General features: G+C 40.1%; 1 protein-coding gene across 1 annotated transcript; it reads right to left on the bottom strand.

The window, feature by feature from the left end:
• Positions 1-64,926: 64,926 nt before the first annotated feature.
• On the bottom strand, positions 64,927-141,444 carry PHF3 (PHD finger protein 3). Its single transcript, XM_067565523.1, is given in 17 exon segments — positions 64,927-66,648; positions 66,651-68,164; positions 73,617-73,812; positions 74,598-74,687; positions 82,179-82,326; positions 85,153-85,348; positions 86,407-86,539; positions 87,149-87,280; positions 91,203-91,319; positions 92,496-92,652; positions 92,730-92,883; positions 96,978-97,164; positions 99,661-99,988; positions 115,320-117,180; positions 119,620-119,781; positions 128,501-128,769; positions 140,631-141,444. Coding segments are annotated over 16 exon segments (6,327 nt in total). The 5' UTR covers positions 128,745-128,769; positions 140,631-141,444; the 3' UTR covers positions 64,927-65,940.
• Positions 141,445-144,179: the final 2,735 nt, after the last annotated feature.

Raw genomic sequence — 144,179 nt, 5'->3', positions numbered from 1 at the left:
GGTATGATCTAAACATATATTGATCTGGTAATGTGACTGAAGCTTTAGGGTTAGGAGAACCTTTTTGGTAAAGAGCATAGAGTTTTAAATAACTTATCTCTTTACTGGACCTAGTGGCTGATTGGGAGGCAGCAACTGAAATGCAGTAAAGGGGGCTGTGTATATTTTGTTTTAGCTTCTTGATAACCAGTGTGGGGAATCAAAAGCACTGTTTGTGGCTGGTTGGGAAGTCTGACTTCAGTGTCACCCACCAGTGCTGGGAGAATCTGCTCTCCTTTTGCAGCCTGCCCTGACCTTGGCATTTTCAGGTGGTCTACCCTACGCACAGACGGGTCACATGGGCACCAAAAACATTTTCTGCCCTGGGCAGCAAAACACTTAGGGTGGCTCTGCTGACACCACTAGCTCCATTACCTAGTACCAACTCTGCCTCCTGAAGGGGAGATGTGAAATGCTGGATTAAACCTAAATTTTGCAGCGTTTCTTCCATCTCTGCTGCAGCAGTGTGCAGAGAAGATGGGTTGGTACTGCTCTCAATTCCTGCCCACTGGATTCGCTCTTCCTCAGAGCAATGGCCAGCAGAATATAGAGGGGAACTATAGCAGGTGGGACAGGATAGAAGACAGAGTTGGGAGGGGAGAAAAACGTGTGATGGGGCCAATAGAACAGAAAGAAGTCTGGGTGTGGATGGGAATTGGAGAAGAGAGTGGACTGGCATAGAAAAGAGGACACAAAGCAGAGTGGGGGAAAAACACTGATGATAAATATATGTAAGGTGGGAAAAGATATGAGTAAAAAACGAGTGCTCTATGAGCCAAAAGGTTTGCTGTCTGTGCTCACTAAAGATTATTAACCTAAGAAATGACACGACAATCCACACAGCTTTTGCAGTATGGCACAAGGTCTTAAGAATGTCTAAAATGACACATGCTCCTTATATAGGCCCCCTCCTCACCCGACTACTCAACAATGAGAGGAACTAGGTGTTAAAATTCTACATAAAGTGTAATTCATTAGCATTTAACAAAACATAGGTCCTGTTAGAGTATCCTTATGTCACACTTCCGCAGATACCTGGGATTCTGGCAATGATGTAAGGGGGAAAACTAACTATAGAACCTTTTAGTAGGCTGTCTTTTATCTACTAAATGCCAGCATTTAGCGGTGTCACTGGAGCATGAAAAGGTCCATGTGGTCTACCAAGTCTAAGTAGATAAATAATCTGGCCCAAGGGGGAAATCCAAGACTAGAAATAGTAAAAAGGATTTGAAAGTCAAATATCCTAGTGATGAATGAGTACATACATGCAACCAGATCTGAACTATAGCCATACATTTTAAGCATAGAGAAATTACATTCAACTTTATTCTCAGCATGGACATGAGGCCTGCATAGGTGGCTATGACAAATAGAATGCTAATGATAAATACCCATACTGAGACAGAGAATGGGAATACTTAGCATGTGCTTTGTAACTGTTGAAAGTGCACGAATACTGGAAAGTGGACAAATTCCTTGACTTCCATCATGTGCACCAGTTGCAAATCAGCTTCCCCTATGATTTCAACAAATAATGCAAAATTAAATGTGAGCCTAATCCCTGCAGTGCTGAACACCTGCCACTTGCATTTCAATGAGTGCTGTGGGTATTCAATAGCTCTCAAGCTTAACTGCTACAAACCAGGTTTAAAAAGGTATAAGAGTGTCCATGCACACAGTTGAACTGATTTAACTGGTGCAGTTTAAAACTGGACCTGTAGTTTAAACCAGTATATGTTTGTGGGTAGACCAGGGTTAACATTTTTAAAAATCCTCCAGGCCCAGATTTCTAAAGGTACTTCGGTGTTGCTCTGTTCATCATTGCAAGGTCTAAGCGACTTACACGGCTCACTCCCATTTTTGAAAATGACTGGGGCCCAGATCACAAAGGTATTTAGGTGACTAAGTCCCACTGAAATCAATGGCACTTAGGTGCCTAAATGCCTTTGAAGATCTGGGCCTTAGAAACTTGGGGCTAGATCCACAAAGGTACTGAGGAACCTAACTGTCTGTTTAGATGCCTACATCCAACATTTAGAGAGAAGGTTTTCTCCTGGATCAATTACTGGTTAAAAGATAGGAAACAGGGTAGGAATAAATGATCAGTTTTCAGAACAGAGAGAGGTAAATAGTAGTTTCCCCCAAGAGTATATACTGGGGTTTGTACTATTCAACATATTCATACATGGAAAAAGGGATAAACAGTAAGGTGGCAAAATTTGCAGATACAAAGTTACTCAAGATAGTTAAATCCAAACCAGACTCCAAAGAGTTAGCAAGAGACCTCACTCCACTGGGCAACTGGGCACCAAAATGACAGAAATTCAATGTTGATAAATGCAAAGTAATGCATACTGGAAAACATAATCCCAACTATACATACAAAATGAGGGGGTCTAAATTAGCTGTTAGCACCCAAGAAAGAGCTCTTGGAGCCATTGTGGATAGTTCTCTGAAAACATCCGCTAAATGTGCAGTGGCAGTAAAAAAAAATTAACAATGTTATGAACAATTAGGAAAGGGATAGATAATGGGACAGAAAATATAATACCACTATAAAAGCCATGGTAAGCCATCACCTTGGATACTGAGTGCAGTTCTGGTAACTGTGACCCGTCCGTGCCTAGGGTAGCCACCTGATAATGCCAAGGTCAGAGCAGGCTGCAAAAGGAGAGCAGATTCTCCCAATACTGGTGGGTGACACTGAAGTCAGACTTCCCAACCAGCCACAAACAGAGTTTTTGATTCCCCACACTGGTTATCAAGAAGCCCAAAATAAAAATATACACAGCCCCCTTTACTGCATTTCAGTTTCTGGCTCCCAATCAGCCACTAGGTCCAGTAAAGAGACCAGTTATTTAAACTCTATGCTTTTTACTAAAAAGTTTCCCTCTGACCCCAAAGGGTCAGCCACAATACCAGATCAATATAAGTTTAGATCTTACCCAAAATACCACACTGCCAGCCAGTCCTTTAGTAACTAAAACTAAAGGTTTATTATAAAAAAAAGAAAAACTATAAGAGAAATGTTAAAGGATGAAAGCAATCAGATACATACAAATGATTTGAAAGTCCATATATATCAAGTTTCTAGTAGAATTGTGGAGTTTGCAAGCTTGTATAGTCCCTCTGGTGTACATCGAGTACCTGGATGGGTCTTAGTCCTTTGTTTCACAGCTTCAGTTCAGTTGTAGATGAGTTGATCCAGAGGTAGGCCGGAGACTAAAGACAAAATGGATGTGGTGCAACTGACTTTTATGTCCTTTGGTCTTTGCCATGCTGCTTGTGGAATTTTACAGGAATAAAATGGAGTCCAAAGTCACATGATTAAGTCCTGGTGACGCATCAAATATATCCCTAGCTTCTCCCTCTAGGCCCCTTGTAACTGTGAGTTTCTTAATGGGCCATTAAGCAGGGTACTGCTGCAGCTATCTTGTCTGGGATGTCGCCCAGGCACAGCACAATTTGAAATAGAGATATATCAAACATATCCTTAACTTCCATTACACATATAACACATGAACATAAACATTATCATCTTACTTAGCACATTATAGCCTTTCTAACAGTACCTGACATGGCATATCTCACATGAATTACTATGATTTTGATGTATTGATGTTAAACAACATAATAAATGCCCCCCCCCCCCCCAATCCAGCCAGTGTGACAGTAACCCCATCTCAAAAAAGATATTTTAATTGGAAAAGGTACAGAGAAGGGCAACAAAAATGATTGAGGGAACAGCTTCTGGATGAGGAGAGATTAAAAAGACTGGGATTTGTCATCTTGGAAAAAAGATGACTAAGGGGTGATATGACAGAGGTCTATAAATGCATTCATGGTGGGAAGGAAGTGTTATTTACTACTTCACATAACACAAGAACCAGGGGTCACCCACACAAATAAAAGGAAGCACTTTTTGTACAATGCACAGTCATGGGAACATAAGAACAGCCATACTGAGTCAGATCAATGGTCCATCTAGCCCAGTATCCTATCCAATGCCAGGTGCTTCAGAGGGAATGAATAGAAGGTAATCATCAAGTGATCCATCTTGTCGGCAATTCCCAGCCTCTGGCAAACACCAATCCCTGATTATCCTGGCTAATAGCCATTGATGGATCTATCCTCCATGAACTTATCTAATTCTTTTTTGAACTCTGTTATAGTCTCAGCCTTCACAACATCCTGTGGCAAGGAGTTCCACAGGTTGACTGTACATTGTGTGAAGAAATACTTCCTTTTGTTTGCTTTAAATGTGCTGCTTATTAATTTCATTTGGTAAACCCTGGTTTTTGTATTATGAGAAGGAGTAAATAACACTTCCTTATTTACTTGCTCCATACCAGTCATGATTTTATAGACCTTTATATATCATCCCTTAGTCATCGCTTTTCCAGGTTGAGAAGTCAGTCTTATTAATGTCTCCTCATATGAAAGTTTTTCCAAACCCAGAATCATTTTAATTGCCCTTTACTGTACCATTTCCAATTCCAATACATCTTTTTTGAGATGAGGTGATCAGCTCTGAACTCAGTATTCAAGATGTGGGTGTATCATGGATTTATAAAGAGGCAATACAATATTTTCTGTCTTCTTATCTCTCCCTTTCCTAATGATTCCCAACATTGTTAGCTTTTTTGACTGCTGCTGCACACTGAGTGGGTGTTTTCAGAGAACTATCAAAATGACTCCAAAATCTCTTTCTTGACTCAACCTGTGGAACCGATTGCCAGGGGATATTGTGAAGGCCAAATCTATAATAGGGTTCCTAAAGAACGAGATAAGTTCATGGAGATAGGTCCATTAGTGGCTATTAGCCGAGATGATCAGGTCCATTAGTGGCTATTAGCCGAGATGATCAGGGATGCAACCCCATGCTCTGAGTGGCCCTATCATCTGATTGCCAGAAGCTGGGAGTGGCTTACAGGGGATGGAACGCTCTATGATTGCCTGTTCTGTTCATTCCCTCTGAAGTACCTGGCAGTGGCCACTGTCGGAAGACAGGATAATGGGCAAGATGGACCATTGCTCTGACCCAGTATGGCCATTTTTATGTTCTTATTAAAGTACAGCTGAATTTCTCAAGATCACTGCTCTGCTGCTGTCTAATTCTATAGATCCCTATGTTTCTCCTGGTGGACATGCACAAAGCTGCTCAAGTCCTGACACCACTCCACAGTTAACAAGCTTCTCAGAGACCTCACTCATGCCTAAACCCAAGCGGCTTCTCAAAGTAGGTATTCTCCTCCTAGCTCACTTGCGGGGCCCAGTCCAGTAGTCGTGCTCAGAGCGCACCTAACTCACACAAAAGCCAGCTGGTAAGGGAGGAGGGAGTATCTCTCAGATTCACCAGTAGCCAGGGACACAGAAGACCCCATGTGAAAGCTCTGATTTGAAGTAAGAGATTGAAGCTGACTTTCCCACATGACAGGTGAGTGCACCAGCCACCAAACTATAAGGTCAGTCTCTCTGGCCTACTATTTAATTGTTACAACAGGAGCAACTGAGAGAGACCCAGTCCAGAGTACCCTATAGCTGAGGCCACCCAACCTCCCGCATAGCAAACACAACCATACTCCAACTTCTTTTGTTTTGACTTTCTGTTTGTTTTTTAAGCTTATTCCCTTCTCTTTCCTTTTCTTTTTTCAGGTTGTATTTTTGACATAGAAGTTCGTACTGGAAAGGATCACCGATTTAAATCACCAGGGACTCCAGAAGGCCATCCCAATGCTGGTCGCAGTGTAGGACAATGTGAAGATTCCCCATGCAGTTTAATCAAATGCAGAAATGGTGGAACATGCATGGAAAGTGGCTCTACCGTTTAGTGAGTATAATGTTATTTCAGTATAATACAACATAAAAGCACATTAAGTGCTATATTTGAATGTTCATCTATGAACATGTTTACTCAGGGCCTTGAAAATAAAAATAAAAATCCATGTTACTTATGAAGAAAAAAAAATATGTTGGATGACTGATTGGCTTGGGGACTGGTTAAGGCATACAGAGCATGTCAACATTTTTAATACTAAAGTAATAAAATAATAAATATTGTTTTTCTTGCATGGGATTTTCAAAAGTGCTGAGCATGGTCTAACTCTGCTCTGGTTAATGTAGATGGGAGTTTTATCATTCACTTTAATAGAAACAGATTTTGGCTAATCTGAGTGATTTTGAAAATTCCAGCTATAATTAGTTATTAGTTGGCATAGCCAAAACATGTACTTGGCACCTCACATAAACAAGTAAAGATGTATTGCTGCTCCAAAGAGGATGCACTCTAAATGTAATATGACTCTTACAGCCCAGTCTCTATCAGACGGTCAGCAGGCTGTTGTAACTAGACCCAACCATTGGATCCTCCACCAGGGTTTCACACCACCTTGATTCAAGCAACGTCCAAAAGTTCTTGGCCTACAGGGCACGCTCCCAGGATATAGACTCCAGGTCTGGCACCCCTGCTTGGGATGTGGGACCCCACAGCCTACCTGCCCTTGACCCTGAGATCAGTGCATATTCTCCCAGAGTCCACCTTTGTGGGCACTCTGGATTATGGTTTAATTGTTTGGAGATTCATGGCAGTTAAAGTGAGGAACACAAGTTTTGCAAAGGAACATCTTAAACACACACTTTACTCATAGACATCACAAGAGTTACGGATCCAGGCAAAACAACAAACTCCTGAACACAATCTCCCTTAGTATGGTTTCACCCTCTTTTTGTGTGTCTCTGAGTTTGATCCAAGTCCTTAAGAGCTTAAGAGCAAAGCCTCAGAATGTCATTTTAAAGCTTCATTTTCGTTTACAGAAGCATATTTGAAAAGAGGTCAGTTGCCAGCCAGAAAAACACCAGTGGCCAAAAATGTGGGCTGAAGCCCAGAATGCTGGCAGCATCCTCCAAGCTGTGCACCTGCAACCTCTGCTCAGCAGCTCATGTGGCTCTGTTCTGAGTCACCCCCAACATCCCTGAGGAACATAAAGCCTCTGTCAAATGTGTGCATGTGGGTGGAGGGAGGCAGCAGTTGAGGAACATTTGGTGAGCAGACAGAAAGCCAAGGTGCAAGTGGAAGATGAAGCTGTACTGGAGGGTTTGATACTATGGGGATTTAACATACCTTTTAATATTTTTAAAACACAATTTTTTGTAGTCCAGCTTAGTTTATAGATTGTGCTAGTGTTACATTGATTTTCATTTATCATGGTCCATACTAAATAGCACCAGTCTATTGTATTAATTCAGATGGAATAAATGTGCTCAGACAATCAAAGGTGTTAATATCACCCCGTTTCTTTTTAATGTTACTTCCATTGTTTCCTAAACAATCCCTCTCCTTGAATCCCCCCTTGGCCACAGAAAGTGCAGAACCTTGCCAAAGTGGCAGCTCTGAAGCTCGTATGATTTTTGTCAGTGTACCAGCCAGTGTATCTTACAGTACCAGCTTCCACCATCTTTTAAAATCATCTGTGGCCCTCTGAAGGGTGCGGTCCTCTAGGAAATGTGGTTGGTGTTCAAATATTTCGAGTCTCCTGAAAATGATTTCCCGCTGGAGATTTTGTTGTTGCTGCTGGTTTGAGCTATTTCTGCTCTTTGCCAACACCTCCACATGGGAAGAATGTGCAGTGCAGTTAAATTGGAGATTCAGTTGCTATGGGGATGGTGCTTCAGATTTAAGTAGAAGCAGAAATGTACAGCATTTCTGTGATCTTTTAGGTAAATTTTATATTCTGGCTAGCAGTAGGGCAACCTCCTTCGTTTTAAGTAAAGAGTGACCCACTATTTGAAAAATACAAAGATAAGTTTTTATTTTAAGGGGCAGACACACCCGTCAGTGTTCTGTTTGCAGTTCAAAGTCATAGATGCTAGAAAATCATATATTTGCATCACAGTCTATGTTGCCTTGCATGATTCTTGCTAAAATAAGGAACAAAGCATGTCTTTGCCAAGGACAAAGGACTTTATGACCCATAAAGGATACTTTTAAAATGAGGGATTTGCATTTTGAGCATTAGAAAAAGCCCTATTGGCTTTGATTGCAGGAGTGGGGGGCCTGCCTATATGTTTATGGGTGGAAAATGGAAATAGAATCCCTGAGTGTAATTCTTATGATTATAGCTGGTAGAAGGTCTCCTTTTATTCAATATATTTAATATGTTTCCAGAGTAAGGATCATTCGTTGCCTTTACTCCCCTTATGCAATGCCCATTCATTTTAATAGCCGTAGTGCATAAGATTGACAGTTGAGAGTAGCACACAGTTGTTAAACCTCTAATACACTGGTTCACCACTTATGTCTTGTAAACAGTAAAGGAAGATTGGTTACCTTGAACACAATGAGACATCTGTTTCAGGCATTACAAGTGCTTGACATTTTTGTATGGAATCTTGCTCCAAGTGTGTTTTTTGGTATTACTCCAAAAGCTGTCATTGAAGCAAAATAAGTCTACTTTTTACTGATACAGTGAAAAGAAAAAAATATGCCACACTCTCTGCAGAGGCAGTGATTGCTCAACGGGTTGCTTTAAAGCTTTTATTTTCTCTTTAAGTGTCAATTCTGCAGCCCTTCATAACATTCTTCATTTAAAAATAGTGATGTTTTCCTTCCATGTGCATCTCTCTCAACAGGCTCCATCTTTGGTTGTAAGCCTATAGCTAGATTGTCTTCCCTCACTGTTCCAGATCAGCATTATCTCAACATGAGGTGACTTATACTAAAAGAGCCACTCCCCAAGCTCATATCTTTTAAATCCATTAAACGGAGAGCTGTGTTTTTATTTGTTCTTTGAATCTATACTGTCACATCTTTTAGATCCGAATTAAACCTTAAATTTGTAAATCTAGAGTACGGATTTCTAAAATCTCTTCGGTTCCTGCACACTGTTGTTGATATATTTACAAAACTTTAAATATATATATTTTTTGGGAGGCAAACTGAAAAAATGTAGCTCTCCTACCTTCCTTACCTCATGCTTGGAAGGAAAGCCTGAGAGAACAGCTAAAGCATGCAGCATGCTCAGCAAAGCCAGAGCGTGGATCAAGACTCTCTCTTACTGACTTATCTCTTACAAGACTCTCTCTTACTGAAAATGTCCTGATGACAGCCCCGCTCCCTGTCAAACCTGCCTATTGCATCAAATAAGGTACATGTACATCATGAAGATACAAGATGAATAGAAATAAATGAATAAATGTGGAAGGTCCTGGTAGAGAAAAAGCTGTGAGATTTACTGCAATCTTTCCCTGAAAATAGGGGAAGTATTGACTATGTCAATTCAGCTTTGGCTTTTTGCAGATTATAACTTTTCATTTCCCAGAATCTCTCTCCACAGGTCAGATTGTAATATGCTTACTCAGTTTAGGTAATACCTCATCCCATAATTGCCCCATTGATTTCAGTGTGATTACTCATGATATAATATAGTATTCCACATAAGATCATCACAATATGGCCAACATTTTTGCTGCTATGACATTGTGTGATCTGTCTGATCTATAAACTGTTTCCAAGTTCCAAGACGCATACAACATAAAGGATGGTCTCAGGGTTTTATAAAATCCTCCCATTCCCAGTTACTGCAGATTGCATAGTTTGTGTCCTGGCCTAACACAGACGATATACACCTGCTATTCAAGAAGTAATGTACAATGCTGCTTTCAAATTAACCATACATGTTTCTTGACATCTTTCTAAATTCCCTTCACAAAATTATGATTAATATTTAAGAGCCTCTTATCTTAAAGAGAAGAAATCTTCAATCAGATTAAATTCATGTACAATAATGTATGAATCAGACTCACCGAGTAAGGACCTGATCTCATGACTTTTAATGTTTAAACAGTGACTCACTTCCCCTGTTAGAGTTTGAGTAATGTAGAGGATCCTTGGGTATTTTTTTGTCTGTGTCTAACCATGACTTGTTTTCTTTGATCCATATTCCTATATAATAAGACACATTTTCAAAGATGTTCTGTGTTTAATGCAGGAAGATGTATTTAATTGAAGGAGCTATTCTAAGAACTTCAGAAAAAGCCATAAGGCACAAGGGACAATCTTACACCTCGTGGGCTACTGCCATGTAGGCACAAGATTGCACAAGATTCTATGTTGTAAGACACAGACTTGGTATGAAATTAATAGAAGAGACATTTTAGAAGATATCCAACTGATTAGATACATTGTATTTTTGTTATGGGTCCCAGTATGGCAGTGATATAAAGAGGCCCAGCTCTCCTTGACTCAAATAGGAGTTGTGCTGCTTACTTCAGGGCTGACCCTGGTATGGTCCCTTAAGCCTCTGAAGTCACTGTAAAAGGGTATTTACACTGTTTGTCAATAGAGTGTTGTCAGTAGTAGCATGGCTGGGTGACCTGGTTCAGAAAAATATGACATCCTCAAATACTAAAATTCAAATGTTACAAAACTTGAACTTGTACCTTAGACGTCCAGGATCCCTCAGTCCCAATTGATCTTTTGTTTCATTCCTTTGGGGGTTGTGTGTTTGAGAACCCCTTTCTCCTTCTGGTGGGCCTGCTCCCCCACATATGCCATGTGCAGCACCTCTCTCAGAGTGAAGACCCTCTGCAAAAAACAGGGTTACTTACCAGTAACTGTTGTTCTTCGAGATGTGTTGCTCATATCCATTCCCATTTAGGTGTGTGCGCGCGCTCCGTGCACAGTTTCTCGGAACTTTTTTGCGCCCATGTCGCGGTACATAGGGCACTGCCGACCCCACCGGCCCCCAGTCCCTTCTTTCTGCTGACTCCGACAGTGGAGACGGAGGGTGGGTGCGGAATGGATATGAGCAACACATCTCGAATAACAACAGTTACTGGTAAGTAACCCTGTTTTCTATCTTCGAGTGATTGCTCATATCCATTCCCATTTAGGTGACTAGATAGCCATACCTGGAGGTGGGTAGGAGTTAGCGTTGCGCCGCCCTGGCCAGGACGGCTCTGCCAAACCTGCGTCCTCTCTCACCTGTTACACGATGGCGTAGTGGGACGTAAAGGTATGCACCGTCAACCAGGTCACTGCTCTGCAGATGTCCTGCAGGGGTACTCTTCCCAGGAAGGCCGCAGATGAGGCCTGGGCCCTGGTCGAGTGTGCCATTAGAGCCCCTGGAAGAGGTACCTTTGCCTGCTCATAACAGGTCCTGATGCAGGCGGTGATCTAGATGGAGATGCACTGGGTGGAGACAGGTGAGCCTTTCATCCGGTCCGCCACTGCCACGAACAGCTGCGTCGACTTCTGGAAGGGCTTGGTCCTCTCGAGGTAAAAGGCCAAGGCTCGTCTGACATCCAGGGAGTGCCATCTCCGCTCCTCCTCTGAAGCGTGTGGTTTGGGAAAAAACACAGGGAGGAAGATATCCTGGTTATAATGAAACTGGGATACCACCTTCGGTAGGAAGGCCGGGTGGGGTCTCAGTCGGACCTTATCTTTGTAAAAGACCGTATAGGGAGGTTCTGAGGTTAAGGCCCTTATCTCAGAGACCCTTCTGGCTGATGTAACGGCCACTAGGAAGGACACCTTCCATGAGAGGACGAGCAGCGGGCATGTAGCCAAGGGCTCGAAGGGGGGTCCTGTCAACATGGCGAGGACCAGGTTCAAATCCCAGGGAGGCACCGGGTCGCGGACCTGGGGATATAGCCTCTCCACACCTTTGAGGAACCTAGATGACATGGGGTGTGAGAACAGGGATCTGCCCTCCATTGGCTGGTGGAAGGCCGAGATGGCCGCCAGGTGTACCCTGAGAGAGGCCAGGGCTAAGCCCTGTAATTTCAGGTGAAGGAGGTACTCCAAAATCGCCTGAATTGGCGAGGAGCTCGGTAAGATGCCCCGGGACTGAGCCCAACCTGTAAAACGCTTCCATTTGGCCCTGTATACCAACTGTGTGGAAGGTTTCCTGCTGTTAAGTAAGACCTGCTGCACTTGTATGGAGCAGGATCTCTCTCCCTCTGTCAGCCACAGAGTCTCCACACTGTCAGGTGGAGGGAGTTCAGGTCCGGGTGGAGCAGGCGACCCTGGTCCTGGGAGAGTAGGTCGTGCCGCCTCGGGAGCGGTAAGGGCGTGGCTATGGACAGGTCCAGCGATATGCTGGATAGTGCTGTCTCAGCCAGGCTGGGGCGATCAGTGTGATGTCTGCCCTGTCTCTCTTGATTTTCAAGAGGACTCTGGATAGCAAGGGGATGGGGGGAAAGGCATACGTGAGGGTCCCCGTCCATTCTATCAGGAACGCATTGGAAATGGAGCCTGGTTCGCGCCCTCGGAGCGAGCAGAACCTTGGGCATTTCCTGTTCCAGGCTGATGCAAAGAGGTCCAGATGGGGAACCCCCCACCTGTGGAAGATAGAATCCACCACCTCCTGGTGTAGCAACCAATCGTGCCGGGGAAGAAACGACCTGCTGAGGTGGTCCGCCTCGTCGTTCCTGACCCCCGGGAGGTGAGAGGCAGCTATGTGGAAGTCGTGTCTCACCGCCAATTCCCAGAGCAACACGGCTTCCTGGCACAGGGCCGAGGAGTGTGCTCCCCCCTGCCTGTTCATGTAGAACATGGCTGCTGTGTTGTCCGTTAGGACCTGCACTACCCTGCCCCGGAGGAACCAGAGGAAAACCTTGCAAGCAAGGCGGACTGCCCTGAGTTCCCTGACGTTGATGTGCAGGGAGATCTCACTTGGCGACCAGCGCCCTTGGGTACTGAGGTTGCCCGTGATGTGCGCTCCCCACCCCACGTCGGAGGCATCGGTGATTAAGGTTACCGACAGAACCATCTCCCTGAAGGGAACTCCCTTCAACGCTTCCCTCGGGTCCTTCCACCAGAGTAGGGAAGTCAGTAGCGGGGTGGGTAAGGTGACTGTCCTGTTGAGAGGATGTCTGATTGGGGATGTCAGAGGCTAGCCACCTTTGAAGGGGTCTGAGTCTGAGGCGAGCTAACTGCACCACGTACGTGCAGGCTGCCATGTGTCCCAACAGCTGCAGGCACCGCCTGGCTGTCGTCGTGGGGGACCTGTGAAGGTCGTCTATCAAGGCCGCCATCGCCTCGAAGCGAGGTCTCGGAAGGAAGGCTCTGGCCTGGGTGGCGTCTAGCGTGGCCCCAATGAACTCTATGCGTTGCACCGGGGTAAGAATGGATTTCTGCTCGTTGATGAGCAGACCCAGGTCGGTGCAAGCTGTGCACGTGAGTTCCAGGCTGTTCCTGACATGGGCCCTGGACTTGCCCCGGATCAGCCAGTCGTCCAGGTAGGGGAATATCTGAACCCCTCTGCGGCGCAGGTGCGCTGCCACCACTGCCATACACTTCGTAAAAACTCTGGGGGCAGACGAAAGACCAAATGGCAGGGCTGTAAATTGGTAGTGGGCACCTGCTACCATAAATCTTAGGAACCTTCTGTGTCCTGGGAGGATAGAAATGTGAAAATATGCGTCCTTGAGATCGAGGGCCGCATACCAATCCCCTGGGTCTAGGGTAGGAATGATAGAGGCCAGGGAGACCATCCGGAATTTTTGGCATCTGATAAACTTGTTCAGACGGCGGAGGTCCAGAATGGGCCTCAGGCCCCCTTTGGCCTTGGGGATCAAGAAGTATCGGGAGTAAAACCCTTGTCCCCTTTCCCCTGGTGGGACCTCCTCCACCGCCCCCAGCTGGAGGAGGGAGCAGACTTCCTGAGTGAGGAGTTGCTCATGCAGTGGGTCCCTGAAGGGAGATTGGACCGGAGGGGAGTCCGGGGGGAAGGTTGTGAGCTGCAGTGCATAGCCCCTGCGGACTATACCAAGGACCCATTGGTCCGACGTGACACTTTGCCAGTGGGCGTAGTACGGCCGTAATCTGTGGGCAAAGAGTCGGTCGAGAGGCAGGGGGTAAATAAGAGTACCACCCCCTTGTGCAACGTCAAAAGGACTTTTTATTATTCTGGCCCTTATTCGAGCCACGGGTCCCCGCTGAAGACCCCGAACGATTACGGCGGTTAGGGCCTCTAAACCTCTCCCGACCCCTTCTGGGTTGGGCGGGTCTAAGGGGCTGCCTTGGTGGTTGTTGAGGCTGCCGCTGGCCCTGAGGGCGATTTTGACGCCTTGCAGCCTGAGGGGTGTAAATCCCCAGGGAGCGTAGCGTGGCCCTCGAGTCTTTGAGGGCGTGTAACTTGTCATCAGTGCTGTCCGCAAAAAGTCCAGCTCCATCGAAGGGAAGATCCTGGATGGTACGCTGGGCTTCCTGGGACAGACCCGACGACTAAAGCCATGAGGCCCTCCTCATGGCGATGGCTGATGCCATGGCCCGACTAGCGGCATCCGCCGCGTTGCTGGAAGAGTTCAGGGCTGCTCCTGTCACTGCAGCCCCTTCCTCTATTACTGCCATGAAGTCCGCAGTCTTGTCCGGGGGCAGGACCTGTGGAAGGACCTCAGCAAGCCTCTGCAGCGAGGACCACAGGTTGAGGTTGTACCTCCCTAGGAGCGCCTAATGGTTGGCGATCCTCAGCTGCAGAGACGCTGTTGTGTAGGCCTTGCGGCCAAAGAGGTCCAGTTTCTTAGCATCCTTATTTTTGGGGTGTTGGCTTGACCCCCTTGTCTCTCTCTCTGGTTGACAGCATCAACAAGCAGAGAGCACGGTGCCGGATGGGTGTATAAGTACTCCACCCCCTCCACAGGGACGGAGTACTTCTTCTCGGCTCCCTTGGCAGTGGGAGGAACCTGAGGCTGGAGTCTTGGCCACCTTGAGCACCCTCTCGTGAATCGGGAGGGCTACCCTAGATGGACCTACCATCCCCGAGGCTCCAAATAGGGGGTCCTCCTCCTCGGAGAGCTCTTTGAGATCTAATCCCAGGTTGCCAGTGACTCTTTTTAGCATGTCCTGGTGAGCTCGAAAGTCCTGGCATGGACCTTTGCGACCCCAGAAGGTGATGTCATCGGGGGATGAGGAGGAGGACTGAGGAAGGGGCCCCGTGGAGGGGCCTTCCTCCGGATCGGATCCCTCGTCCGAGGGGTAATCCCTTTCCCTGTGGGACGCTGGAGGCGGAGGCGGTGGTGCCCCAGATGATTTGAGGGAAACCATCGCCTGTCCCACCTGTGCACCCCAGGGGCCCCAATAAGGCCACTGCCAAGGTCCATGGGGCTATTGTGGAGCTGGCATCGGTGCTGAGTGGGTCACCCGGTGCCGTGATCTAGACCCAGATCCACTGGAGCGGCACTTGCTCCTGGTCTTAGGGGAGCGGCTCCGGGAACTAGAGGATGACGGCGAATGTCGGTGCCGTCGTGAGTGGTGCCGTCGTGAGGAGGAGCTGCTCGATCCCGAGCGTCTCCTTCCTCTTGAGGATTTCCGACGGCGTTTGCCCCCTTTAGGTGACCGGGAGCGGTTCCGTCGGTGCCGGCAAGAAGATTGGGACCGGGATCTGGATCGGTGCCGACCTGCAGAACGGGACCGAGCGCGGGATGGACTGCGCATCGGTGCCCGGCGAGTCGGTGCCGGAGGCAGCCGGTGCCGCGAGTAGCGGTGCCAATGACGCCGGTGCCGCGAGTAGCGGTGCCGTGGTCGGCAACGGTACAGCTGGCTTTGCTGCAGACGGCGATGATGGGGTCTGCAGCGGCGGCGGTGCCGGTGACTCAGGCTGTGCCATCATGGGAGGCACTGGGATCCGCACTGGACTGGGTGCTGGGGATCTGGACTGGTGCCGGGTGCTGCGTTGCCGAGCCGGGCTGTCGAGGGATGATGGTGTTGTCGTCCCTCGAGAGCTCCTCGACCGTCCACGGTCCCGTGGCGTCGAGAAGCTGGACTCGGTGCCGGAGCTGGGAGGGGATCCCGCACTCTCAACCCTCCGCGACCGTCTGGGGGGAGACTTCGACTCCTGTCTCCTCCACCCACCGGGTCCACCCATTACGGGCTTACCCCGAGACGCAAGTCCCAACCTCGGCCGAGGGTGGGACGGAGGCGTGGGCAGGCCCATGAGGGCGCGTGCCGTGGCGAACGCCTCCGGCGTCGATGGCCCCTACAAGGGCTCTGCCCCACTCCGGGGAGTTGGGGAGGGCTCCTCGCGTGGAGACACCGGTGCCAGAGAAGCCTCGATGGCACGTGGCTGGGGCATCTCCGGACTCCCCCGGTGCCGGGTCGGTGGTGCAGAGGAGTCCTGGCGCGCTGTCTCCTTGCAGCGCTTCGATGCCGGCCCCTTGGATGATGATGTCGGTGCCGGCGGAGCGCTCCGCACCGAGGAGACGCTCGGTGCCGCAGATGACCGCGCTGGCTCGGGGTCCGGACGTAGAGCGGACTCCATCAATATTGCCTTCAGCCACGCCTCTCTCTCCTTCTGGGTCCGCGGCTTGAAGGCCCTGCAGATTTTACATCTGTCCTGCGGTGCTGCTCCCCGAGGCATCGGAGGCAGCGTGAGTGAGGGTCACTCACAGGGACCGGCTTAGCACATTCGGTGCAAGGCTTGAAACCTGTTGAGCCAGGCATGGCCCAACGCAGAGAAAACCCCTGAGGGTTTTTCAAACTATCTAACTAACTGAAAACGATTTGTAGAACAAGAGCTAAGGGTTTGCGACTTGCAAACAAGAGGCAAAGTTCCAACAACCGTCAACGGGCGGAAAAAAGGAACTGGGGGCTGGTGGGGTCGGCAGTGCCCTATGTACCGACGGGACTCCACGGGGGCACCTGAGCCGACCCTACCGGGACTGCTAAGGGCAAAAAAGTTCTGAGAAACTGTGCACGGAGCGCACACACACCTAAATGGGAATGGATATGAGCAATCACTTGAAGATAGAACAGGAGATTTCAAAATTACCAAGTGTGCCCTGAAACATACTTGCAAATTTTGAGCTGTGTGGAGAGGGTTCTATAAACAGGGATACTTTTTGCACTTCACAAAATTATAGCGTTAGGGGGAATGGGCACACAAAGTTGCCCTCCCCTCAAAACCTAAAGAAGCAGGATTGTGGAGGAATCCACTAGGCTGTAACCTGTCTAACCCTTAAAGAAATAGAAATGATGAAGGGATGGGCTGAGAAACCCAGGCAGTGATCAAATAGCAAGCCACGGCATTCCTCCTTCTCCACCCTGGAAAACAAGAACAAGATGTAGATGAAAGCCCAACCTGTAGAATGGAGGACTAGGTGGTGAAACTAGGTGGTGAAAAGAGTTGGCGGTACCTGTTGTGTGGGGAGACAGGGCCACAGCAATGATTCAGATAACAGTTAAGCATCAGAAATGTTAATAGCTTCTCTGCACTGAAGCTGAATTCTGACTCTTTGAAGGGGAGAGAAGTGCAACTGGCACACTGATCCTGAACCCCTCTCCACTTGCTTCTCTAGAAGTGTGGCCAATTATGAATCTGGTTCCAGATCCAAACTTTGTGGCTTGGACCGTTCTCTATTATGAGCCTGAACCAGAAAGCCAAATCCACACAACTCTGAACTTTGGAAGAGTCTAGGTTCAAATCCAAAGTCAAATCACTAAGCTGTGGCACATCTTTCATATTATTTATACAGGGTTATGTGTGGAAGTAGAAAGCTGAGCAAATTCATCCCTCATGCAAGTAGGTTTAATCTCATTTAAATCACTAGAGCAAGTGTTTCACTTTTATTAAGTTGCAAGAGAATGTTCTTGTATATGAGTGTCAGAAAGAGATATGGCGTTAAAGGAGGGGGAAGAGAAAAAAATCCCTCCTGAGTCCCAGCAACTGCAGCCAGTGCTTCTGGTTCCCTAGTTTATAGCACAAGAAACAGACATTTCTATCTGCTACTTAGGATGCTAAATTACTTTCCCTCCTCAATGATTTCTGTGCATCAAAGCATAATGTTTAAGGGTGAGAGAGAAAATACCCTAATGCTGAGCTCGGATGCATCGAGGGGCTTTTGTTTCCTCTTTCCCCCCTTAATTTTAAGTATCTGTTTATCACTGTGAAGAGGTTGCAGGCAGTGATTTGCTTACTAATTGTTGTTTGTCCTGAAGGCTTAATGAAGCAATAATAGCAGTACTGGGCCTTGTTCATGAAAAGTCTAGGAAGTGAAATACAGTTACAGATCATACCTGAGATAAGGACATAGCTCTTGACATAGTTTCACAGACTCTTAGAAATCCTTTGTCCAGAAACCGTGACCTAATTGATGGAGACAATGTAGCTCATGAACAAAAGTCCAAAGGGACAAAACCAAAAGCCTGGGAAAAAAGACCAGTGAGAATCTATGTTCTATTTTCGGCCTTGGAAGACAATAATTTTACAGGCAACCAATAAAATTCTTCCATTTAGAAAAAAAACTGACATGTCATAAATCTGCAACAAGGTGGGACCTGAAGAAGAGCTCTGTGTAGCTCAAAAGCTTGTCTCTTTCACCACCAGAAGTTGGACCAGTAAAAGATATTACCTCACCTATCCTGTCTCTCTAATATCCTGGGACCAACATGGCTACAACTACATGTCATAAAACTGCCACTCGGTGATAAAATGCAAATTGATTTAACACATTTAAACAATTAAAAAGAATTTGGCTTTCAACAAAAAGGTCCATTTTTAAACCTGTGTATCAAATATGTTCTGGAATTTTACAATCTGTATAACACTGCAGCTGACTTTAATGTGGGCAACCAGCAGGATGGTTTGTTTTTCTTATTTGATGTGAGTGATTCCTCTGGCTCTAATTAAACACAGGGGAAAAAGCTAGCAGACACTTACCTTTTCACTGGTTCCCTCAATTTGGACAGGTTGATGATGGCACAGATTAATGACTGCAACTAGCAACTGTATGCCACTTGTGACACAGGCCTCACTCCTCTGAAAACCTCTTATCCTCTCCTCCTTCAAATCATTCCCCAGATTCCCCAGAAGAAATCAGCTAACTAACTGGCTAGCTGAGAAGCAGTCAGAGCATTCATGCTATTATTTATTAAAAACTAGTAAATGATTTGGAACCATCAAGTTAGTAGCTCACCTAAGTTAGTGCCTGATCTTATTACTTTTCCCCAGTCCCACTTCATTATTTTTCCTTTCCCTCTTATTCTTTATTACACTCACTTCCTGTGCTGTTTCTTAATTTAGATTGTAAGCTTTTTGGAGTTAGGATCTTGCCTTCTTGTGTGTTTTGTATAGCACCTAGCAAAAAGGAGACCCAAGACTTACTGGCATTTTTGTATACTAATACCTAAATACAAATAATGAAAATGTCTCATTAAATACAAACAGTGGGCTCAGGCTGTTAGACTAAAACAAATACAATGCAAATTCAGGCTAATAGTTTAAAACTAAGATGCCTAAAAATAGACTCCAAAGAGAGACTGGAGCACCTTTGAAAACCTCTGATTTAAGTGCCTTACTTTAGACATCAGAGTATGAAAATGTTAATTTCAAATGCTACTGAAATATTGATTTGTCTGGGTAATAATGTTGGCTTGTTTTGCCTTTTTTTACATATTGTAGCTGTAACTGCCCCACTGGATGGAAAGGAGTATTTTGCACAGAGACAGTTTCAGTTTGTGATCTTGAGCATAATCCACCACATCTGTGTAGAAAAGGTGCTACCTGTGTGCCACAGTCTGATGGATACACATGCTACTGCCCTCTGGGAACCACTGGCACCTTCTGTGAACAAGGTATGACACAAAGTTAGTAGGTCATTCACTTGTCATCCATTTGTTGTTCTTTCTCCAAAGGGTGTTTTTTATTTGCCTGTTTTATGGAGAGAGCAAATAAAATTATTAAAGGAGAGTAATACAAATAGACATTGGATTTTTTGGTTTCACTGCCCCTCTGGCTGATCTGCACCCATGTTAGCCAATAGCAGAGCTCCAATTGACTCCAGCGGGTGCAGGATTATTTCCTTCATGAAGACCTCAGAAAAGTGGCATACCAGTGATTTCCAAGCAGCTGAATGCATGAAACTATAGGTGAAATGACATGATCACAAAACATCCTAATGTGTCTAATAAACCCTTTATAGAAAATTCAGCTTGGGAAGAAACTGTCATTTATTTGTTTTTGGTTTAAAAAAAAAAAATTAATAAGTGTAAGTGTCCAAACAAACAAGGACCAATGCAGAGACCACATTTCCTAAGGGCCCCAAATTCCAGCCTCCTTTTAAACAACCTTTAAAAGTCCAGTGGACAGGGCACTGGACGTGGAGTTAGGAATCTATGTGGCCTTGGACAGGTCACAGCATCTTCCTGTGTCTGTGTTTCTGCACAAGTAAAGTGGAGATAATACTTAGCCACCTTGTCGCAGTGTTTCGTAACCTACAGATGAAAAGTGATGGACAAAGTAAGTGTAAAGTATATTTCTTTCATAAATGAAACCAAGTGGTGGTCCCAACGCTGTGTTAAAAAAACCAAAATCTCTTAACAGCATTAGTTCTAACCCAGTGGTTGCTGACTCTGTGCTTACACTTATTTTCAACTCCCTCATTTTTTCAGCGCCTTAAAATTATTGGGCCAAATTCACACTCACTTTGGGTTTGTCAGAAAATGACTGCACATTTGACACTGTGAAGCAGTGTTATGGTCTCCCTGGCTTTACTCCCATTCCTACCCCCAGGGTCACTGTGCACCTGGGGCCTGATTCTGTGTTTTCCATTGACATTGATGGAAACATTCCTATTAACCTCAATGGACATTGGATTAGGCCCCAAGATTAGAGTAATGATAAAAGAGGCAAACTTTCTGAGCACATTCATGTACCATAACACTAATAGTGATTAGTCTGAAATCTCAGAGGAGATGTCTATTCTATCTTGCCTCCCTTTCATTGAAAGGCTTTGAATCTGTTTGCTGCCCTCTCACCCTTCAAAAAAATGTCTTCAGCCGTGCCTGCCTTTTATTTCTCATGTCTCTGTGTAGGACTCCTTTGAAGGGTTTTACTTGGTTTGCTTTTTAAAGTATTTGTAGAGGCCTGGCCTCCCTGGCTGAATCCACAGAGCAAACTGTGGGCCCAGAACTGACTAGTCGCACCACTCAGTACTTGAGCTGTGCTCTCCATTTGGAAGGCTGATTTGGATCCAAAACTGAATTGCACAACTCTGGTGCAAATTTGCTGGCTCAAACTCTGCTCACAAATGGGAAACCACCTTTTGAAAAGTCCCCGCTAAACCCTTCATTCCCTGTAAGAATACTGCTTGCAGCACTGACTCTGCTGCAGCTGCTTTTCAGGGGGCATAATATGAACTCTTAAGCTATTAATTTCCTTCTCGTTGGGAGTTTATAATTGTGATACCATCTGGATTCAGGACAGTAGACAATGTAGGAAATATGCTTCACACCAAGCACGTAATTCAGCTTGTAATAATTCCAATGTACCAGGACTCCAAGCAGGTTTTGCTCTTTTTGCAATGAACAGTACTGCAGGTACTCACATCCAAGCCATAGAAAACACACACGAGAAACTGGGCTCCTGGTATCTTGTTAGTCTTTTAATAAATCCTAATCCTGTAACTGGAAAGCACATAGGAAGGCATCCGTTGTACTGAAAGGTTTTCTGAGGCATGGGTATGGACCAGAATTACTACATTTGGTCAAAACCCTTTGACCAGCATTTCACTTTACTCTGGAAGAGTAGAGAAGTCTCATATTTTTGAAAGCACATTTTTCACTTTTTGTGAATGGCAAACTGTTAATAACCAGCTGTTTATCAAGATTGAATATCTCTTCTCTGGAATGATCATGGGTATTAGGATCAGAAAGGAGGAGAGGCAGACAGAACAGGCAATGAATGGCCCAAGGGAACAAGAGAGAAAAAACAGAGATTAAGTGATGGAGAGTAATGAACACCAAGGAAAGAAAGAAGGGGAATGAGAGAAAAGAGCAATGGAAATATATGATGCACGAAGGACAGTAGAGAAGAAAAACCAGCAATAAAAACAAGTATGATATTGCCAATGGAAGGACCAGTAAATACAGGTCAGTGATGTGAGTCATAGGAGAGCAAGGCAGGCAAAGTGATCAAGAATCGTGTACAAGCCTAGCATGGGGCTGATAAAGAATGATGCTTATGATGACATAGCTGTGACAATTTGAGCAATCTGTCAGTGTGCAAATTATGAATTTTGAGTTTATGGACTCTGTTTCTTCATTAAGCTGCAAACTGCATTATGAATATGGGGTTGTTGGCCTTCTCTGACAGCCTGTTACCTCTGTGTTGGACTGAAATTCCAGGAGGTAGTGGCCCAGAGCTAACAATACAGAGTCATTTAATGTTGATTGTCCTCCATTCAAAAAGAAACAACTTGAGACAGAAAGCTGGTCGCTACCCAGGAGAACTGGTTTTCCAGAGAAGACAGGAGTCTGTGGCCTCCTACTGAGGCAGATCAGTAAGTCTCCAGACAAATGGGGATGGTGGTTATAAGAGAAAGGGTAAAGGAGGATGAAAAGATCAGTGATTGGATGTTCTGGAGAGAAGTCACGTGCCAGAAGCCAGAGGAAGGATCCTAGGCTCCTTAGATGACTCAGTCTTGTGCACAAAAAATTCTCCAGTGTGCCAAGAAAACTGAGTCAGGGAAATGTATATAGGTATATTTATTATTTTGTATAAGTTGGTGTATTTGTCATTCTACTAAGTAAAGAGTAATAGTATTTTAGAGTCCTGTGCAAAGTCTGTCTGTATGTCTGTTGACTTCCATTATCATGTACCCCATAAGAGGTAAACTGTGAACCTTTCATGGAATTCTGGGGATCATGCCAGGGTTGCTGGAGAGGCTAGGGGGAGACAGCACTGGTTTAAAGACCTAAGCAATTGAACTTTAGGAGTCCCCACTCCCAAGAAGGGCATCAGAAATGAGGTATATACCTAAAGTGCATGTTGAGATGACAAATGTCAATGCATAAACTCTACCCAGCCCCAGCAAGCTGAGATGAGATAAGATTCAGGGCTTGAATTCCTCACAGCAGGCTGATGGGTGTCCAAAAGGGGGCACTTTACCAGGTCTGTGAAAATAATTCTCACTGCAAACATGTAAGATAGTTTAATTGAGCCTGACTGAAGTCACTAAACACATAGATACCATATCTAACAAGCACTAATAAGTATTTTGATGTGGAGAGGATGAACCAAATGTCTATAGTTACCCATTAATTTTGTGCATAAGGAAATTGAGCAAAATATAGTAAAATCAATACATAACAGTTCTCAAGTGTTTTGCAGAACATTTGCACATACAACAGGGGAGCCAACGATACTGCCAAGAGTGAAACACCTCCCAAATGGAATGGGCACACGACATAGCATGATTAAACAATAAAACTTGGGATTGTAAGGACGTAACTGTACAATAATAAATCAGCTACATGAGAAGTTGTATAAACTCAGGGAAAGAAAGATCAGGGAAAATGCTCTGATTAATCAGATGGGCCAAATCCTGCCAAATCTTACTCAGGCAAACTCTCATTGAATTCATTGCCTGAATAAGTACTGTGTGTAAATACTGAGGAAAGCCATCAGAAGAATACATAAAGTAGCAAATTAAAGCGTATTTTTAAAAGAGGGAAAAATAGGTCAAGCCTCCTTTTCAGAAGCTTGAACAAACTAAGATTTTCCTCTGTAGTGTTGAGCACCCTCAATTTTTATTAATGCTAATAGGTGCTCAGCACTTACTAGGACCAAACCCTATCTGCCCAATGGTAAAGAGATTTAAAGGATTATGATTAATTTGTTGCTTAGAAACAAGAGCTGCTGTAATGAAACAGGAAGGACCAAATCATGCGAGACTAGAATCTTTTCTCAATGTTAACATCACCATTAGGACTTACTTAGAATTCCTCTAAGACATAGTAACTCAAATATCAACATATCATTCTGATCCAATGGCTTTAAAGGTCATAGCTATAATAGTAATACAAGAAATTAAGCCCAGCTGTTGGAGTGCACAAGCATACAGCCTAATATTGTCAGGAGCTGGCACTGTACCAGTTCTCAGTTACCAAAACCCACAAGGAGTAGGAATGTGAAAAAAGAAATTAAGCAAACTTCAAAAAAGTAATGATGTTATACTAAATACTAAAATGGAATTTTATTTTAATAAAGTCTTGGTTTTATCATTTAACTACAACTTGGCAAATAAAAAATGGCCAGCACTAAACTATGTAAAGCTTGAAAAAAGTATCTTTAAACTGTAGCCTAGAATAAGAAGAAACTCAGGCTGGTCATTTCAATACCCCTGCATTCAAAACAAAAAAAAGACTCCAAATTCAAACACTTCAGCTAAAAGATAGAGGACCCTGTTACATCACTGCATGAAGGATGGGTTCCACCGAAACTAAAATGGAACCAGATTGATGGTATGTAAAATTAAAAATTTTGTAGATGAGTTTTTAAAGTAAGGGCAGAGAGGCACACAGTTTGGACAGATACATTTCTTAGGGGAGGATTGATTAAAGAGGATATTCTATATACTAGTAAAGAGAAGAGGATAGAAGTTGATAAAGTACAGGTAGGACCTGAAAAGAAACAGTCAAATGAAAGAGTCCCATTCAGTTACATCATAAGAATGCAGAAAACTAAATAGTGACAAATTTTATAGGTGCTTGTATACAAATGTAAGAGGTCTAAATACTAGGATGGGGGAAATTGAGTGCCTGGTATTAAATAAGGATATTGATATAGTAGGCATTGCAGAAACTTGGTGAAATGATGATAATCAATGAAACATAACAACACCAGGGTCCAAAATATATAGGAATGACAGAGTAAGTCGCGGGTGTGGGAGTCACACTATCTGTGAAAGAAAACAGAGTCAAACATAGTAAAAATCTTAAAACGAATCAAACTATACCATAGAATCTCTAGGGATAGAAATTCCATACTTGACTAATAAGAGTATAGCAATTGGAATATACATTGACCAGGATGGTAATGGTGATTGTGAAATGCTCGAGGAGATTAGAGAGGCAACAAAAACGGAAAACTCAATAATAAAGGGGCATTTCAACTATCCTTATACTGACTAGGAACATGTCACTTCAGGACGGAATGCAGAAATAAAACTTCAATACACTATTAATGACTGCTTCTTGGAGCAGCTACTTCTGGAACCTACAAAGGAAGTGGCCATTCTTGATTTAGTCCTAAGTGGCACACGGGATGTGGTCCAAGAGATTAATATAGCTGAATTTCTTGGTAATAGCGACCATAATGTAATTAAACTTAACATTCTTGGGAGGGAAAGGGAGGAATACCAAAGAAACCCACCATAGTAGCTTAACTTCAAAAAGGGGAATTATACAAAAATGAGGAGACTAATTAAATGGAAATTAAAAGGAACGTTCACAAGAGTGAAATGGAAGCTGCATGGAAACTTTTTAAAAACAGCATATAGAGGCTCAAACTGTATGTGTACCCCAAATAGTAATAATAATAATAATAATAATAAACTGTAAGACCAAAAATACCTCCATCATGGCTAAACAACAGAGTGTAAGAGATGGTTAGTGACAAAAAGACATCCTTTAAAAATTAAAAGTCAAGTCCTACTGAGGAAAATAGAAAGGAGCATAAACTCTGGCAAGTCAAGTGTAAAGTATAATTAAGCAGCCCAAAAAATAATTTGAAGAACAACTAGCAAAAGACCAAAAAAAACAAAAAATGCTGTTAGCTTTTGTAAGTACATCAGAAGCAGGACGCCTGCTACTGGACAACGGACATGCCAAAAGGAGCATTCAAGGAAGACAAGGCCATTGCAGAGGATAAGGGAAATTCCCAGACATGAGCAATTTGTTGTAGTGGGTAAATCTGAGGAACTGTGCCTGATTGAGGTGTCAGTACAGGTGGTCTTGGAACAAATTGATAAATTTAACGGTAACAAGTCGCCAGGATCAGATGATAGTCACCCCAGAGTTCTACAGGAATTCAAATATGAAATTGCAGAACTATTAACTATGGTATGTAACCTATCCTTTAAATCAGCTTCAGTACCAGATACCTGGCAGATAACTAATGTAGCAATACTTTTTAATTCCTAGCCAGTAAGCCTGTACCAAGTAAATTGGTTGAAACTATAGTGAAGAACCAAATTATCAGACACATAGATAAACACAATATGTTTGGGAAGAGTCAACACAGCTTTTGTAAAAGGAAATCACATGTCACCAATATATCAAGATTTTTGGTGTGGGTCAACAAACACATAGACAAGGTTGATCCAGTGGATATAGTGTACCTGGACTTTCAGAAAGCCTTTGACAAGGTCCCTCAACAAAGACTCTTAAGCAAAGTAAACAGTGATGGGATAAAAGGGAAGGTCTTCTCATGGATCAGTAGCTGGTTAAAAGAAAGAAAACAAAGGATAGGAATAAATGGTCCGTTTTTATAGTGGAGCGAGAGAAATAGCAGGTTCTCCCCAAGATGTCTACTGGGATCAGTGCTGTTCAACATATTCATAACGATCTAGAAAAAAGAGGTTAAGGAGTGAGATTGGAAAGTTTACAGATGATACAAAATTACTTAAGGCAGTTAAGTCCAAAGCAGACTAGAAAGCGTTACAAAGGGATCTGACAAAATTTGGAGACTGGGTAAGAAAACAACAGAAAAAATTCAGTGCTGATAAATGCAACGTAATACCCATTGAAAAACATAAACCCAATTATACATACAAAACGACAGGGTCTAAATTAGCTGTTACCATTCAAGAAAGAGATTTTGGAGTCATCATAGATGCTTTTCTGCTCAGCATGCAGCAGCAGTCAAAAAAGCTAGCAGAATGTTAGGAACCATTAGGAAAGGGATAGATAATAAGACAGAAAAGCTCATACTGTCAGTACATAAATTCATTTTATGCCCACACATTAAAAAATGCATGCAGTTCTGGTCACCCCTTCTCAAAAAATGACATATTGGAATTGGAAAAAGTACAGAGAAGGGCAACAAAAATGATTAGCTTCCATGTGAAGACAGATTAAAAAAACTGGGACTGTTCATCTGAGAAAAGAAACAACTGAGGGGGATATGATTGAGGTCTGTAAAATCATGAATGGTGTGGAGAAAATGAATAAGGCAGTGCTATTTCCCTTTTCCCATTACACAAGAACCAGGGGGTCACCCAATGAAAATAATAGTCAGCATGTTTTTTAAAGTTCCAGAGGGGTAGCCGTGTTAGTCTGTATACAGCAAAAACAACAAGAGTCCTGTAGCACTTTAAAGACTAACAAATTTAATTTCTGCAGGCATAAGTTTTCGTGGTCTGTAATCCACTTCGTCAGATGTAAGGAATAGAAATCACATAGGAGCTATATATATACATATCCAAGAGAAAGTAACAACAATGGGGAAGATAGATAAAAGCAAAGTCCATTCAGTTAGAGTAGCTGAGGCCTTATTCACAACCATTGATTAGGAGGTGAGAATGTGTGAACAGTGACAATTACTTCTTGTAATGAGATAACCATTCCAAGTCCCGATTCAGATCCAGTTTGATTGTGTCAAGTTTGCAGATGATTTCTAGCTCAGCAGTTTCTCTTTGAAGTCTGTTTTTAAAGTTTTTTATGTAGAAGAATGGCAACTTTCAAGTCAGTGACAGAGTGTTCTGGGAGATTGAAGTGTTCTCCGACTGGTTTATAGATGTTATTATTTTTTATGTTTGATTTGTGTCTATTTATTCTTTTGCATAGTGATAATCCTCTTTGGCCAACGTACATGGCAGACGGGCATTGCTGGCACATGATGGCATATATTACATTAGTAGATGTGCAAGTGAATGAGCCCCTTATAGTGTGGCTGATGTGGTTAGGACCAGTGATGGTGTCACTAGATTCAATGTGTGGGCAGAGCTGGCAGTGGGGTTTGTTGCAGGGGTAGGTTCCTGGGTTGGTCTTCTTGTATGGTGTACAGTTGCTGGTGAGTATTTGTTTCAGGTTGGGGGGCTGTCTGTAAGCAAGGATAGGTCTGCCTCCCAGTGAGTGAGTGAGGGATCATCTGCTAGGATAGGTTGTAGATCCTTAATGATGTTCTGGAGAGATTTTAACTGGGGACTGTAGGTGATGGCCTGTGGTGTTCAGTTCTTTTCTTTGTTGGGTCTGTCCTGTAGTAGGTGACTTCTGGATACCTGTTTGGCTCTGTCAATTTGTTTCTTCATCTCTCCAGGTGGGTATTGTAGTTTAAGAATATTTTATGGAGATCCTGTAAGTGTTTGTCTCTGTCTGAGGGATTGGAGCAAATCCGGTTGTATCTTAAGGCTTGGCTGTAGACAATGGATCGTGTAATGTGTCCAGGGTGGAAGCTAGAGGCATGAAGATATATATTGCAGTCAGTTGGTTTTCAGTACAGGGTGGTATTAATGTGACCATCATTTATTTGTATTGTAGTGTCCAGGAAATGGATTTCTTGTGTGGACTGGTCCAGGCTGAGGTTGATAGTGGGGTGGAAATTATTGAAATCCCGGTGGAATTCTTTGAGGGACTCTTTCCCGTGGGTCCAGATGATGAAAATGTCATCAGTGTAGTGTAGGTAAAGGAGAGGTGCTTGGGGACGAGTTTTGAGGAAGCGTTGTTCTAGGTCAGCCATAAAAATGTTGGCATACTGTGGGGCCATGCGGGTGCCCATAGCTGTGCCACTGACTTGAAGGTATAGATTGCCTCCAAATCTGAAGTAGTTGTGGGTCAGGACAAAGTCACAAAGTTCAGCTACCAGATGTAACATATCATCATCAGGGAAAATGTTCCTGATGGCTTGTAGTCCACCTTTGTGTGGAATGTTGGTGTAGAGAGGTTCTACATCCATAGTGGCTAGGATGGTGTTTTCTGGGACATCACCGAAAAAAACTAAGAAGTACTTTATGCAACTCACAGTCAACCTGTAGAACTCATTGCCAGGGGCTGTTCTGACGTCCCAACGTATAAATAGATCCAAAAAGGAATTAGATAAGTTCATGGAGGATAGATTCATCAGTAGCTATTAGCTAAGATGATCTGGGAGGCAATTCTATGCCCTGGGTGTCCCTAAACTTCTGACTGCTAGAAGCTGGGACTGGACAACAGGGGAGGGGATCACTCAATAAATTGCCCTGTTCTGTTCATTCCCTCTGAAGCATCAGGCACTGAGCTAGATGGACTGTTGGTCTGACTCAGCATGTCCATTCTTGAGATCTTTGAAACACTCACTTCCAGTTTATTGTCTGACAGATAATTCCCTTTTCAATTAGAATGACAGACTAAGAACCCATTCTTGTCAGCTTGAGTAGTAGTCCTACTGACTTCAATATGACTCCTCAGATGAGGAAAAGTGGACAGAATCAGGCCCAAAGATACCTCTCTCTCTCTCCAATCTAAAAATGTCTTTCTGTATCAGGAATGTGTGGCTCGATCATGCATCATTATTTATAAATGGCATAACGGTATCTTCTTTCATTGTCACTGAAACACTCACTTAAGTTCAACTATAAGGACACAGAAAATTTGTCCATAACCAATGTGCATGTTTTATAACTCTAAGCCTAAACAATACTAAGACATATACACACAGGCTTTCTTTCTTAGCTTTTTTATTCCCCTTCTCTTTCCTGTTCTCACGTTTGGTTCATCTTCCTCACAGGAGTAGTGCCATTTAAAGTACTGAGGCCCACTTGACCCAAAGTATTTGCAAGTGGGAGCAGCAGGGAGAAGAATTGATGCTTCTCTGATAAAGCCATAGGAGTGCTTAATATTGGTATTCATCTTGATCTGATGGAATTCCTCTGAACATTCAGGCCAAGCAGTCTATTATCTAGACATAGTTTAGGAGATTTCTTAGAAGAGTGGGGAGAAGCTGTACTCTCAGAACATATTAACAGGGTACCTAGATGTATTGCCTGCTACTTTGTTAAAGTGACAATGGTGTAATATTTGAAAGGATGCTGTAGATGGCAGTATCGGAGAACCATTGTATATGCCTTTTTTTTTTAAATTGCAAAACATATATAAACTATAATCCAGATTTGTTCAGCCACTGGCTTACCCTTACAGGGAAATTAGAGTGTATGTTGTGCTCAGTACATGCAGATACCGTGGTGATCAGATCCACAAAGAGATATATTCATGATACCAATTTTTTGAATGTACTGCACAATATAAATGGGCACATGGGAAGATTACTATTTACCATAATAGCTGTTAAAAGGGCTTGATCAGGTACTTTTGCAAAATCAATTAAAAATGGTCCTCTTTAGTTTCAAGGCAGCATAATAGAAGGCTAATGTAATTTTGAGAATCAAAGTAGTTCAGCTAAAAAGACTGTTTATCTATATAACAGTTCCCAAACTCCTCACAGCTACAAATGCTACCAGTCTGTATTGCTCATGAGGAAAAGACAGCCAACCTACCAGTATCCTGCGTTGCTTCACACCTAATTTAACATGCTCAAACACTCCCTAACCAGCAAAAGGGATTCCCTGCTAAACAAATGAAATAACCCTAACGAGGTGGACTGGCCTGTTTGTCAGCTCTCATGCAGTTCCAAGCTAGCTTATCATTGTCCTACGGTGTTTGCAACCGAAACACTACAGAATTGTGCTAATGCATGAGAAAATGAAGAAAAAAATAGCTAGGAACAAAAGTACAACTTGCTAGTATTTTCACTGCCCAAGCTGAGTGGCACAAAAAAGAGAAATTCAAATTTGACTTTTAAAATCTTTAGATTTATTAAAATAAAGGCATTAATTACCAAAAAAAAAAAAAAACTACCCCTCAAATTTCCTTACTTGTATTATATATTAGGCCAAATTAATCCCTAGTGTGACTCCTTTGAAGATGGCCCATGGTTTTTATTCTGACAAATATCTTTTTTTAAAAGCCACATACTGTACAAAATACACACACACACACACACACACACACACACACACACAATAATGTGTATGGGGCTTATCTGATGGCACAGTTGTTCCTAAGTGCTGGATCTGCAGACTGCTTTGGACTTAGAGGAATGCAGTAATGTTCCAATGCATTTCAATCATTTAAAAATATAACTACAGGGACTTGTTTACTTGTTATTTTGAGACATAGTAAGTATTGTGTCTCTTAGTAATTCATGCAACACTGGTACAATCAAGCTCTATGTTTTCACTGGAGATTTTTGAAACCTGGTGGTAAGATGCCAAAAAATACCTTTGCAGGTTGCTATGGCAATCATGCTCTCTAAGGATAAAACACACTTTTAAGTTTTGTCTACAAAGAAAAAGCATCTAAACTTTCAGATTTATCACCACCAGCCCAGTACATTTAGAATTCACAGAGGAGACACATATGGGAAAAACATGCAATTATAAATACATCTCTGTATAATTTATAGTGCCAAGTTGAATAAAGTGCTGTCCTTGGACTAAATTCACGTTGTGGTTTAATACCATACATAAACTCCTTGGTGGCAGAAAGGATGTTGTTGAAAGGCAAAACAACAGTAATCTCCTTCATACCGAGGTGGCTGTGGGTGAGAGGCTGCACTGGCATAAATGTAGTTATGTTGATCTAGCACCTCTCAGTGATCATCTTATCGAGGAGAATTAAAGCTGCACCCAGCTAATATGCACTCAAAAGGCTGGCGGTAGCATTGTCACACCATCTGATGCTCATCATGATCGTGCACCATATTTATCAGAGCTGACCCACATACCTTAAGTTATGACTGAAATCTATTAGATGACTTATCTCGTGGAGGTGTTTAAATCTGGAAACTAACAAGTTTTGCTGGCCTGACTGAAAAATCTCAGGTCTTTTTAACATTGGGCCAGATCCTGAGTTCCTTACTTAGTTCTTCCTCAGAGCACAGTCACTTAGAAATCAAAGTGAGTTTGGCCCAAGGAATGACTTAGTAAAAACCTCAGAATTTGCTAACAGCACAACACTGAGGTTCACACTTAATACAGTTCCATAGAAAAACAGCATGTGGATTTCAGTAAAATATAAGCCATAAACAGCTAAACAAATATTGATCGAGTAGCTGCAGCACTAGGTTCTTCTCTTCAGTGATAACTGGGACCAATAATGGTTGCAGGCATGGCGAAACAACAGCCTTCATGATTTTACGTGGCACTAATTGTATTATTTCATCTACTTCACAGCAAGCAGTACATGTGTCTCTGGAGGTGGTTTCTCCCCAGTGGGCATCATCCTATTTAAAAACCTTGACTCTGGGTGGAAATCAAGCTTTCAGATATGCTGTAGTACTAATGAACTACAGTTGACATCCTGAATGTCTGCCTTCTATCCCTAGCAAAATGGAAAAAAATGCTGAGACAAAATCATGAAATACAACAAACAGCACTGGTTTATGAACACTGAAATTTGCCAAATATACTCAACTGCTTTTTTGCTAGAATTACAAAATCACTGGGTGAAGGAAAAGTGGGTATGACATATCTGGATTTTATGAAAGATCTGCTACAATTTCTCACAAAATCTTACTGTCAAAGTAATTCAGATTAGTTTGAATTGAAACGCTGTTACCTGGATTGAAAACTGGCTGAAGGGATGCTTACAAAAGGTACAGATAAATAGCAAGTATTTGGGAGTGGAGGTACAAGATTAGTGGGTAACTGCAGAGGTCAGTGTTAGGTCTTGTTTAGACGCTTCAGTTTCCAGTTCACTTCTTTTGAGAATGGGACCTAACTCATTATTAATTATTCCTCTTCTTTCACACAACACTCCAGTTTCCTCAGAGTGACTATCTTTTATTATATCACTTACAACCCTTCTTGTTTCAAAGGTTGCCAAAGGCAGGAGCAGATTCCAGTGAAAGAGGCCTGCTAAAAGGTTTGAGGCAAAGAGCTGTCAGAGGAAGCTTTTGTAATGAAACTGCCCAGGCAGTGTGCTGGAAATGTGTTTAAGCACCCCTGTTTACACCTGCTGGGAACTGGGCTTCAAGAATTACCTAGAGAACTACTTCAATGACGACAGCAATGGACAGGACAGGACTTTTGAGCAATGGTAGGATTGGCCAACAGGGTATAGTATGAGGAACCTAACAGACAATAATGAGTACTAAAGGGAAAGAAGAAGGTGCTTCAGCAATAGCATTTGCAGCAACAACATGCTCCCATAACTCTAATTGGTCTAAAGAGATTTAGAGTTTAATTCTCTTTATAACATTTAGAGATGTGCTGGCTTCATTAGATACCTACTTTTTGAGTTATCTACTGATAACTACAGACATAGTCTGGTATGGAACAGGAGTGTTTGCTTAACTATCTGTTGTGCGAATTTTAAATGCAGTTAAACTGCATCGTGAGATTTTGGTAGCCTAATATATAACAATATAGTGATACAGCATTATTCCTGCACATTTGACTTATGAAAGGATTGACACAGAAGTCCATTTTTTCTTAGCTGTTTTGGTTTAGAGAATCTCTCAAATATGCAAATATAAAAGTCATCCCACTGCAGCTAGCCTCACCAGTCAAACTTCTGATTTTCAAACCTCAGAAACAAGAGGTGAAATGCACTGCTAAGCATACAGCAGTCAGTCAGTCTGCATTTAACGTGCTGTTACTTTTGCATATACCTGTCCTAAGCAAATTTAAAAACCTCAATTGTCTTATTCTTTGGCTTAAAAGTTTTCATATATACTATTATTGAAAAGCTGAAATTTTATTCTAAATTAGAACTGTGCAAATAACTGATTTTTTTGGTGTGCTGGCAGTTTGTAAAGTAGTCGTCTGAAAAAAATTTCATCAAGTTCTATCCTGGGCATTTCTTTTCTCACATAGACTTAAAGCCAGGTGATCTCAAAAAAAATGGGTGCATATTTCTGTGTGTGCGTCAAAGCACATAATTTTCATGCATGCACTAGCTAATTTTACAAGATAATGTACAAGCATTTCATACAATCATAGAATCAGAGAATATTAGAGTTGGAAGGGACCTCAGGAGGTCATCTAGTCCAACCCCCTGCTCAAAGCAGGACTAACCTCAGCTAAATCATCCCAGAGAGGGTTTTGTCAAGCCGCAGCTTAAAAACCTCTAAAGATGGAGATTCCACCACCTTCCTAGGTAGCCCATTCCAGTGCTTCACCACCCTCCTAGTGAAAAACTTTTTCCTAATATCCAGCCTAGACCTCCCCCACTGCAACTTGAGACAATTGCTCCTTGTTCTGTCATCTACTACCATTGAGAACAGCTTAGCTTCATCCTCCCTGGAACCCTCTTTCAGGTAGTTAAAGGCTGCTATCAAATCCCCCCTCATTCTTCTCTTCTGCAGACTAAACAAGCCTAGTTCCCTCAGCTTCTCCTTATAAGTCCTGTGCTCCAGCCCCCTAATCATTTTTGTTGCCCTCAGCTGGACTCTCTCCAACTTGTCCACATCCTTTTTCTAGTGGGGGCCCAAAACTGGACACAATACTCCAAATGTGGCCTCACCAATGCCGAATAGAGGGGAATAATCACTTCCCTTGGTCTGCTGGCAATGCTCCTATTAATGCAGCCCAATATGCTATTAGCCTTCTTGGCAACCAGGCACACTGCTGACTCATATCCAACTTCTTATCCACTGTAACCCCCAAGTCTTTTTCTGCAGAACTGTTGCCCAGCTCATCGGTCCCCAGTCTCTAGCTGTGCATGGGATTCTTCAGTCCTAAGTGGTTGGTCTGAAGCACTCCAGTACTTCAGCTGGTCAGTCCTATTTGATTTTTGACACAAATCACTTATTTTCTGAGACTGGATATCAGCTGTATTAGAAAGACAATTTAATTTACACTAGTAGAAATCAATGTATGTATCTCAGAACTGTCAGTGTAAGGTATATTAAATGAGATATTCTATTCATGTTTTGCAAAATAGGAAGTCATTGATCCTCTGCATCCTTTGTGTGGTCCTTTGAAATTACTATTTTTCCATCTCTCCTCAAAGGTCCTGTATCATAGCAATTTTTGCTCAATATTGTCTGTGCCCTGCTTCCATAACCCCTCAATGAAGTTCCATTTTCCAAAAGGGAATGCTAAACAGCAGTGAAACACCCCACTCCCTGGAGTTGAGCAGTTTGAATCTACAGCACCCACAGTCCCAGCGGACACCCTCAGGACGGACAGACGGACTGAACTAAACTCAAAGTGAAACTGGATCCCTCATGCAGACAGTCACACAGTCCATCTGTGTATACTTTACCCAATGTCTCCTTCTGAAAAGCAGCATATTTTAACATAGGATTGACTCTTGCAACATAGCCATTCTCCATATAGAATCCAAGAAGTGTAGGACTAGAAGGGACCTAGAAAGGTCATCTAGTCCAGTTCCCTGCACTCAAGGGAGGACTAAGTATTATCTAGACCATCCCTGAGAGGTGTTTGTCTAACCTGCTCCAATGATGGAGATTCTACAATCTCCCTAGGCAATTTTTTCTAGTGCTTAACTACTCTGACGGTTAGGAAGTTTTCCTAATGTTCAACCTAAACCGCCCTTGCTACAATTTAGGCCCATTGCTTGTTGTCGTATCTTCAGAGATTAAGGAGAACAATTTTTCTCTCTCCTCCTTGCAGCAACCTTTTATAAATTTGAAAACGGTCATGTCCCCCCTCTTCTCCAATCTAAACAAACCCAGTTTCTTCAATCTTCCCTTATAGGTCATATTTTCTAGACCTTTAATCATGTTTGTTGCTCTTCACTGGACTTTCTCCAGTTTGTCCACATCTACCCTGAAATGTGATGCCCAGAACTGGACACAATACTCCAGTTGAGGTCTAATCAGCACAGAGTAGAGCAGAAGAATTACTTCTTGTGTTTTGCTCACAACATTCCTTCTAAAACATCCCAGAATGATGTTTGCTTTTTTTTGCAACTCTTGACTCATATTTAACTTGTGATCCACTATGACCCCCAGATCCCTTTCTGCAGTACTCCTTTCTAGGCTGTCATTTCCCATCAGATATGTGTGCAACTTATTGTTTTCTTCAGTGGAGTACTTTGCATTTCTCCTTATTTAATTTTATCCTACTCACTTCAGACCATTTCTTCAGACTGTCCAGATCATTTTGAATTTTAATTCTGTCCTCCAAGCACTTGCAATCCCTCCCAGCTCAGTATCGTCTGCAAACTTTATAAGCGTACTCTCTATGCCATTATCTAAATCACTGATGAAGATATTGAACAGAACTGGACCCAGAACTGTGCCCCGTGGGATCCACTCAATATGCCCTTCCACAATTTGACTGTGAACCAATGATAACTATTCTCTGGGAACAGTTTTCCAACCAGCTATATGCTCACCTTACAGTAGCTCCATCTAGGTTGTATTTCCCTAGTTTGTTAATTAGAAGGTTATGTGAGACAGAATCAAAAGCCTTACTAAAGTCAAGATATACCACATCTACTGTTTCCCCCCATTCACAAGGCTTGTTATCCTGTCAAAGAAATTGGTTGGTTGACATGAATTGTTCTTAACAAATCCATGCTGACTGTTACTTATCACCTTATTATCTTCTAGATATTTGCAAATTGATTTTTACTGAAGTTAAGATGATTGGTCTGTAATTCCTCAGGTTGTCCTTATTTCCCTTTTTATAGATTGGGACTATATTTGCCCTTTTCCAGTCCTCTGAAATCTCTTCCATTTTACATGACTTTTAGAAGATAATTGTTAATGGCTCAGATCATAGAATTAATGGACCTCAGGATCATCTAGTCCTCTGCTCAAAGCAGGACTAACCTCTGCTATATCATCCCAACCAGGGCTTTGTCAAGCCGCAGCTATGGAGATTCCACCACCTCCCTAGGTAACCCATTCCAGTGCTTCACCACCCTCCTATTTCCTTGTCCAACCTAGACCTCCTGGCAACTTGAGACCTTGCTCCTTGTTCTGTCATCTGCCACCACCGAGAACAGCCTCCCCATCCTCCCTGGAACCCCCTTTCAGGTAGTTAAAGTATCAAATCCCCCCTCACTCTTCTCTTTTGCAGACTAAACAAGCCCAGTTCCCTCAGCCTCTCCTCATAAGTCCTTGCTCCAGCCCCTAATCATTTTGGTTGCCCTCCGCTGCACTCTCTCCAACTTGTCCACATCCTTTTTGTATTGGGGGGCCCAAAACTGGACACAATATTCTAAATGCGGCCTCACCAATGCCGAATAGAGGGGAATAATCACTTCCCGTGACCTGCTAGCAATGCCCCTCCTAATGCAGCCCAATATGCCATTGGCCTTCTTGACAACCAGGGCACACTGCTGACTCATATCCAGCTTTTTATCCACCGTTACCCCCAGGTCCCTTTCTGCAGAGCTGCTGCCCATTTCGGTCCCCAGTCTATAGCTGTGCATGGGATTCTTCCTTCCTAAGTGGAGGACTCTGCACTTATCTTTGTTGAACCTCATTAGATTTCTTTTGGCCCAATCCTCCAGTTTGTTTAGGTCACTCTGTATCCTATCCCTACCTTGCAGGGTATCTACCACTCCCCCCAGCTTAGTGTCGTCCGCAAACTTGCTGAGGGTGCAATCTACCCCATCCTCCAGATCATTAATAAAGATGTTGAACAAAACCGGCCCCAGGACCGACCCCTGGGGAACTCCGCTTGTGACCGGTTGCCAGCTAGACATGGAGCCATTGATCACTACTCGTTGAGCCCTATGCTCTAGCCAGTTCACTATCCATTTTATAGTCCTTTCATCCAACCCATACTTCTTTAACTTGCTGATAAGAATACTGTGAGAAACCGTATCAAAAGCCTTGCTAAAGTCAAGGTATATCACATCCACCGCCTTCCCTACATCCACAGAGCCAGTTACCTCATCATATTTCCTCAGTCAGCTGCTTGAGTATTCTAGGATGTATTTCTTCAGGTCCTGGTGACCTGAAGACATCTGACTCGTTTAAGTAATTCTTAACTTGTTCTTTCCCTATAATTTATGCTGTGAATATTTTTTATATCAGAAGAATAGTTTTCAAACCATGGGGAAAGCAAAGAACATATATTTAAAAACAAGAGTGACTGTTAAACGAAAACCAGCATGATGATTATTCACTAAACTGATAATGTTTATTACATATTGTAAAATTGCAAGCACTGGAAACTCCAGAACAGGTGGATTTTTTTTAATAAACTTTCATGCTACCTTTTTGTACTCTGTGTTCATAGTGTGTTTTAATGGCATATATTACACTAAATAATCTGGTTGACAGTTTTTATTACTGCTTATTATTAACTAATACAATTGTTACTCCTGGGAGCATTTTGCCATCACTTATGTGTCATCTTTTGAGTATAATTGCCAGAAACTTTCCATTTGTGATATTTATAAGAATATTTCTTACCATACACCCTATCTAGGTTTTTATTGTTGGCCCACTACCATAGTATCTGTATGTCCTGAGGTGTTCATTTGTTTGATGTGTGTATATGTACTGAACACAGTGGGCCAGATTTTGATCACAGTTATACCAGTGTAAATCCAAAGTAACTCTGCTGTAATTGGGATTAGAACCTGACACTTATCTTGTATCATTACAAAGATGTGAATTATTTAGATGATAAATTGAAGGCAGGGATCTTCAAGTATAATTATTGTACTGATTTGCCCAATGCTTAGCCTAATTATGTCTGAAATGTTTAATAATGGCTCTCTTTTCACTGCAAGAAAAGTTGAAACAGTTTGGAGCAGCATAAACAGAACTGGGTGAAAGCGGTTGATTCAGCCATACTTATTGTAGACATAAGGATGACAACTACTAAGGGCAATAACAAATTAGAATAACAGACCTGTGTACAGTTCATAAATCTATGTAATATCTTCTGTCTTGTTGTCAGAGACTCCTCCATTCCAGTATAACGTAGAATGATATGAGCTACAGAACGGTTAAGTGTAATTATCCAAAAGCACTTTTTAATCATCAGAAAAATTCCTCTTTGCTTTGAGAAGTTTGTATTCTACATGGAAGAAGAAATTGCATATTTGTATTCCTGGGAAAAATAACTTGATATGTAACTTTTAAAGATTTTTAAATTATGCCTAATTTTCCCTGAAGCTGAAATCTACATGGACTTGGACATTTTATTGAAAATAAAATGGCATGGATTTGTGATCCTCTCTCTCTATTGATTTCAAATTTGTGCTCAGGTTATGTTTAGTCTTGTGGAAGGAGACGAATTGAAAGTATTGCACTTACGAACAAAGTAAAATGTCTACAGAGTCAGTTCTACAATAACAGATTCCCCCCCCTCCAAAAAATATCTTTATAAAAAGATATTTTTCCTTCTTGTATTTTCCAGCCTTATCCATAAGTGACCCATCTTTCAAAAGTAATGAATCATCATGGATGTCATTTGCTTCCTTTCATATCCGATACAAGACTCACATCCAGCTACAATTTCAGCCTCTTTCTGCAGATGGTATCCTTTTTTACACTGCCCAGCACCTTAGCCCTCGATCAGGTAAGGACATTCAGGGCTCTGTTCACAAACACTGAGTCTGTATCATACATGAGGGTGCTTTCTTTAAAAAGAAAAAAAATGTAAACAGTACATATATTCAGTCTTCATAATAGTGCTCAATGTCTATTTGAGTGCCAGTGGCTTCTGAACTTCTCAATCAAGCTCATAAAAAGTGACAATGTAACAAATTTTGGGTGGATCCAAAATCAGTGTGTACTTTTTTTTTTTTTTTTTTTTTAAATAAAAGTACAAATATGGGGGAGCTACTTAATGGAGATGGTCCATCAAATATACATTGAAGGATTTAAATATAGATACTGGACCCAGCCTCCCAGCTGCTGTACACTTACATAGCTCCATAGGCTACAATGGAGTTATGCCAATTTACATCAACTGAGGATTTGGCCCATTATTTTTAAGAGACCAAAAATAAGGAAATGCAGAAGTTAGCTGAAATGAAGCTAAGACAAAGTAAATGGAATACAAGAGAACTCATGAAGTTCATGAAGAGTTTAAGCGTTTATTATACCTAAAGATGGATCAATGCTGACAAGTTTGCTGTTGCTAGCAAAATGTTTACCTCAGTAAAACATGAGAGTCCTATATTTGCTAGACAGGCAGAATGATAAAATTAGAAGTATCCAAGTACAACTGTTTTACTATTTGTAAAATATTTTAAACCTTGGTAAGTTACAATCACATTTTTAAAACAGTCTGGCACAAAAACATATTTGCCAAGCAGTGTATATATATATTTTCAAATCTAGTCTTTTAATTGTATATGGAAATCTACTTTATTTATATATCTTATCTTTGTATTACAATCTTCTACAGTCTTTCATGATTTTAGACAGGAACACTTCATATCACTGCATTAGCTATTATCATTGGTGAAACTTCCCAACTGGAGGTCAAGCAATAAGTTATGCAGAAATCGGGATTTATGTACTGGAAAATAAATAAATAGTTTGTCATATTTTTAAATTCCTTTGTTCCTTTGTTTATTGGATTTTAGAATTTCCAATAAACATGCTCAGCCACATGCACAAATTTTACCACCTTCTCATTCCCTACATAGATGTCTTAATGAGCTACTGCCAGGTGAAATTGATATGGGCATCAGACAGTAACAGCATGACCTCTTCAGATTATGATCCTAGTATAGAAAAGCAGTTTCAAAGAAATTAGATGGCACAATGTGTGAGACAAATATATATTTTTGCTAAGAATCCTATCTTCTACTAGGCATCTTTTTATAAGTTTATAATTAAAAACCAGTCTGGGATGTTTAGTTTAAATGAGAAATTCTTCAATTTCATGAGTCAAAAGGTATTTCAGAAAAATAGAGAAAAGGGGGAAAAAACCCACAATTTATTCAGCGCAAAAGAAATTTAAAAAGTCAAAGGTCATGATAGCAGCTAGAACAGACAAATTAAATATTCCTTTGGAGGAATCAAAAGGAGTGCACTAAGAGATTCTACAGCCTTTTTATGATAGGCTGCAACTGGTTAGCATGAATGTGCCCTATTTCTATTGCTATTAGTGAGAACGTTAAGTCTGATCAGAAGGGAACGCTTCTTAGAACCATCATCCCGAGCCATACACATCTCATTTACAATGCTTTTCCCCAAAAATACTTTTCCTTCCCCTTAACAAAAGTTGCCATCTATGGAGTAACTTAATTGCTTTACAGCTTTCATACCACCCATTCTCACTACACTGAAGTTTTGAAGGATTTAGAAAACGCTAATCTTGCAAGATCTTTACATATGCCTTCATATAATCCTGTCAAATCCAGACAGAATTAGACTAATGAAAGACTCAGAAGTATTCTTAGCAGCCAACAGATGTAAAAGGGCTTTCTTTTGCAGATTAGTTTACGAAGCACTTTATATAATGCCTTTTCTTTTTACCTAGTTATGTAAGATTTAGGAAATGAATTGGTTGTACAAAGCATAAGGAATTTTTCTAAAATTCATTGTCTACTGGGAAATTATTGAAAAGTTTCTCTTTTTTATTCTCCTCTCTTTCTACAATGGACTGTTCTTAAAAATAAAAGAAAGCACCTCTGACTTCACAGCTAATTTAGAAATGATAGTGACACACAGGCTGTCACACTGGCACATTTGTTCAGGGATTGTTACTGGAAGCAAAAGCTGCACAGGGACTTGCAAACTCCAGGTACAATTGCCTCTCCCATAAAAACCTATAGTGAGGGAGAAAATATCTATGAGGCTCTGCTTGCAAAGTTTTCTTCCCTTTCTATTCCCCTCAGAGGAAAGGGGCTGATCAATACCCAGAACAGGCTGAGTGGAGGGGGGTGGAATTGCCGCCTAATCCTGTGGATCTCCTGAATGGGTCAGCAGAAAGTCATAGCTATCTTCACAGAGATTCTGTGCTCCACCACTGGCTTCATGGTCCCTGTGAGCCCTCTCTCTGAAAGTGTGACTGCCCCATGACCACCCATTTTATGGCTGGGTAAGGCAAGGACAAAATGGAAAATTTCTTACCTGGTAATATCCTTTTGGCTATCAGCACCTACTGCAAGTCTGGGATGCATGGGCCGTCCTCTCCTCTTTGCGCTTTCACAGCATTGCAGTGTAGCCCCAATGCTTGGCTACATTGCCTTGAGCATCCTTCCAGAAAAGTTATTCCAGAGCTGTGTAGAAACGCTTAAGCAATAATAAACCATAAAACCAATTAGTGAACTACCTACAGTAGTCACCTTTACACCCAGAAACTTGTAGACCAAAATAAACCAAGGTTGTTTACTTGTAACCAAAGTTCTCTGAAGTGACTCTCCATATGCACATTAATGGATAATGCACTGCTGGTGAAGCCTAATAGTAGAATTGTGTCCAAACAGCATCCATTAGAGTGCACATGCACCCCCTCCTACCTCTGCCGTCAATGTCTCCCAATGTTCTGAGGGTGATAAGAGGGTGCTGTGACCTCTATTGCCTCAGTTCCTTCCACCACTAGCCCAGAGAAACCGTAATAGGACACTGAGAAAAGAAGGAAGGGGGGCAGGAAATACGAATACACAGAGTTATCTCAAAGAACTCTTTACAAGTGACCTTCATTTCTTTGAGTTGCCTCTGCATATTCCCACTTACGGCTAGTTTGACAAGCAGTGCGGAAAACTCAGGAGGAAGGAGGGAGAGTCCTAATTAAATAACAATTGAAGCACCACTCTACCAAATCTAACATCCACTCTTCAAGCCAAATCCAAAGCATAATGTCTATTAAAGGTATGGACTGACTTCCAAGTAGCAGCCTTACAGAGTTCCCCAATAGGAACATGGTTAAGGCAAACAACAGGCGATATCACTGCCCCTGTAGAATGAGATTTTAGTTGTAAGTACAGGGATTGCTGCTAAATTGTAACATTTAACAATACATTGTTTAAAGCCATCTTGAAATAATCTGAGCAGATATACTATGACTCATGAGTCTTAGCATAAGAAACAAGTAACCAAGGTGACCAAGGCATACATGGCTGCGTTCATCTTGACTGTGGATACTAGAATTAACAACAGATGTCAATGCTCTTGCCAAAGCCTCAGAAGCATCAAAGGAAGCCCTGAAAACATGTTTTGCCACATTTTGTCCCTCCATCAATATTGCATTTGCCAATCTCCTTTTAGCATCTAACAGATTCTGTATGAATAACACCATTTTTCCTACAGATGGAATTGGTAACAGGCCCTCACAACAAGGTAATTGGCCATCCTAATTCCAAGAGAAGAGGAAAGGAAAAAACCTCCCCCCCCACAAACAGCATCAAACTTCTTCCCTTCTCTGCCTGCAGGAGTTGAATGGGCTTGACCAGACCTGAGCCTATTACTGGCAGCAGCAACCACCAGAGAATTTGGGATGGGATGACTATGTAAATATAAAAATGCCTCATGAGGAGTCTGATACAATGTGCGTTTTTCTTAGATATAGACTGGCAAGAAGCAGGGGTAGCCCAAACCATCTTAGCAGGCTGTAAAAGACCATGCAGTATAGATAATGATATCCTATTCCTAGAAGAGGAATCAAGAATATTGAATACAGGATGTGACTCTTCCACCAGAGCAACTGAAAAAGTGGATGACATACAATCCACTAAATGATGGAATTAAGGAGATGATGCAGACCCACATGTTTATCAGGTGACAAATCAGGATCAAAATCTGTGTCCACCTGATCTTGCTCAAAAACAGGAGCCATCTCCTCATTCTCCTCTGCAGGCAATGTCAGGCACTACTGTCTGAGCTGCAGACAGATTCATCAGATCCAGATCTGAAGATTCGTCAGCCACCAGATCCTTATCAATTAGATCATCACATCTCGATTCATACAATGGATGATTTAAAAATTCTTGTGGCAAAACCCAGTCTAATCAGTCTTTCCAGTAGGTGGGCTCTGGGAACATATCATAGGAGGAGGCACAAACTGTCTGCGGAAACCCAAACTTAGGTGGCACAAAACTGGACAGTTCTAGTCTTTTAAATCTTCTCTATACTCCACTAACTGAGGATCCAACTTCAGATCTGCTATGGATCTCATCAGAGATGATAATGGCATGGAGGATGTAGAGACATACAAGGTGAGAAGGATCTTGCCTGGTGATCTGTAGAAGTCTTATGAGGAGAAGGCAAAAGATGGATCTGGAGAAAGACTTACAATATCTTCTGCTGTACCCCTCTTTTCAGGTGAAGGGGAATGCAGATCTAGGAGCTAACGAAGACTCTTTCTCTCCCTCATCAGTGTCTCAACCAAATCTGAAGATGGCACCAGAGTAGGAACAAACAACTACCACAAACTATCCAAAAGCACTAAATAGGAAAACCCCCTGGATCTGATGGACCAGAGTGGTTCACTTCCATCTAGCACAGCAGTTGGAAGGAACCAAGGCAGTAGAGGGTGCAGCGCCCCCTTATACAGCCTCACTCAACGTTCAGAGAGGCTGATGGGAGGTGCAGGAGGAGGTGCACATCTGCTCTAATGAGCACAATTTGGAGAAGGTTCTACCAATAGGCTGCATTACCCATAAGTGGGAATATGAAGAGCCATTCAAAGAAGAGATGTTGTTCCTTGGCTTCCAGGGAGGGTAGAAGTGGGAGACACTTACTACTAGCAGAAATAAAATAATCAAGCAAGAAATTTTCCATTCTGCAGACCAGTGTCTCCCATAATTATCTGACACATAGGAAGTGCTGGAGCAACCAACTAGGGGCCATGCTTCTCTTGACCTGCTGCTCACAAACAGGGAAAATTTGGTAGGGGAAGTAGAAGTGGGTGGCAACCTAGGCAGCAGTGACCATAAGATGGTCGAATTCAGGATTCTGACAAAAGGAAGAAAGCAGAACAGCAGGATACAGACCATGGACTTCAGAAAAGCGGACTTTGACTCCCTCAGGGAACTGATGGGCAGGATTCCCTGGAGGCTAATATGAGGGGGAAAGGAACCCAAGAGAGCTGGCTGTATTTTAAAGAAACCTTATTGAGGGCACAGGAGCAAACCATCCTGATGTGCAGAAAGAATAGCAAATATGGTAGGCGTCCAGCTTGGCTTAACAAAGAAGTCTTTGGCGAACTTAAACACAAAAAAGAAGCTTACAAGAAGTGGAAGCTTGGTCAGATGACTAGGGAGGATTATAAAAATACTGCTCAAACGTGCAGGAATGAAATCAGGAAGGCCAAAGCACAATTGGAGTTGCAGCTAGCAAGGGATGTGAAGGGGAACAAGAAGGGTTTCTACAGGTATGTTACCAACAAGAGGAAGATTAGGGAAAGTATGGGTCCCTTCGAGAATGAGGGAGGCAACCTAGTGACAGAGGATGTGGAGAAAGCTGAGGTACTCAATGCCTTTTTTGCCTCTGTCTTCACAGACAAGATCAGCTCCCAGATTGCTTCACTGGGTGGCATAGAATGGGAAGGAGGCGAACATCCCGCAGTGCTGAAGGAACAAGACTATTTAGAAGGATTGGATATACACAAGTCCATGGGGCCAGATGCAATGCACCCGAGGGTGCTGAGGGAGTTGGCTGAGGTGATTTCAGAACCATTGGCTATTATCTTTGAAAGCTTGTGCCAACAGGGGGAGGTCCCTGAGGACCAGAAAAAAGCAAATATAGTGCCCATCTTCAAAAAAGGGAGGAAAGAGGATCCAGGGAACTACAGACCGGTCAGCCTCACTTCAATCCCTGGAAAAATCATGCAGCAGGTCCTTAAGGAATCCATTTTAAGGCACTTGGAAGAGAGGAAGGTGATCAGGAACACGGATTCACCAAGGGAAAGTCATGCCTGACCAACCTGATTGCTTTCTATGATCAGGTGACTGGCTCTGTGGATGTAGGGAAGGCGATAGATGTGATATACCTTGACTTTAACAAAGCTTTTGATACTGTCTCTCACAGTATTCTTATCAGCAAGTTAAAAAGTATGGGTTGGATGAATGGACTATAAAATGGATAGAGAACTGGCTAGAGCATAGGGCTCAATGAGTAGTGATCAATGGCTCCATGTCTAGCTGGCAACTGGTCACAAGCGGTGTGCCCGAGGGGTCGGTCCTGGGGCCAGTTTTGTTCAACATCTTCATCAATGATCTGGAGGATGGGGTAGATTGCACCCTCAGCAAGTTTGCGGATGACACTAAGCTGGGGGGAGTGGTAGATACCCTGGAAGGTAGGGATAGGATACAGAAGGACCTAAACAAACTGGAGGATTGGGCCAAAAGAAATCTGATGAGGTTCAACAAGGACAAGTGCAGAGTCCTGCACTTAGGACAGAAGAATCCCAGGCACAGCTACAGACTGGGGACCGATGAGCTAGGCAGCAGTTCTGCAGAAAAGGACCTGGGGGTAACAGTGGATAAGAAGCTGGATATGAGTCAGCAGTGTGCCCTGGTTGCCAAGAAGGCTAATAGCATTGCCAGCAGATCGCAGGAAGTGATTATTCCCCTCCATTCGGCATTGGTAAGGCCGCATTTAGAGTAGTGTGTCCAGTTTTGGGCCCTCCACTACAAAAAGGATGTAGACAAGTTGGAGAGAGTCCAGCTGAGGGCAACAAAAATGATTAGGGGCTGGAGCCCAGGACGTATGAGGAGAGGCTAAGGAAACTGGGCTTGTTTAGTCTGCAAAAGAGAAGAATGAGGGGGGATTTGATAGCAGCCTTTACCTACCTGAAAGAGGGTTCCAGGGAGGATGGGGCTAGGCTGTTCTCAGTGGTGGCAGATGACAGAACAAGGAGCAATGGTCTCAAGTTGCAGTTGGGGAGGTCTAGGGTGGACATTAGGAAAAAGTTTTTCACTAGGAGGGTGGTGAAGCACTGGAATAGGTTATCTAGGGAGGGGGTGGAATCTCCATCTTTAGAGGTTTTTAAGCTGAGACTTGACAAAGCCCTGGCTGGGATGATATAGCTGAGGTTAGTCCTGCTTTGAGCAGGGGGTTGGACAAGATGACCTCTGAGGTCCCTTCCAACTTAATATTCTAAGTAGTGAACAATGAGAAAAGTAGGGAAGGTTTGAAATAGAGGAATTTCCCCTTTGGAAATTATAGGCCAGAAGAGCAAATTATTTCTGGACCATCACATGCAGAACCTTCCTGCTGAAGGAAGCTTCCACATAGGATAGAAAATTCACATAACAGTTGATAAAGGTACTGATAGAAGACCATGCCTTTGCCCTGCAAACTTTCTTAATCTTTCTGCCCATGAGATTGCTAACAATCTTATAGAATGGCCTTTTAATAGGTAGGTTCACCTCATGGTTTGTGTGTCTCAACAATGTAAACTTGATCCATCTGGTCAGGGATAGGTTAAACACTTGTAAAACCTTGGCATTTTGAGTGAAAAGACACAAATAAGGAACCTCATCTTCTTGTCAATTCAGTATGCTTGAGGTAGTTTTTTATTGCTCTATGTACATCCAGATTATGCCACCATTTTTTCTGTAGGATGTTGGGGTTTAGGACAAAAAGACTGGAGGATTATTTCCTGTTAAATATAGAAAGAGCAGTACACCTGGGTGACAAAGAAGGTGATTTTGATAGACAGATAGAAAAATTAACGTTAAAAATTCAAAGGAATAGGTCATTGAGGCATTTAGCACTAGTGGCAGATCCTATTTAGGAAAGATTTGTCTGGCTGTAGGTTTTGCCATTCTCGCTGCCATGAGAAATCTTGAGACTTGAGGATTTTCAGCTAATGAGCTTGAGGACTCTGTGCATAAGACACTGATTATGGCTGATACCTGATGTGCTATGGTGCTCACTGAAGTCCCTTGCCCATACCATCCTGAAGAAAATTCAGAATAGCTAGAATGCTAAATCCTTGGAAGTTTTGTTGATTTCCTGACACCTTAAACTAAACTATAACCAAATAGGAGTAGGCTGGTAGCATCTAGATTTATCTGGAGGTTAGTAGGGTCCTAATAACTTTAGAAGAGAGTCTGGCTGCAATTAGTGCTTCCTTTTCAATAACTATGCTGTCATTTGAACACAGCCTGGCTCTGGACAGACAATGGGACCTTGATGAAGGATTTTCACTGATGGGGTTCCAACAGTTCCAAATCTACCAGGTTCGAGAACCATGGTCTTCTCAGGCAATGGGGAGCTAAGAAGACCACCTCTGCTGCTTCTTTCTGCATTTTTCTTAATCAGCTTTTCTGTGGTTAGATATAGAGGGAAGGAGAAAGAGAACATGTTAAGCAGGCCTTTCAGCTACCTGTGTGGCAACACATCCATCCCTCATGACCTGGAATTTACTTCCCTGGCAAAGTACTGTGCTAGCTTTCTGTACTTATGATTGGAAACTGATAGAGTCCCAGGAGGCTCAATCTTTGTGAGATAAGGTTGAAGATTTCCTGAGTCACATACCATCCTAAATTGTTGATTCATCATCTGTTGAGCCATCTGCATTCTGGTTTAATGTTCCCTTTATGTGTATGTTTTACAGAAACCAGGTTTTCTAATGTCCATTCCATTACTTTATCGTGTCTGAGTGCAGGACTGAGCTTCAGTTTCCTTCTTGGTTGCTGAAATATGCCACCATGGTGGTGGTGGTGACTGACCCAGGGCTCTGGAAGCTTCACAGAGCCAAGAGGTTGATGCTGTCATTCTTTTTGGTAGTGCACCATACATCTTGTGGTATTCTGTATACCAGCTATGCTCTATGAGGCTAGCATCATGAGGCTAGCATCTGTCATGAGTACCTGAAGGTTTAGAGCAGCATTTCTCAATTAAATTTCCCCGCGGAACCCTTTAGGCTCCGCTGGGAAATTACACTCATACTCGATACCCTCCACCAAAAAATCCGGGACATCTTCCCTTTTTCAGCGGTGCGGAGAACAGCTGCTCTCGGCGGTGCAATGTCACTTTCTTGCGGAACCCTAACAGGGTTCCACGGAACACCAATTGAGAAACACTAGTTTAGAGAATAGATAGGGAGACCTCTGCAAAAGTTACCTGTGATTGTCCACTGTCTGAGGGATTCCAGTATCTGGTTTGGGACCAGCTTCCAATCCTGCAGTCTATCTTCAATGGAAATTTCTGGAGACACTAATGTGGAATCATGGTGTGCTACCAGAAAGCTTAGGCATTGAAGGCAGTGAGTGGTCAATCTTGAGGCCTTATGAACATAGATGTCAGGTTCTACATGTTTTTCCACCTATCCAATAAGGGCGAGATCCTGGCTACTGATCCACTCCCAAGTGAGCTACCCTTATGCCAGGGACTAGGGAGCTTTTCCTACTGTTAAATCACGAAATCATGTGCTTGAAGCTCCAAAGCTCCAAGTCTCCAAGGTATATCACTGTAAGTTGTTTCTTTGGTCAGATCCCTTATTAGAATGTGGTCCAGAAAAGGGTGGATTTAGTTGCCCTGCAACATGGCTCTGGCTATGACCAACAGCATCTTGTTAAAGACTCTGGGGGCTAACAAGAGGCCAAATGGCAGTTTGAGTTTGACAAGAGGCCAAGTGGGCAGTCCTGTACATGGCTCTTGATAGATGGCAATGATGAGGTCATATGGAAATATATAGGTATGTATCTGCTAGGTCCACTGAAGAAAAGAAATCCCTTTGGGTCAGGGATGCTACTATTGAGGCTAAGGGTGTCATCGGACATCTCATTATCTTCAACCATTTATTGAGCTGTTTGAAGGCCAAGACTGCTCTGACCTCTCCAGTGTACTTCTAAAGAATATGGAGTATAGACCTAAGAACATTTCATGCGATGGAACAATTTCTATTGCTCCTATATCCAGAAGTAGTGGGTTCTCATTCCACATCAGCTTCTGTTTGACAAGACTGCTTGACATGGGATATTAGATGAATAAGGAATGAGGTGGGGCCTTTAGTTCAAGCAAGTAGCCAAAGTTCAGTACCTCTTGCACCTACTTGTTGATGGTCAAGAGAGACCACTTGTCGAAGAAATGAGATAGTCTGCCTCCAAGAATCAGACTGGGCTGGAGATCCAGGCTTTTGTTATCTTATTGAGCTTCTAGAGGCATTGCTGCCACTTGTGGGTTTGCTGCCTGAGCCACAGTTTTAGGGTTTTCCTATAGCATATATGCTGTCCTTCCTTTGGTACTTCTGTGACAAGGATGGATGAAAGGAATGTTGCTATCCGCTGTTGGCCTTCTAGTCCTTTCTTGGGCACTGGATGGAGATGGGAGGGAATGCTTCAGTTTGGACGCACTGTCCACCACTCTCTCTTTTCTCTAAATAGAGAACTCATGAAAACAGAGGTACTCAGGATTTGTTTGGCATGGGTATCTGCAGCCAAATGTGGCACCTGGCTCTTGATTTGGATGCCATGGCCCTAGCTGAGAAACTGATCTTGTCCATTGAAGTATCTGCAACAACCATCTTTGCCTGGGATATTTTCTTAAGGATGGACTTGTAATAGGATGGTCTTTGTGGTCTAGCCCTTTATGGCATCCAGCCAGGACACCTTAGTTCTGGCAAAGCAGCTAGTGGCCTTGACAACTGAGAGCTGCTGAAGAAGATTTAAAATTTCTCCTGAGTCTTCCACTTTCCTGTCTGTTGTATTCTTGAAGAGGAAAAAAAAATCCCCTTATGATGGAATCATCATATCCTTTGCTAGTGATGCCATCACAGTATCCATCTTAGGTATCTCAGTAATTTAATTTTTTGGTGCTTGCATCTTTTAAAATTTGATAACATGTCTACTTATAGGGCATTTCCTCTAATCTCTAATTACATCTTCAAAGGAAGAGTTAAGGAATATGGCTGTCTTGGGCTAAGATTTAGCTGGCAAGACTTTGCCCTTTGCCTTTTCATCTAAAACCTCATTGTCAGACTGGATCTAAACAATGGATGTCATTGTCCTGCACCCAGAAACAAATTTTGTGGGGTGCTGGGTGAGGATGGGGTGAGACTGGGAGAATCCTTCCCCCCCCCCTCCTCTCTGCCATACTCTGAGCCCAAAACAGAAAGCTGTCCTCCCTCACTAAAGAAGGTGGGGTCTGAGTCCATGGACAAAGTATCTCAGCCTTTTTGTACTTTCTTTCCCTTTGTGTGTTTCCAAGATTTGTGGGCTCTTTTTGCCTTCTTAACAAAGGTACTGTATGGCTGTGGCCAGGGCAGGGGCTCTTTTGCCTTTTATACCAAGACCCTTAATCCCTTTGGTTGTATCTCCCTCTGTGTCGTCCTCCCTTGACTCTAAATCCTACATTTCATGTGGGTGTTTTTTCATAAGCATCACCTGACTCATCTTGGGAAGAAGGGAGGTTTGCAGGAGCCCTGCTTCCCCCTTCCCTCCCCCCCAAGGTGCTAAGAACCTATTTAAGTATAGTGGAAAGCAAAAGGGACCTTAAGTGGCTTTTCCTTCCAGATTTGGGTTGCTGCAGAATTTACACCCAGGGATTTGGTTGGACAGCATCCCCTCACACCCTCTCTCTGATGTGCTCAGATCATACCTTTCTACAGTGGAGTTATGGTGGCTACATGGGGGGAAGGGATGCCCTGACATGTTGATCTGACTTTGTGCCGCATGCCCTCATGGTGTGGGGGCTGCAGGCTGTCAACAGGCTGTGCATAATTCACTCTTGAAGAGCCTACGAAAGCTCCCTCACTGCTTCGATTTAATCCAGCTTTTGCAGGTCTGCTGTGCTATACCTGAAGGGGAACAGAAGAGTCCCACAGTGGAGGCATTGGAGCAGTGGATCCTCATTGAAATCAGCATGCAGTCTACCCAGGGGGAAAGGAGGAAAGATCTTAAAGTACTTGCTGCTGCCTAAAAACCTTTTAAAAATCAAAGTTAGCAAAAAAACAGTTGGAAGCAAAGCAAACTGCCTCTGACTGGTATCACAAATCTAGATGTTCTGGCAGGCTCCATGAGGGGGCATGGTCAAGCACTGGGCTCATGCTGCAATGATGAACTGCTCCCAGGAACTGCAGAGAGAAGGGGACAGCCCACGTGCCACAGAATTGCAGGAGACACTGAGCTGCAGCCAGAAATCACAGAGGAACAGTGGAGTGGGTGCTCTGCAGGAGATGTTACTGAGACTCGGTTAGAGGAGGGCAGGAAGTGCCAACTCCAGCCTGGAAGACGAGGGACTGGTGGTTTGTTTCCCTCTCACCAGCTGAAGAGGTAGCTGCTCCCATCCCTACCCTAAATACTCTGGTTCCTACTTGCTCCGTGGACCAATGCCAGGCCCTGTGACAGCTGCTTCAGCTTCTCTTGGAATCCACTCTTGCTTCTGCCTCCCTGTGCAGTTTACAGCGATTGTCGGTTCCCAGCATGTATAGTGGAAAAACTCATGGGGGCAAAAATATAGATCAGCTGACACTATTTCCATTGCATGGATGCTAGCATCCACTGCCACTTCACATTCCACCACACCTGGCTGCAGAAATATAATACAGCATGAGAAGCTGAACAGTCACGCTGGGGAAAGTCTGCAGAGCTGGTGAGAAGGTATCATCCTTTCTTACTGCACCATTGGTTCAGCCGTTCCACCCTGGCACTGATCCCTCGGGGGGAGGGCTCCAAGTGGCAGGGGCTATTCACAATCAGGCCGAGAGTTATTCTTACTTTACTTTTAGGGTTTTTAGAAACTGAGCATTAACTCTATGCACTCTTGTATACATCCATAATACACTATTACGCATGTCTAGAGTGCCTTGAAGCCACAAATAAAGTCCTCACATAAACACGCACCCTGATTGATTCTTATTTTCACAACATCCTACTCTAAAGTTTAACATTGTTTGGGGTGGGGGAAAGGCTTTTCATAAGCCTTAATTAAAAATACAATTTACACAGTTTTTCTTTTCTAGGCCACTGGTTTGAATCCAGTCTAAGGTAGAGAGACAAATGTCATTGCCCCATGATAGCATGAAATAAAGTTTTGTAATCCTAGTTTGGTTTTTCTTTGAATATACATTACAATAACCAGATTAGCAGAATCAGCAGAGGACAAAGATTGAGTGGGCGTGGGGAGATTGTCCTACCTTTGCAGGTTTAGGGTCTATACACTTTGAGTTGGGTAGTGTGATTCCCACCTGAAATAGTCATACTTGTGTTAGCTCTCATCAAGCTAACATGCTAAAATAGAATGCAGTTGTGACAGTGCAAGCTGAGGGACAGGCTAGCCACTTCAAGTACCTGATCATCCAAGACCCTCATCACATATTGGGGACAGTTAATCTGTCCCCCTGCTCACCAACCATGTTACCCTGTGCTGGGAATCACACCCAGCTTGAAATGTAGACATCTTTAGAGGTAGTCCTAGCAGGGTTAAGACCCAGGAACTAGGGTAGAGAGAGGAAACACTTTTAGTTCTGAGCGCGCCCTCTTTGCTTCACTTACTTTTTTTTCAGTCCCCCCCACCGTCTCCCAAATACTTGAATCCTAGTGAAGGAACACATGGCCAAATGAAAACTGTTAGCAGGTCAAATATGAATTTCATATTCTCCTAAATATGTAACCTGCAAACCTTCTGAATGTGCTTGCTTCTAGCTGGTGTATTCAGTTTAATAATCCTTGCTATCACCCAAACCATTTTTTAGGCTATTGCTTTAAAGTCCAAAAATTTTATTTACAGGGGCCTGCCTAATCACAGCTCATCCTATACAGTATTAAAAGATTTAGGAAAGCTAATTTTAAAGATTGTGTAATTGTAGCAGCAATTAGGTGTTCACATTCAATGGCAAGTATATCAACTTCTACCTATATCTTTTATAATACAAGTAAATTTAAAATTTTGAAGGCTAGCTAATACAGGCCAAGCCGTCTAGTGCCCAGGCCCTTGGTAGGGTGGGCAAGCGAGCAGTCCATTGCCCCGACGGCCCTTAGGCAGTGCGGGCAGTCAGCAGTGGATCCACTGGTTGCAATGGCAGAGTACGGTAACCACTCCCTGGGTGGCGAGGACAAGGGGGGAGGGGAGAGGGACGCAGGCCCACCTGACTCCACTGCATCCCAGCCCAAAGCCCTAGCAGTGGCAAAGGCGTTGCCACTGACCCGGCAGGGCTCACGCCGCAACATGCTGACGGGGTCTTGCCCCTGTCCCTGCCACGGCTATGGCTGTCCCCGGACCACTTCCTCCCCGTATTCCCAAATACCTGTATCTGCCGGATCCTCGGTGTCACTGGGGTACACGGCTCGCAGTAGGCTCGCCAGTCCCTCTTCATCTACTGGCGGCAAGGCGGGGAGCTCCTCAGCGGAGGGCAATTCCTCCAGGTCACAGGGCTCCAGGATCTCAGCATCAGGCAGCTCTTCCAGGTCAAGACCGGCCTCTGAGGGTATCCCCAGCCCTCAGGCCCAGGGGGCTCGGCCCAGTCGCTGTCCAGTCCTTGGGGACTGGTGGTCCAGCCCAGTCTAGAGCGTCCGGGGGCCCTACCCAATCTTTAGGGCTCAATCGCTTGGGCCGTTTCTGGGGCCTATGCTCCGGGAGGTGCTCGCTTGGGGCAGCGGCCTGACTGGGTTCAGGCCTTTGCTGCAGCCGACGGGACGGGACGGCACGTCTGCCTCCAGCGGCAGTCTGTTCTCTACTGAGCTGCGGGGCCTGCTTCTTATACTCCCAGCCCCGGCTGAGGCTCCGCCCCTCTGTGGCCGATCAGTTGGACCTATCCCTGTCCGGCTCCCCGGTTGCTGGGCAGACTGGACTGCCGGCCCTTTCACTGTCTGCTCAGGTCGTTGTGGCCCTTCCTCGTGCCCAGGCTCGGAGGAAGGTCACTGCATCTTCCTACACCTTAAAGACTAACAAAATGTATTTGGGCTTAAGCTTTCGTGGGCAGAAACTCACTTCGTCAGATGCATGAAGTGGAAACTTCAGTTAGGTACCTTGCATGTGTATATATACCTACCTAACTGAAGTTTCCACTTCATGAATCTGACGAAGTGGGTTTCTGCCCACAAAAGCTTGTGCCCAAATAAATTTAAGTCAAGTCTTTAAGGTGCCACAGAACTCGTTAATATACTAGAGATGACAAAGTAATCATGTACATTAGACTAAGGAAGACAATTATGGTAATTATTCCACTTAACTTCTGACCTTTGTCACAGGAGCCATCCAGGGTGGGTAGAATTGAGACACACACTGCTAGTGGAAATTATTAGGAAGAAATTTCCCATTCTGCAGCCCAGCGTCTCCCACAATTCTGAATGTCTGGGAAGTAGCAAGCAATTAATAGACATAGGGAGGATTATGAAACGAAAGTTTGGTAGGAAAGATGTACCCCTCCTCTCCTTTTTTGTGATCTCACTCAAAATGCCTATGATTTCATGCAGCACCTTTCTGTCAAAGAGGCCACTACAAAAGATAGAAGATTCACCTTGTAGGGCTTAATGAAGGTGTTAGCTGTAGACCAAGTGGCTGCTTTTAAAATTTCCTAAGTGGATGCACTTGCTCATTCTGCCCATGAGGTTACTAAGGATCTCATGGAGTGCACATTGATCTCTTCTGGGACTGGAGCCTCAGATTACTTCTAGCCTTCCATAATACATAGTCTAATCCACCGAGCAAGAAGGACTTGGAAGTTATGAGTCACTGGCATTTTGAGTGCAAGGACATGAATAAGAAGCCCAACCTCATGGATTCTGTATGCTTGATATAGATGTCAGAAGAGCATTGAAATTCTAATGTGCCATGCCTTTTCAGTTGGATGTTGTGGTTTTGGACAAAACCAAGGCAGCACAACACCTCGGGAAGTGTGGAAACAGGAATTTACCTAGGAAGAAACGATTCTGGTGTCCTCAACACCACCTTGCCTTTGTGGAACACACTGTAAGGCCCCTGCATAGATAAGGTTGCCAGCTCTGACACTCACCTGGCAGGTATGACAGCTAAGAAACACAATCATTCCCCTATCCAGAAAATGAGTTATTTTGTTATGAATCAGATTGTGTTTGATGGGGTCGCTAGAACCAAGTAACTGGATGAAGACTGGGTGGGATGGAGCCCTCAGCTTGAGGGAGTATCCCTGGCTCACTATTTACCTGACCCACTTGTCTGTGTCGATAAAAACCATTCTGCTTCCAGAAATCCTGTCCCCTATCTTCCGATATGGGTGGAGGCCTGTGCAACCTTTGTCATAAAATGGATGGGAGTGGGGGCTGAGGTCCCGCTGGACTTCCCCACCTGACCTTGATTCCACTGTTTTCCTTTGGAGAATCTGTTGTCCCTTCACTGGTACCTCTAAAGATGAGGGGCAAAAAATGCTTCTCTGTGAAGGCTGGTCCATATTCTCTCTGAGGGCCCTTAGCAGGGAAGGAAGAGCCTGTCTGGATTTTGCAGCATTGTCAGTCACCACCTTATCCAGCTTTTCTCCAGAAGAAGGGAGCCTGTACATTTGGCAGCAGATGGCCCCTGCTTAGTTCATCTACCTTCCAAGGTTGGAGCCATAGGTGGCATCTGGCTACTGAACTGGAAGCAATAACTTGGGCTGAGAACCTCATTGCATCCATTGCAGCTATAAAAGCTGCTGTTAGAGTGACTTTCCCTCAAGTGGAGCCAGTCAGGATGATCTCGGTCCTTAAGGGCTTTGAAAGCTTCCAGCCAGGAAAGAGATGCTCCTGCAAAGCAGATAGCAGCAGATGCTTGGAAACTGGCTGAGGAGACTTCAAAGCCCTTTTTGAGGGTGTCCATCATCTTTCTATCCTCAGGGTAGAACTCTCCTTCTGAGGGAATAACCACATCTCTGGTGAGGGACGCTATGGTGGCGTCATCTTAGCATCTCAGCAATAGACCTCTTTGGTTCTTGAATGTTACAGAATCTGAGGACACTCTTGTTAATGTGCTTGCCCTTGTCAGGTTTGTTCCATTCATTCCTAATCACTTCCTCAGAAGAGGGTTGAGGGGGTAACTGCATCCTCAGGGGAGGATTTTGTGGAGAAAAATTCACAATGAGGCTCACTCTCAGGAACTCGCTCAGATTTCAGTCAGACAGCTCACCCTCAGTGGATGAGAGGGAAGAACTCCTATCTCTTTGATTTTTTCTGCTTTTTCTTTTATTTTTTAGCCTTTTTTATTTAACCTTTTTTGCAGGCTTTGGGAGTGTAGAAGCTTTTGTGAGGTCTTATGAGGCTTACCTTTTTTAGGACCTGGAGCCCTCTTAAGAGGTCTGTCTCTGAATCTCCTGCACTGGGTCCCATTCCCCCTGGAAGGGCAGAACTCAATATCAGAGCCCTCCTGGCCAGCATGGGAGGGAGGGAGGTCGATTAGAAGTCATGCTTCTTTCCCCAGAGTGCTCAGAACCCACTTTAAGGCTTGGGCTGCTCAGTTTTGCAGGGGTCCTTTGGGACTTACTTCCCAAGTCAAATAGCCAGGGTCCTCCTTGCTTCTGGAATTTGTCGTGGCTCTGCACTAGGGTGCCTGGTCCATTTTTCCCGTTGGAGTCATGACTGTCTCATAGGTAGGAGACTGCACTTTCCTGTCCTACTTGTAGTCTTGAGATTTAAGCATTAGGGACCGACAGCTGGGTACAACTCACCATCTGCTGAGCCTGGGAAGAATGCCTTACATAGAGAAAGACACTTGGATATGATCTGCTGCTTTCTTGACTGCTCTATCAAGCCTGTAAGGGACAGAGCACCTGGCAGGGAGATGCTGCAGTGGCAGCTCACGGATAGTTAAACTCCCAGGGAATTAACTGATCCAGGGAGGAGGAATATTGAGGAGGGAGAACACTACTCCCCCCACTGCCCAAAAAACTGGGCAGAAAAGTTAAAACAGAAAGTAAAGGTGGGAGCAAAAGAAACTGCCACTGTCTGCCGCTGTGGAGGAAGATAATCTGGCAGCAAGCAGGAGCAGAAGGGGCATGGCCAGAGCATATGGCACCAAAATACAGATCTGCCTCCATGAGCTGCAGAGAAAGGAGAGCAGCCCAAATGGCCAGAATTGTGAGAGATGCTGAGCTGCAGAAGCAGAAATATCTTCATAACTGACAAAACATAAGGTGTTAATGTTTTTGCATGTTATATTGACATATTATGCCAGGCTTATCGTGGAAACACCAGATGTAAAAGATGCACACCATGGTTTGTACTTTGTTTCCCATATTATGGTGCAATTCTAAGGTAAGGCTTTTCAAAATGTATATTCCATTAAATTTCAACCCAAACCTGAGCTGGTATTTGTTGTGCAATTTGTACAAGTTGTGCAAGGTAACAGTAAATAAAACTATGAAACTATATACTCATATTTGATTTAAAATAAATTGTGTTCATGGGAAAGATTTGGTGAAACCTGTATCAATCAACATACAATGAAGCATTAGATTTTAACAGACAATTCTATTTTGAGCATGGTAGGTCAAGTAATTCACCTTTGTGTCAGACTGAACATGCATGGCATGTCTTGCACATTCCAAGCTATATGAACTGTTCCATGGCTGAGAAGGTGAAGCTCTACGTTATTTGCTGCAGACTTAAGAAAATCTTAAAAACAAATTCATCTCTACTGTAATGCCATTAAAGTCAATGCACTTCTCCTAGGTTGCATGTGATCTAATCAAAATAAAGTAAAAATAAAAAATTAGACTTAGTTTCTCTAATAGTAAAAATAGTCATTTGTGAATTTTATCACCAGTGGCACGTGATTTCTTTTTTAAGCATGATGAATCATTCATGAAGCATGAATAAAGCATGAATAAAAACACCATATTTAATTTTCTTACATTTGAATGTAAATTTTACTGATAAAGGTTAGAGAGGGGGAAGGAGTCTGTTTGATAGCACTATCATTTATAGCTATAACACTTAAGAAAGAGTACATTAGAAGAAAATTAAGATTGCAAAATCAAACACTCAAATTTTAGGAAATGCAAGTATTAAGGTTACCTCTGCAGACTTAATTTGGCCCCCATTGTGCACATGCATGATGATAGTCCTATAAGGAGAATCTCTTTCCCACCTTCCACCTTGTCAAATTTTAAGCCCCGGCTCCAAAATGTGGAAGTGATAAGAACTTCTCAAACCAAACAGTTCTAAGACTTAAAAGTGGCAAACACCCTCCTCTCCCCCCCCCCCCACCTCCCACACACACACCCAAATTTTTCCTAATCTCATTCTCAGAAATAGCTGAAAAAGATTTGTTTTTAAATGCAGATTGAGGCACACCCTCAGTATGAAAAATTTTAGCTTGAAGAGTTTGAGTCTGGAAAAGTTACAAGCAACTGAAGAGGGTATTAAAACAAAGTGTCAGACAATCTTAACTATATGGATTGCTACCTAAAGCACCTCAAAGTAAAATTTATTTGATACCAAGTAATTTATTTCCACAGGTGATTTTCTATGTATATCCTTAGTAGATGGATTTGTACAGCTACGCTACAGCCTTGGCGACAAGACAGTGATCTTACAGACTCTTCAAAATGTACACACAAATGGAAGTACATGGCATTTCCTTAAAGCAGGAAGAGTAGGTAACGAAGGCTACCTGGATCTGGATGGCATCAACGTTACCCAGAAAGCCAGCACTGGAATGACTGCCCTAGACACAAATACAGATTTCTATGTTGGAGGAGTGTCATCCTTAAATCTTGTCAATTCATTGGCAATAGAGAATGAACCCATAGGTTTCAGTGGATGCATACGAGAAATTACTATAAACAACAAAGAACTAAAACTCACTGAGATAGACCCTAAAGGTGGTTCCAATGTAGGTGACTGTGATGGAACTGTTTGTGGGTATACAGTGTGCAAAAACAATGGTAAATGTCAAGTTCAAAACTCAGGCTTTTCTTGCTCTTGTCCACAACACTGGATAGGGAACACATGTCAACAATCTGTTTACTGTTCACATAATATGTGTCTGCACCAGGCTCTTTGTATTCCTGATCCCATTTTATTTTCATATAGTTGTGCATGTGCACTAGGATGGTCAGGTAGATACTGTGACAATGAAATGTCATTTTCTACTGCAAAATTTGCAGGTAACTCATACATCAAATACATGGATCCTCATTACGGAAAGAGAGACCTCAGATTTACCAGTGTATCTTTAAATTTTACTACCAGTCAGAGTGAAGGCTTAATTTTATGGATGGGAAAAGCTGAAGATGAAGACAATGACTTCCTTGCTATTGGCATTTCTAATGGAACCTTGAAAGTTGTGGTTAATCTTGGAGAAAGAATCCCTGTCCCTTTAATTCACAGTAAACACTCCCTTTGTTGCAAGAGGTGGCATTTTATCACCATAGCTCAAAACCAGACTTCTATTAAAGTGTACCTTGATGACTATCTGGTTCTCTTTGAAGATATTGATCCACAAAGAAAATATATTGCTCTGAACTATGGAGGCATTTGCTATTTTGGTGGGTTTGAACTTGGCAGAAAAGTAAACATGGTCACTTCAGGGCTTTTTAGTAAGCAACTAGTTGGTAAAATTAAAGATATTGTTCTCTTTCAAGATTCTAAAACAATCCAATTAATGAAGGCAGAAGGCTACAATGTTTATAATGGAGATGATAGAGATTAACTGAAAAAAAATAATTGGGGTTAAAAAGAACCCCACATGAACAGATGAGTAGGTTTATGCTCCACTCTCTGTATACTGGCTAGTAGTATTAGATGGAGACTCCCAAACTATTTGCTTTACTACTACAAACTACCTACCTTTTCATATGGTGGGTGGATAGCACAGATGAAAAATAAGAAAAATTTACTAATCTCATTTCTAGATACTATTTTGAAAATAGGAAACCTTGATTTTAGAGATGTATTTTGCCTGAGATAGTGTTGTACTCAAAGTGATAGTGAGTTAGTTTACAAGAATGCCAATCCAGTATTAAAAATATTCGAATCTTATGAGAACAAAGATATTACCCTATATCTACCACCTGAGATTTTTAAAATTAAAGAATTTAGGAAATGTACTTCTCTTCTACCGTAACTACGCTGTAATATAAATATCCAGTTTTCAAGATGAAAGTTAACAGGCAAAAAGTACCATTGTTTAATGGAATGCACCTGAGCTTTTTCAAAATTTCCTAAGTAGACTTACATCAAAACAAATTTTCTTTTTAAAAGAAGAGGCAAATTTTAAAAAGAGCTCATCATCCAACCATCACTTAGACACACACAACCTACGTATACAGGAACGTCACAGGGAAGTTAGTGCAAGCTAGGGTGTGAATTTAAAAAGTAGCAGTTCTTCTGCACTAGTTCCTCTTGTGGACTCTATTCTGCACTCAAGGTGTATCCAAGCTGGAAGTGTAATTTCCAATTATAGGGCTTATCTACAAGGCACCAGCAAAGCATACTAAAGGGTTGTGATTTACAAAACACTCTAATGTGTCACACTCGAAATACTATGTGTAGACCCTGTTGCCACACTCTAAAATGTACCTAGTTTATGTTAACATAGCCCTGTTTCAAATGGTAATACTTTAACATGAATGAGGTACCAGCAGAATTCACAAGGGGCAATTAGAGTGCAGCACGTTAGTGCACTTTACAAATCACACCTCTCTGGCGTGCTTTGCTGTGTAGACAAGCCCCAAATAGGTAAGACATAGGGAAAGCTCAGAATAGCTCCCTGGGTGGACACACATTCCGCAGTGAGTGCCTTTGGAAGTGGCTTAAACTAAATGATAAAAACGCACATACGGTATGTCCACACTGGAGCAGTAAGGGGTAATTTCCAGTTCGATTAGACACACCCGCGCTAGCTCTCATCCAGCTAGTACACTAAAAATAGATGTGTAGCCGCAACAGCACAAACAGCAGAAGGAGCTAGGCACTCAAGTATATGCCCACTTTTAGCATGTTAGCTCAAGCAGAGCTGTAGATATGTCTGCTTGACCAGGAAATTATCCCTTCCAGTGATGACATATCCTGAATAGTTGTAGTTTAGGTTAATCCACTTCCAAAAGCACTCATAATGAGCTATAAGTATCCACACAAAGAGCTATTCTGAGCTTTTTTCTCCCCAGGTACATAAGCCCTTTCCTCTCAATGGGACGTGCTGGACGATGCGCTCTTTTGAAAAACCTGTCCATTTCAATTAGATGCCTAAAATGGGAGCAGATCTCTTTAAAAAACTGGACCTTTATATGTAGTTATCAGAAGGATAGAACTTATTCCATGCATGGTATTTTTCCCGCTAAAATGTTAGAAATAAGAAATTCATAGATTTTGAAAACTGCAAGGGACACTGATGATCTGGGCTGACCTCCTGCATAACATAGGCCACAGAATTTCACCCAGTAATTTCTGCTTCAAATCCGTAACTTGTAGTTGATTTACAGCATGCTTTTAAAAAAGACCTCTACTCTTGACCTAAACACTTGAAGTAATGGAAAATCCACCATATTGTTCATTTGTTCCTATGGTTAATTACCCTCTCAATGTTCAAAAATTGTGCTTTATTTACAATTTAAATTTATCTAACTTCAGCTCCCAGATGAATTAGTATAAGAAGAAATATATTCTGCATTGAAATCAACAGAAAGGCACTAAATTTCAAATGTTGCATTTAGGAAAGCTTCAATTTTTTTATACATGTAATTTTTAAAATGTATATATACTTAATGTAGGGCCAGATTACATCTAATAATTTTTATAGCAAGAACACATACTTGTTGCTACCCTGAGATTAATCTCTTGTCCTCCTTTCCTGCTTCTTTAGCACAGCATTCTCAAGTACACTGTATTAGTAAAGAAATAAAAAGGCAGATAAAATCAGTGCTCAAGGAAGGTGATGGTGTACAGGTTATACCCCGTGTCTCCTGGAAACCGACAGTCAATAGTATACAAAAAATTAACTACATTTACATGAGTTTTATTTACACACACACAAATTTGTCTACTACTGTCATCCAAAATCCAGTACTTTTCCCATTTATTTTAATACCAAAAAGTTTCTTCTAGTCTTAATTTCAGTTACAAGCCACCAGAAAAGCAGGAAAAAGCCAGCCTTTCTGGAATAACAATGCATATACACTGTTTCATAGGAAAACACTGGAGTTTTCCTTTAGTGTAGGCTGAGATTTTCCAAGATGTCTAGGGGATTTAGCTGCAGACCTCTCACTGAAGTTAAATCCCCATGTCAGCTTAACACCTCAACCATAGATAGAGCCCTTCTAATACAAAGTAAGCAAATGTAATTCATTTTACATTGTGTACTTTAAGCAAGAAATAAAACAAAAACTTCTTACATTTTATGTGCTCAGTTATGATGTGGCCTCCAATGCCATTTAAATTTTGTATTTCAATTGACTGCTATTATTTTACTGTGTAAATAAAATGTTTGCATCAAAACAATAGAGGTGGATTTTCACCTTCTTCCCTTTTCACTTTTGTTACAGCTCAAGATCAAGTTCTCCTCTTCATACTAGGAATTAACTATATATATATATATATACACACATTCATATATACAGTGTTCTCAACTGCAGAGAAGAGAAATTACATGGATTTATTATAAGATACAAAATCAGCTACTGAGCAAAAACCTTCTAAGTTACAGGCTGGATGCCTGCTACAAAGACCATATAAACAATTTAGATCTATTTGAAGTATCCAGTGGCACGCACAATCTCCTGGCCCATTTCAAGATACATTTATAAAGCATCAAAGTTTCACCTATTCATTAGGTTGGCCAAATTATTTCTTAGATGTTGAGACAACAGACTTTGGCCTGTTCCACTTCTTTATGCTGCTCAGGCAATGCAAAGGATGTGAAAACAATACACAAGTCCCCTGCTGGGATTCCTCCAGTGTGAGATTATCCTCAATGAGCATAGAGGTTCCTATGCCTCTCTTTCCCCAGTAGACATATCAGAAGTAGAGAAAAGAGTAGCTAAAAATATTGCTTTCCAGCTTCCCCCAGATTGGTATAAGGTCCCTAGTGCACTACCAGTTAACAAGTTAAAGAAGCGTACAAGGATAACAGAGGCCAAGTAGTAGGGAGGTTAACAGGTATATTAGGGAGGTTATCTGTTCTCAGCTTCAGCTTTTCCCCCCCTTTTCAAGCTGCCCCTTGGTGGCTGGGTGGGGGGAAGGGAGCCATCCTTTATATCTATTCTGCTCTCTTCCCCAAGTCTCCCACAGCCTACCAGATAATCAGACAATGGAGTAACCAGTTACTCTCTTCTCTCTTCTCCTGAGATGTGATGCAGCAAGGGAATAGTTGAGCAGCTACAGTGTGGAAGACACAGCAGCTGCTCACAGCACTCTCAGCTCACACCAGAGCTGCTCTCATGGCTACAGGGGATGCAGTAGCAGGCCAACGAGAGAGGCAGCATCCTTTACTGCTGCCCTGCAGTGATGAGACTTAAACACTTCATTTTGAAAACTGAAGGGCAGGATTCTGGGAACACATTTCCCAGTCATGATCAACTACACACTTTAAATCAGAAAATAAAATTAATAAACCTCAAACAGTATCTACTTAAAAAATGAATATAAAGGAATGGTATTATGCATATAGGTCTCCCGAGGAAAAGGATATTAAACTCACATTTCTTAGGCAATTATATGCCCAGACAAGCCAATCTGCTGAAATGCTAAGCAAAATCACAGTGCTTGCACTTTATTACCAACCATGGAATTAATAGTCCAACCGCCACTTCAATATGAAACCAATTTTGAACAGAATAGTTTGAGTCCTATAGACTATATGCCATGCAGGATTTTTAAATTAAGAATTTAAATATGGTTTCCAGTTCCTAATTTAGTTGAGAAATTATTTTGTGATTCTTCAGAAGTACAGGCCCAGGAATAATTATAAAATAAAAGCTACCACCATCTTTATTTGGTATAACATTTTTAATTTTAACCTCATTTAATTTGGCTGTAAAGCTATGTGCAACGTCTGCAAATAGGAAGCTACTTTTAAATATATGACCAATTAAAAAAAGTTAACAATTATTGTCTTTTAATCACATATCTGTTATTGGAAAGAAGAGGTTTATTCTACACCAAAGTGCAAAAAGCTGTGTTCATAGATAAGGCAATGTATTCAAACTTCTTTATACACAATATTCTTAAGTAAAAATAATTAGACCAAAAACTGCAAAATAGTGTGATGGACAGAATAATGCAATGGTAGAGTATTTGTTCTTCAAAAGCAGATGCAACAGAATGAGCAATATACTGTATTTTTTAGAACGTATAAGAGACAGTAACGTTTTGTTTTTAAAAAAAGTATCAGTGGATACCAGTCACCACAAAATCTGAACTGTTCTATTTATTAAAAGCCCTGATGTGGTCAAAAAAATCACTAGTCATGAAGTGTAAAGCAAAGCTACACAAGGCATTCTACATCTTTTTTGTTACATTGGTTTAGCATACTGCTTCACACCTATGAAATCAAACACACAAAGTATGTGAGAAAGTTTTATCATTTTTAGAATCAAAATATCCCTTAAAATATTTACATTTTACAGTAAAAAGGATAGTAAAACACAAGGTAATGTACAAGCTTAGGTATTCAAGTTTTTTGAAGCATGAAAAATGATGGGAAAATTAACTGACTGGTAACAATGATAGTTTTAAAGAATATAGTTTACATTTTTTTTCTTATTAAAACAAATGCAGTTTAAAGCAATAACATTTGGACAGGTCGGCCTTCTAATTTCTGGTCACCAACTGCTTCAGATGTTTGGTAAAATACTTGATAACTACTGAAAATACTGCTGAATTCTTTTATTGTATTACTGGATCATTTAAAAAAAACTTCACACCAATCAACGTTGTACTTCGTGTTATGTACGAAGGATGCTAAGACACTGCTACCGTCCTCAAAAACAGTGCAATTTAAAAACAAAGCTATTGTGTGAAATTCATCTTTAAATTTAGTGGAGCATCTTAAAACAGAAGAGAGCACAAATTAACAAAGGCAGCAACTATAATGCATACCTGACTAAAGCCAACTTCATCAACTAAGAAATTTCCAAGCCTTTATTGCATATTGATAAAAGAAATCTTTAAAATTTTGAATATACAGCAATGTAAAATTTTGAAAAATATTAAACTCCTATTTCTAGGGATAGTTGGTATAATGTAAAAGATGATGAGAATTGGTACACAGCTTTGTACCAAAACAGACTTGTTTTTGCAAAACACCAACACTGAATTAAAAAAAAGATGGCACAATCCTAGCAGGCATTTTTACAAAGTTTTAGGACACAACTAACAGTTATTTAAATAGGATTTTGAAAGACTGCCTGCTCTTTTTACCTTTTGCTTTTAGCTCTGTCATTGTGGTCCCTGTCTTTGTGATGTCTGTCTCTGTTCTTTTCACTTTCTCGTTCTCTGTGTCTCTCCCTACTTTTCTCCCTCTCTTTATCCTTTTCATGAGCATGTTCTTCACTTTTAGGTTTATCTATCTTTTTTTCTGGATTTCTACTTTCCTTAGAGGATTTTCCATCAAATCCCCTATCACTCTGTGAAAGTCGTAACCTCTCTTTGTCTCTATGCCCTTCCTCTCTACTTTTTTTCTCTCTCTCTTTTTCCTGGTTTCTGTCTTTCCGTCTATTCCTTTCAGAATCCTGTTCCCAGTATTTTTCACTGTTCCACTCTTTTTCATGTCTGTCTTTCTTTTGGTGGGGGGATTCACTATAAAACCTTTGTCTATGCTGATCGTTTTTGACCCTACTGAACCCTCTCTCTAAATGTTGTTCTTGTCTGCCCCAAGGGTCACTGTGGCGTCTTTCTGGTCTCCTATTATCTTTACTCTGAAAAAAGTTTTCTGGCCCTGCAAATCTTGATTGTTTATGAGCCAGCGATGGCCCTTGCACAATGGGTCCAACATAATGCGGTGGCTGACCTGACAAATGAACAACAGGTGGCCACGGTATCATAGGATTTTGAGGAAAACCAAAACCTGGAGGAGGAAGAAGTGGCGGTGGTAGATGAGGAGGAAATCCAAACATGGGGCTGTTCCGGGGGGGAAGTTAGGAGGAGAAAGTGTTTGAAACTGAAATCCAGGTAGATTAGATTTAGGATGCTGAAAATTGTGCTGCTGAGGTCTAACTGGTGAGAAGTTTCCACTCATAACTGGGCTGGGGACTTTGGAAGTGAATTCAGAATGAGAAGAATTTTCTTTTTCAAAATGAGATGAGGTTGTTGCTGGTCCTCTTCTAAATGAGTGCACTGTTTCAATACTTTTCATCGGTATATCTTCCTGTAAGTGTTTTGTCTCTTCCATTTGTGAGGCACATACATTATCTGCTTTAGTTGCAGCTGAGGTACATTGCATCTCACATTTTTGACTACCACTCTGATACACATTTAAGCCCGTTTCTCCAGACTGTTTATTCTCTAGCTCCATTTGCTCACTCCCAGAGATGTCTGATTGTTCTTTGTCTTGTAGATGACTGTGTACATTTTGTCTTTCTTCATTTCTGTTAGTGTCCCCCTCTTTGTTTTCTGAAGCATTAACCTGTTGGCTTCGTCCAGCTGCTTGTCTTGGGTCCCTTTTAAGATTAATAAACTGTGGAGATTTGGAAGTATTAGCAGTCATACCTTCAGCAGAGCCTACATTAACATTGTTATCACCACTTCCTTTACCTGCATTTGATGAGGAAGAAGAGATACTAGAATTTGTGGTCCTTTTGCTTTCTTGCAAAACATTGTCTTTGTCATACATCTGCCACTTTGTATCATTTTCTTTACACTCCTCAGTTTCCTTGCTCTGTGACTGAACAGATAAGTTTGCTAAAAATGCTTCTGTAGAAACATCTGGTGGTTTTCCCTTAAGACTTAGACTTATCAAAGTTCCTACAGTTCCCACAGAACACGAGGTTCCTGCAACTGGTGTATCCACTGTTACTGTAATATCAGTGGATTCTTGTGGATCATCTAGTCTGGTTTTAATTTCTGTAGCTTCATCAGTAGTTACTTCAGCAACATTCATTTTTTCTTCTTTTAAGCTTGTTTGTTCAGCTAATAAAGGTACTTCTTTACTAGCACACTGGTCCATCACTGACTGATGGTGTTCATATAACTGTCCTGTAGTACCCAAAAGACTTTGAAGAATATCATCTACAGGCAGTGGTTTATTTGCTAGCTCAAGAGTAGAAGCCTGATTTTCCCACCCAACCAGAACTCCAGGAAGAAATCTTAGAGGCTTTGGTGGCTCATGTTTGATGCTTTCTACTACAGGTTCAATAACTGTTGGCATTTCTTCTGTATTAGATTGCTGAGGCTTATTTCTCTGCTTATGTAATACAGTTGTGAAGGAATTAAAAAAATCATTTTCTTCCTCCTCCTCTTCTACTACTGCTTCGGTACTAGAAATGTCAGGTTTGCTTGGTTTGCTTTTTTTTTCTGGTGGCAAGTTATTTGGAGCACTTTCAGGGATTTCATCCACAAGGCCAACGCTAGCACTAATCTGTCTCTTCATTTTTTGACGAATTATCAAACCCAACAACAGATTAGGTCGATGTATTTCAATCCCTGCATAAAATCATAACAGCAATTAATAAATTAAATACATTTACCCAGAGACAATTTTAATAAAAGAATAGCCTACCCTATGTTTGTAGTCCCCCTGACCCACAAGAACTGTTCTATCTGAAGAATTAGTTACACTTCTTCAAAGATGTAGCAGTAACTGCTTCCAGATATGCTCCCTCTGGTCTCTAAAGGTACTGTATGTTTCAAAAGTCCTAAGGCAAACACCGACAGCTGCTTAAGCAGTGCACCTCATCATCATGCAATTGCCTCATAGGAGACAAATTCTGCCCATCAGGTAGTTTATTTGGGATAACTTAGGTTCTCTTAAAATGATGGTCTCTTTTTAGTGATTTGAGTCAAGCAACGTCTGGGTGATGATAATGCAAGCTTACTTACTCAGCAGAATAACGCACCATATCACCTGTAGCAAAAGGTTTAATTTTGGATGATTTTAAATATACCTAATATGAGCATAAGTAATCTTGATATCCAGAAGGACTGGCTTATAGATAATGTCTATCCAAAATAAAACTACATACAAGACAAATATCTTGCTCTCATATCTTGGGCTAGATCCCCAGCCCCACTACAGCAGAAAGGGGCCATAAAAGCCAGCTTAACTAGTTACTTGGGTTTTTTCCTCCAATGTAGAGGTAATCCTTTGGCGGCACAAAGGCTCTTCAAAATTCCCCTTTCCAGGCCTCCAGCATAATCAGGATGGTCAAGGTAATACAGGTATGGTTGGAGCATTCGTGTTTTCACTAAGAAAACTGCATTTTTTCAAAGGACCAATGTCACAGTTGTTCAGCCTAAAAAAATAGGTCTACACAAAAAAGTCTTACTATAAAGAATGAAAATATATATATTTTAGGTTGACTGATCCTTGATACCACGTAAAGTAGTAATAACAACAAATGCCTGACTTCAATTGCAAAATCTAAGTATACAGCTTGTCATTCATGTAACTAGTAGTTACACATACAAGTACTAATTGTGAATTTTTAGCATAGAATTTATCACAAGTTTTACTTAAATAATGATTTAAATTGAGGTTTATTTTGATTTTTGTATGTGCAGGGATTCACAACATTAGCTTCCAGAAAGAGAACTGAAGCAAATTGGCCTTAAACGTAAGAGTTCCTGCTGTTTCAGTGAACATTCTACACCAGTGTTTCTCAATTGGTGTTCCGCGGAACCCCAGGGTTCCACGGGAACACTGTTAGGGTTCCACGAGCAGCTGTTCTCCGCACCGCTGAAAAAGGGATGATGTCCCGGATTTTTCGGCAGAGGGTATCAAGTGTAAGTGTAATTTAATTTATATTTATAATTTGCTTATTTGGCCTCATATGTAAAAATACTGTTAAGAGTTTGGGGGGTTCCGCAATTATTTATCAAGTTCAAAAGGGTTCCGTGGCCAAATTTAATTGAGAAACACTGTTCTACACCCAAACATTCTATCATTTCTCCAAATGCCGTAGAAGAGAACACAGAATTGTAGAATCGTAGGACTGGAAGGGACCTTGAGAGGTTTTCTAGTCCAGCACCCTGCACTCAAGGCAGGATTAAGTATTGTCTAGACCATAACTGATAGGGGTTTGTCTAACCTGCTCTTAACAATGACAGAGATTCCACAACCTCCCTAGGCAATTTATTCCAATGCTTAATGACCCTGAGAGTTAGGAAGTTTTCCCTAATGTCCAACCTAAATTGCCATTGCTTCAATTTAAGCTCGTTGCTTTTTCTTCTATTCTCAGAGGTTAATGAGAACAATTTTTTACCCTCCTCCTTGTAACAACCTTTTATGTACTTGAAAACTGTTATGTCCCCCCTCAGTCTTCTGTTCCCCAGACTAAACAAACCCAATTATTTCAATCTTTCCACATATTTTCTAGACCTTTAATCATTTTTGTTGATCTCCTCTGAAATGTCTCCAACCTGCCCACATCTTTTCTGAAATGTGGGGCCCAAAACTGGACATAATACTCCAGTTGAGGCCTAATCAGTGCAGAATAGGGCAGAAGAATTACTTCTCCTATCTTACTTACAACACTCCTGCTACTACAGCCAAGGATATTTGTTTTGTCACAACAGCATTACACTGTTGACTCATATTTTAGCTTGTGATCCACTATAACCCCCAGATCCCTTTCCGCTATACTCCTTCTTAGGCAGTCATTTCCCATTTTGTATGTGTGCATCTGATTGTTCCTTCCTAAGTGGAGAACTTTGCATTTCTCCTTATTGAATTTCATCCTTTTTACTTCAGATCTTTCCTCCAGTTTGTCCAGATCATTCTGAATTTTAATCCTGTCCTCCAAAGCACTTTCTACCCCACCCAGCTTGGTATCATTTGCAAACTTTATAAGTATCTCTATGGCATTATCTAAATCACTGATGAAGATATTGAATAGAACCAGATCCAGGACCAATCCCATGCGGGATCCCACTCAATATGCCCTTCCAGCTTGCCTGTGAACCACAATTAACTAGTCTCTGGTACGGTTTTCCAATGAGTTATGCACCCACCTTATAGTAGCTCCATCTAAGTTGCATTTCCCTAATGAGAAAGTCATGCAAAAGTCTCAAAAGTCTTACTAAAGTCAAGAAATACCAACTTTACTGCTCCTTCCCTATCCACAAGGCTCCTTACTCTGTCAAAGAAAGCTATCAGGTTGGTTTGACATGATTTGTTCTTGACAAATCCACATTGTTATTTATCACCTTCTAATCTTCTAGGTGTTTGCAAACTGATTGCTTAATTATTTGCGCCATTATGTTTCCAAGTACTGAAATTAAGCTGACTGGTCTGTAATGTCCCCAATTGTCTTTATTCCCCTTTTACAGATTGGCACTACATTTGCCCTTTTTCAGTCCTCTGGAATCTCTCCTGTCTTCCATGAGTTTCTGAAGATAATTGCTAATGGCTCAGATATTTCCTAAGTCAGCTCCTTGGTTATTCTAGGATGTATTTCATCAGACCCTGGCGACTTGAAGACATCTAATTTATCTAAGTAATTTTTAATGTATTCTTTCTCTATTTTGGCCTCAGAATCAGTGTTCACTATGTTAGACATTCAATCGCTACTAAATTTTCCGATGAAAACTGAAACAAAAAAGTAATTTAGCACTTCTACCACTTCCACATTCTCTGTTATTTGTTCCCTCCCTCCCCCCATTATTGAGTAACAGGGCCTACCCTGTCCTTGGTCTTCCTCTTACTTCTAATATATTGTAGAATGTTTTCTTCTTACCCTTTATGTCTCTAGCTAGTTTAATCTCATTTTGTGCCTTGGCCACTCTAATTTTGTCCCTACATGCTTGTGTCATTTGTCCACGAAATTACAAATCCTTTGTAATTTGGCCTAGTTTCCACTTTCAATAGGACTCTTTTTCAAGTTTCAGATCATTGAAGATCTCCTGATTAAGCAAAGGTTATCTCTTGCCATACTTCCTATCTTTTCTATGCAGTGGGATAGTTTGCTCTTGTGCCCCTAATAATATCTCTTGGAAAAACTGACAACTCTCTTGAACTGTTTTTCCCCTTAGACTTGCTTCCCATGGGATCCTACCTACCAACACCCTGAGTTTGCTGAAGTCTGCCTTCTTGAAATCCATTGTCTTTATTTTGCTGTTCTCCCTCATAGCACGCCTTAGAATCATGAACACTTATTTCATGATCCTTTTCACCCAAGCTGTCTTCCACTTTCAAATTCTCACCCAGTTCCTCCCTATTTGTCCAAATCAAATCTAGAACAGCCTCTCCCTTAGTAGCTTTTTCCACCTTCTGAAATAAAAAATCGTCTCCAATTTATTCCAAGAATTTGTTGGATAATCTGTGTCCTCCTTTGTTATTTTCCCATTAGATATCTGGGTAGTTAAAGTTCCCCATGATCACTTTCAACATACCAAACACGAGCCTCAATGTAAGATGCACCAGACCACCACTTCATGGATGTGGGCACCAAAGGTGCACACGTAGATCAGTGTTCTTCCCCACGCTTCAGAACTCTCAACATCCATAAGAGCTTCCCCAGACTCTCACTACTACTAGCCTCCAGTAGGACCAAGAAACCAGAGCCATGACATCAGTTTCTCAATGCCTACACATTATGGATTCACTTCTTCAAACTGCACTTCCCTCACCTAAGGCCTTTTTCTACACAAGAAACTTGCCCTGGTTTAAACTAAAAAAGGGTTTTTAACTCAATTTAAGGTTTATATATACAAAAATATCCACGCAAATTAATCTGAATTAATGTGAATGTGAAGGGGATTACTTAAACTGCATTAAACCCCTGTTAATACCGTCATTCAGAATTAAAGTGGCCTTAATTAGGTTTTGCCTAATTCACTTCCAAAGTTAATTTAGATTAATTTTCCTGAATGTCCTTGTGTAGACAAGCCTTTAGTTAAATTGGCATAAAACTCTACACCAACACTAATCTAATCTAAACATATAGGCCAGGAGTAAACTGATTTAAGAGTCTCCACATAACGATTTGCACCAGTGTGATTAAGTAATTAAAAACATGTTTAATTATTCTGGAATAATTTGTGTGTCCAGGTCTCAATGTGCACTATGAAAACTGTCTCTAGCCTCCTATTCCTTCTTCATCCTTTCCTCTCTCATTTACACATCCAATCTCTTTGCCCTTTCCTACCATTCAGCTTTAATTCTTGTAATTCTCATCTTCCTCAGTCCCTGGTACTCTCTGAAACTAACTCCCACTTCCCTTCTTCCTCACCACTCTGTTTTTCATCCTCACACATCAGTTAGAAAGAGAAAAAAGTCACCCACAAATATTTGTGAATAAAATAAACATTTAAGAACCAAAGAGAGTGTACACAACAACTAAGAAACTTCAAGATCTTGCATTTGTAAAGTCTCTCTCTATCCAGCCCCTCCTTTCCCTCTATTTTTAATCTTCCCTTATCTCTTTAGTTTTTAAGGTTTTGAGGAAAATGACTTTCTTGTCATTAATGTGTTAAGTACCAAGTACATTTTGGGTACTTAAAAATAATATATTAAAATATAATGTAACATGGGGCTCACAGTATGAATAATGGAATAACCTCTTTCGCAGGTCACTTGAACCACTCTATTCACTGAGCTGTACTAAATATCAGACCTTTTCTCACCCTCTTTCCCACTCCTTGCCACACGGCAATGTGGGTTAAAAGTCAATCACAAGACTTTTTCGTATTAAATATTTAAACACATTAATCCAAATAATTGTATGGCTTAGAAACTGGTTTCCAGTGTCTTACAGAAGGTTCTTGAAACACCGGGACAATCAATAATGTAATTTGAATAAGATGTCTACCACTCAGTGTGCTCAAAAATGCTGTTGTAATTTTATATATTCAACTTTAATTTTCAGGTACATTTCAATTTCATTCATAGTGGGAAGTGCTATTACATGTAAATTTCCGAGCTCTTTATTGTACCTACCAGGTCCATCAAAAGGCACAAGATGATGTGGAATTTTATCTGAGGCACCTAAAGGGATGAGATACAAATCCTTCACTTGTTTCATGTTATTGGCAGCCACACCATAACGCTTTCTGCTGCTGAAGTATGCAAACAGCAAAGCATAGGAAATCTGATCCTCTTCAGTTACCGGAGTAAAGCGAACTACACAAATTTCCTGTTTAAAAAAAGGAAAAGAGGTAGTGAGAAGTCTTTACACACAGTGTTTTTTAAAGTAATTTTAACAGTGACAGGTCTTCAAGTATAGAAACCACAGAAAAGGGAAAACAACTCACTAGAAAAAGGAAGAGGAGAGAGAGAGAGAGAGAGAGACAGAAGAGTAGGAGACAGCAAAAGAAAGAGTCTCTGAAGCATTAAGAGAAAACAATGAGACGCTTCCAGAAAAAAATTACCGATTATTGTATATGACAAAAAATTAAAAGATTTTCTCTCAGTCTGTTGATTCTTGTATATCAGCTTTTTCAGGAGGCATGCCGAATTTTGAGCATTTCAAATTTTATTCTACCAACACTCCTTAAAAAGCTGTATTCTGCACCATTTTTGGTGTTTGAGATATATCATCAACTACTACAGGGGAAAGGTCAGAACCCTAACACCAGGTATGGGAAAAGTAATTAAGTTATTTATTTTCAATGTATTTAAAATAAGTTAGTTTCAAAACAAATACTATTCATCCTTCTGCTTAGACTTTGAATCAAAGTATTTCCACTATTTCAGATTATTTGAGTATTTATTTCTGGACATCACAGAAGAAATGGGTCTTCAGAAGGGATTTGGGCAATGAGAGAATAGTAGCCTTACATATCAGTTTTTGCTGTGTATGTGAAAACATACTATTTTCAACAGAGGAAATATTATTTTCAACTGTTAAACAGAATATATACAATATTGGCACTGCAGCACACAAAGTCTTCTAATCTAAAGTATATGTTTCTTCCTTACCTTGGTCCCTGAAGCTTTTATTTTTTCTACATACTCCCAGACAGTGTGAGGTGATATCCTGCCACCTACTTGGATACTATCTGGCAAGTCCTGTCAGAAAAGCAGATATACAATTTGTGTCTATTGTATCTACTGAAACAGATTTCAAAATAATAAAGGAACTTAATTTCTAAATGCTGATATTATATATGATTTAATTTATCAGCAGAAGTTATGCCCCTTCAGGGGAAACAAACTAGTTCACATTAAACTCTTGAGTTGGGTTTTTCAATATGAATCCAACGGAAATGCACAGCACCTCTTGCACGCACCTACACCTGTAATTATACATACGTAAATGGAGCTTACTTACTGTAACTGAAGGTTCTTTGAGATGTGTGGTCCCTATCTAGATTCTACACATGGGTGTGCATGCACGCCATGTGTCAGAGCCAGAACTGTTTGTAGTACTGTCCGTCGACCAGCGTGTGCATCAGCCAAGTGGTGCGGCTGAAGTCTTACGAAGCTGCAGAAGTCGATGCCCCTCCAGGTCCCTCTTACCAGTAGGCAAGGAGCCCGCAGCAGAGGGGATGGAGGCGGGTATTGGAATCCAGATAGGGACCACACATCTCAAAGAACCTCCAGTTACAATAAGTAACCTCCGTTTCTTCTTTGACTGATGGTCCCTATGTGGATCCATATGTGGCCAGTATAGCAAGCAGTATGCAGTGTGTAGGCGGGAATGTGGACTCGCTAGAAGTCAGTCTGCAGAATGGCTCAGCCAACTTCCACCGCTGCCAGGGTGATGGCATAGACAGCGTTAAAGATGTGGATGGAGGACCACAGGGCGGCCCTAAAAATGTCCTGCCATGGGATGTCTGCGAGAAGGGCGGATGTGGTGGCATGGCCCGTGTGGAGTGGGCAGCAATTCCAGGGGTGGAGACATGCAAAAGAGCATAACATTCCACGATTCAATGGGAGACCCATTTGGAGAAGGCATGGCTTAGGCCAGGGGTGTCAAACTCATTTACTATGGCAGGCCAGATTTGAATTAAATGTACTTCAAGTGGGCCATACATACCATAAATCGAAATACTAGGCACAACCATTTTTATGTAGTATTATATTTTATTTGCTAGATATCAGCGATATAAAAACTGCAGTAAATTCACTTCTACAACTACTACTATTTTACGATTAAAAGAATCGATCAATGATTAAAGGAATTATAGTACTGCGCGATGACCACACTGTCCGTCTCCCGCCTTTTGGAGCGCTGTGTCTCGTGCACACAGCGCTCCACGCGCTGCTGCCAGAGTACACAGCTCTCATGGCAGCGCGTGACGCCACAGCATTGTACCCTCTGGCGGCAGCACACGCTGCCGCGAGATGTCGCAGCGCTATACCCTCTGGGGGCAGTGCGCGACACTGCGAGATCTCGGAACAAAAAGGTTGGTGGGCGGGATGTGTGACACCCCTGGCCTAGGCAATGCTCCGCAATGGTGAGGAAGAGTCTGGGTGAGGCCTGAAAAGTGAAAGTACATTGGAAATAGAAGGCCAGTGTCTTCGTGGAATACAGTAAAGAGCAAGTTGGCCATCATAGCCACCAGCTCGCTAACCCACCTAGCAGAGGTGCTGGCCAAGATGATCACCTTCATAGAGAGGTGGGTGAGGGAGCAGGTTGCCAGGAGCTCAAAGGCCTGGTGAGGGTAGAGAGGATCAGGCTAAGGTCCCAAGGGGGGATGGGCTTCTGGACCGAGGGGAAGGTGTCGATGCATCCATGCCTTCCTGGGATAAAATTCATTATCATAAAAGCCCTGAGGCAAAGAGGGAGTCCCAGGCTAACTATAAAACCTTTCAGACTAAATACACGAGCTATGAAATATTCTGCATCTTAAGAAATGAGTGTCCAACTAAAGGTGATATATAAAAAAATACAAACATTATGGACAATTTGCAGCTGTTTGCCGTACTAAGGCAGTTAGTACACTGGGTACAAGGTGTATGTGACAGACAGTACGAACAAAGTGATAGAGGTGAACCTTGATTTTGCAAATAGCTATGGGGGAGACCTTGGGCTGTGCGGTCCTCCAGATGGGCACCCCATCCCACAAGTGAGACATCCTTGGTGTGAATGGTGCGGGGTGTCAGAGGGTTGAACGGGATGTTGGCCAGGACCTTGGACAGATTGCACCACCACGTGAGGGAAGACTGAGTTGGGAATGAGGACCAGCTTGCTTGGGTGATTCGACTGTGGGTTGTAGACTGACCGGAGCCACAGCTGGAGGCAGCGGGCATGCAAGAGGGCTGACTAAGATGAAGGTCACCATGTGGCCAAGAAGGGAGAGGCACTGTCAGAGGCACATGTGTGGATGACTGCAGTTGCACGATGAGCAAGGTGAAGATGAGCAAGGTCTGTCAGGAGAAAGGCTCATCCCACAAGGGAGTCAAGGCACACTCCGACGAAGGTGAGAGTGCAGATAGGTACGAGGACGAACTTGTCCTCGTTGATACAGACTCCCAAGCTGGTGAGGAGGTCATGCGGGGTACGGATAGTAGTGAGGAGGTACTCACAGGACAGTGCAACCAGGAGCCAGTCAACCAGGTATGGGAATAGGGAGTGACCAAGACTTCGCATGTAGGCTGCAATGACCTTTGTGAAGACATGCAGAGCAGTGAGATCCCAAAGGGGAAACCCGAAACTGGTAGTGAGAGTATCCCACCGTGAAGTGGAGGAACTTGCAATGAGCAGGATGGATGTCTACGTGGAAGTAGGCATCACTTCAGGCTCTAGGGGGGAGGGAGACAATGATGAGGCGGAGCGTGACCATTCTGAACTGAAACCTGTGTATGAACCGGTTCAGAGACCAGATATCCAGGATGGGACGATGGCCATTCCCCTTCTTCGGTACAAGGAAATACGGAGAGTAGAATCGATCACCATGGTTGTGGTGCAGAACATGTTCCATGGCACCCTTCTGGAGGAGGGTGTGGGCTTCCTTTCAGAGGAGATTGCATTGGGAGGGGGCCAGCATGGGGAGGGTGACAAGGAGTTTCTCTCCTTTCCTATCAGGTACCTCTGGTGTACGATGTCCAGTAGCCGGTGGTCATCTTGCCCCAACTGAGGACAAACAGGGCAGGATGGCCCCCACAGACATTTGGAGTAACCATGGAAGTGTAGGGAGGTATGCGAGTCTTGAGGGAAGAGTCAAAAGGGCTGCTTGGCAGGGTGGTATAGGAAAGTGAAGGTAGCAGAGGTGGTAGCAGTGACATAGTGGGACCACTGATGACAGTGGGATGCTCTTGTGGGCGTGAAAGGTAAGGCTTGTATGCAGAGCGGGAAGGATAGTGGGGGTGGAAGGATGACCGGTGCGGTCAGTCAGTTGAGGCCAGCGTGTAGATGCCCAGGGACTAGAGTGTGGCATAGGAGTCCTTGAGGGAGTGGAGGAATCATCGATTTTATCACTAAACTGTTTGTGATTATTGAAGGTCAGGTCTTAAGGGTGGTCTGAACCTCCTGCGGGAAACCAGAGGATTGGAGTCAGGAGTTCCGACTTAGCATCACTCCAGAAGCCAGGGAGTGGGATGTGGTGTCATTGGCGTCAATCTTGGCAACTAGCTTGCCCTCATCAACAAGGGCCCAAAATTCAGCCTTTTGTCCACCAGCAGAGAGGCCTGGAATTCCACTAACTTAGAGTATGACAAGAAGTCATACGTCATCAGGATGGCCTGATAGTTGACAATGCAGAATTGAAGCCCCGTGGAAGAATAGGTGCTGCTGTCAGGTGCACTCAGTTGCCGCATGAATGACGAGGGAGTTCGGAGGGGGGTGGAAAAACAGAAAATCCATGCCTTTGGAAGGGACAAAGTAATATTGTTCCACCTGCTTACGCATAGGGGCACAGGAAGCCACTGAGGAGCCACTCTTGTGCCGAAGGCTGTACTTCTTATGAGCATGGTGGGGCTTCGGCAGTGGCACCAGTACCATTGGTGCCGGATGGGAGGGAGCTGGGGAAGCGCTCACTGATGGTGAGGAGTGCCACTCCAGTGGATCTGCTGGTCCAGGATCCAATTGTGCACGTTGGCACATAGCCTCCTCCAAAAGGTGTTTACAGAGGCAAAGTTCTCTAGCCTCACGAGTCCGCTTGTTCCCACCTCAGCAGATGGAGCAATGGGCGATGACATGGACTTTGCTGAGGCAATAGAGACAAGATTGGTGCTCGTCACTCACAGAGAAGGAGTGTGGGCATGAAGCACAGCTTTTGAAGCAAACTTGCCGGGATATAGGAGCAGGGGAGCAGGGGAGTAACCTGCAAGGGGAGTAACCTGCAAGGGGTAAACCAAAAGGAAACCTAACTTACTAACAACAAACAACTTTGAAGAACTATGTTCAATAATAACTATTAGAAAATTTTGTTTGGTTAAAGAGAGAGGGCTTCTTAGCAAACTAAGAGCAAGGAGGGCTTCCGACTCTGGCCATGCGGTGGTAAAAGGGAATTGGAAGGGCGTCGACCTGTGCAGCCTCATAAGACCTCAGACGCACCACGTGACCAATGCACACTCACGTATGGAATCCACATAGGGACCATCACACAAAGAACAACAGGCATATATGAAAGATTTTCAGCCGAGTCTTCTATATAGGTTTGCCAACTCAGGAATTAAAGATGAATCTTTAAATAAAGATTGACATCCTCCAGGAATGAAACCTCCAGGAATACACCCGATCAAAATTGGCAACCCTACGTTCTACAAAAAATGTGCAGTCACTTGCTACTACAATGCTGCTAAAGTCCTGACCAGGATCAAGACCCCAGTCCAGTAAAGAACTTAAGTCATTGCTGAATCAGGGCTTGAACCAATTAATATGTAATTTTAGAAGGTTGGAATGTTTTAAATGGAAAAGAGGTCTGCAGAAATATGTACCTAGTCTTCAAACAGATATTTTAGTCAAATTGTTTGCAGAATGCAAAGCAATTTAGATACACCTTTTCACATTCAGAATATGAGCAAACATACTTCTTTACCAATTAGTAACACTAGCTTCTATTATTAAGCTAAAAGAATTTTTAACATCCAATTTACTTTTCAATACTCATTTTGTTTTCTTTTTTGGTGTCTTTTGTCTTAGACAATGAAAATTAATGACATTTCCCATTTGATAACGGCCAGTTTCACTTTCAGAATGTAAATACTTGCATGGGAAAGGAGATTGTTTAGATGTTTAAGAACAGCTTACATTGAAATTTCAAAAAACAACATGGAAAATTTCTGCTCCTCTTGGATTTTGTAAAAGCTTGCTAGATTATTTTTCTAAATCCTAAAATTTGAGTCAAATTTATCTTGTATTTCACTTAAGGTCAACTATAACTATATGCTTATTAGATAACAAACACTTCTGCATGTGTTTATAGCCACAAGTGACTGCTTCATACCATGGCTTCATGTTAGTTGCATCATCTGTAGATTGGATTCTGTAATTAATATTCAATTATATTTGCAGCTCTTATGTGTGTGTCACTATTTATCACCAATTAAATGCAAAAAGTGACAAATATCCACAGGTTAAGATAGCACAAATAAGCACTAAAGTCAGGAAACGTTAAGATTAAGGCTCATGCATACCCTTCATGCTATTACTATGTGCATGTACAGCAGTATTATGTGCTGGTGCTACAATCTTAATTACATGATCACATACTGTTTTACATACAATGTAAGTTTTTTATAATCTTATATACAGAGGTCCAGCATTGTGGTGGGGAAGCAGACCAGAAGTGAAGAAAATCTGTTATATCACAGTATTTGTTGACCTTGTAAAGCTGTTCTTGTCAATTTTATAGCAATAAATATCTATATACATGTAGCATATCATGATTAACACTGTAAATAAAAATACCATTTCTTATCACACATATGGTAGAGTGGATTTTTAAATATTCATTTTTAAAATTTAGCAATGCACTTACTACTCAATAAATGCTACATGAACAGCAAATTTAAAAGTCTAAAGCTTCACATTTTGAGCTATGTCTATGTGGGGAAAAAACACAGCAATAATACCCCCACATACAGAACCGGAAAAGTGTTTTGCACTCTTCTATAACCTAACAAAGCTAAAAAAATTTCTCTCCCGTTTCCAAAAGTAATCCTCTTGAGACAGAGACCACAAATGGAAAAGTTTCAACCCAAGGAGTGGATGTTTCAGCATGAACATATGGAAACATGGAATTACAATGTCATCTGGGGAATCGTATTATAAAAAAACAAATTAAAAATAAATAAAGTATCTGGGAGGATTTTTTCTTTTGACACTATCAAATTCATTATCCAAAACTAAAAATAAGTGTATTTCCAAAATAATTTATGAAACATTAAAAAAAATAATCATTTAACATTGAAACAAAGGCATTAACACACAGTACACTGTATAAGGGTTTTGCAACACAACTTCCTTTAATGCTAAAGTGCGTGCCCTGTATTGCAGTAAAATTTAGTCACAAGACACAGAAAAGTAAATGTAATCATGCTAATAGAGAACATAACTGATTAATAAGCTGAAAAGATCACTTTGTCTGATTCAGCTTACACAAATACAGAGCATTGGAATACCTTTGATCTTATTTTTATTCCCCAAAAACTACCATTTATAAATATTTTATAACCTCATCCTCATTTTGCCTATCTGTGAAGAGACTATTACAAACAATTAAAAATGACAAAATTTGATCAGGAAAAACATACAAAATATCAATTTATATTATTATGATCTAAGAATTAGGACCATAACTGCAGACAGACTTACAACAAATGATGCAGGTTTCTGTTACACAAATTGTGATCGTCTGTACGCTTAGCAGGAACCACAGTGGGCACTCTCCCTCCATATAACAAGGTTTTTGCTTGCTTAAAGAAAAGGTTGTTTAATTTAACACTGACCTAGCACTTCCTCACCGCCAACGAGAACATTAACACCACTGAGGCTGTTCTTCAAATGGCCAGTTTTTTCTTGCCTCTCTCCTGCGCTCTGCAGACAGAGCGATGAACACTATGGAGAAGAAGAAATGGCACCAATGCAAGAAAGGACAGTTCAATCTGTACAAGAGCAGCCCTGGAAGTGTTTATGTTCACACTGGTATGGCAATCATTTTAACAGAAAAGTCACACAAGTTTAAAATGTAAGGAAAAATAAATGTCTGCTTAGCAAATGTCTTAACATGAGTAGGTCATTCCTCAATCTCCTGATTATTTGGATCCACTTGCTTTGGAGGGCTTTAAGAATACCCCCTGTATTTGGAAAGGTATTCCAAGGAACACAAAATAGGAGAGAAGCATCCTGAAAAACTGCAAAAAGCATGTGTCTTGGTAAACCATGGGATTCTTTGAGACAAGTATAAATATACTTCACTGTTGAGTAAATAAATCTGAATCTAACTCAACCTGATAATATAGTATTTAGTATAATGATCATGCTTCACTTTTCACCTCAGTACAACTATGATCCCTGAATTTAATCCCAAATAAGTGACAAAACAAATGAATAAATAGTTTAAATTTCCATTCTTCATACTAAATATAAATGTTGGAAGAAACATACAGTACCTCTGTTAAATATTCAAAAGAGCCAGAGACTGGGTAGGCCTTGATAACAAACTTTGCTACAGAAGGCATATTGATAAAACCTTTCCAGATGAAGTTCAGTCGAGCCAGGAACAGAGTTTCACTTTCAACAGTACCAGGTGTCTCTGATCTAAAGAAAATACGAGTTTAAAGAAAGGTGAACCAATGGTTAGAATGTGCCACTTATAAATATATGTAATCAGGAAAATTTGTACAACAGTTGGGATCCACCTCATTAAAAGTAGCTGTATGAAATTAAGATCTGCAACATCATTAGAATCACAGGGTTAGAAGGGACCCCAAGAGTCATTAAGTATGTCTGTAGGGTTTTGCACTTTCAGTTATTTTGTTGAGGAACATGTGTAGTTGATAGTAAGGGAAAGAAGCAGACAGCCAGATTTCTGAGCTTCCAGTATAGTTTCTAAAACTTACATGAAAGGTTGTTAGGTAATGTAGTACATTATTTTGCCCGTCTCTTTTCTAAAGCTAGCCAATTTCGCCAGATGGAGACGATACTTAGCAGGGAGACAAACAAGTATACCTTCACAGATTTGTTCAAACTTTTTTTTTTTTTTAAACCTTGACCATCTGCCACTCACCATCGTTCTCACCACACCTCTCTTCTGCTTGACAGCATCTGTCCTGCTCCTCTTTCCCCCTCCCTTCTCTCCACTGGCTCCAGGTCCTCATTCTGGTATCCTCTCCCCTCTACAGTTTCCATCAGCTCCTCCTCTCCTTCTCCATCCCAATCTGCACTTCAACACACACATAGATCCCACATCCACACCCTCCTCTGCTTCCCTCTCTTCACCTCTGGTGACATTTGACTATCCCAACCCTCTCTTTATCCCCACTCCCTCCACTTCCCACAACAAACCCCCACCCCTCATGTCACCTTTCCTAACCTCACACACATCCCCCTCCCCGCCACAACTCTCTCTGGAGCACCCTCCCCATCTCTAAAAAGATCAGATCTATCACAATCAGAACCCTCTCTTCAAATTTTGCTCCCTACCATTTCTGGTTCAAAGAGACACGGATTTCTTCATCTAACTCTGCCTTTGTAGCGGCCCTCTCTCACAAAAGCCTCTTCTTCTCTTACATTCCCCTCACTAAATCAGACAATGTTGGGGGCACTCAGCTTCTCTTCTCCCGGTCCTGCCACTTCCAGCCCCTGCCCCTCTTGTCATTTCTCATTGTCTGTCATCTTTTGAAGAGCACAGATTCTTCTCTCTTCTACATCATGTGCTGTCATTTACTGTCAGCCCAACTCCTCCCCATCAGCCTTTCACTCCGATTTCAATTCCTGACTCTCACCTCCTCTCCATACAATTTCCTACACTCATCCTCAGTGACTTCAAATTCCACATTTATGATCCCTTAGCTGCAAGCTTCCTTGCTCTCCTCCTCTAACCACTCCACTTGCCCCAGTGACCAACCCATCTCATCTCCCTCATCACATTTCTCATCCCTTCTATTCTCCTTAATGTCACTCTCCTCTGGCTCCTTCCCCTCACAAGACCCTTCAGTCTCTCCCATTTTTAAAAAAAGCCCACTTTTGAGCTCATTTGCCTCTGTAACTACTGCACCTTCTCCCTTCTATCTCTAAGCTCACTGAATATGCTGTTTACAATAGGTGTCTGGAATAATCCTCTTCCATTTCCATCCCAGAACCTCTCTAATCTGGTTTCCACTCTCACCAAAGTCTTCAATGACCACTTCCTATCCAAATCTCAGAACCAGTTCTCCATCCTCATCCTCCTTGACCAATCAGCTGTTTTGACGCAGGTGACCATATTCTTTTCCTTGAAATCTTGTCCTCCCTTGGCTTCCATGACTCTATCCCTCTCTTAGTTCCCCTACCTACACATCACATTCACCACTTTCACTGACTAGTGAAATGGATGATGCATTATTCTCTGATGAAGAAATTTAAGAAAATCAAATTAAATTTAGTAATCACTGCAAAAGTGCAGTGTTATTTATACAAGAGTATATCCCGTTTTACTTGCTTAACAAAAAATTTATAACCTCAACTATGCACAAATGCATGAATTATAAATATCCACATAAAGTTAAAATAAACCAATCAGACACAAAGCTAATGATGAAGAAGTCCCTTAACAACAGAATCTCAAACCCCACAAACAAATCTCAATCAAACAAAACCGTGAGGGCCTGATTTTCAAAGGTGTTGATCACCCTCAAAACCCCTTAACATGAACTAAAGCTTCAGGTACTCAGCATTTCTGAAAATTAGGACCTGAATTAATGCACACAAAAATATCAACACACTTAGGCTCTATTTGATTAGGAGAGATTTATATGAATCCAAGGGTCAATGGGCACCTCCAGGTCTATTAAGATAGGGACTTTCAACAAAAGAGTCCCAGTTGATTCTCTCTCCTGACAGTAACAGTGACCGGAGAAAAACAAACAAACAAAACTATCCAGGACCACTAGAATCCAAGTGGTATTTAGCTTTATATCTCAAAACCAATGCAATCTTTAACAAAGAGCTTTATCTTTACACTTTGCCATGTCAATTATAGCCATGTCCTGCATTCATTATCAGAAAATGTATGGTGGATCAGTTTAATGAATAAAGATAAAGAATCTGGAAAATTGAAGTTTAGATCCTTTGAAGATTTGCTGAGGAATTCAATTGAAAATTCTTACAAAAAAACATCACTTTTGGAAATTTGCATTTCCCTATTTTGAAATATTTTACAAGTGCTATTTGTCTGTTGCAGTAATGCCACACATATTTTACACTAGAAGAGATATAAAAAGCCAGTTACTTAAAGAAACATTTTAGACAGTTTGATCACACAGCATTCTCTATTTATAACTCATCGTATTTTATATTTTATTTATTATATTAATCACATTAATCTTAGCTTGATAGAACAATCATAAGTTTTTTAAAAAGATATCACAAGAAATTTATTGTTACCTTGGAACAGATGAGAATGCTGACTTTGACAATTCTTGTTTATCATCTTCTAATAATTCCGAGACTAAAATATTTGATGTTGCAGAAAGTGCATCTGCTATGTTTTCTGCTTCATTGTCTGATTGTTTACGTACAACTCCTACAGACACTTTCACTTTTTTTGCAGAAAGGTCATCAGTAGGTGGTGCCATTCGACCTTGAGAAAGTGAATTAGAAAAATTATTGTCTAATAAAAAAATATTGGTCTTTATCTGAAAATAGGGAAAAGATACCAGACACTATCAAGACTGGATGGACTAAAGAAAAGCTGGAGCAGCAATGAAATAGGGTGGCATGGTCAATGAAGGAGCTGTCCATAGGAACTGTGCCTATCAGCTTTCATACTGTTTGTAGGCCCTGCTGGACCATGGCTAACCAAAGTCAGGCTGTGAACCAGAACAGGCTTCAAAAGAATATCGGGTAACCAAGTAAGTACATTCCTTATCTGAAAGGATGGTACAGGAATACAAGATCTTTTAAGTAACTACATAAACACATTCCTGAGAGGATGGTACAGGAATACTATAATTTAAGGAGGGAATGACAGGATAACAACTGAGGATGTATGGGTTGAACTAAAAGGGAAAATTACAAGGATGGTCGCTAGTAACCTATGGAATGTAATAGATACCTTATTCCTATCAATGTATAAAAGGAGAAGTCATTTGTGCCACTGTAGAGAACAGCCCTATGTTAACTTTGATGTTATCTTGTAATGGGCATACATGTATTAGTGTCCCTGTGGCCCATTGGACAGGGTGCTAATACTGTACACCTGACCAAGCCTTTGCCATCAAATCAAGCCTGTGGTTTCTCTCTATGAGTAACATCCAGGTCTTCTGAATCAACAAGCTATGTTGGTGTAGCAAACACCGGCACTCCACAAACAGCATAGGAGCAGCACAGACACTAAGGGTATGTCTTCACTTCCGCGGCAGCAGAGATTGATGCAGTGGCATCAATTGGGCAGGTCTGAGTAGACCCGCTCCGTCGATCAGAGAGTGCTTTTCGGTCGACTCCAATAATCCACCTCCCCAAAAGGAATAAGGCTGCATTGACAAGAGTGGGTCTCCCATTGACACAGTGCTGTGAAGACACTGCACTACATGAATGTAAGTACATTGACAGGTGATACGCAAGCTACATTATGTTTGGAAAACATTACCTAAGTGGTAAGTATTGCTATTAAGTTTAATATGCTTACACCATAATTACCTATGCAGATTTTACAGTTAAGATCAAAGAGATGATTTTTGTGTTGATTTGTTGTGTCTGGAGATGAAGATTCATCTACTTCATCTTTTTCAATCTCTTCTGTCTTCTCTACCAGCTTAATCATACTAGGTTCCTATGAAAGATCAATCAAACCATTTCAGTCAATAGAAGATAGTAACAATATTTATGCTCCATCAGAAATTCTTAATTGTAACATTATTTCAATTACCCCAAAGAGTCAACCGCTTGGAAACTTTCAACACTTTCTTCTCAAGTGACAGACTTTTCCATTGGTTTCAGATTATTATTTAAAAAAAAAAAACAAAAAAAAAAAAACAAAAAAAAAAAAAACCCACACCCCACACACACACACACAAAACACTAGAATTTCAAAAGATTAAAGACAAGTGAGAAAATCAAATTTCATGATTTCTCCAGTTTAATAAATCTTAATTTATTAAGATTATGATTTAAGTATGATTTAATGCCTGACTGTTGCCAAAGATCATATAATAAAGAACACAACAGAAAACCCTTACAATTTGGGAGTTAAAAAACCACTACTAAAAGCTTCTATATAAAGAACAAAATTAAATTTAGTTATGCATTTTAATATACTTTTAAAATAATATATATATAAGCAATCTGAATTATTTATGCACAACAACAAGATTTTGCCTTAAAAACAAAAAAAACCTTTTCCTTAGGATTAAAATAAAACCCCATTTATTTTCCTGTTTACCTGAATTTCCATAGCTACTTCTTGTTCTTTTATTGGAGCATCACTCTCAATTTCAATTTCTCCTTTGTGAGTAATTTTTGTTATTGGTCGCCTTTCGACTTCCCTCTGCTCTTTTTCAATCATTTCAATTGTCTATAAAATAGTAATATTACATATTTACACTGCTAGAAAGGACTACATTAGAAGTGATACGAAAGTGAATGCTTGGAATTTGAAATACTGAAACAGGACAAATTCTAGTCCAATTTTAAGGAAGGCTTCTTTGTACAAAGCAAGTAGTTTTATGAAGCTTACTAGTGTGTCAAATCTTCACCTGCAAAATCAATGACTGCTTATCAGGCAATGTATCATAAATAAGGCACTACTTAATTTGTGATAGTAGACTTTCACTGCAATTTTGACAGCGGGAGCCCCCGCTCTCAGCCCCAGGCGGCAGACAGCAGAAAATCACAGAAAAATAATAATGGACTTTATAACCTCAAATAATAAGGTCCATTATTACTTTCCCGCAATTTTCCGACAATCATCCCGCAATTCAAGTACAGCCTTAATCATAAATCAATTAGAGGTAAATCCCTCTACATTTTTCAGGACATGCTATTTTAAGTTTTCAATAGCTAAAGAAAATCTTACAAGCCCCTTTTCCCATACTATCTGTGTGTGTTTATCTATATAAATATTATAACCTACAACATGAACTAAGATAGGTAGCATCTTCCTACTGTTTGATTTTTAATCACATAACATATTAAAATCTTTTAACTAGATTGGGTTTATCTACAAAACAAACACATAAATGCCACACAACTCTGTTAAGCATCACATCATGAATTCTTTGCAATAGGTTCCATAATAGAGTCAAAAAGTAGGCAAGTATTATGTTCTGAAAGACATTCCCATATGGTAGACAACTACTGTTGCTCCACCAGGAATGTATTTCAAGAATAGGATAACTTTCCTTGCCCTCCTCCTAGGTCAAAGAACTCATTCAGTTCTATTTTCAAAAATAATGAATCAATATATTTGCTCTTAAAAGATAGTTCTGTTGTCCTGTGCACAAGACAAAATTTTTAACAATTACAATGCCAGACTGAAAAGCTTCACCCAAGAGGGCTTTACAACTAAAGTATTTCCAGTTACTTTTGTACAGTGCCTAGCACAATGGGGCTGCAGCCTCTAGAAGCTACCACAAGTAATAAAAATTTCCATTTTCTCACTGTATCTACTTCTATCACCAACTCTTACAGAGGCAGCATCACTCCTCATAAAGTGACCTCTCAGCTTGTTTGCACAGATCATTTGATACTATGACAAAAGTCCCTAGTTTTTCTTGTGTATGGCAGAACAAGCTAAGTCTAAACTCTCCAGCGAGGCCTCTGGCATAGAAGATCAGAAATTCTGTGGCAGCCTCAAAAGATTAAATCAGTACAGTATCCACTGTTATCAGAGAGGCACTCAAAAGTTTTAGATAAGCATATTAACTATTTGGGGAGGGAACTTTTTTTTTGGTACATTGTCTTACACAATTGGGTCTTGATTTATGACTGCAATACAAACAACAAGAAGCACTGAAATATTTAATCTTGAAATTTAAATCATCAAGCTCCAGAGTTAGTATCCCATTGTGTAGAACCAGGGCTGCTCGCACTTCTCCAAGCTTTCATTCTGACTGCCTCCTCAGCCAAACAGCAATTCATTGACTTAAACCAATACCGAGTTGGAACATTTTCTTCACAACCATGTAGACCAGAAACTTTTTTTTTTTTTTTTTTTTTTAAATGAAAGCTTAGATTCTGGAGCATAAGTCTGCAGCAAGCGGTAGGTTTTGCAGTCACAATCAAACACAGGATCCTGACTATGACTTCAGTTTACTGTGGAGAACAGGTATCTTAAAAATTGAGAGCTCAGGTGGTCAAGGTTTGGTTATGTCTGAGACCGCTACGAATATTCTTATCTCTACCAACCCAATGGCACACAGTACAAGTCAATTTACTATGCCTAATATATGTACCTGTCAACCTTACTAAGGGCACACTCAGATGGCATACATCAGTTACAGAAATCCTGTACTCAAAAAAAAACACTACTCTTCTAAAACCGATAGATGCAAGTATTAAAAACAGAATAATAAAGAGGGGAGTTTTAAAAGACAGGACATACAAGTCATTCATTATAGACTGTACTAAATGTAACAAAATCTTATTACCACTGATGAACATAGATATTGATTTAAATGAACAGATAACACAAATGTCACCTGCACTCTACAAAAATGGTTTGTTGTTCTGACAAATGAGAATTCAAAAATAAAACCCTCAGATAAAACTACCTCTTCAACATAAAAACATTCTGTATTAAGACTAAATTAACAACATTCTCCAGAGACTGATAAATCAACAGTCAACTGTGGACTCTGTGCTGAAAAAATCTGACTATAGATTTCAGAGCTCCATGACCAACCAGCCAGGGAATGAGGAGGAGTTACCACAATTACAAGATGATTCATTCAATATCAAAAGTACCTAGAATGCAAGCAACAGTACAAATTATTCATTTAAAAACAAAAATACATGGTTCTTCTAGATCACAAAGTGCTGGTTTGTTAGCAGTCACATGAAGGCGTTGAAACAATGTTGTTTATTTGGAAAAAGTGGACCTGAAAGATAACTGATAAAATAGAAGGAAGAAGCCCCAATTATTAAGAATACTTAATAATAAGAAAGGACTGTGCATGTTGAACCAGCAATGACCCCAAACTGGCCAAAACTGGGTTTTTAGCTAAGCCAGCAATAGGCAATGACATCATTTGTTTATTAAAGGGCATAAAAGAATGAACTCTTAGAAGGTTCATGGGTAATACCTAAGGTTAAGATTTTGTCACTGTTATTTTTTAGTAAAAGTCAGGGACAGGCCACAGGCAATACACAAAAATTCTGTGACCTATCTGTGACCTTTACTAAACTTTAGAGGGAAGGGGGGAAATGCCCTGAGGGATGAGAGCTCCACTGAGGGAGGGTGAAGGTCCAGCAATCGCCACCAGCCTGGTCCCCCCAATGCTGCTGCTCTGGGATGCCCCTTGGTGGCTCGGAGAACTGGGGTCCACCCTTGCCTGCCGCTGAATGCTGTGGGGTCCTCCGCTGCCCATGGAGGGTTTGAGACATGGAGGGGAGGGGCGGCAGCAGCTGAGAGCTACGGGGCTGGTAACCCGGGGTGGCTGGGGATTCTGGGGTCCCCCACCGGGGTGGCTGATGGCTGCGGGGCCTCCATGGCAGTTGGGGGCTTGAGGGTTCCCCTGCCGCCCATCGTGGCTGGGGGCAGCAGAGGCACGGAGCAGCCAAGTCCCTGCCACTACTGGGTCTCTGCTGCCCCTGGCGGCTGCGAGCTGCAGGATCCCCTTCCCCTGCCGGGTCCCTGCCACCCACACTGACAGCTCTGGGACCCTCGCTGTCTGTAGTGGCTGAGATCTCCCAGGTCCCTGCAGACCCCAGAAGCTTACAGCTTCAGTCCCGCTGCCTCAGGGCACAGGGCAGAAGCTGAAGAAGATAATTTCATGGAGATCTCTTTAAAGTCATGGAATCCATTGACTCCTGTGACAAAATCTTATCCTTAGTAATACCTGCCTGATTAAGCTGGAGCTTATCGACATGGGTCTAAGCACTCCTGAATTTAGTTTATTAGTTAGTAACTTGATCAAATGTTTACGTTTTGTTACTGTTTGGATGTAGTACATTTCTTATTATTCAGGATATTAGAGATGTTTAGAGCAACTGTACAAATACCATTCGGCTTTTGGATTTAATAAAGGAATTTATGGTTAAATTTGTGTAGTGGTAATACCTTGCATAAATAATAATTACAACAATGGCAAACAATTCTGGTCTCTGCCCTTCCTTCAGGAGCCGAAGGATCTCCTTAGCCAAGTCAAGACCTATTCAATCAGATTTTTCCAAGTAAGTATTTTGAGTTTCTGGAAGTGTACAGGTAACTTGAAAACCAAATAAAATTGGAAGATCATTACACATCTCACTTTACAACTGTAGTTGACAAAGCTTACATGTCTGTTTTCTCTTTGTCTCCAAGCAGCTAGCTCTTTAGAAGCCAGTTCTTCTGGGCTCATTCTTATGAGATGATCAGGGGTAACCTCTCCTTTCAGTACTCTCTTAAATAATATCTGGAAGAAGGACAAACATTAACTAATGCTGTAAAAAAAGTTGACTTCTAACAACAATTAAATAACCAGCAAACAAACACACAGAATAACTTTTGGGAATATAGTCTATACTTAATGACAGCAGTATACAGTTTTATATATTACCCATTATTCCTGGGAACACAAATTAGCTTCCAGTAATTTCATACCTTAAGAGGTATCGTCATGGCAAGCATTAATGGGTTTGGTGGAGGGAAACAATTGTGTAGGCCCATTAATTGTTGCCCTGTAGCCAAGTCAGAAACTGGTTAATTTTTTTTTTTAAAACATTTCATATTTACAATTAAGGAAACACAGAATAAGAAGATTTTTAAAGGGTAAATTATCTTAGACCCAATACAGCAGTGATTTCAGATCTTTAAAAAGAATGCAGCAAATTCCATACAGTGCTCAGCAGAAAAAGGGTTGGAGGAAGAATTATAGGGGCTAGTCAGTACTCCAGAGAGAGCATCTGTAGTACTGTCTGTATTACCCACTGGACAGTAAACACAAGTTTACATCACGATCTCTTAAATCACCAGCATTAGACTAATACAGTGATCTATGTACCAAGACAAGGATGTATAGCTATGGAGGAGATATGAGAATGGTGAAACAGAAAATGGTCAAGGAAAGAATACAGTTCTATGAACCAGCTCAATTTTCTTGTTAAAAATCAGAGCTTGAGGAGAACAAGTATACTGGCTGCTGGTGGAGTGGATGGGAAGGAAGGTGACGCAGCCTAATGGAATGCTTTCACAGAAAGATATTATAGTAGTGTTGTGGAGGCTGATTAAGGGATTGATAATTCTGAAATGAATAGAATAAAAGTTAAATGGAAGGGCAGGTTGCTGGACAGAACTGAAAGTGGATGTGTGTAAAATGGGATTATGTGGAAAGTGGTGGCTACAGGGGTTGGACAATGGAAGTAGTAAGGCAGTATGAGCAAGGAGCAGCAAGGAACAATGGGGAAAGTGGGCACTGGAGACTCAAAGGTCTTAGTTGAATAAGAAAGGAAGAAAGGATATGACGAAAGACGAAAGGAGATGACTTGCATAGAATAAGAGAAAGAAAAAGAAGGTGGAGACCAATATGTGAAAGGATTAATCAGCTAAAGGATTTCTTTCTGTGAAAGAACTATTGATGAAGAAGACCTACATTATTTTTGGGATCCTTTAAATTGAACATCAAACTTCTGTATTTGTTTTTATATTTCGAATCAGTGTCCCGGAAAAAAGAAAACAGTTCTTTTTCAATCCTTGTTGCAACTTTTGCTGCTCTTTCCTCAGGAATCTTCAAACTGGAGTCTGTAAGTCTGAAAAGAGAATAGAATTTTTAAAAATAAATAATTATATATGAAAACTAACCATTCATTTGGTAATGTATTTATACCTTTTCATTAGAATGTCTTTAAGAGACTGTCTGACACTTTGTCTTATCTGATCAGCAGAAGGTTTGGAAGCTGGCACAGCTGCTGGAGATATATTACCAGTTGCTCCCCCTTTCTCTGTTTTCTTTTTCTTGACTTCTTGTTTGTCGTGAACACCTAAATCAAAATATAATAAAAATTAAAATCTTAACAGATACTTTTATAAGTAGCTTGAATCTGAATGTTTTTTAAGGAACTGAAGTGATTTTTAAAAACTACGTAAAGGTGACCTACAAAGAATGGAAAATAGATTTGTGGTCCATATTTTATATTTTATGAATAAAGCCTGAACAGTTTCTTTAACAAAAAATAAATCAAAACTGAGGGATGAGGGGTGTTTCTGCTTGTTTATTATATACAAGAAATTCAGATCGTATCTATCCTTAGAACATTAGGGATAATTGGCAATTTAACTGAAAGATCTTTATTCAGACTTCTATTTAATGTCAACACACACAAAAAGTTTGGAGAAAGAATATCTTTGTTAAGAGTTTTAAACAATCTCACCCTTTCAAAGAGTTAATGATATCACTAAATAATAGCAGAAAATATAGTTAGTTCTCTGTTGTGTTTTGGGTATATGTTACGTCAAGCACTGCAGGTCTGTTCTAATAATGAGATTTCTGTATTGTTACTACTGAAATGCCTATCAGTATTTTCAAAAGATGACCCAAAGAAGAATTGATATTAAGTATATTAATTTGCATCAGTGAATCCACATCAGACGTTTTGCCTTAAGACCAAAAGAGAGTAGTTTTCAATAATGAGAAACACTATTTCTTTTAAAGTATCTACACTTTATTATCTGGAAAAATAAATTGTATTGATTTTTATATAAAATACACATTCCTTTCATTTACAAAAACACCTCAAAATGTAATTACTATTTTAAGAAACTATGTAAACTATCAAAGTCCCAAGACAATTTTCTAAAAATTCTAGAACTGCTCTGTTACTGTCATTTTTCATAAACAAAAATATTCCCAGGCTTCTGCAGTATGTAGGTTTATGGATTTTTCCTTCACATTTAGCCAATCAAAAAGAAAATAGGCCAGTTTTTATTAGTTTGACTTTAATCAGATGTTTGACTCTATGAATCTCTCTAAAATATGAACATTAATTGTTCAGTGAAGTAAACTGAAGTGGAAAGCATTTATCTGTGCATAAAATTTCATTTTAATCTAAAGTAAACTTTTCCATTAAAATTGGTATTTCTAAATCCATTAGCCCTACATTTCTTCCAGCTGTTAAATGTGTATGACAGCAGCATATAAGATTATAAACACATTCTTACACTAAGTATCTTTAAACCTACTGTCATAAATTACGTCATTTTTAATCACATTGCCACCTCCACCATGATGGGGAAAAAAATTCAGTTATAATCTTTTTAATTATACAACTTGTTGCTCTAAGCATATGAAATTTCAAACAGCAGCAGTAAATTAAACCAGAACTCTTTTTCCTGTAAGAATTGATAAGAAAAAGAAATGAAACTTAAATAGTTTTATTTTCAGATAAGGGATCAGAAATTCAGAATTAAAGAACTAGTTGAGTGTGTTTTTATAATAGGTACAATACTTCTCCTTTTAGCAGCACTTACATATGATCTCAAAGCACTTTACATACATTGATTAATAAGTCACATTCATACCAAATAGGTAGTATGTCCTTTTCAGGTGATTATGAAGACAACCCCCATTCTCAGGAGTAACCCAGAATCATAGAATATTAGGGTTGGAAGGGACCTCAGGAGGTCATCAAGTCCAAACCCCTGCTCAAGGCATGACCAAGCCCAACTAAATCATCCCAGCCAGGGCTTTGTCAAGCCTGGCCTTAAAAACTTCTAAGGATGAAGATTCCACGATCCTTGCACAGAGTGGAATGGCCTGGCCTGTCTCTAAAAACAAAGGGGCTAGCTAAAATGGAGTAACTGTGGTCAAGCAACTAAAAATCAGCTAACACTCCCTAGATAACTTATTCCAGTGCTTCACCACCCTTCTAGTGAAAAACTTTTCCTAATATCCAACTCAGACCTCCTCAACTGCAACTTGAGACCATTGCTCCTTGTTCTGTCATCTGCCACCACTGACAACAGCCTAGCTCCATCCTCTTTGGAACTCCCCTTCAGATAACTGAAGCCTGTTATCAAATCCCTCCACACTCTTCTCTTCTGCAGACTATATAAGCCCAGTTCCCTCAGCCTCCCCTCATAAATCATGCATTTCAGCCCCTTAATCATTTTTGTTTCCTTCTGCTATTTCTGTAGTGGGGGGCCCAAAACTGGACACAATACTCCAGATGTGGCCTCACCAGTGCCGAACAGAGGGAAATAATCACTTGCCTCCATCTGCTAGCAATGCTCCTACTAATGCAGCCCAATATGCTGTAAGCCTTTTTGGCAACAAGGGCACACTGTTGACTCATATCCAGCTTCTTGACCACTGTAACTCCCACATCCTTTCCTACAGAACTGCTGCTTAGCCAGTTGGTCTCTAGTAGTGCATGGGATTCTTGCATCCTAATTGCATGACTCTGCACTTATGCTATTGAACATCATCAGATTTCTTTTGGCCCAATGCTCCAATTTATCTAAGTCACACTGTATCCTATTCCTACCCTCCAGTGTATCTACCACTCCCCCCAGCTTAGAGTCATCTGCAAACTTGCTGAGAGTGCAATCCACCCCATCATCCAGATCATTAATGAAGGTGTTGAACAAAACTGGCTCCAGAGCTGACATCTCAGGCACTCTGCTTGATACCGGTTGCCAACTAGACATCGAGCTGTTGATCACTACCCATTGAGCCCAATGATCTAGCCAGCTTTCTATACGCCTTACGGTCCATTCATCTAACCCATACTTCTTTAACTTGCTGGCAAGAATACTGTGTGAGACTTATCAAAAGCTTTGCTAAAGTCAAAGTACTCCTTGGTTGTGTCCTCAGGTCTCCCTCATTTGCTACCTTGTCCCTGGGCAAATCACAGATTTTTTTTTCCTCCCCCAAAACTCACATGTCCATGACACAAAGGCGACCAGACTGCTAAATTTTAAGTCCCTGCTTCAAAGCATGAAGGCACTAGAGCATCTCAGCAAAACAGTCAAAAGATTTAACACACACACACACACAATATTTTTTTTACCCTTAACAATAGGAAAAGAGACAAGTCTCATTCTTATCCACACAATTTATGGTATCAAGGATGTCCAAGAATGCTGCAATCTGACATTTTTAGCAAACCAAAATTGATAAGGATTTCTGAGGGATTAGGAAGAATTTTTCAACTTTACTGGTGCTATTCAGCACAACAATTTTCATTTAAAATATGCTTTTATTTTTAAGGTTTCAAATGGATTCTTCCAACCAAAAACATAATTACTAGAATGTCAGTGTTAGAGACAGGCCAAGAAAGCAACGCTTGCAATTAGCTCAATATTAGACGTAGGGGTTTGTGTTAAAGGATTAACAAGTGAGCTACAATTGGAGTTCTTTGGCACTGAAATTTCATGAGCTGCTCTCATAAGATTTCTGTCCCAAATTATGTAAATTTCACAAAATAATGATAAGATGTAAGGTAATTCTGTGTGTAATTCTTGTAAGATAATTCTTTGTGTAAGATTTCTGACAAGTTAGTTTGTACCTTAACTGGAGTTGGAAAATATGCCCCTTAGAACTTTGGACGCATTTTAAAACCAAATTTTTATGGCAAGTTTGGATAAAAACATTCCCCCTTTGCAAATGACATTTGGGGTAAGGGAGCCAGGTGATATTTTTAGATGCACAAGAATCAAGACATTCAAAGTAAATATTATTTCCTACAGCAACCATAACACACAAGTTCATACACATAATTCTAGAGCAGAGATTCTTAATTTTTTTCAGTGTAGACCCAAGTTAATAGATTGTGACCATTTTCTCTCCCATTCTTGATCACATGGACCACCTCTCCCTCTACTCACAATATTATAATACTCTTGCAGCAATTATATGGAAAAGTAACATTAGGAAAATTTTTCAGGCATCTCAATTGCTAAAGAACATTAAAAGAAGCAAAAAACTAAATTTCAGCAACATGTGAGCAACCTGCTCTCTGCAGACTACAAACAAGTATTCCCTGGACCAAAGTTTGAGAGGCACTGCTGTAATGAGAACTTTCATGTCTTGCTGTATTCACATATGAATTACAGTTGCTGTTTGGAATCTTATTACCTGATTTTGCAGTCTTTTCACTTGAGCAGGAAACACTAAGAGAATCTTTATTTATTTTTTCATTTTTCTCTTCAGAGCACCGACGAGGTGGTGTAACAGTTTGTCCCATTTTCCGAATAGGAACTTGTTGCCCTTTTTTAATATCAGAATCTCTGCATTCTGACAAATTCCTCCCATCACCTGATTCCTGAAACAAACATTTTAGCATATTAGTATGGTAACAAATGTGAAAATGAACTAAAAACTGCTACAAATCTTCCACAAGTATATTTTAAAAATAAAAATGTTGTACAATAAAAATCTCAAACTAAGATGATATAAAGACATGCTGCTTAAGAAGCTGTTGAAAAAGTTGTCACAATTTACTACCAAGAAGTGTTTAACAGTTACTTTAAAAATGTGTTATTTGGTCTTGTGTTGTATCACCCAGGTAGCATTGCAAAGAACATGCAGTAAGTTCCTTGCTCAAAGCAGCTGTATTTTCTCAGTTAAATAGTTACAATTTTTAAGTATATCACATGTAGTAGCTCACATGCAATAAACCTTGCAAATGTGCACAGCAAACAATATCTAATTAAAAATGAAATAAACATTACTCAAAAGGAAAAAGAAAAGTATTCTCCAAATGTCAATTTAAAGACTCCCACTGACTTCAATTCAGTTAGTATGAGTGCAGGAGGATGTTAAAAGGCCTGATTCCCATTGAAGAGTCCAGATAAATGCCCAAAGGGCTCAGAGTCTTTTTTTATTCTCTTGAATAAAAAGTTAGATTTTTTTTTTTAAATCCACCAAGTGAACTGTAAAAAATCAGATGAAGATGGTCATATAAAGAACGTACAAAACTTTCCCAAAGCTACATTATAAAAAGAAAAGGTGAATAAAAATCAAATATACGAAATCAAATATGGAAAAAGCATTTTAAAAACATTTTAATTCAGACTAGTTCAAAACTTAAATTTGAATTTGTAGTCTTCTATTTAAAAAACCAAAGATTCTAATATTTTAAACTGACCAGACTAAATCACTGTTTGCAGTGTTGCAGCCATTTAGGTCCCAGGACATTAGAAAGACAAGGTGGGTGAAGTAATATAAAAGATATCATCTCACTCACTTTGTCAAACCAAATCAGTGTAACTTGTGGAATATATAATGTATATTTTCACAATGGTCATCACAGAAGGATTCATGAAACCTATTAGAAATTGAAGCAGTTTTATTTCCACCTAGTTAATCTTACATGCTGATCTTGTTCTGCTGAATTCTAAATAATATAGTTTACATACACACTACAATGAACAGAAGTTAGGATTGGGATTTTTAACTAAATGTTAATTATTGTATTCATATTTTTAATCATATACTAAAAATAAGAAATTTGAATAAGTGTAATTAAACTAAGCTACTTTGTTGCTTTAAAAATATTGGCTGGTCAGAATGAGATCCAGAAAGAAAATAATTAGAAACGGGGGAGGAGGATTACAATAAGCCATTTTAATCTTTTTCCCCTTTTACTATTAAATCCATTTAAACCACAATGCTGAAAAAAACTTAAGTTGCTAAAGCAATCAAAACTAAAATGTTGCTTTCTTTTGGTTTTACAATCACACTGACATTTAAAAGATTCGTGCATTGTATAATATAGCAGACTGATAGCTACATGGTAAAAGCATAGCACTTTACTTGCTGAACCAGTAACCGAATTCTTCGAAGTAATACGAGACATACAAACCCATCACTGATGCTACTAAGTAGTGTGGGACTAGCTTGGAGGTGACCAGTTAAACAATGTCACCTGGCACTAGATAAATTCCTAATAAGGAAGCTGACGTACTTCAACAAACAGGACTTGCAATGGGAAAGTAATAGTATCTTTGGGGAAAAATAAAATACATGTCAGTTTTAACGGAGTATTATATGAAAGGGCAGATAAATCCAGGAGCACTAAATATCTATATAAGAACTACTACATTGAGAGAGGTGACTATATCTACTTGCCTTCAGAAAAAAGGTAACTGGGAAGTTCATTTACAAAACATTTCCATGAACACCAGACACAAAAAAACAAAAAGTGGTCAGAAAAGATCATAAAGTATTGTGATCAAGTGTCTAAAACCTTGGTGAACAGGTACTTAAATATACTTAGGTGAAGTTGGCAATTGAACAGAAGGGGAATTTAAATATCTTTATTATTATAAATGGAAAAAGTTTGTAGAAAATACCCTCCTCCACTACCAAACCTTGGACATGTATTCACTGGAAGAGCTCTGAAATTCTGTAGGCGGTAGTACAGCTCCAGGAATTTTCCCTCCTGCAGAACTAGATTGCTTCTTCATCCCTGTTAAAGGGATGCCTTAGGGAAGCAAGCTGGCTCTTCGTCATCTCCAGAAACAACGAAGACAAGATAACCACTACCCTGTAATAACTGGTAGGGTTTGCAAAAAAAAATAAAAATAAAAACACACGCACACACACACAAAACAAGGTAACAGCAGTTTAACAAGAGTACTCACTTCAAAATAGCCAAGCCAATTTAAAGGAACTAATTGAAACAGTATTCCTATGGCAAGATGTTAAATGACAGGTTTTAGCCTAGACTGAAGTTTTATGTAGAGTTATAAATCTGAAGGAAAATGTTTTTTAATTGAAAGGAATAAGTACTATAACTATCTTAAATAAGCCTTACCCGTCTAAAAATTTTGACTTTGTGCTTCATTGTATCATCTGTCTGCTTAGCTTTTTCATGAGTTACACTGACATTACCAGTGGGAGTTTGCTTTGACATCCCAGGTTTTTCATATTCCATTGTCCTATCTTCTCTATATGCTTCAAGTTTCAGTTGGGTGTCCAATATATTTTGATCATAAGATTCCGGTTTTTTGTCTTCTTCAGCACAACATTTCACACACACATATTCTTTATCTTCTTCTCCCATTCGTTGTGCTTGAGAAAGACTCAATCCAACACAGTCACCATGAAACCAATCATCACACCTACCACAGCCTACCATAAACCTGAAAACAAAACAAAACAGCATCAGTCAATGCACAGAGGGAGTTAGAATTTCATATCAACTATAGCCTACTTGTTAAATGATATATCAAAACAGAGCAATTTATTCTTACCTGATAAATTATTGTCTTTTAAGCTTTACATCCATTACTCCAGCCTCACGACATGGTAAGATCTGGCTACGTGAAACAGACAGTGTGCCATAATAGTCCAAGAGATCACAACTTCAACATGAATTCCCACCCATAACCCCATACAAACATAAAGAAGTCCTCCCTAGGAATAGACTTTAGAGAAAGTCATAAGAAAATAAAAGAAGGCTCTCAAGACTGATGAACATAAGACTTTAAAGACAACTTTTTCTTGTAAGAGCATATTAACTCTCTGTTCTATCTTTAGATCAGGGAACCCATCCTTGCAATAGGCAATGTACCAAATATTGAACAAGCATAAGCCATCAAAGAATAAAGGAAACGTTGAACAATTTTGACAATGAACAAAGCTCAACTAATTGCACTACTCAATCCTCAAGCCATTAAATCTGATAGAATAAACCACTAGCAACTGACTAATTCCAGCAAATTTTGTTACATCTTGCTCTATTCCTTTGTGGTTTTTGGGGGCGGGGGGGAGAGAGGGGGGGATGATAAGCTCATCTTCTCATTTCAGTATCTGGCTGGTTTGGCCAACATTTTCTTGGACATGCTATGTGTTTCCACTACATTTGCAAAACTTTGTACATTTATTCACCCCAAAACCATGGACATTTGAGAAAACCTTTCAATCCCTGAAACACAGATTGCTAAAAATGTACGTCATCTCATTTGGCCCTCTCACACGTGCTTTCGTATACTGTTTTCAGAGATAACTAGTTAAAATTAACAACATCCATTTTCTAATGTCTGCAAAGATCAGGAGTCTCTAACAAGGTTATTATTTTGCAAGTATTTTGGTAAAGTATATTGTGAAGGCCTCCATTCTCTGCCCATCAGGTGCAATGGTCTAGTCCACTTACTTTTGAAGAATGCAGAAAGCAGTCTCTCCCTAAGCTACAGAGACTTAATACATAGTAGTATCTTAAGAGGGAAATGCTCCTTTAGGGGTCCTTTATTTTTCCTTTCCTTTTAAATAACCCCTTGCCTTGAAAGGGAGATAGGCTAACTCTCTGAGGACCTTTATTCAACTGAAGTGAAATTTCAGAGCTCTCATGTCTGATACCATCCCTCCCTTCTTAGCTTTTTTCTATTTTGTTTTGGAGAGAGTCTGGAAAACAAAAAGGAGTTAAATTTTGGCTGAATGAAATCCATACTGGTCACAAGAAGTATAGAGAAGTTCTTTAATGCTGAGCACCTTGGTCAGGGAAATCCTACTAATTAAATTATATAGAAGACAAAGCTCATTTAAAATATAGTGCAAAGTTGACCAGCAGCTCAAATAGCTGTATGGCAAGTATCTTAGAAACATATTAAATACAATGATTTCCAAACCCTAATCTGATCTAATCAGAAAAACTCAAAAGCCAGGTCCTCTAGCTCTCTTTTGTCTGAAGATCCCAAGGAATCAGATTCCTACTCACCTACCTGCCCTTCTTCTCATAGTTTGGATGCTAAAGTTATTGGTTGACTCACCTACTTTGCAAGAATATATTTCTATCATAAATTATGCTTAGAGGTTGGGAAATTCTTCGGTTCTAACTCACCAGGGAACTGAAGGTAAACATTCCAGATGGCTGAGGCACTGGCAGTTGGTCTGTATAAGAAACTACAGGAGCCTCAAAAGACCAAAACACTTGAAAGCCTGATTTGTCTAACACTAGAAATTTTAGATGCAAGAGTAGGAAGCTCATCAATATGATGGTATTGGTTCTGCTCACTCTTATATCAGTATAAATCAGCAGTAACTCCATTAAAGTCAATGGAGATACACTGACGTGAAATTGGCTTAAGAGGAGAATTCAGTCCAGTAGCTATAGAAAAAAAAAATCACTTCCAACTAGCTGATTTTTCTGAGATTCTAACTTTACTTATCATATGTGACTGTTTTCCTGCTGCAAACAATAGTTATTCTTATGTTTTATGAATTAGAAAAGGGATCTTCTCACTATCAGTGGTTTGTGTATACTTAGTTCATTAGCACTTTTTTTTTTTTTTTTTTTGCCTAAAACACGCTGGCAAGTAGCATTTGTAGATGTGTTCCATTTCAATTATAAAGCTACTAGTATAAAGAACTAATATACTACACGCTTTCTAGATATGACTATCTTCAGATGTACATTCCAGCAAAATGAGGAATTCAGGAGAAAGTTGGTCAGATTTGGAGGTAATCAATTTTCACGGTCTCACCACAATCACTACCAGAATCTTCATGAACATACCAAGAGAGCCAGAGAGAGATCGAAGGAAAGTTAAAATCCTGAAAATCATTGTTCTTTACTGTGAATCATTGGGCAAACACCTGATGGGAGTATACATAGTCTGAATGCCTGTTTCACAATTGCAATGATCCACAGGAATATATTCCATTAAGAAAACAGATGTCCCATGAAAATATTCGTCAAGCTCTGGGACACCAAAAATGAATATAAAAACTCCTTTCTTCCACAATATATAGGAAAACAAAAATGTAATGTTTCCATTATAGTTGGAAAAGTTAATAAAGCAAACAGACAATTTTTCCAATCTGCCTCATGCTTAACTAAAGATTTGTGTATCTATTTTTGTTGTACCAAGGCACTATTCATTCATTTTGACTAAAATTTGAGGGAAACAAGGAATGCAATGTCCAGCAGCAGTGACTGGCCCTTGAAGTGGAATTAAAGAAAAAAATTCAACACTGGTTAACTCTCATCTTTTAATCTGATACGGAAATGCAGGCATTTGAAACCCAAGACTAAACAACTTCACCTTTTTTAAAGAAACAAGGCAAACTATCTATAGCCTTTATCTTTGAGGATTTTTATGCAACTAGTTAATGGCCATTAAATTTTTTGAGATACTAAGAAAATAAGCAAGCATTTTAATTATTTTCTAGATGAAGAAAACAGATTAAGATGATCAAGAGTGGCGAAAGGAACTCCATAGGCTATTTAAATAATATTTGGACTGATATATAGTCAACACCATTCACTCCCCAAAAGAAACACCAAGGGACCCAAACATAAAAAAAGTGCTGAGCACCCTTAATACTATTTCAAAGCACTCAGGACCTGATCCTATGAGGTTCTATCTGGCTACCTATTTTCAGAATTAGAATGGTAGACAGGTATGTTCTAAATAGTCTAAGAGTGAGGTGATAAGTATGTTACATTTTTCTTCAGAGCCTTGAATACTAGAAGCTTTGTTAACCTGAAAGAGCATATTCTGTAAAATTAGGGCTATAACTTTGATTTGGCCTGCCTGAAATCTACACTAAAAAAACCTAGATAATTTTAAAGAATATTGAAAAAAGGTGAGTTTGACATTTCAAGATAATCTTTAATTGCTTTAACTGTATCTAATTTGGATCATTTCAAACCATGCGATACATCTAAGGGGCTAGGTAGTTTTCAAAGGAGAAACTGACTGTTGCTCAAAGCTCCAGGTATTTGTGGTTTATTGAGTAGAAAATATGTGCAGTCAGTGGTATATTTTCTAGTTGTTAAATATCAATGCAGAAAAAAGATTTTTCAGAGACAGAGAATACAGAATCTGAACTGTCAGAGTGAAATTAAATATCAAAACAAATGACTATCTGATGACAGAGGTATCCTTAATTAGCTTTTTTTGGAATTTATGAAAAGTCCCAACTTTGATTGCATGGAAGATTGCACAGAAAAGCTTCCTATAAACTAATTAAGGATATAAGGACATGTCCAAAATAGGAAATTTGGAATCTCATACCTCTCCATCGGTAATAGCAATTATGGTGGCTTTAACTCAGGAACTTACAATTGTTTTGTCTAACCCCACTTAGAGGAGACAGATGGAATAGTTAATAAATATACCTGTGTTATACCTACACTATAACTTCCACTCTTTCTACCAGTGAATCTGCACCAGTGGTAAACTGTGGGTCCTTGTTTTCCTAGTATAGACAAGTCTTAAATTTGCTACTCATTTTAAATTAATTTTTCAATGTATTTTTTTATTTATTTGCAAATCAAGAAAAAAATTGATTAGAAATTTCAACTCTGGCAGGTAGATGATCTAACTATTTCCCAAATGGTCAGAAGGGTTGAGGGAGAGGGAAGAATAAAGGTTCCTATTTGAGCACTACAGTGTGAATAATTTGATTTTCCACTGGACTTTTCTAATCTTTATCCAAGTATAGGTGTTCATCTGCACCAAGAAAATTAGTTCAGTTAACAGGAGTTATGGCTGGATAATGGAGAAGCAGGGTAATGCTCAAAGACTAAAGGAGGAGTCAAGGAAGGTTGAAGCCTGGCTTGAAGGATCAAGGATGTCTTCTTGCACAGCTGTCAGAGACTTGTGATTGAAGAGGTTCTGATATCCTGGACTATTTACACCAAACATTCTGACTGTAGATTGCTTCATAGTTTGAAATGTGAGGACTTTACCCATGTTGTAAGGCTGGATTGGAAGATGTAAAGCTGAAAGAGAAAAAATGTTTTAAAATATTAATTCACACCAACATATTGAATAAATGGTCTGAATTGCTTTCTTGTATTTTAATTTAAAAGTTCTGTAACACACAAGAATCATCACAAAACAGTTGATGGCTGATCGTGTATAGAAATATTAGTGTCCCTGAAAGCCATCTCCTTTAATTCAATAGAACTTTTGAGCACAAAAAAAAGTTATTGTTCCTTATTCCCCTTACAGAGGGATGCATGCCTGTCTCCACATACCAAGATGAAGAGAGAGAGTCACTTGAAGTATCTAATATTAGAAAGGAATGGGATTATACAAAGAAAAGATACAGATTAATGAAAATCTTCAATTATTTCCTTTAGAATTAAGCACACCTTTTCAAATCTGTCATACACATTTATTTATAGGAAAGAAAGCCCATGTTTAATGATTCACTTCAAAGATAAAAATGTCCAGGCCATGTTTTTTCTAACACTAGTTATAACAAATGGAATGTGTTCAAACCAAAGCAAATTGCGGAATGGCTGGTAATTAATGGGAAACATACGTTTAAAAATACATCAGCCAGAAGCCAGTTTATTCATAAAACTACCATATGCTTTAAAAACTGTACTCATAAATAAAACTACACATACACCAGGAAAGGTTCCATAAATCACTCAAAATCCAGATCAATACTGGTCAGTGATCAGCATCATTTGATAAGATTAATAAATGTAATAAGTATATTATCACAGGAAGTCATCTGCTTAGAAAATAAATGCCTTTGCTTAACTTTTTGTACACACACACACACACACACACACACACACACACACACACACACACACACACACACACACACACACACACACACACACACACACACACACAGTATTTACATATATATCTGTTGGGAAAATAACAGCAGGGTACAGACTATCCAACGAGTTCTTCAAATATATTGGAGACAATTTTTTATTTCAGAAGTTGGAGAAAGCTACTAGGGGAGACACTCTTCTGGATTTCATTTCGACAAACAGGGAGGAACTGGTTGAGAAACTGAAAGTGGAAGGCAGCTTGGGCGAAAGTGATTACGAAATGATAGAGTTCATGATTCTAAGGAAAAGTTGGAGGCAGAACAGCAATGGATTCAAGAAGGCAGACTTTAGCAAACTCAGGAAGCTGGTAGGTAAGATCCCATGGGAAGCAAATCTAAGAGGAAAAACAATTGAAGACAGCTGGCAATTTTTCAAAGAGATGTTACTAAGGGCACAAGAGCAAACTATTCCATGGCGTAAGAAAGATAGGAAGTATGGCAAGAGACCACCCTAGCTTAACCAGGAGATCTTAAGTGATCTAAAAGTCAAAAGAGTCATATAAAAAGTGGAAACCAGGTCAAATTACAAAGGGTGAATATAAACAAATAACACAAATATGCAGGGACAAAATTAGAAAGGCCAAGGCACAAAACGAGATTAAACTAGCTAGAAACATAAAAGGCAACAAGAAAACATTCTACAAATACATTAGAAGCAAGAGGAAGACCAAGGACAAGGGCAGGCCCATTACTCAATGAGGGGGGGGAAACAATAACAGAAAATGTGGAAATGGCAGAAGTGCTAAATGACTTTTGTTTTGTTTTTTACCAAGAAGGTTGGTAGCTATTGGACATCTAACATAGTGAATGCCAGCGAAAATGAGGCAGGATCAGAAGCTAAAATAGGGAAAGAACAAGTTAGAAATTACTTAGGTAAGTTAGATGTCTTCAAGTCACCAGAGCCTGATTAAATGCATCCTAGAATACTCAAGGAGCTGACTGAGGAGATATCTGAGCCATTGGCAATTATCTTTGAAAAGTCTTAGAAGATAGGCACTATATTTGCACTTTTCCAGTCTTCTGGAATCTATCCTATCTACAAAAAGGGAAATAAAGACAACTCAGTGAATTACAGACCAGTCAGCTTAACTTCTGTACCGGGAAAGATAATGGAGCGAATAGTTAAGCAATCAATTTGCAAACATCTAGAAGATAAGGTAATAAGTAAGAATCAGCATGGATTTGTCAAGAACAAATCATGTCAAACTAACATGATAGCTTTATTTGACACGGCAACAAGCCTTGTGGATAGAGAGGAGGCAGTAGATGTGGTATATCTTGACTTTAATAAGGCTTCTGATACTGTCCCGCATGACCTTCTTTTAAACCAGTGTTTCTTAACCTGGGGGTTTAGAGGGGTCGCAAGTGCAGAGCTGGTATTGGGGGTGGCAAGAAAGGCAATTGCCTGGAGCCACAGGGGCGCCATGAAACTAAGTTACATGCCTCAGCCCCGTGGGGGTTGGACTCAGGCTGAACCACTGTTTTAAACAAACTAGGGAAATACAACCTAGCTGGAGCTACTATAAGGTGGGTGCAAAACTGGTTGGAAAATCATTCCCAGAGACTAGTTATCAATGGTTCACAGTTATGCTGGAAGAGCATAATGAGAGGGGTTCCACAGGGATCAGTTCTGGTTCTGTTAAATATATTCATCAATGATTTAGATAATTCCATAGACAGTACACTTAAGTTTGCGGACAATAAAAGCTGGGAGGGGTTGCAAGTGCTTTGGAGGAGAGGATTATAATTCAGAATGATCTGGACAAACTGGAGAATTGGTCTGAGTTAAATAGAATGAAATTCAATAAGGACAAATGCAAAGTACTTCATTTTAGAAAGAACAATCAGTTGCACACATACAAAATGGGAAATGGCTGCCTAGGAAGGAGCACTGCGGAAAGGGATCTGGGGGTCATAGTGGACCACAAGCTGAATATGAGTCAACAGTGTAATGCTGTTGCAAAAACAGTGAACATGATTCTGGGACGTATTGGCAGAAGTGCTGTAAGACATGAGTAGCAATTCTTCCGCTCTACTGAGCTCTGATTAGGCCTTAACTGGAGTATTGTGTCCAGTTCTGGGCACCACATTTCTGGAAAGATCTGGACAAACTGGAGAAAGTCCAGAGAAGAGCAACAAAAATTATTAAAGGTCTGGAAAACATGACTTATGAGACAAGACTGAAAGAACTGGGTTTGTTTAGCTTGGAAAAGAGAAGACAGAGGGGACATGATAATAGCTTTCAAGTACATAAAAGGTTGTTACAAGGAGGAGGGAGAAAAATTGTTCTTCTTAACTTCTGAGGACAGGACAGGAAGGAATGGGCCTAAACTGCTGCAAGGGAGGTTTAGGTTGGACATTAAGAAAAACTTCGTAACTGTTAGGGTGGTTGATCACTGGAATAAATTGCCTAAGGAGGTTGTGGAATATCCAGTATTGGAGATTTTTAAGAGCAGGTTGGACAAACACCTGTCAGGGATGGTCTAGATATTACTTAGTCCTGCCATAAGTGCAGGAGACTGGACTAGATGACCTCTCAAGGTACCTTCCAGCCCTATGATTTTATATATATCTATCTCTCAACAAACGATCACGGACACCCAGATCACTACTGCCATCTTGCAACAATGCTTCATTCCAGCAAACTCTCCATTAACAGGAGCAAGGCCCCAAACTCACAAGAATTTACACAAATAAATGTACACATATTCAGGTGTGTAAAATTAAGCAAATGCATGTTTACAGAACTGGGGTTTAGTTTGAAAGAAAAAAGGAAAATAAAAACAGCAATAAAGTACAATTAGCTAACCTCACTAAAGAAACATTAAAAAGGACTCCATACTTTAATAATCAGATTATTTTTGATGTGTACATTATGCAGAAGTATTTTAACAGTACTATTTAAAAATAGACTAAGGGCAAAGATTAATTCACCTTCGTGAAATTTATTTTCTGAAACAATTTGTCAACAACTGGCTCAGTTATATTACGTCTTTATCAAACTCAGCAGTTGAGCAGGACACACAATATGGAAAACAATTTTTATATTCTCTTTTCCTCAGTTAACAGAGATCTAGCTAGTTAAAGAATAAACAAAGGGTGAATGACTGCACTCTTGGTCAACCATCCCCTTCCTGCACACACACATACAGAGATCTTCACAGTAGCGTTAGAGGACTCTGTTACACTCTAACAAGCAACTATAGATCTGATCCATAGCCTAGTGAAGTCAATGGAAAGATTCGTTGATTTCAGTGGGCTCTCATTCAGACTAAGTGTGGAAGATAGTTCACTTTCTAGGAGATCCTCAGTAAACAAATTAGTATGTGTTCTCGTCATCAAAACAGCTGATGATTTTTTGTTTTTTATTTTCTGGCAGCAGAAACAATCTGCCTTTTGGCATTCACAGCAAGGCAAAGGAGCACTGTCAACTTATTTTATTTTACATCAAATTTCAATGGCACAACCTTTAAGTAGTGTCTCCTGATTTTGTCTTACTTAAAAAAAAACCATTCTTCTGGATTTGTAATGTTACAAGGAGCTTTTCAGTAAGGAACAAACAACAAAAACAAGTGCAAAAAAATGAGACAGGACCATTGACAAAATGATGAAACTGACTAAACACAAAGTGAAATCAAATACACAAAGTAATGAAACTGAAAACAAAATGTATTCTCTAACTTTTCAATTATACTCATTTTAGACACCAATCCTGCAAACAGAACTGTGAAGGCAAGATCAGGGACTTAGGTATTACTTGTAAATAAAACAGCAAAAAATATATTTCAGACAAATTTGATTTTTAAACTGATGTTCCTTTATTTTGCAAGCCTACTGATACCAACTTTAATAGTGTTCCTTTAATGCTATTTCCTACTCATCTATACTGGCACAAGTAATGTATTTATGTGCCCATACAAAAAACTATATTGTCAGAATCTTCACTGCGTACAATATAGAACATTAACTGTGTAACAAACTCTGCCACCTTGTAATTATGCATTACAATGCTGTTTTTAAATTATATCATATGTTAATAAAACAAATTTTCCAGTCAGAGCTATACATGAGTAATATCTTATAAAATCTATCCATCTTGTATACTCATGCTAAATTAACATAAATGTAAATCATATCTTAAGTGTCATGCTTGGTTTAAGTTCTGGGCACCACACTGATTCATTTAACTATTTAGGTGCCAATCCTGAAAATTTATACATATGCTTAACTTTAAAAATTGTTTGCAGAATCAGGGTCTTATTATCCCTCCATGCCTCCAGAGAGACAACTTAATTTCCTAATGTTCTCTCAGAGCATGCTCTCTGAGAGAGCAATTTTGTAATGCTCTCAGAGAAAAGCCCTTGTAGAGCTGCATTTGTGTGTAGATATTCTATTTCTCGTTTTATTTTTCTTTACTATGTATATATGCATTATTTGTGTCTCATATCCCCTAACCTCAAAGTATCAATGCAGTTTAAACATTATTTCCATACAGTAATGATGTAATTGTTTTAAAATACTGAAAACTGTGTACTTAATTTCACAAGAAAAAATTTGAAAGCCTAAATATTTTTCCAACTTCACAAGTAAACTAGATGGAAAAGTAGTTTTCAGAACTGTTCTTGAAACATACCATTAGAGGACTATTATAAGATCACAAAGAAAAAGTTTACATACAAGAAGCCAGAGATAAGGTTGTATACTAAACCTTAATGTCTGCATTTTCAAATTGCCTTCCTGTGCAACCTTAATATTTGTACTTATTTAAGTTTGTAGTAAAGGGGAGAAAAATCTAACTAAAGCCCTGATGATCCTGCAATTTGTTGCATGCAGGTGGACTGCTGCAACAACCTCATTTATTTCCATGGGGCTCTACATGTGCACAGCAATCTATCCACACATAAACTGCAAGATCAGATACCAAGTGCATTAATACTGATTTTTAAAAAGGAACAAAAATGAAACAATCAAACCAAAGGAAAGTCATCAGAAACTAATTAAAGAGTTAAAAAGACATTTTTAAAATTCAGCACTGATATTGCAATTTCATTACAATGATAACAGTTCTTCCAATCAAGGTTTCCTAATGTAAAAACAACATACATTAGGTAATTTAATTTATGAATTAGGTACTTGGTCAGCCCTATTCCATTAAGGAAAAATTCAAGAAGGGAGCCAGAAGAGAGGAAAGTATGCAATGTTTCCCTTGTGAAGCCACAGATCTTCAATATGTGGTTAGGATTTGCCTGCCCGTAAAAAAGGCAGAAGGTTCAGGCCCCAAAGCCTGTAGTCCCTTGGCACTGATATTAAGGCCAGGGACATTGGAACCAATGTCATTAAAGCAGAAGGAATGAGAGGATGCTGTATAGGGTCTTATGTTTTCTACACACAAGGGAGGAGATCCATTAATATAGGAATCCTTGTGCGTGCAGATCCCAGGATTTATCTAGCCCTACATAAAGAAAAATAAACATCTTTTTGTTTCTTATATAAGTTGCAAGACATAAGAGCTACCTTCAGAAAAAAGTAAACTTTGAACTATCATCCCTTTATTATTATTCCTCATACTCTACTAAATCCAAAAAAGTTATGGTTTCTCATGAAACTAACTCAGACACGTTACACCATATATACATATTATGACATGTACTAATACAAAAATCCAACCTCATTGTTTACATTGAGCTAGGAAAACAAATAGGAAATATGTGGTGGAAATGGACAACTACATGGCAATAAAGCATAACTAGCACTTCAGTTTCTGAAAAAAAAACTTTGGCTTTTATTTCTAAAAAAATTCTAGCTCTTAGACTGCAAAGATACCACTTTGAATGAGAATTAATAGTCAGCAGACAAAATGAAACAATAGTACTAAAGCCAAAAGCTGCCCCCTCCACACTTAATTGATAAAGTAGATCCAAAGCATGCTCCTACTACCTTGGTTCACTGTGTGAGTAATAAGGCAAGAAGAAGGGACACATTGTATAGGAACTACTCAGAGAGGTTCTGGTGCCAGTAAGTGGCCAGAAGATCTGCTAATAAAAATGTCAATAGATGCAACACCCAGCACAAGATACACAGGGGCTCCAATTGCTACAGTTTTCATGTCTATAAAGCCTTTTGATAGTGAGGGAAAAGACTCCTCCCCCTACATTCCAAATAACCTCTTTAGGTCCGTTGTGTAAAGTACATGTACTTTAGCTTTGCACATAGTATTAGAATGACAGCATCTGTTCCTAAAAGGTGAACTGTCTAATAATCTCAGTATGGTACTGATAGTGAAACCAGACAGTAAGTGTGAAAAAATCGGGGCAGGAGGTGGGAGGTAATAGGCACCTATATATGAAAAAAGCCCCAAATATCGGGACTGTTCCTCTAAAATCAGACATCTGGTCACCCTAAGTATTGACCTTGAAGATTAACAACTATGTTAACTAGTTTACTATTATTATTTTAGCAGAAATATCCGGCTTCAGTACAGTACCCCAAAATGTAATCACACATGCAAGAGGTTCCCAAGTTAACACTGAAGGAGAAACCTCAATATCTGGTATTTCTTGACTTAAGTGATTAATTTTGCAATCACGGTTTTGCATTTATTTTAAGAAGGAGGTGGGCAATATGAGACTGCATAATGGAAATTTTTTCCAATCTTAATTCTAGCTTTATTTCATTAACATGAAACCAAGCTCACTAGTCATAACTTGGAAAGTTCTTGGCACACATTTTCCTAAATTCAGACACCACTTCAGTTCCATTTCTTGTTTTTCATACCATCTACATCATAACATTGATAAGCAACATCTAACAATGTTTAAATAACTGTAAAAAGGGGCAACATGAACGTAAAACCATAGTCAATTTTAAAAAATGAGTTAAATTAACAATTTCCTTAAGTGTTTTCCCATTTTTTCCTATATGATGAGTCACACAAACAAGAGGGGAAACTACCTGCTTACACAGAGGAAATGGAGAAACTGAATAAACAAATGTCATGAAATGCAAAGCAAATGCTTTTTTGAGCTCTCTGTTTTTGTACTTGTGTGTGTTATACTTTTAACAATATTAAGTAAAAACATATCAGGGAGAGGTCTTTTTTAAGCTGCTGTCCCTTTTAAAACAAGGTTTGCTGCAAAAACAAGCACAAATAATTTAAGCACAAACTACCCCTAATTAGGAATATATTACAAAAGTTTTGCTTCCTCTTCCATTCTAAGCTTAACCTGGTTTTCCAGATAAAACATATATCCTTAAAGTTTTCATCTTTGACATACAAGTCCAAAATGAAGTAAAAAGTAATTAAAAAAATGAAAAGCTTTAAAAATGCTTTAATGGTTGGGGGGGGTTTTTTAGTTTGTAAAAAAAACTGGAAAGTGTGATAGACTTAACAGGGCTGTTAAGTCTATTTTACACACACACAAAAAGCACAAGCATGGGTAACAGCAATGGAAGCTTCCTCAACTCACCAATGTGACTCAATCTGTTCTGTATATACCATCTTTGGGAAGGAGAAAGTAGTTCAGTTCAAAGCCCATTCAATCCCGGACCTTTCTGCTAATACTACTGAATGTGTCAATTAGTGCCAACTCTAGTAGCAGTTCTGTGATACAGAAATCTGTCCAAAAGAAACAGACTGACACCACAAAACTCATATCACTGAACAACCATCAGATGATGGCAATTCTTGTGCGCTTCCCACCTGGATGGTGATTGACCTGGTGACCTAGAAAATGTATTATTTGTACTATGCGGCACCTAGAGGCCCCCAAATTAAAATGGTTCCCCATTGCACTACATACTGTAGAAATACACAGTATATAAACATAGAGTCTAAACAAAGATGAAATATTTCCTATCCCATGACAATTCCCCATGACATCCTATTCCCACTTACGATAACTTTTAAATTGAAACTGAAAGATTGAGTCAAACTAGAAATACACCAAATTCATTTCACCTTAAAATGCCAGCCCCCCCTCTTCCCAATTATGACCAGATTCTCTCTCCACAACTGAACTTCACCAGTTGAACTTTTCAAGGTCTCTTACTAAGTAGACATTCATAATAGTAAGAAAAAAATGTAAACTTTCACAAAAAAAAGTAAAGGAACATAGAAATGTTCTAATTCAGTATAATCAAATACTGAAGGGATGGTGTCAAAATAATTTAGGCAAAAAATTTACATTTTTCATTAAAAATGTTTTACAGAAACATTTCAATTATTTATTTAAAGCAATTTGTTTAGGTTTAAACATTCCACTGAATTTTCTGCAATCCAAACACAGCGTTGTGCTAATGAATAAAAAAACAATAAAGCAAAAGTAAAACTGAATAAAATCTACAATTCATTGTCCAAGCTGAGTGAAGTATAGAGGTAAGCACAAAAAGCACAAACGGTGAAAAGGAGTCCAGATTATCCAAACAAAAATGCTAAATCTACAATATTAATAGTAGCAAGATTTTTTTTTTTTTAAATGAAAGTATGCTTAAATGTGACAGTGTCTCTTCAATCAGGTATTCCACAACAAGCTTAAGATCCCAACACTATATTTAGTTTTCTATGTTTTTATTCTTATAATATGCTGCATCTTCGTCACGTGAATTACTAATTTGCAGATTACTCTAGCTGCACTGTAATTATTAAAATACACATTTGCTTCATGAATGTTGTGACAAGTAATCATGAAATTCTGCAACATGAAGGACTCTTCTCGGATGCAAATGCTGAACCATGGTCCTTTTAATGCCTAAATAGGACATAAACTTTAATCAATGAAATTATATGTTCCTTGTTTGTCAGAAAAATGGAGTTCTACAGCATTTGTAGAATAATAGGAATTTCTATTAAGTGAACAGATAAAGACTGATTAGAAACTCATCTGATTGGTAATGAAAGCTCTTACTGCTCCCTCTAGTACAAAAGGTAGATTAAAAATAATTTTGCCTAAATCAGAAGCAAGAAAAATTCTTTATAAATATAACTGTGAAAATAATGTAAGAAGTGAGACAAAAGGGCTTATATTATTGAACTAATACTTCTCTGTCTCATTACAACATAATGCCTTGTTTCACTGCATCCACAACATGCTGAAAATGAACATTTTATTCAGTGAAAGAGGGACATGGTTAGTATCAGATGTGATCTTTTTTTTTTTTTTTTTTTTAAGTGAGCTAAATACAATTTCAGATACCATACCTGCATGCGAATCCCATAAAAAAATTGTGGCTTTGACACTTTATAAAATGTTTTCTTCTCATACTGTTTCATGAAAGACTTACAGAAACAATTATATTGACTAATATACACAGTAAACTGAGAGGAGAAAAAATATTCTTGCAAATCTTTTAGGCAAAGTAAGGACAGGGTAATTATAATAATAAAACACTTTCAGAGTACTGTTTGATTTTTAAGTTAAAGGTGACCCCTTTAACTTGCACTGCAACATTCACTTTTGCCAGTTTTCAAGCAAAAATAACTATTACAAGCTATCTGAAATACTGAAGCCTTTAGTTTGATGTTTTCCAAGACAGTGAGTTTTAAGATGCCTCTATCCTACCTAACATAGTTTAGCAGAATTATATATCCCTCTAAAGCAAAGCATTCATATAATAAAAGAGATAGACTTCTAGTAATATTTCCTTTTGACCAAGACAGCTTCTATTGCTCTATTTAACTTGTCGAGAAAGGGTGCAGAGGTACACAGATAGGCAATGCATAGTATGACTGATACAGATTTCCATTAGAAAGACTGTGCCTGCTTTCTTGTTTGATGTGACAAAGATGAACTAAGACACCAACAGCAGCAGAAATGTGATTATAAAAAGAGCACTTTTATCTTTTTGAAACCAACAATAAAAACACTGCGCACCCCAAACCACACACACCTGTTGCCATGTGGCTTTCTGCAAAAACCACACTGCTTGGTGGGAACCCATACATATTTGCTTTCGCTTGGAGAGGTATGTTCTGAGCCTTCACGTTTTACAGTAGAAATGTTATCTGGAATGAACAAGGGAGGTTCATCTAGTGAAAGACTTTTACTGCTTCTTCTCTGGCGAGGTTGAAGATTCTTCTCAATCTTTTTCAATTTCAGTTTTTCTTTTTCGTCCTCCTTCAAATGTTCCAAACCTGTGGGATCTTTTGTCTCTCCCTCTTCTTTTACATAACTATTTGTTTTAAGTGCAGTTGCAAGTTGATGTTTTTGTGTTTGTTTCTGATTTTGATGCTGCAAATGACTAGATAATGAATGCACAGATGCTGAGACGGGATGATGAATTTCTTTTAAAAAACCCTGGTGACTAAGAGGCTTGTCACTCACTTTCAGAAGTGATGACTTTTTCACCTGCACAGGTGTTTGAACTCGTGACACTTTTTTCACCAACGCATGGGTCTGCTTCTTCATTGGGACCCCTGCACCAAAGATCTGTGCTTTCACATCTTTATCAGTTTGTTTTTTCCTAACTTTAATTGGTTTATGAAAATGCTGCTGACTCTCCTGTTCATCTGCACTCCTTTTAAGGCTTATTGAAGATGGACTGTGAAAACCTGAAACATTAACACCAATTCTTGGTTTTGAATGGATTACTTGTTGTTTAGTTGTAAGTAATTTTCGTCCGGTACCTGCAGTCAGATTTTGTTTAATCTGTACTACAGATTTAATGTGTTTGGGTTTCATAGTTTTTGAGCTTTTTGTTGAAATGCTGGTCAATTTATTATCATCCTGAAGCTTTGATGCCTCATGGCCTTCTATTTTAATATAGCTGTCCTGCTGCTGCACATTTTGGCTTGGACAATCACAAACAATGCTGCTTTCTAAAATATTACTTTCTGCTTCAGCAGAAATAGTACTTTTCAAGTCTGCTGTTTTATCAGATTCTGTACTGTCCAAGTGTTTGTTAGAAGGATTATCATTTTTATTGGTCTCTTTAGGGTTATCTAAAGGCTCTATTTTAGTCTCTTTTAGTGACACAACATTTTTATCAGCAGCTTCCACAGTAGTCAGTGGATCTAACTTACATTCTGTCTTCTCCTCTACAGAGCTGGACAGAACCAAATGGGTGTCATGGATTTCACTTGAATTCATGCAAACTGTTGTAACTGATGAAATGGTAGCTATTCCAGTTATCTTGTTTTGATCATTTTCTTTAGGTTTCTCCTCTGTTTCCTTGATTTTGTATTCAGTCTTTTCTTCTGAAGATGCATCAAAACCCATTTCATTAACCATAGTTTCATCCACTTTATTTTTAGGTATATCAATATTTTTTACTTTATTAGTTTCATTATTTGCAGAGGTTAAAACACCCAGCCCAGCACTCCCAAATTCAGTTTTCATAATAGTCCCTGTTTTGATTTCTGTTTCTTCTGTAGAGGAATGAGTGTCTGATGAAAGACAACCATCACTTGATTCATGGGACATTTCATCCAATTTTCCTTGCTCGAAAGTTTCAGGTTTTACTTCATCCATCTTTTCATGACAAGCAGACCATTTTGAACTACCTGGAGAAGGTGATGATACTTCTGTTTCCTGTGTCTGCCCAGATAGTCTATTACTACGTCTAACCTCTTTAAGATGTTCTTGTTTCAGTGATGTACTAACTTCTTCCTCTTTAGTTTGACCCTTGTGTTGTTGTTTTGATCCTCCCTTTTGGGCACATCCAGATTTTACAGCTGCCTTCTTGGTATTAATAAAGGGTGCAATGTTTGAACGCTTGGCTATGGTACTTTGCCGCAAACTCCGTACTGGTTCTATTAAAGAAAAAAGAAAATCTCTTAGGTATATTTCATTCTTTTCCTTGCAAAACACAAGATTAGACTACAGTGGAAATAATTTATGATTCAACAAGATTTAACTTACGAAACATTGAGAAAATGTTAGGTCATTAATTATTTATTGAGCTCAAGGAATTTGTATTAAAATTTAAAACTAATACAGAAGATTTGTATTTCAGTTTGATATTGACACTGTTTGGACAAGTGTAATGGCCACGCAAGTTCTGGATACTAAGTGAGAAACCAGAATTTCTTAAATCGAAAATGTCATATTATCAACTGAAATAGGAAGAGAATTTAATTGTCCTTTTAACTTCTATATGAAATAAGTATCATACAAAAACGTTTTGGCACCTTGTCAGTAAAAACAAAAATACAATAGTTAAGCTTAAATATAATTTTGGGATTCTTAAAGTAATAATCTGACATCCATTAAAATTCATATCTGATGTGAACTCCTATATTTTAGGAGTTGAAAGGTATTTTATTCAAGTACCTCTCTCAAAAAAAGTAACAAATTTGTAACAAAACCTCTGACTTAACCTACAACAAACTTATAGCTGTTAAAGTAAATTTGCATTTCTTTAATATACCTATTTGTATATACCTCCATCAAAAATATTTAAAAAGAAACAAATTCACTAAATCAGACAGTATTTCACAGAGGCATTTGTGAGAATTAATCGTTTATAAATCATGTTGAGATCTTTGGATGAATGATTTTATACAAGTTCAAAGTATTAAGATAATAACCTCACTTAAAAACCACAAAAGCAAACAGCATAAACATTGAAAATAAGAACCTATAGAACTGATTGAATTTTAAATTGATATTTACATTTAAAGAAACTTGTGAAAATAACTTTGTGTATATAATAAATCAGGGATTTCCAAATCTCATAAGTAATTTTAAAATGCAGTTCAACCATTTCTGTTTCAACTCTGATGTATTTTATCTTCATCACCCTCCCACATACTTACACAAAATAATGTACTTCCAAAAATTCTAACTTTAATAGAATACTGCATTATACACAAAACACACACACACACACACCCAATACTGATAATACTAAGAACTCCAATTCTGAAGTCAGCAGTTTACTTCAGTGCTGACTGGTATATAAAATGACTCCACTGATCAGCAGCTCACCTCTTAACATGAGTCATAGTCACATCTTTCTGACACCTTTATATGGGTCAGATTAATGGTACTATCATTTCCTTCACTAAAATAATTCATAAAAATTTAGTTATTTTTGGTTCCCAGTAACAACAATCTTTAATGATCTGGAGGATGGGGTGGATTGCACCCTCGGCAAGTTTGCAGATGACACTAAGCTGGGGGGAGTGGTAGATACCCTGGAGGGTAGGAACAAGACACAGAGTGACCTTGACAAATTGGAGGATTGGGCCAAAAGATATCTGATAAGGTTCAACAAGGACAAATATAGGACGAAAGAATCCCGTGCACTGCTACAGGCTGGAGACCAAATGGCTGGCAGCTGTTCTGCAGAAAAGGACCTGGAGGTTACAGTGGACAAGAAGATGGATATGAGTCAACAGTGTGCCCTTATTGAGAAGAAGGCTAATGGCATATTGGGCTGCATTAGTAGAAGCATTGCCAGCAGATCGAGGGAAGTGATTATTCCCCTCTATTCAGCACTGGTGAGGTCAGATTTGGAGTATTTGTCCAGTTTTGGACACCCTACTACATGAAGGATGAGAATAAATTGAAGAGAGTCCAGCCAAGGACAACAAAAATGTTTAAGGGGCTGGAGCACATGACTTATGAGAAGAGGCTGAGGGAACTGGACTTATTTAGTCCGCAGAAGAGAAGAGTGAGGGGGGATTTGATAGCAGCCTTCAACTACCTGAAAGTGGGTTCCAGAGAGGATGGAGCTAGGCTGTTGTCAGTGGTGGCAGATGACAGAGCAAGGAGCAATGGTCTTAAGTTGCAGTGGAGAAGGTATAGGTTGGATATTAGGAAAAACTTTTTCACTAGGTGGTGAAGCACTGGAATGGGTTACCTAAAGTGGTGGTGAAATCTCCATCCTTAGAGGTTTTTAAGGCCCAGCTTGACAAAGCCCTGGTTGGGATAATTTAGTTGGGGTTTGTCCTGCTTTGACAGGGGGTTAGACTAGATGACCTCCTGAGGTCCCTTCCATTCCTAATCTTCTGTGATTCTATATGCCTTTAGCAACAGGTTAGCTTTTTCCAAAATTTTTAAATATGTTTACAACATTAATGCTGTATAATAGTTTAGATGAAAAATAATTTCCAAGTATTTATATTATACTTCCTATAACCAAGTGATTAACAGCATTTATCTAAAGTTTAAATATAGGGGAAAATTATTGTAAAAACCCCAAATGTCCCCAGATATGCAAATCTTTGCATTATTTGAATGATCACCTTGTGCCATTAAACGTGGTGATTTTCTTGGTGACTTGACTGAAGTTTCATCCAATTGGTCCCTTATATTCTTGTTAGGTAAAATTACGTCATCTTCATCAATGGTATCGTTACCACTTTCTTTAACTCCTTCTTCATCCATAATATCATCAAGACCAATAACTGAAAAAAAAACAAAAAAAAAGAGCCTAAAACTTAAAAGTATCTAGATATAAGAGGTTGGAAAAGGTGGGGGCAAGAAAAGGGGGAAGGCCAAATGAAAAAAAGAGGGGGCATTTGAGAACAAACAAAATGAAAAATGAGGAAGTGAAATAGGAAATTCTCATATGAGGCAGTTTCAGTGTAGAAAAAGCTATCACCCAAAGCTTATCATTTCTGTAGATGGTCCTTGTCAAAGAGTTATGCCACTTTCAGTGGACTCACATTTTTCTTTTTTTTTTTTAAACAAACAAAAAGACAACGCCACCACAGGAAGGTTCCAAAGCCTTATAGGATCAGCAGTCCCTTCCCACTGAAGTGAAAAAGGTAAATAGCAGAATGAGCTGATCCAAAAATGCAGAAAGTTTAAGCCACATTGTTATCTAGAACAGACACAGTTTTTAAATTTTAAATCCCAAATCACATTATGTGTCTGCATCTGTGATTTGCTAATGCCACTAGGAAAAGCACCGAGCACAGCATGCACTAGTCTTCCAGCCAGAGACTGAGAACATCGTCTGTCACATTCCTAGCCTCCACTAACCTGAGAAGGATCCCAGAGGTTGCTCCTGAACATAGGTTTCCTAAGAGGCAGTCAAGCCACTGTACCAGCCATTCTCCTCACTTTCTCTAAGTATGGTTCTGCAATGGTAGCCTCTCCTATCCCAAGATCCTATGTGTGATTAATGAATCCTGGTCCCTGTGGGATGCGAAATCTGTGAGATCAATCCAAGTACCCAAATGATTTTGCAGAGCAAGTAGCAGGGTTTGACAAATACAGCACAGAATCCAGACAACTGATACAGCTGCCTGAACAGCAGAAGACTATCTAGAAGCATTTCAAGACAAACTAATTCATATGACAAATAGGATCTTTACAAATTTCTGAAAAATGGTTAAAAATGGTTATTTAAAACTGTGGTGTAACACAATATATTTGTCTTGAAAATCAAAAAAGGCAAGCTGTTAAAGGGACTTAACCATTAAAATTTTTAGACTGTCCCATCAGAAAGTCTATCAACTCCTGTCCTTTTTCAACTCAGAGATTTTTTTTGCAATATTTGGAAGAAAAAAAACTGTTAATGAAATCTGTGACATTTGTTCAATATTAAGTATTCTCTTAAGATACTCCAAATGTAAAAGGGATAAACTGCAAGACACTGATACAGCTAATCAAACAATGGTCAATAAGCAAGCTTTAACAGCAGAAGGTCCACCCCCCCAATTTTTCTACCACAAAGGGAGCAAAATATAGCTAAATATTTGACAACTTTTATACAGCCTTTGTAAGAAAGATTAACAATGTAAATAATAACTATGTGACTCTAGAGGAGATTTACACTTAAATTTGCATTTGAAACTTAAATCTGGACAATGGTGAGCAGACATCAAACAGGAAGCAACAGTTAAGAGTTTCCAGAACCAACAGTAATTTACTTCCATTGGCTTTTATTCAATTCGCATTTTGACAATTTTTGGCATTTCATTGTATGCCTACGATTGCTGGAAGACATGTCTTTGTGCAAATCAGTGTCAGCTTTCAAATATGAATTCACAGACCCAACAATATTTTGACTCTTGTTCAGTCAAGCTTTTTCTAAACTTATGTATGCCACAAGACTGATAATGGTAGTTACACCCTATTCGTTTGAATGACTATTATTCAAATAATTCTTCACTTGGTTTATAATAGTGTACTTAATATCTTTTATATTAATCTTACATGTAAAGTGTTCTCTCTCTTCCATGTGGAATTATACTTCCTTCTCCAAAATGAGATGATGAATATGGACTGCTCAGTCAAATAACTTCTAAAACATACTTTTGGAGTGGCTCTCAGAGCTTTCATTAAGGTCCCAGGTTTTCTGATATTTGTGTTCATGATGTATCATTTTCACAGAATTCATGCCTTTCTAATTACTACAAGCAAGGGGAAATTTGCAGCTGCAGCTAAGAGATAGTAGGGACCCTCAATTGGAGCATTAAAACTAAAACATCTTAACACTTAGACTCTGTGATGCAATTTCCATCTTATAGGAGAATCAGCATCATACAACCTTGTTAATTTCAAGCCACTTGAGCTGCAATGCAACTATTTCAACTGTCTGATACTGGATGAGGAGCATTCAACACAGAATCCTGCTGGGAAAGTGATGAGAAAAAGTGACAGAGTAGAAATGCATATTGAGAAAGAAAAATAGGGAAAAAAATGAGAAAAGGACAAAAATAGCAACAAGTGACAAAAATAAACTTTGGAAATATACAAAGACACAAATGGCTACAGGACAGACAAACTGATACTAAGAAGACAACAGAAGAACTAAAGATGCAGAGATTAGCAACAGAAAATAAGCAAGCAAGCGAAAGAAAAAGTGAAAACCATTGAAGAGAATATAACAAGTTTTTTTTTTTAAACAAGTGTTTTTTTCCTGTTTGTTTTAAAGACAAGTGGGTTATGTTGTGATGATTGATTTGAACAAAATGGAAAGACAAGGAAAAAAATCTCAGCAAGGTGTAAAATATAACATACAGAAAGACGTAATACTGGCAATCAATGCAATGTTTAAAGTCTTGGTAATCCAAAGTATTTTAAGAATTTAAAAAACTACAACAGTAGTGTATTAATGTCTCATATTAGTGGTTATTTGCACCATTCAGATGTAAACTTTTTGTTTTACTTACAACTTTAGAGAAAAAAAGTTATTTCTATAAAAGTATAAAATTACAGCTATTTGCTGTTCCTTCATTAATGGAATATTGCAAAAAGCAAGACTTCTACATATCCTGAGAAAGAAAGGGGAGGGGGGAGAATTACATTCAAAACTTTCAACTGAACTATAAAATTTACATATGTTCACTGGTTTATATTTTCAGTAAAATAACCCTTCTCCATTATCTATTATGTACAAAAAATTACTTAGACTAAATGGAGATGCTTAAACTTTTTGACACATGTAACAAAGTAATTTCAAACTGTGGTTCCAAGGCAGTTTTCCCAGGGCTACAGTTCTCCATAGCAGGTGCTATCTTTTTTATTTTTATTTCTTTTTGTTTCCTGACCGTTAGGAACAAAACACCATTATTTCTGCTTTGCACTGTTCTTGTCTGCTGCCTCCATCTCTGTTAATTCATGGCAACACCAGGAGCAAACATACATAGGTGGTGACAAGTTTGACTTCCACATGTGCCATAAATGCTGTGTAAGCGGTTCCACATTTTAACATTTCTACTATGTTGTATATTGTGACTTGATGCAGCAGATCATCAAGATAGAAGGGGGCAAAAATCTAATAGGGAAAGCAGCAACTATTGTACCATGTGCCTGTGCAAACCTTAGAGTTGGATGAAAGATTTGTAAGGCAGGAAAGAAATGAAGTAATACTCAAGTGAATAAAACTTTCATTAATCCAAAGATATCCAAATGAAAGTGGATGTTCCTGAACAAGTGTGCCATTTCTTAGAATGTTCTCCTGCGATGCCAAGGTGTGAGGATTTGAATTAAGATTATTCTTTAATTGATAGAGAAAAATTCAGTTTTCAACAGATCCTAAATTAAGTTACTACTTATATAATTTACACCAACAATCCAAATGCCAGATATTTTCTTAATTTATCATACATTCTGTTTTAAAATATATCTGTTTAGATCAATATCTTGTACAGACACACCCAGTGAACTGTGCTAAGAATGTCCCCCAGTCAATATTGGCAAAACTAAGGCAGAAAAAACTAAAAAGCAAACAAACCATTTAGATCTTGAAATATCAGGCTGGACACTTGCTCCTATCCTTCACACCAGAAAAGTATTAAATAAAACTAGATTTGCCATCTCCTTGCTCTCTCAGACCAGAAAATCTGAAAAGAAGGATCAATCACCATCGCTGTACAGTCAGACATTCAGAAGTTGCCAAATGCAATAATCCAGTATGCATCCTGATGGAGCACTAAATTCCCATTCAGAAAAGGCGGTTATTCAATATGGAAACGGATTTCACAATGCTCTGCCATGGTAATCTGCTGTTCTGTGAAGTTTAGAAGTAGCAAACATTAAAGAACATCCTCCAACAACTTCAAGTAAAAAAGTGGAAAACATCTGAAGTAGAAATATCAAGCCAAATGGCACAAAGAAATTGAACTTCTTATATTTTATTTTTAAAACAGAAGGCCTTCAAATGAGAGCACCACAGGAAGAACGAAGGACTATATGCAAAAGCAACATCAAATAAAGAATGTCAATTTTATAGTGCTTCATGAATGTATAAGACACACATCAATGGAACTGTCCTGGAAAATCTCATAATGATGTTTTGTGTTTCTCCACCCACTAAAAGTTGTACTCCAAAGGAGTGAGCATCTAAACCTTCAAAAGGAGTTCAGTTAGATGCCTCAAAAGCTTTGAAACCAGGTAGATGGTCAACTAGAGATAGAAAAGGATGCACATCAAAATCTTCCATGTCCCAGATGTAATACCCATAAAATCAGTACAGCAGACATTTTCTCCATCATTTATTTTTGCAAACCAAATTTTAGTACCTTGACAACACATAAAGCACTTAATTATTTTGCCAAGACCTGAAAGGATTTATGGAAAGAAAATCAACGGGTCAACTGACCAACTCAATTTCTCTTAAGAACCAAGTTAGCACCAGAACCACCATATCAGGGGAAAAAAATGTAGGTAAGATTGCTTATAATGGCAAGATCCAAATATCGATAAAGTATCTAGCTAATGTGCTGCTCAAAAGAAAGGTAAACTTTAGTCAGAAACCATAAATACATTTCACCCACTGGTTCAAACAAGATTTAGTAAGTGCCCACAACACTAAACTGTTTCCATTGTCCTCAATAGCTTTTGAAATGATCCTTCTTTCAGAACTGTGGATGAATCAGATGGATAGAATGGAAAAGGGTAGAATGTACTGCATTCAGAACAGACACTTTCACTTTCCAGATAGTGACCCTTATGAAAAAAAACATCTAATAATTCTGGAATATCTTTCGTAGACTCTCTCTTTTGTCTTCCTACTCATGTACCATAAATACAAGGTCCTGCATATGCTTCTACAAACTTGCTTTGGAGACGACTTTTCTGAATTTCAACAGGGAATCAACTAACTCAAGAGAAACTATGTTTTAAGAAGTTTGACCATTCAGTTTACATGAATTAAGTATTAGATACTTAAGGTGCATGTGAGTCAAGGAGCTCTGGTGAATGAGGTCCTGACAGACTGGAAGTATCCATGGTAGACATACTGATATGTGCAAAGCACTGGTTTAGGAAAGGGTGATCAGGATTATTGAAACTCAGTTCTCACTGATATTTCTGGCTACCCTGAATGTGAAGAGAAAGGTTGGGAATATTAATGGAGACATGATTCAAAGAATAATAGGATGTCCTTTTCAGGCCTATGGCTGTCAATACGAGAAGGAGAATTTAATTATCTTTCTATTGGACTGAGTTGTGAAGTGACATACATATGGAAGGAACCATCTCAGTGTAATTTGCCCAAAAACTTGCTTGGTTAGCTTCCATTCTACCTCATCCAATTTATGATAGCTGAGCCAATTGGCAAGACTACTGGTTTTACAGCAGGTATTTGTGGCAATGCGGCACAGCTCCAAATATAGAAAAACTTTTCTAGCCTCTGTTTTGATTTTCACTTTTTTCCTACCTTAATGGTTGAGATAAACCATGGTAACTCTCCATGGTTTATCTCCAAAGGAGACTACACACCCTGTGCTATGGGATGGGAGTTCAGATTGGGATGTCTCAACAAGTTTATAGATTGCTGGACTATCTACTATAAATTTTCCCTTGAAGAGATGATGAGGTGATCACCATTACTAATGGACTTCAAAGTTCAGAGGAATTCTCAACAGATGATCCATAACCTGTAACTGGTCATTTCAGTGCCTGATCAGGAGTTTTGAAGGAGGCAGAGGTGGAGCATTCCACAGGGATTGTTCTACACACAATGACAGCTATTGAGCACCAGAATGAGCACCAGAAGACACTGGTGTGCTGATACCTGAAGGGGTGTGAGGAATTGTTTTAAATTTTGTTTTATTTCTCCACAGGTAATACTATAAGGCCATGTTAGTTTTGAACAGAACTCTCAGATACAAGTGTCTCTGAGATATGATAAAGGAACCCTTCTGATGATTCATTATCCATCCAAAATGTTCCCCAAGAATTTGATATTGCAGAGCACATTGCAAACTGCCACCTTGTATGACTGCACTTTCTCCAAGTGACAGTAGAGCTGCACAGCCTATGAGGTAGGCTACCAAATCAGCTGTCAACTACATGGACACTCATTGAGTAGGGACAGGCAGAGAAACATTGCTTGGAAATGATAATGCTTGTTCCCAACTGCAAAGCATAGGAACTGCTGGTGCAATGTCATCTTTAGAATATATGCCTTCCTTGAAATCGATGAAGAAAAAGCAAGGCCAGGTGCATACCATTATCCCATTGAATCCCCACTGCATGGCAGAACTGCACCCCAAAATTTAAGTTTTCATGTATTTAAAAAATAAATAAAAGTATGTTTCTAGCCTTTAGGGTTTCAAAGAAAACCATGAAAATGTGACCAAAGTATAAACCAATGCAGTTCAAGTCTGCAGACAGCTTGAAACAATAGCTGTCAGATGGGTGAACTGGGCCATTTTTCTCCATGGGATGGTAAGCTTGAAACTTAAATATGACAATTTAAATATCAGTATTGTTAATTACCACTGCTGATAATTTTAGCAAAAACATCCAGCTACTGTGCCAAAAGCCCCAACTCCACTCCATGCCGTGCCAAATTCTCCAGCTTTGTCCTGACAATTTCTACAATACAAGTTGTTAAAACAAAAATATTTGGAATACTGAGAAACACAAGTGTAGGAACAGCACAAAATACATTGAGTAATATAAAAAAGGTCTTCTATACTTATTATATTATTCATTTTCATATTTCATTAATTAAAAACTCCACTTAAATCTAAAAATAGCTGTCACAGAATTTCCACTACAGTGACAAAGAATCCAGGAATTTACTGCAGAATTTAGATTCAGCTTGCTATGGAGTACATGGAAATGTGAGTATAAGATATCTTGAGTGGGAGACTACTTCTTAGATTAGAAGAACTGAGGTCTCCAGCCCTCCATCCTAAAATGAGTTTTGCATACTGAATTTTTAATGAAGTCTGGCCATATTTCTAATCTTTCTAGGACTGTTCCATTTCTGTTTCTTCAAAAGTCTTTACAAAATAGGCATAACCACACTGTATACATTTATATGCACATGCCTATGTATATTTATATGCAGAACATGTTTAACCAAGAGGATGTGCAATTTTGACTTATCTTAGCGTAAGATTCAGCATCCCCAGCATTACCTAGACGAAGTGAACCTGTCACTCATAACATCCTTGTGCATCACTATTCATATCATCCAAAATTTGTCAACGTTAATGAGACTAGCGAGGCTTTCATATGTCTAATGTAAAGAAGTCAAGAATTTTTTTTTGGTAGCATAGTAGGTTGAGGGACTATGGAGGAGTGGAGAAAGAGGAAAGATGCTGGGGAAGATATTATTTCAGGCTGTCTTTAGTTATCATAAAGAAGCAGTAACGGTCAAAATATTTAGCTTTTGCTTTACTGTTCACTTCTATAACTGCCTTAGTTGCTACTTTCCTTGATCTGTTGTTAGCTGGTGCTATAAAACAGAAAACTGAGTGCAGATGAGAGTCTATTCTAGGTCCTGCAATAATATAATTTGCTTCCTCACTGATGAGGATATGGTCACTTTTGGGGGGAAAGAGAAAAAAAGGGGGGAACTGATGAAAGTACTGGACCATTTGAAATTGCAGTGTTTAAGAGTTAAAGATATGATTTCATTATATCAGCAAAGCACTACTGAAATTTCAGTAATGTTAGTCATCTGAAGATTCTATTTGTAGTACCAATTGTGAAGCAACCTTAACCATAAGGATGCATAAACAGTGGGCCAGGTTTACACCGAAATCAATATAATTATTCCATCAATGTAAATGAGTTTAGAAACTGGCCCAGTGGCTTTTAATAATTTTCAAAAACATTGCAATACACTTTTCAATAACCATTAAACAATGGTATTCCTTTTTTAAACATGGCTATGAACTGGTTTTAATTCAACTATATCCCAGCTATTACAAAGAACACTGTTAGCAATTGCAATGGTTTGGTTGAAATCAACCAAAGCAGGACCCTGGATCTGGTATCACTTCAGTACTAGAAAGACTAGGATTACCAGAGTATCTCAAAGACCTCAAGAATAGTTTACATCATTCAAACACTCCTACTCCTAACTCTGCATTCTTGCAATTCTGAAGGCAGCTGGCTATATTTGGTGGTTAGATGTAGTACTTATGCAAAGCTTATCACTGCTTTGGTCAGGAAAAAATTACACATACTGAAGACAAGCCTAAGGAAACCCTGATCCAGCCTGGACCTCCCCCCAATCACCAACACAATGTCTTCCTAGATAAATATTACAGATGCCTTCATGTGAAATGAAGAACAGCCTGTGTTTAATGCCTGGGACCTAAGTCATAAAATAGAAGGGAAAAACCCCAACTCATCATTTTCTATATTAGCAAAAAGGGATGGCACTACGTATTTTAAATTGTAGTCTTAAAAAATTGTAAGATTTACCTGTTGAACAAGGCATCTGGAAATTAGGATCATTGCTATCCAAAACTGGCAAACAGAACTGGGCACTTGCAGATCCTAGCATAGGATCCTTATCACTGAGCATGTTCTTCAACGAATCCTCTAAGAGATTCTGACTTGTACTAAAATCCTCACAGACTTCATTCTCCAGGTTGGATCCTAGAAATAGGGCATCATCTAAGTGTTCAGTAGGAATTAAATGGTTAAATGTATCAACTATATCCATGAAGACTCCTGTGTGTCTTTCAGCCCTATAGAAAGACAAGAAAAATACCATAAGAAAATAAGCTACAAATTGTAAATAACCTAAGAAACCAACAAGTTGTTTTGGTAGTTGTGTTTTCTAAAGAATGCTAAAGTTACTTCAGAATTGTAACAAATTTCTGCTTATTGTTTAGAATGACTCCTTGGAAATCTAAAAACACATCTGCTTTTTTCCCCTCCATCAGCATGTGCACACCAGGTTGTTATTGTAGGCTCATCTATTAGCACTGGAGTGCTAGCATTTATAGACACATACAGTGAATTGAAACATTCCCTTTAAAAAAGTCCAGTTGGACCTCAATCAAATAAGGGAAAAAGTCAAGGTCAACCAAATCGGGGCCAATTGTCTTGACAGTGGTCCTTTGAAGTAACGTCTCTTCACCTTAAAACTAAAGATCTGATTATCCTTAACTCCCACTGAAAATAACAGACTAAAAGGAGTTCAGCAACTAGCAGGATTGTGCGGGAGGGAGAAGAACTATATTATAGTTCATTAAAAAAGCTACCATGAAGGAGTACAAATGGCTGTATTTTATGATATAATGCTTAAAAAACTTACTTCAGATATTTCACCTATTATGTTCAATAGCACACTACAAACAAAAGCACTTTGGGTGAAATTCTGGCCCCCACTTAAATCAATGAGAATTTTTCACTGACTTCAATGGGGACAAAGTTAATAACAAATGGTGAAAGCTTAAGTTTCAGTGTTGTATAAACAAGGCCCAGTGTACTCTACTAGCAAGCTGCACCTATATTATGTGACAAGACCTGTCCTGGTTTCTGTAATACTTCTGTATGACGAACTGGAATTTGTGTTGCAGATTCAGTAATTAATAAAAAAGTGGAGTAAATATTTAACTAAATATTAAAAATGAACAGTCAATACAATATTCATTTTAAATAATCCTCATATTTTCAGTATACCCTATGTTTTTGGACCAAAGACAGATAACTGCACTGTTGAAGCAGACAGGAATAGGGAGAAGGCCACTAAATATGACAGCCGGATAATGGAAAGTTGGCATGATGGCACACAATAAGGTTTTGGGAGACTTTAGGTTTTGGCATCCTGAAAGTAGCTGAGGATTTTGGAAAAGGGAAAGAGATGCATATCCTGTCTCATTCTCTCCTCATCTCATAGACAGGATAGTGATTACTTGTTTTTAATGAAGTAGGGGAATGAGATGGTGTGTGGATGTGCAGCCTGAACTCTTTTCCAGCCCTCCATTCCAGCAACCCTTGACAATAAGCAGCTGCCCCAATACTTAGTTGTGCTTACAGCAATAGTTAAGCACACTAACTGAATATTTCTGTTAGAATGATCAACACTGCAGCACTTAGCTGTATTCATATTTAAGGATCAACACCACAACAAGTTCAACTGTGTTTTTGTAACGAGTTCATATTTTAATCTGACACACAGCATGGAATGTGTCCAAAAAACTGCTTTCTCCCATAATATAACCATGTCAACCTACTTTGAGTCCACACCTACTACAATCCCTGCTTTTTGGGCAGTCTGGGAAAATCTGGGCAGCTATCCCATAGTTGTCTCAACAGAGGAAGAAGAACCCAGAGGACGTGCACACAAAGCAGCACAAAGACAATGCACTCTGGATGTTCTACTGATCAGAGATCTCAGAGTAAGGAAAACCAGCCAAACAAGGTACCCAGAAAGGATTAGCGAATCCCAGCTCTACAGTAAAAAAATATGTTATAACCTTGTATAGAAGCCTTGTCTATGAGAGAATTACACCACAGTAATTTGTTAATGAAGTGGTGTGCCCACACTAACCATCATGGTTAGCATAAAACAATGCAGTGTGTCCACTTTTAGCATTCCCTACTGCTGTTCCAATTCCTAGCCTCAAAACAGGCATTTGAAGAAGCAGCAAACAACTGGAGAGGCACTATACTAAAATGTTTTTTAAATGTGAGGTGTTTAAAAATTAGCCTTTTGAAATCTAGAAAACAGTCTGTATTTTATTTTACATAACAGACATTCTATTAAAGTATTTTTAAAACAAGAAAAAGCCTTATGATTGTATCCACACAACACCTTATAAAGCAAATAATATGCATAAAATTTTAAAAAGCTCCAACAGGTCAAAATAAAAAAATAATTGGGAATACAGCATTGTGGAACTCTGATGGGAAGACTGATGACAAAGGTGCTCCAGCCCTTTTTATACTAGTACTGATAAGATACAGAGCAATAGATGCAGAACACAATGGTTGTGAAATATGTCCTGAACGAGTGTAACTGCAATGGAAATGCTCATGTATAAGATTAAGATTTAATCATGGTTATGTTCAGTAAAAGTCACAGACAGGTCATGGGCAATAAACAAAAATTCACAGGAACAGTGATCTGTTCCAGATGTTTACTAAAAATAACAGGTGGAGGGGGGGAAGGGAAGGGGGGAAAGAGAGGGGAGGAATGACAGGGGGGGGAAAGGGGACTGACTGCCCCAGCCCCTCTGCCACAGGGTGGCATAATCCCAGCTCCAGCCACAGGGGATAGATGGGGGGCGCACAGCACTGCCTGAAGCTGCAGGTTGTGGGCACACAGCCCTGGCCAAAGCTGTGGGACAGGGGCACATGGCCCCAGCTCCTGCACTGGCCAAAGTCCTGACCACTACCCTGGGGGCACATGGCCCCAGTTCCAGCCCCACCTCTGAGAGCAGAAGAGAAGTCACAGAGGTCTGGTAAAGTCACAGAATCCATGACTTCCATGAGTAAACTGTGTCCTCAATTATTACAAACATTGTAGGAATATTGTAGGAATCTGTGTCTTCAACTGTTTCAGGCAACCTAAAATCTGTCCAGGCTCTCTCCGTCTCCTTGCTTTAGCCTGTCCTTTTCCATTTTCATTATTCTGGGAAATTTCCAGTTTATAAAATTAATTTTTTTCTGCCACTAAATAAGCATAATTGATGTCTCTGAATCCCAAAGAATGCATGCTAAAATATTGTTACGGTATTATTCAGTGTGGCAGAGATTCATATTGCACAGTATCCACCACTTTTTCCTAATAAAGTGTAGGTTTTTCCAGGATTATATTAAAAGTAGTCCACAGTGATTATGATTTTCGAGAGAAAGGAATTCAGATATCAATTAAATTTCTCCTCCTTCAAACCAGCCTTGCAGGAGGGAAAAAATGTATAATATCAGATGGGGGGAGATGGGGAATTGGAGGAAGGTGGTGTCCACACAAACTCTTGTTAAATTTATTTGTTTGTTTGCAAGGAACATTACAGATTAGAACAGTCCTCCTCAAATTACATTATTTATCTTTAATTATGCCTTCCATTTACATATTCTGGATTTTCTTTGGATACATTTGACCCTTTTTAATTTATTCTTTAGTTTCCTTTAAGTGTAAGCTTTTATTTTTTTTAAAGTGAAAAGTTCCAGACGGGTAGCCTTGTTAGTCTGTATACAGCAAAAACAACTGACGAAGTGGGTTGCAGCCCACAAAACCTTATGCCCGCAGAAATTTGTTAGTCTTTAAGGTGCTACAGGACTCTTGTTATTTTTTTAAAGGGTCTCCCCTCGACCCACTGTTAACTTATTATGTAAGAGTCAGGTTTCATATTTTTCTTAGTTGATGTTAATTATAATTTCCTTTTCTTAAAATCTTTTTTTCCCTCAACGTGGTACTGCTCTGTATATATTAGTTCATAACACTAATTTTATATTACCAATTTATATTGGCCAAGTTTCATACCATCAAACATTTAAAGCCATCTGACGGAGAGAGAGACTCAAGTTGACTTTTTTTAATTTAAAGTTTAACAAATTTAACTCAGGCTATGAATAATGGAATCTGACAGAATCTAAACCTAAACCCAAGGAAAACGGAATGTACCAGTCTAAAATACGCCTTACCTAACTGATAATAAGAATGTTAAATGTTGACAATGGTATTAGCTGAGCCAATCAATTGTCTTCTGCTGCTGTGGAAGCCTAACATATTAAGGATAAGATGTAATTAGTTCTGTTCACTGTACTTATTTTTCTGAAGGGTTAATGAGGTCCCCTGGAACAAGTGTGCATATTTTATAGAGTATATGAATGTATTAAGGCCCAATCCCACAAGTCACTTCATGGGGTAGTGGGAGGGAGGGGGTCAGGGCCTAAGTCTCAAGCACTAAACGATGCGACATCTTCAACAATGACTTTGTTGGCTTTGACACTGGTCAATGACTAAAGTTTTAAAAGACTTTTGTTCATAATAACCATGGGGAATGAGTTGGACCCTATGGGTAGACTCCACAATAAAGACCAGAACATTTTATCAAATGACACACAGCCCTGCTATTGATAAAATGTCACTGACTGGGAGGCAACAGAGGAAAGCTCCACCTTAACTGGTATGAAATTAGCTACCTTCAAATAACAGAAAAATCCTTTTTAATCTTATGCTAAATACTGTACCTGAAATCAGTGGTTCTCAACCGGGGTACATGTACTCCTGGGGGTACGCAGAGGTCTTCCAGGGGGTACATCAACTCATCTAGATATTTGTCTAAGTTTACAGCAGGCTACATAAAAAGCACTAGTGAAGTCAGTACAAACTAAAATTTAATTCAGATAATTTGTTTATGCTGCTCTATATACTGTACACTGAAATGTAAGTATAATATTTATATTCCAATTGATTTATTTTATAATTATATGGTAAAAATGATAAAGTAAAGAATTTTTCAATGATAGTCTGCTGTGATATTTTCGTAATATTAGGTCTGATTTTGTAAGCATGTAATTTTTAAGTGAGGTCAAGTTTGGGGAGTACACAAGACAAATCAGACTCCTGAAAGGGGTACAGTAGTCTAGAAAGGTTGAGAACCACTGCTTTAAACAGCCTAAGTGAAAGGAGCAATCATCATATTAAATGTAGTTTACCTCCCCTCCCCGTATTATAAATGTCCAGAACCACCACAGATTACTGACATCCTGGGAAACTCTGCCTACACCATATCCACCAAGGAAATTCACTAGAGAGAGGAAACTCTCAGTAGAAGTAAGTTAAGTTTTACAACCACCTGTACTTTTTTATAATTAAAAGAAACAAAAAAGATAAGAGGTTTGTCACCTCCTCTGATTCAAGTTATTATGGGTTTGTATTTTAATGCCAGAAGCTATTATTATTTAATTGTATTACAGTAGTGCTTAGATGCCCAAACTGAGATAAAGCCTCCTTGTATCAGGCACTGTGCTGACACACACCAAGAGTCTGTGACCCACAGAGTTCAGAATCTAAACAGACAAGAGACAAAGGCTGGGAAGGGAAACAGAGAGATGTGAAGTGACTTGCTCAAGGTCACACAGCATGCTTGTGACACAGCCGATAATAGAACCCAGGTCTCATGACTCCCAGACCTATATGCCTTATCTACTGGACCACTCTGCCTCAAGGCCAATAATCAAGAACAACCAATACACATCACAGAGAAAAAAATATTTGGAGTTATAAAAGCTACCTTGGCAGTATCCTTTTTTTAAAAAAAAATTAAGATATAAAACAAGATGGACGCATGGCTGAATTTGGTCTCTTTCCAGAGCCTTTTCAATTTTATTCCAATCACAAAGTCATCAAAAATGTGCCTAGTAGCAGTCTCTACTCAAAAGAGTATCACCCATATCAGTACAGTTGTAGATCAGGTCTAAGGCATACTGGCCACACTATACTGGAAAAATTTGCCCAGTCCCTTACTTTCATTCACAGATCCCAAGGCCAGAAGGGACAATTGTGATCATCTAGCCTGAAGCACTGTATAAAACAGACCATAGAATTTCCCCCAAAAAATTCCTAGATAAAGCGTATCTTTTAGAAAAACATCCAGTCTTGATTTAAACATGGTCCGTGAATCCACAATGACCCTTAGTAAATTGTTTCAACAGTTAATTGCTCTCACTTTGTGAACGTATGCCTTATTTCCAGTTTAAATTTGTCTATTTTCTACTTCCAGCCACTGGATTGTGTTATACCTTTCTCTGCTAGACTGAAAAGCCCATTATTAAATATTTGTTCCCCATTTACGTACTTACAGAATATAATCAAGTCACCCTTTAATCTTCTCTTTGGTAAGCTAAATATATTGAGCTCCTTAAATCTAACACTGTAAGGCATGCTTTCTAACCCTTTAATCAGTCTCATGGCTCTTCTCTGAAACCTCTCCAATTAATCAACATCCTTCTCAAATTATCACCACTAGAACTAGACCCAGTATTCCAGCAACAGTTGCACCAGTGCCAAATTACAGAGGTAAAATAACCTCTCTTCTCTTACTCAAGATTCCCCAGTTTATTCATCCCAGGATCACATTAGTTCTTTTGGCCACAGTATCAAACCAGGAGCTCATGTTCAACTGACTGTCCAACACAACATTAAAATCTTTCCCAGTCACTTCTTCCCAGGATAGATGCTTCCCCATCCTGTAAGTACTGCGTACATTCATACATTTACATTTAGCCATATTAAAACACATTGTTTGCTTGTGCCCATGTTACCAAGTGATCCAGATCACTCTGAATCAATGACCTGTCCCCTTCATTATTTATCACACACCCCGTTTTTGTCTCATCTGCAAATTTTATCAGTAATGATTTTATGTGTTCTTCCAGGTGATTGATAAAGAGGTTAAACAGTAAAAGGCCAAGAACAACTCCCTAGAAACACCCACTCAATGACAATTCCCTGTTTACAGTTATGTTTTGAGATCAGTTAGCCACTTTTAATCCATTTAATGGGTGCCACACTAATTTCATATCGTTCCAGGGTTTTTTAATCAAAATGTCATGCAGTACCAAGTCAAACACCTTACAGAAGTCTAAGTACATTACATCAAGACTATTACCTTTATCAATCAAACTTGTAATCTCAACATAAAAAGATATCAAGTAGTTTGACAGGATCTATCTTCCATAAACCCACGTTGATTTCCATCAATTACATTACCTTCCTTTAATTCTTTCTTACTTGAGTACTGTATTAGCTGGTCCATTATGTTGTCTGGGATTGGTGTCAGGCTGGAAGGCCTATAATTACCTTAGTCACCACATTTTCCCTTTTTAAAAACTGGCATATTAGTTTTCTTCCACTCTCCTAGAATTTCCCCCATGCTCCAAGACTTATCGAAAATCAACATTAATGGTCCAGCATTCTCCTAAGCCTAACTAATGTCTAACTTCAGTAACTTCTGTTTAGCATCTTCCAGAGATACAGTGGAATGGAAAGAGTATGAGAGACTATATTTTCTGTTTTTTCCTCAAATACAGAACTGAAATATTTATTGAGCACTTCCGCCTTTTCTGCATTATAATTCTACCATTTCCATCTAATACTGGACCAATACCATTTTAAGGATGCTTTGTGTTCCTAATATATTTGAAAAGCTCCTTCTTATTGTCCTTAATTCTGCTGGCCATAGATTTCTCCTTGTGTCCCTTTGCTTCACTCATCAATTTTCTACTCTTAATACCTAATGTATATTCAATACCATCAACTATTATTTATTATTCTTTTATAGCTACCTTCATTTTTTTCTCTAAACAAGGTTGGTTTTGTAACCAGCGTGCAGCACCTTCTTCCTCAATTGTGGCTTTTTGAGCATTTAGTAACATGTTCTTAAATGATTTCCAATTACTATTCACATTTTTTCTGATTAAATTCTTCCATGCTAATTTGACTCATAACTGTTTTCAGCTTCGTGAAACTGACCATACTATAACTTTACACTTCATCACGTTATTTTCTGGTTCTCCTAACCTGCTCTTATCTTCCCCTTACCTTAAAGTTCTTTCTAAATGAGTCTACATGAAGCACCTGCTAATCACAGAGTTGTTGAAATGTCAACAGTCTGACAAGTCAGAGGTTCTGGAACAGCTTCCCAATAGCTTAAATTGGTCCAGTTCTTTCTTAAAACTAATTGAGTGCAATTGATAAGGGGCAGTGCTCAGCAGCCCCAGGGGTTCACTTCCAGTCTTATGTTCCTAAAAAGTTCATGCTTCAGCCATCCAACTGCTGGGTGAGGAAGGAGTTCCTTCCCCAGTGAATTCTGGTTTTGTTTGTTTGTTTTGTCTCCTTCCTCTGAAGCATCAGAAATGGAGCCTGAGCAGTGGATGGAGTGGGCCAGGCTCTAAGGTGGGCACCAACCGTTCTCTCTCAATTACTTGGCTGGCTGGTTCTTGCTCACCTGCTCAGAGAATAACTAATCATCACATGTTGGGTCGGTAAGGAATTTTTCCCCAGGAAAACCCCCTACATCAGATTCACTGTGATTCTGGAGGGATGCCTTCTTCTGCAGCAAGTGGTGCAGGTCACTCACCAGGATTACCCGGCATCTCTCACTTACTCACTGACATGCATTGGGCATTGGTGCACCTTGGTCCCTCCTGGTCTTCCTGTGGCACACAGCAGTCTAGTCTCCTATGGGCTGTAATACTTCGGTTTAATTTTGGTTGCTGGATGTAGTATGCAGGTGCTGGGTTTAATGTATGGGGCTGGGTGGCATTGTTGACCTGTGATATACAGGAGATCAGACTAGGTGATCTAGTGTTCCTTCTGACCTTAACTCCATAACTAAGTAAATTTAAATTAATTAAAGTGGGTAGAATTCTTTCTATGACTACTTGGAGCATTCAGACTTTCATCACTGATGGTCAGCAGGCCTCTTAGCGCTAGCTTCCTTGGTGCTTAAAAGGAACCACCTAAGCAGTCAACAAGGTATTTTAGGGTATTTCTCTAATAAAAAGATCCAGTCATCATGATTATGTTAATAAACCAGCACTATCTAAACATCTCAGTCAGAAGGGAGATGACAATGTTTTAAATCATATCAAGGGGTTGGAAAGGAAGACAGAATGAAGAAAGATGTTACTCAGAGACCTGAAATCTTTCACAACCACATATAAGATCCCACCAGCTATTTTCCTCCTTGAACAGACTAGACCCTGCTACCACCCATTCTCTACTCAACAAAATATGCTTCTCTCTCTTTTTGCTGCAAAAAAGGTACAACTATCCTCCAATCAAAAGACTCAGCTGGATACAGTACAAGTTCTGTTTCAAAGTGCAAATGACTATCCACTTTATTATTCACACAAAGATAGCCTTGGAGAGTATCTTTTGTTACAATGCTTTAATATATATCAATAAATATACCCCACAAAAATTGAAAATAGTCAGGACCTAATAAGTCATCTTGTCCTTCACTCTATCAACAGGTTTCCTCAAATTTTCCTGGGAGACTAATCTATAGTAAGCATTAGAGCTCACTATTAGAGGTTTCCCAAACATCCATTTTAAAGTTTTCTATATTAATTGTTACCATATTACTCATATCATATACACCTTGACCATGCGAAACAGCTACTCTCTCCTTCTTGGTTTTTACACAGATTAATTCTCAAAAACTTGCTATAAAGTATTTAAAATAAAAACTATTTATACTGTAAATACTAAATATTACTCAGTGTCAAACTGTATATATTTAGTGTTATTTAGTAGGTCAATCTATTTAGCCCCATAATTTTTGTTCAGAAATTGCTTTCAACTTGTCGATATCATTCTGATGAAGGGTTGCTCTGAACTATACTTAGCCAGATTTTTAAAAGTATTTAGTCACCTGAAGATGCAGTCTAGTGGGATTTTCAAAAGCTCTTAAGTAACTCTCCCACTATGATGATGTTTCACTAGTGCAATACGAACAGGGGTATTATCTCACGCCTCTTCTACACGCCATCCAATTTTTTTTATTAATTTTGTAGTCAGATCACAATGCAAGCTCATATCCAAACCACTGTGCATTACAACACAATGTTTTATGCTTTCCAAAACTTTTCCCACATACATAAAATCATTTTTCCCCAGATGCACCAATGCAAGTTAATACATGTTTTGTATCTTCTGCACGTATTCCTTTCCTCACTTGTGTCTGTCACACCTTGATTAAGTATAGTTTGTAAATGTAATATTTTATTAGTTTTCAGATCATTACATATTTCAAGTAAAAACAGGAATTTTAGCGCGTGTGGCACCCAACTGGACAGTGCCACAGTTTACCCTTTATTTACAGTCTGATTCAGTCTTCAGTCTATGTGGTAAAGCGAGTTACAATGTTATTTTGAATTAAAATATTAGGAAATGAAGGGAATGTATTGCATATAATAGATCTAGGCTTTAACTAAAGTTTTCGCCACACATTTTCACTTAAGATTATTTTGAGAAGTAATTCAACCAGTTACAGGCCAGCGAGTGACTGTGCTGTATTAAACCTATCCCATATCATACAAGCACTGATATGGCTACACATGTTAACCTTGCAACTACTCATTATCTCTGGAAGTTAATGGACTAGGCAATATACTACAGCTCACAGAGGCACAGTCATCCAGGTTTTTTCCAATCTAAATGATAATGATTGCTAAAAAACAGAGGGGTTTTTGACTGCACAATCAGAATGAATCTAAAGTTATATGTACAGAAAATAGAGTAAAAGCTAATCAAGAAAATAAACGGGTTCAAAATAAAGGACAGCTGAAGAATACTTTCATTATGGGTAAATGTAAAACATAGCATCCTCATCCATTTATTGAGTAGTTTAATAATTATTCCAAGAAATCTAAAACCCAGCATTTAAAATAATCCCATACATAAAATGCTTAATTATGTAATAGAATTGTATTGTTTAAGTATAATTATACAGTTTTAATGTATAAATATTGCATTATGCGTTGACCCTCTGCAGCTTTTATTCTGCAGAACACTTCTTGAATTACCCACAAACAGAGCACCTCCTCTTCCATATCCCCCCACTCCATTGTCCTCAGTCTCTTTCATGCTGCAGACAGTGGGGAAGGATGCATGGTACATCTACTACTTTGGAAATATCTACCATATTGCATATTGGGTATTAAATTTTGACATCTTTGGTCACTTGGGGAGGAGAGGTGGTCATTTTCCATCATCTCTTCTTTACCTGTAGCCCACACAAGAAGTACTGTACAAAACTGCTTAATGCAGAGGTTTTTTTGTTTGTTTTGATGCCAGGTTTAGAAGTGTGGTGGGAAGAAAAAAATCAGAGCAATGGAGGTCAGGAGCAGATAGTATGGTTTGAGTCACTGAGCATGGTTGTTTTGGGGGGATGGAATATCAAGGAGTGGTTGAGCAGGCACGGTGGGGAATGAGGGGGGCTGCAGAAGGTCCAATCCTCTGGGATAAATGATCAAGAGATAAATGAGGCAGGATCTGGATGAGTGAGGGTGTAGGAGCAGGTGCTAGAGAAGGGACCCAGGTCAGTATACGTGGTGTGTGTATGGGGGGGATGCTGGTCAGCGGAGTGGTGTGTGGGTGTGTACTGAGGGACGAGGGGAAAACAATGGGTGTTGGGGCAGGATCTAGGAGTCCCAGATTAGGAGGTGGCCTGGGAAAAGAGGGGAGGATAACAGGCCCAGGTCAGGACCAGGCCCGGCGGGGGATGGGTGAGGGTAGCGGGCCCAGCCCAGGGAGGGGAAGAGAGGCTAGTCAAGGCCGAGAGGCGACGGTGGCTCTTGGTCCTTGTAGGGGCGGGCAGCAGATCCTGGGGCCGCCTCCAAAGAAGGAGGGGTGGAGGCGACTCTAACTCGGTGCCCAGGGTTTACCCCGGCCCGTGCCAGCGGCGTGGCAGAGCGGAGGCCTCACGCCGTAGGGAGACAGGCTCCTGGCAGCCACCGAAGAGCCCCGTGCGCCAGGCCACGCCGACTTCTCGCCACTGCTTCGGGCCCAGCCGGCCCGGAGGGTGACCGCGGAGAGGGTCCGACGCGCGGCCCCTCGCCCCTGTGTCCGACGGCGGTAACTCACCCTGCTCCGCCGCCCAGCGCTGCCCAGCGGCCCAGCTGTGGGGGAGGAGGACGACGGCGGCGGCCGCGCAGGAGGTGGTGGCGGCGCGCGCGGCTGGCTCGCTCCCTGGTGGGGGGGGGGAGGCGCTCAGGTCCCCCCCCGTCAGCCCCAGCCCTCAGGTGGTCCCGCCCGGCCTGGCTAGCGCTCACAGCCGCGTGCCCGTGTACGCGCCCGGGCCCCGGCCACGCAACGTGCGCGTGAGGCAAGCGGAGGCGCGCAGGCCAGCGCACGTGACCGCTGTGTTTACTCGTCCAGGGCAGCCGTGTATAGGGCGCATGCGTAACAGCCTCCAGGTGGGTGGGGCAGTGGCTCGGGCCGGGCAGGCTGCGCTTAGGGCCTGTGGGTCCGATCCGCTTCCAACGGAGCGCGAGGGCAGAGGGGGGGACTGACCTGCCTCGGCCGGGCGGCGTGTAGCTTTCTACGTTACCTTCCGCTTCCCCATCCCTGCTGGGCGGGCCAGAGGCGGCCCCTGGGCCCAGCTCCCGCCGCGCTACGGCTGAAGCTGGGGGAGGGCCCCGCCTGAGCAGCGAAGCCGGCCCCGGGCTTCCGCGCGGGAGCCCACCGGGGCGAGGGCCAGGCAGCGCTGGTGAGGGCCTGATGTCCACCCAGCCCAGAGGAGACCCACCCACCCAGCCGCCCTCTCCAACAAGCGGGGGAAGGGGTAGCTTTGCCCCGGGCGGCGGCGGTGATTGCGCATGCACTGAGCACGTGCCGTGGTTCGAGACCTTGCCCTCCCTGGGAACCCTGATTATCAACCGCAGCAGGTGCAAACTCCGTTTCGGGGCGGCCGTAGCTCAGGCCTGTTGTTTGCAAAGAGCTTTGAACATTTCAGTGCTTTAAAAATAAAGCCACTGGGGTTCAGAAACTCCTTCCCTAAGCCTGTGGCTCCTGCTTTGCTGCCATGTTAGCCCCAAAGGGGTTAAACTAGACATCTCAGAGTGTCCACAGCCTGGGGGGAGCTCTGGGCTATGTGTGTACAGGAGGTGCAGGAGATCTCAGACACAGATTGCATTCTACAGCAGCAGCATCCCCACAAAGGCATAAAACAAAAGGGCTGAGCCATGTGCCCTATAGACCTGACACTGACTAGCCTCTACCGGACCCAGGTGGCTTGGAAGCACCTGGGATTTAGCAATTGCAGCTGCTCACAACAGACTGGTGTTTGTAAGAAGTGATACTGGGCCAAGTTGTACACTGACATTAAGATAATGACACTTGTGCAAACTTCTCTTATGTAGAAAGGGCCTCATGTTTTACTATAGCTGAGACAACATTATGCAGTCAAATTGAGGGCCTCTTTAAAACCTGGATTTAAGTATTAATCAGTTGTCTTACACCGTCAAAAAGAAAGGCATGACAGTGATTTGGTAAACAGATTCATATTTAGTACAGGAGATTTTAAACTCTGATTCATTTGAAAAGCTATTTTACAAATAACTATTTGGCAATTAAAAGTACCTGCCAAAGTGTAATTCTGCCGGTACAGACTTTCACATTCTGTGTATTCACGGAACCATGTTATCAAACCCAAGTGACCAAAATCATGAAATTTTTAAAGTAATTTTGAGGTTTGCTGCTTTCTAGTGATCGAGTCCTTCGGATTCATGTTCCCCAAGTTTTTTTCTGACACCATATGGGCTAGAAATATGCTTTACTTTTATAACTAAAAGCTGAGATTCTCACATGATCACATCACACTAGGAGCTGGGTATTTAAGCAGGAAAAACACCAAGTACCATAAGACTTGTGATACAAGTCACAAGAGTGGCCAACACAGGAGTGTACATGATTAACATCCGTATCACAGTTGTAGTTTCAGCAGGACATTTACACTTTTGTTGTAGCCCACACACATTCTTCTCCCCATGTTAATCTTCTCTAGAGACAAGTTATTCAAATCAATAACGTCTTAATGTGGTAAGTAAAACTAGTAGCAAAAAACGTTCTGCCTTTTAAACTACAGAAGAGCTCATTTGTGAATCATTTAAGCCACCAGCAAACAGTCATCTGCCAGAGGAGGAGTTGCTCTGAGTTTGTCTGGTCCAATATGAGTCTTGTCTGTTGCTTCATTGTTAAAAGTTTTGAGATGTGAAGTCTAGAAAATAACAGATTCCCTGAATTTCTATAGGATTCTATCTTTCCTCCATAAACCTGAGTCACAGAAATGACTGGAGGGAAGTCTCCTTGGCTTTCTGGCTGCCTTCTCTGTACTTTGGCTGCTTCTGGTTAGATAGACAACCCTCCATCAAAACTGCTACACCCACATAGCTCAGTTTCTGACCAGCCTTGCATGTGGCCTGTAGTTTGGGTAGTGGCTCCTTACTTCAAGAAGGAGCTCATCCGCTTCTGACATTTATCCTGAATGCAGGGCAGATGAGATTTCACCCATACGCCATCATAACAATATTCTTTCCAATCAGTAATAAAGATGTTGAATATCATAGGGTCAAAAAAAACAAACAAACCCATACACCCTGGCAGAACCTCACTAGAAACCTCACTAGAAATCCATCCTTTTGATGGATCTTTTCATTTAGAATGACTCAGATCTATCAGTTTTGAACCATGGAATAGATACTGTATTGTTTTTTTCTGTAGTTCCAAGTTTTTTAGTAGTAACATCGTGCTGTACTAACTCCAATGCCTTAGCAAAGTCTATTATGTCAGTTACCTTCATCAGATGGACTTGAAATCTCATTAAAAATATCATATTAATAGATTCAAAGGCCAGAAGGGACTATTGCGATCATTTAGTCTGACCTCCAGTATAGCCCAGATCATAGAACTTCCCCCAAATAATTGGGTTTTCTTTTAGAAAAACATCTAATCTTGATTTAAAAGTGTCACCGATGGAAAATCCACCATGACCTTTGGTAAATTGTTCTAACAGTTAATTACTCTCACTGTTAAAAATGCCCATTATTAAATATTTGTTCCCCTCATACATACTTATGGACTGTAATCAAGTCACCCCTTAGCCTTCTCTTTGGAAAGCTAAATAGATTGAGTTCTTAGAGTCATTCACAATAAGACTCTTTTTAACCCTTTAATCATACTCATGGCCCATCACTGAGCTCTCTGATTTGTCAACCTCCTTCTTGAATTATGGGCACCAGAACTAAACACAGTATTCCAGCAATGCCAAATACAGAGGTAAAATAACCTCTCAACTCCTATTTCAGATTCCCCAGTTTATACATTCCAGGATCCTTTGGCCACAATGTCACATTGGGAACTCTTGCTCAGTTGATTTTCCACCATGACCCCCAAATCCTTTTCAGAGTCACTGCTTCCCAGGATAGAGTTACCCATTCTGTAAGTATGGCCTACATTCTTTGTTTCTAGATATGTACATTTATATTTAGCTATTTTATAATGCTTATTATTTGCTTGCGCCAAGTTTACAAAGCGATCTAGATCGCTCTGAATCTGTGACCTGTCCTCTTCATTATTTTCCACTTCCCAAATTCATCGCATCTGCAAACTTTATCAGTGATAATATGTTTTCTT

Source organism: Emydura macquarii, unplaced genomic scaffold (genome assembly GCF_026122565.2).
Source record: "Emydura macquarii macquarii isolate MOO-44397 ecotype Brisbane River unplaced genomic scaffold, CSIRO-AGI_Emac_v2 contig_2680, whole genome shotgun sequence".
NCBI classification, from domain to species: Eukaryota; Metazoa; Chordata; order Testudines; family Chelidae; genus Emydura; species Emydura macquarii.
This window is presented reverse-complemented; position numbering and strand designations above follow the sequence as displayed.